The 143,526-nt window shown below is 42.1% G+C and overlaps 4 protein-coding genes and 1 long non-coding RNA gene across 15 annotated transcripts; 3 read left to right on the top strand and 2 right to left on the bottom strand.

The window, feature by feature from the left end:
* The first annotated feature begins 55,358 nt into the window (after positions 1–55,358).
* On the top strand, positions 55,359–57,324 carry LOC113028852 (uncharacterized). 2 transcript variants are annotated; one of them, XR_003273285.1, is made up of 3 exons: positions 55,359–55,385; positions 56,461–56,634; positions 56,866–57,324. It is a non-coding gene; the product is annotated as an uncharacterized LOC113028852 (long non-coding RNA). The 2 variants fall into 2 exon arrangements; XR_003273284.1 differs by lacking the exon at positions 55,359–55,385 and adding an exon at positions 55,546–55,749.
* A 21,410-nt stretch (positions 57,325–78,734) lies between these two features.
* On the top strand, positions 78,735–92,165 carry LOC113031883 (matrin-3-like). 2 transcript variants are annotated; one of them, XM_026184398.1, is made up of 22 exons: positions 78,735–78,919; positions 83,617–84,572; positions 84,729–84,790; positions 84,872–84,910; positions 86,004–86,062; positions 86,144–86,178; positions 86,274–86,396; positions 86,524–86,649; positions 86,974–87,090; positions 87,204–87,328; positions 87,425–88,059; positions 88,133–88,223; positions 88,328–88,464; positions 88,562–88,698; positions 88,791–88,863; positions 88,983–89,008; positions 89,091–89,222; positions 89,742–89,872; positions 89,957–90,815; positions 91,249–91,315; positions 91,443–91,564; positions 91,643–92,165. In XM_026184398.1, exons 2-22 carry the CDS (start codon positions 83,652–83,654, stop codon positions 91,673–91,675), a joined length of 4,050 nt encoding a protein of 1,349 aa, XP_026040183.1. In that variant the 5' UTR covers positions 78,735–78,919; positions 83,617–83,651; the 3' UTR covers positions 91,676–92,165. The 2 variants fall into 2 exon arrangements, with proteins under 2 accessions (XP_026040183.1, XP_026040174.1); XM_026184389.1 differs by having other exon boundaries at positions 86,144–86,187.
* A 6-nt stretch (positions 92,166–92,171) lies between these two features.
* Positions 92,172–105,648, bottom strand: matr3l1.2 (matrin 3-like 1.2). Of its 4 annotated transcripts, XM_026184423.1 has the most exons (23): positions 105,561–105,648; positions 105,029–105,085; positions 103,969–104,866; positions 102,906–102,967; positions 102,696–102,734; positions 102,105–102,199; positions 100,366–100,403; positions 100,063–100,179; positions 98,801–98,926; positions 98,528–98,716; positions 98,055–98,179; positions 97,395–97,806; positions 97,120–97,317; positions 96,957–97,047; positions 96,754–96,770; positions 96,236–96,358; positions 95,922–96,050; positions 94,749–94,877; positions 94,536–94,666; positions 93,576–93,849; positions 93,344–93,482; positions 93,128–93,243; positions 92,172–93,012 (listed from the first exon to the last, which is right to left on the bottom strand). In XM_026184423.1, the coding sequence occupies exons 3-23, from the start codon at positions 104,710–104,712 to the stop codon at positions 92,953–92,955; spliced, it is 3,354 nt and encodes a 1,117-aa protein (XP_026040208.1). In that variant the 5' UTR covers positions 104,713–104,866; positions 105,029–105,085; positions 105,561–105,648; the 3' UTR covers positions 92,172–92,952. The 4 variants fall into 4 exon arrangements, with proteins under 4 accessions (XP_026040208.1, XP_026040217.1, XP_026040195.1 ...); XM_026184432.1 differs by lacking the exon at positions 105,029–105,085 and having other exon boundaries at positions 103,969–104,869; XM_026184410.1 differs by lacking the exon at positions 105,029–105,085.
* Positions 105,649–106,510: 862 nt separating this feature from the next.
* Positions 106,511–117,983, bottom strand: LOC113031851 (matrin-3-like). Of its 5 annotated transcripts, none has more exons than XM_026184318.1 (22): positions 117,807–117,983; positions 116,261–117,161; positions 115,243–115,304; positions 114,790–114,828; positions 114,301–114,401; positions 113,881–113,924; positions 113,661–113,777; positions 113,094–113,219; positions 112,762–113,010; positions 111,738–111,862; positions 110,308–110,965; positions 110,051–110,233; positions 109,888–109,978; positions 109,684–109,700; positions 109,177–109,299; positions 108,833–108,961; positions 108,103–108,231; positions 107,890–108,020; positions 107,479–107,695; positions 107,156–107,267; positions 106,960–107,075; positions 106,511–106,856 (listed from the first exon to the last, which is right to left on the bottom strand). In XM_026184318.1, exons 1-22 carry the CDS (start codon positions 117,905–117,907, stop codon positions 106,803–106,805), a joined length of 3,825 nt encoding a protein of 1,274 aa, XP_026040103.1. In that variant the 5' UTR covers positions 117,908–117,983; the 3' UTR covers positions 106,511–106,802. The 5 variants fall into 5 exon arrangements, with proteins under 5 accessions (XP_026040103.1, XP_026040120.1, XP_026040112.1 ...); XM_026184335.1 differs by having other exon boundaries at positions 113,881–113,918; XM_026184327.1 differs by having other exon boundaries at positions 116,261–117,158.
* LOC113031874 (polyadenylate-binding protein-interacting protein 2) lies at positions 117,430–129,148 on the top strand. 2 transcript variants are annotated; one of them, XM_026184366.1, is made up of 5 exons: positions 117,430–117,486; positions 119,069–119,260; positions 119,518–119,660; positions 121,939–122,118; positions 128,739–129,148. In XM_026184366.1, exons 3-5 carry the CDS (start codon positions 119,520–119,522, stop codon positions 128,802–128,804), a joined length of 387 nt encoding a protein of 128 aa, XP_026040151.1. In that variant the 5' UTR covers positions 117,430–117,486; positions 119,069–119,260; positions 119,518–119,519; the 3' UTR covers positions 128,805–129,148. The 2 variants fall into 2 exon arrangements, with proteins under 2 accessions (XP_026040151.1, XP_026040160.1); XM_026184375.1 differs by lacking the exon at positions 117,430–117,486 and adding an exon at positions 118,072–118,151.
* Positions 129,149–143,526: the final 14,378 nt, after the last annotated feature.

Here is a 143,526-nt window from a genome sequence, read left to right as displayed (position 1 = left end):
GGCCGCCGTCCATGTTGGCCCACTCGGCCTCCTCCACAGCCGGGTTGAAACACACTGTGGAGCATTGTGTGGTGGCCCGGGGTGCGGTGCTGCGACGTAGGCGTCGAAGAGACTCTCAGTCCTCGATCTTGGAGTTGGAGCTCCACGGAGACTTAAACTTACTCACAGACCTGACAGTCAGAGGTCTTTAAGATCTGAGTCAACCAACTGATCTCCAATTCAACATTTATCTTTTCAGTTTATTTAATTTAACGCTTTAACTCTTGATTTGACACATTCTGCACGTACAAAGATGAAATTTTAACTGATTTCAGAGGAACGGTTTTAAGTGTTTGATGAATCCGTGCAAAATATTTGATGTTATTTCACAGCGCTGTCATTATTATGCGTAGTTGTAGTTGTAGCTATTTTGTTTAAGAATAAAATGCAGATTTGCTGTGCGACAGCTCTGGTGTGATCGCGCAGCAGTAAATGGAGGCTCGGCTCTGGGCAGAAAGAGCAGCAGTGTGTCTGCTCTCCTGCCTGTTAATCTGTTTGCACATTCGAGGCGCTAACAATGTGTTGACAACGAGCTGACATCACCCAGATGTCAGAGGCATCTGCCTTCTCCAGCCGACCAAATCAGATCTCATTGTTCCTCCTGCTGCATCTCCGACCTGCACACGGCTGACTCTGCTCATCCTGCTGCTCCAAGGGAAACATCTCCACGAGGAGAAGGGAAGTAGGAAGGAAACAATATTCTGATATTTGTAGATATATGAGAAGGAAAAATGCAGAAGAACAAATCATAGGCCTGGCCTCAGGTTTTCAGGGTCAAGAAGGTGGTTCAGGCAAACAGACCAAAAGGTGCTCTGGCCTTCTAGAAAACGTGTTTCCCTTCAGGCATGCAATGATTTTCCTTGTTTTGTGCCACATGTATGTGCTCGTGCAATCCGACAGAGTTGTAACTTTGTAAGCTAACCTCATGTACACCACACAGCTATCAGTCCACGTACAATCTAAAATGAAACTAAAAGGAGGTGAAAAGATTCTCTGAAAGTTGTACAAAAGAACAACGTGGATGATATTAAATAATTATCATTATAGTAACTTTTAAATGTCACCACTTTCTTCAGTAGTAGGTACAAAACGTCTCCCTTAACGCAGTCCCATTATGTTGTGTGCAGTAAAGTAAACCAGGATTCAACACATTCATTAAAAATAAGCTGCAGCAATACGAGTGAACTTTGTGTTTTTTCATTTTGGTTTTAACCTGAGGAGTGTGACTGCAAAGGAAGTACAGCACAGTCAGCCTTTCTTTGTGTTAGCTGGCTTGAAAAAACATAAAACCCAGCTGGAGATTACAGGCATCATGATGATTTTAAACTCTGTTAAGCTGGTTGTTTTAGGCTCTGTGTGCGATCACTTAAAAAAGGGCATGTTGCACATCATCTAACTCTGATTCTGCACAAAATGATCCCTATGAGTGCCACCTGCTCCAATTTATCATATGATGTAGGTGATTAGGAATCTATAAATAACATAAAAACAGTAGAATGTAGCACAATTTTATCGCACAGAACGATAACATAAACATTTTAATTCCAGTTTGTGTTTTTAATGCACATTAGACTCTGAAACTTTAAAGCAATTTCCACGTCTCCTTTCTTAGTCTGTGGGACATTAACCTTTAATGTTTAAGTAGTTCCTGTTCAGACTGATGCAAATCAAAGTGAAATTAATGTTACTGATTGAACAGGTAGCCTTGGTGTGTGTTCTAGCAACTGCAGTTCAATCAGAGTAAAACAGACCTAGACAACATTTATACAGTTTCAATAAATTAATACTTTGTTCATTCCTGTGACAATGAGAGGGGCGTTTAGCATTCCTGTAAGTTTACAGCTGGGCTTCATTTATGACCTTTGTAAGATATGGCTTAAGATGCTACGCTAAAATATACTAAAATATATGATACTACTTAACTTGCTCTTGACTGGTTTATGTTTGGCGTTACCACAATGATTCTCTCAGGTAAAAAGATGGGACAAGATGGCGCCTGTGTTTAGCTTTGCCGCTTGTGCCGCTAGTACAGCTCGCTGGTATAGTTTTATACTGGCCGCTATTGTCACTTGCAGTATTATTTTTACCGTCCTGTGTTTTGATTTTGTCTCTGCCACCAATACTTATGATCGGGGCATGATGTTGTATATCAAAGATTCAATGGAGAGCTACTGTGACAGCTGGGACAGTTACAGGAAATTTTTCCCTCCACCCTTTGTGTGTTCCTCACCTGACTGCATGTTACCGTACATATCGGTGGGATTTAACACAAAGAAAAGAAGAAGTAGGGGAACCAGGGCCGGTGTCCAGGTGCGACTGAGAAGGTACCGAAGATTAGCTTCTTGGATGTGGGAAGAATCCCGGTGCCTACGACCAATTCATCTACTGTCACCTGGTGCCGACGCTACACTTCAGTTCCCAGCTCGGAATCTATGGTCTGATGGCCCCATGTTCACTTGGCGTCCCTCCTTCGACCGCCGTTTTGATGGCAGAGGTGATGTACCACTATGGATATTAGCTTCTGCTAGCCCTGAAGTCCCCGCCCGGCGTAACAGGTGTAGAGGTGCGCACAGGTGTTTATTTCGAGTGCCACTGCAGTCAGCTGTTGACTGCACCAACCAAACGTCTTCAATCAGGTTTGCCCTGCTCAACACTCGCTCAATCACAAACAAATCGTTTATTTTAAACGATCTTTTTTATAAAGGAATCTCTCAACTTCTTGTGTTTAACTGAGACGTGGCAACAAAACATGGATTATATACATCTGAAGGAAATTTGTTCGACTGGCTGCTCCGTCATCGGAACTCCACGTCTTTCGGAACGTGGCGGAGGTCTCGCTGTTGTGCACCAGGACAGATTCACATGCAGACTGATGAACTCGGATTCTTTTACCTCATTTGAACTTCAGATGATCAAGGTTGGCTCTTTGCACACCTTTTATTGTATTTTAATCTACCGACCTCCTGGCCCTGTCGGAGTCTTTTTAACTGAATTTAACGACCTCCTATCATCCATTATTAAATTAGAGAAGGTGGTAATGTTGGGAGATTTTAACTTTCATATTGATGATGCATCCTGTAATATGGCTGTTGACTTCATGACTATCACAGAGTCTTTTAATTTTATGCAGCATGTTTCTGGCCCTACACATGTAAAGGGTCACACATTGGACCTTGTTTTCTCCTTGGGTTTAAATATAAATGACATTCGTGTGGAAAATGTCCATGTGAGTGACCATAGCTGCATATATTTTAACTTGTCGTTTTATTTGGATCCCCCGGCTCCCAAAATAACGATTGAAAGGCGAATCATAAACCTGAACGCCGGCAAAAGGTTCTCTGCCATGTTTGACGCTGAAATGACTTACAATGATTTGGACTCTCTTGTCTCATCCTTTAATAACCAGTGTACTTCTATTTTAGACATAGTGGCACCTCTGAAAAAAAGTACTGTCCTACGTTTGAAATCTCATCCTTGGTTAAATGAAAACATTCGTAATTTCAGGAGATACTGTCGCAAGCTGGAACGATTGTGGAAGGCTTCCAAGCTTGAGGTTTATAAGTTAGACCTTAAAGAATCTATCCTCTTGCTAAATGACATGTGGAAAAATGCTAGAACAGAGTATTTTTCACACCTCATAGATTCAAAAAAGAAAGATCCTAAATTCTTGTTTAAAAGAATTAAGAGTATTGTTTCTCCTGATGCTCCTTGTGCACCAGTTCACTCAACGTCCGACTGCAATGAGTTTATGAACTATTTCAGAAATAAGGTCATTGCCATCAGGTCTAATATCTCTCCATCATCTTCTCAATATCAAACTTTTAACTTGCTCTCCTCTGATACTTGGTCGTCTTTTACTCCTGTTACATTACAAGACATCAGAGGCCTGCTTTGTCATATAAAACAGACTTCAAGCCTCCTTGATGTCCTTCCATCTTCATTTTTCACTAGTGTGTTTGATTCAATTGGCCTCTGTATTGTGGAAATGATAAATACTTCTCTTCATACTGGCTCAGTCCCCAGCTTCTTTAAACAAGCTATTGTTGAGCCAATATTAAAGAAACCTCAGCTGGATCCATCTCTTCCTAACAGTTATAGGCCAATATCCAAATTGCCTTTTCTATCGAAAATTTTAGAAAAAGTAGTACTAGAACAACTTAACTATTTCCTGGATAAAAATGCTGTTATGGACACTTTCCAGTCTGGTTTTCGTAAATTGCATTCCACTGAAACGGCCTTACTTAGAGTATCTAGTGATATCTTGATGGCAGCAGACTCTGGAGAATACCCCGTGCTGGTTCTGCTGGATCTCAGCTCTGTTTTTGACACTGTAGATCACAGTATCATGATAAACAGACTCAAGAACTTGTTTGGGATTACTGGTGTTGTTTTAAAATGGTTTATATCATATTTGTCTGAGAGATCTTTTACTGTTTGCATGAATCATGTCACATCAGAATCAACAGTTTTGCCGTGTGGGGTACCTCAGGGATCTGTCCTGGGTCCAATTCTCTTTTTACTTTATGTATTTCCCCTAGGCCAAATTATTAAGCGCTATAAATATATCTCCTATCATCTCTATGCTGACGACATCCAACTATACTGTTCCTTCAAAATGTCTGAGTTTTATAAATTGTCTAATTTAAGTAATTGCCTGACAGAAATCAACAAATGGTTATATGACAATTTTCTCCAACTAAACTCTGATAAAACAGAAACTCTAATTATTGCTCCAGACCACATGGTCCCAGAAATTAGACAGCATATCAGCTTCTTAGACCCTTATGTAAAATCAAGCCTTAGAAATCTCGGTGTCTTATTTGACAGCTCGATGTCGCTCGAGCAGCATTCGAAGCAGCTGGTCCGAAACTGTTTTTTATCATTTACGGAATATTTCTAAACTCAGACTAATGGTGTCACGGTTCGGGGCAGCGGCCGTGTGAAGAGTGGAAGGAGGACTCAAATGCAGCACTTATTCAGACGTGAAGGGTGATTTATTGACAATACTGAACATAAAGTGGAGATGGCAAACAGAACTAAGGACGAACTAAACTGGGAGAAACTACACAAAGGAGTGGCAAACCTGAACATGAAGGGAGAACAGCAGGGAGAGCACGCAGGGAAATTCACCGGGTATGAACACAGACGACGCGACGAGGAACAGAGGCAAACACACACTATAAGTACACAGAGAGACACTGGGAAATCACACACAGGTGGGAGACACAGCTGGACCTGATTAACCTGACGAGACAGGGGAACACTAACACCAGGGACCAATAGAGGGAGCACAAACCCAAAACCCAGTATCTAAAATCCCAAAACACAAACCATCCCAAAACAGCCCAAGAATAATAAAGAGAATAATAACAATAAGGAACACAAACACAAAGTCACTGAGTCATGGCCGCAGGACCATGACAAATGGTATCAAAGCTTGAACTTGAGATGATTATTCATGCTTTTATTCCTTCTCGTTTAGACTATTGTAATGGCCTTTTTACTTGTTTTAACAAATCAGCCTTAAATCGTCTTCAGACTGTGCAGAATGCTGCAGCACGTCTCTTAACAGGCACCAAGAGAAGATCGCATATCACTCCAGTCTTGGCCTCCCTTCACTGGTTGCCTGTAAATTTTAGGTTTCATTTTAAATTTTTACTTCTAACCTTTAGGGCCCTGCATGGTCAGGCTCCTCAATATTTATCTGACCTGCTGAAACCACATACATCTTCTCGGGCTTTAAGGTCATTAGATCAGAGACTGCTGGTGGTACCGCGCACTCGTTTTAAAACTCGTGGTGATCGGGCCTTTCAGACTGTGGCACCACGGTTGTGGAATTCTCTCCCACTGTCTCTTCGCTGCACGGACTCCATTGATTCTTTTAAGAAACAGCTGAAGACATTTTTATTTAGAAAAGCATTTGATTAATTTCTTCTTATGCTGTTTTTATAGTTTTATTGTTTTACATTGTTTTATTTACTGTTATATTGTTTTTATATTCCCATTTTCTGTGTTGTAAAGCACTTTGTGATTTTTATCTGTGAAAAGCGCTATATAAATAAATTTTACTTACTTACTTACTTAAAAAGAGAGCTAACACAGACAACTCTTAGCTCTACTGGTGTTACTGGTTCAAGTGTAGTTGTTAAATTCAGTCTGTCTGTATCTAAATTCTCGCGGTGTCTATGCTGAACTTACAATCTGAGCAGCAAGGACTTGCTGCAAGGAGAGTGTGTGTCTCTGTGATCTGAATATCAAACTGACATCAGGTCGTCTGGATGGGAATTGTTCCGACTGACCCCAAACTGCGGGAATTATGCAGAGGCAGAGCTCACGGGTTCGTTAGCGGCGACGTTACACAGGGATTACCCCCGGCTTCGTTCCCACACCAGCCGCTCAACTCTGCTTTATCGTAGGGTAATTAATGAAGTAGAGATGGCATCCACCCGGCAGACAGTTTCATTAAACAGAGATCAATGTGAATCCAAACATTGTGTCAGGCTTTTACCCCTCTGAGAGGATGTCGCCATGCCGTTTGACTGATTTCACTTTTAGATGTCATCCAATTCATATGTGTGTGTGTATATATATATATATATATATATATATATATATATATATATATATATATTATATATGTGTGTGTGTGTGTGTGTGTGTGTGTGTGTGTGTGTGTGTGTGTGTGTAGAGAGAGAGGGAGAGATTATTCTTTCGACTTACATATAATACATTTATCCTACAGAGCACGTAATCACACGCACACGTGTTTTGCAGTCCTGAAATAAAAAATAAAAACATAATGATTTGTAAATCTCAGAAATCTATTTTATTCACAATAAAATATTAACATATTAAATGTACCATTTTTAGACAAACATTTGTTAAATCTAAGATTTTCATAGCATTTCAGTCTGTTTTTATTTACATACGAAGCCAGGATGACCATCTGATTTCTACATTGGGTTTAAAATAATTTGTTCATGTTAGCAACTAATCATCATAGGAATAGTTATAGCCCAACCAAGATTCCTTCATAAGGGAATGTTGTTGTTGTTGTTGCTGTTTTTTATAAGAATAACACCCAATATCAGTGTGAGCTGCAAAAAGCTTTTCTACAAAAACTTTGAGTAAAATCATCTTCTTTATGTTCCGTGGTTGCTTTTCTTCACCTCCTGTACCACACAGACGTTATCTTTATTTAAACGGACTAAACAGTGAAAACTAATAGACGTCTCCAGATGATATCACTGATATCAGCAGCTCTGATGTTAATGTTTAAATCAGGTGAGAAAATCACACCACGGACACACAGCAGGTTTCCGGGTGATGCTGGCGGTGTTTTAGCATGCGCATATGTGTGTGTTGGGGGAGGATTTACTTAATTCATGTATAACATTAACGGTGAGATGAGCTCCGACATGCTGATCATCAGTCAGCCGGAAGGCAGAGAGGAAAATATCCAACCAGACTGAAACTGAAACCTTTTGATTAGGAATCAGAGATAAAATAGAAGGAGATGCATGTCTTAACTCAAATCAGAATTCAAGTTTAGGTGTATTTACCTATAATATTAATAACATTTTGGTAGATAAGATAAGTTGTATTGATCCTTGAGGGGAAATTTCTCCGTGTTGGAGCAGCAGGAGGTAAGAAAAACTAATAGGGAGACATTTGAATAAGATACAGTGAAATAAAAAAGGCAGAAGAGATGGCTGATATTTAAAAAATAACCCTTCAGTTTATAAAACATAAATAAATACTTGCTTCTGTTTTAAAGCAAATTTCATCAAGGTTGTACAGAGAAAGTTTAGCATATGAAAGATCTCTACCCTTCCCATAATTTACTGTGGTGATGAAGTACCTTTGTAGCTCTGAAAAATGAAGGGCCAACTCTTAATTTTATCTTGATAACCCTCAAATCTTGCTTAATTGTTCAGGCCTTAGCCCTGTTTAAAGGTTTAAAATGATAAATTATCTAACCAAATAATTATATTTCGATTGTCATTTCAGGGGTTTTGTGTATCTTCATCGTTTGTTTTTTAGTTTCTGTACATCTCCTTTTTTTCTGGTTAGGAGTTATATAGTATTGCTAATTATGCAACTTTTCCTCCTTTTCCTTCTACGTCAAGTGGTTACGTTTTGCCCCGGTTTAATTTGAGGATTCCTGGTTTATTGTGATCGTTCGTTGTCTTCTGTGTCTTCCTTTGAGTTTTACCCCCCTGTCCGTTTGCCTTAATTGTCTTCAGCTGTTACTCGGTCCTCTCCCGTTTCCTTTTCCCATTATTAGCTCTGTGTGTCAGCTTTTATAAGCAGGCTCAGTCACCCTGTTTATGTTCCTGTTTGTCATCCTTGTGTTGCTCACTACCTCCAGTTTATTTAATTGCTTTAAGGCTGTTACTCACTGAACGTGTTGCATAAAAACGGCATGAAATTCCAAATTTTATGGATCTGAACTTACCATGTAACGTTCTTACACCGGGAACATGTTTTGTTTTCGTGGAAAAAAATATGTCCTCAAAAAACGGATTGTGGAAAGAAAATGAAGGTGACATGAAGCGATGATGTTCCTAAAAAGAAAAAGAAGAAAGTGAGATTCTGAGTTCATCCAGTTCTCACGAGAAGGTAGCAGCAGAGAGAATTTCGTGGTTTGATCCAGGAGTTGAAGCTGTATCAGGCTGCTTTCGTACATATTTCAGGATGTAAGAGTTGGGACCACATTCTTCAGTCCTTTGGAGAGACTAGTGAGCCGGAGCAGTGTTTAGCTGTGTTTCTGAGTCATCGTATATTCAGTACAGGTGTGATTTTGTATTTGGACTTTTTGTTTTTTCTTCAACTTGCAATTGCGCGACCGTGGTTCAGAGGGTTGGGAAGCTCATCTTATAATTGGAAGGTTGCAGGTTCGATCCCCAGCTCTGTCTGTCTTGGTCGTTGTGTCCTTGGGCAAGACACTTCACCTGCCAGAGGGGCCGATGGCGCGATATGGCAGCCTCGCTTCTGTCAGTCTGCCCCAGGGCAGCTGTGGCTGCAACTGTAGCTTGCCTCCACCAGTGTGTGAGAGTGAATGAATAGTGGAATTGTAAAGCACTTTGGGGTCTCAAAAAGCACTATATGAAATGCAGTCCATTATTATTATAATTGAAGCTTTGAGTCGTGTTTCTTGCTGCCTGCCTTTGGAATCTGCATTTAGATTTTCAATCTGCTAAAATAAAACAGTGTCCATGTTCATGTTTCAGTCAGAGCCTATTTCAAAGAACTTACACTTTATATGTAAATTAGTGTAGATTTAATACGGGAGTAAGAAAACTGAAAATGTTTACACGAAAATGTAAAAATTACATGGTACAAAAACTAATGATTCAAATGTACATATGTATACTCATACTGGATCAATATTGTTCATCTAGAGATGTAAGATGGGTCCAAAGCTGAATTAAGTGTCCTCATAAATTTCCAGGAGAGTGTCTACAAAACACAAGGTAAAACAGACATAACCTCTTGAAAGTCAAATGTTCACTGGAACAGAATGCAAGATGTCCTTGTGTTGATCCCTGCGGGACACCATTAAAAAGTTAGTTAACCGTATCACAAATATATTTAATGTAAAAGAAAGCAAACATTTAACCGATCACAGCGACAGGAAGCAGGGATGGATTTCAAAGTTCACCTTCTCGCTGCTAAAATGTTAACAGGATGAAGAAACAGCTCTGTGCCCTCTGATCATCCCCAGAGTTTACATCACTTCACTCCTATCAGAATCCCAATAATCTCATTATTGGATTTATCTTTATCTGGTAATTGGAACGACTTCCTTATTATTTCTGTTCTTGTTATTTCCCACCTACAGCTCATATGTCAGAGGAGGAAGAGGAGGAGGATGTCTTTGAAAGTCGTCTCCTGAGGTTTCTTCTTCATGTGATCTCTTTCTTGTCTCACACTGAAATTAATCCAGATATGAGCAGTAAATTAAGAACCCGTCTGACCTTTGAGTCACTAACACACACACACTCAGACATGCTCAGAGATTTCAGGGGAAGTTTTCTTTCTAAAAAATGTAATTTACAACGAATTAGTAACGTGAGTATTAAGCAAATATGTCAGCAACATGAGGCCAGCAGTGAAGAACTAAAAGCTGCAGTTTCTAGAGGCGGCCACAAGAGGCTACAAAAGTCTAACCGTGCCCACAGACTCCCATGTTAAAATGTCCAAATGTACCGTAAAAATAAAAATGTTTACAGCCTGATATAAAAACTAGTTAATAATTTAATAATTTCGTCTAAAATAATGATCTTAAATATAAAAAGAATGCAGGTTGTGGTGTGAGGTGGTAAAGATTTTCTGTGTCTGTCCTCGTTTCCTTGATCGCTTGATGGTTAAATATTCAGACGAGGAGATATTCAGATCACTTCCAGCTCTCTGATCCTCCTCTCAGTCCAAATTTACCCCAATGTGTTAAAGAGGTGCGTGCTGGTGTCACCCCTCCACACCACTGCTGCTTTCATAACACTCCGGTCGCTGCTAGGCGCAGCCGAGGGCTAATTAACCCTCTGATTGCTCCCATTAACCCCAACACATTAGAGCTCATCAGGGGGGAGTGACAAAGTTCCCTCTCGAGCCCGAAGACGGCATCAGAGTGTCAGTGGGTCTCTGCAGGCCGCAGGAAGTGATGTCAGGGCTGCCAGCAGTTGATTTTCACATCTGCAGGCAGCTGTAGCACTCCAACAGATCTCACGCAGGTGTTTGACCTCATTAACATCCAGGTGAGACCACAGCAAAAATGCAGCTGATGGCGATAACAAATCCTGAATCATGAGTCTTGCAGGGAAACTATGGAGCTGGAGATGAGCAGAATAGAATCCACGCCAGGGATCAAGCTCACAAAACTTGGCAAAAATCTTGAGCCAACTGTCATTTTTTCGTATTTTGCAGGAAGGTGCAGCATTTCCTCGACACATGTGGAAACACACGAGGAAATACAACATAGGCATAGGCACAAATAGAGACTGTATAAAGCTAATAATTTTCAAAATTTGGTTTGACCAACACAGCCTGAACCCTCTGAGGCAGCCTTCTCCAATTTTTTTAGGACGTCGCCAGTTCTCCAGGCATCTGGAAGGACATTTAAAGCTCTTCTTTGGATGTTTCATTCTGACAGAGAACAGTTTTACACTTTTATCTGTCAGAATGATTGTACTCTGACGTCCAACACCACTGGCTGAAACGCAGCCCCAAACCATGACAGAGACTTCACCATGTTTGAGAGATGGCAGTAAAACTCATTGTTGCTGTCATGGTTTTGGGTCATTTTGACCCAGCATTTTCAGTTTCTTGTATTTTGTCTGTGCTATGGTTTATTTTTTGAGTCTTTAGTTGTCTTGTTATGAACATTCTAATCGGTTCAGAGTTATTCTACAGGGTGGGCCATTTACATGGTTACACCGAAATGAAATGGGAATGGTTGGTGATATTAAAGTCCTGTTTGTGGCACATTAGTATATGTGAGGGGGCAAACTCCTCAAGATGGGTGGTGACCATGGTGGCCATTTAGAAGTCGGCCATCTTGGATACAACTTTTGTTTTTTCAATAGGAAGAGGGCAATGTGACACATCAAACTTATTGGTAATGTCAAGAAAAACAATGGTGTGCTTGGTTTCAACGTAACTTTATTCTTTCATGAGTTATTTACAAGTTTCTGATCACTTATAAAATGTGTTCAATGTGCTGCCCATTGTGTTGGATTGTCAATGCAACCCTCTTCTCCCACTCTTCACACACTGATAACAACACCGCAGGAGAAATGCCAGCACAGGCATCCAGTATCCGTAGTTTCAGGTGCTGCACAGCTCGTATCTTCACACTATAGACAATTGCCTTCAGATGACCCCAAAGATAAAAGTCTAAGGGGGTCAGATCGGGAGACCTTGGGGGCCATTCAACTGGCCCACGACGACCAATCCAGGAAACTGTTCATCTAGGAATGCTCGGCCCTGGCACCCATAATGTGGTGGTGCACCATCCTGCTGGAAAAACTCAGGGAACGTGCCAGCTTCAGTGCATAAAGAGGGAAACACATCATCATGTAGCAATTTCAAATATCCAGTGGCCTTGAGGTTTCCATTGATGAAGAATGGACCCACTATCGTTGTACCCCATATACCACACCAAACCATCACTTTTGTTGTTCCAACAGTCTTGGAGGGATCCATCCAATGTGGGTTAGTGTCAGACCAATAGCAGTGGTTTTGTTTGTTAACTTCACCATTCACATAAAAGTTTGCCTCATCTCTGAACAAAATCTTCTGCGTGAACTGAGGGTCCTGTTCCAATTTTTGTTTTGCCCATTCTGCAAATTCTGTGCGCCGATCTGGGTCATCCTCGTTGAGATGCTGCAGTAGCTGGAGTTTGTAAGGGTGCCATTTGTGAGTAGCTAATATCCGCCAAAGGGATGTTCGACTAATGCCACTCTCCAGTGACATGCGGCGAGTGCTACGCTGTGGGCTCTTTCTGAATGAAGCTAGGACAGCCACTGATGTTTCTTCATTAGTGACAGTTTTCTTGCGTCCACATTTTGGCAAATCCAACACTGAACCAGTTTCATGGAACTTAGCAAGCAGTTTGCTAACTGTAGCATGGGAGATGGGTGGTCTCGTAGGGTGTCTTGCATTGAAATCTGCTGCAATGACCCGGTTACTGCGTTCACCAGATATCAACACAATTTCGATCTGCTCCTCACATGTTAACCTCAAGGACATGTCACTGGCTGTGAACAAAGAGAAACTTGTAAATAACTCATGAAAGAATAAAGTTACGTTGAAACCAAGCACACCATTGTTTTTCTTGTGACATTACCAATAAGTTTGATGTGTCACATGGCCCTCTTCCTATTGAAAAGACAAAAGTTGTATCCAAGATGGCCGACTTCTAAATGGCCACCATGGTCACCACCCATCTGGAGGAGTTTGCCCCCTCACATATACTAATGTGCCACAAACAGGACTTTAATATCACCAACCATTCCCATTTCATTACGGTGTATCCATATAAATGGCCCACCCTGTAATTAAGTTTTGTTCTTAGGTTTAGTTCAGTGTCTGTGCCTGTCATGTTTTCTGTTTTACTTTGAAGGTCCGTGTCTCATGTTAGTGTGTCCAGTGTTACTCTCCCCTGTGTTGTCATTATGTTTCATTCGAGTCAGCTGTGTCCTCATGTGTTTCCACTTCTCCTGATCACCTCATGTGTGTGTTTAAGTCCTCCGTCTCCCCTTGTTGATTGTCATGTCGTCTGTGTTACCTGCCAGTGCGTCGTCACAGTCAGAATCATCACAGTCGTTTATAGTTGAGTCTTAGTTTCTCCAGTTTAGGTTCCAGTTTAATCTAGCCACTGTCCCTGCTGTTTTGTCGTGCCACCTTGTTTCAGCCATAATAAAGGTGTGCCTTTTGTTTATCACAGTTTGTTGTCCTCCGTGTCCTGCTTTTGGGTCTGCTTCAAAATTATGCCAGCGTACCCAGCCGTGACAGTTGTACCTCTGTCCTGACCCATCCTTACATACTAATGAGGATTTGAACAAAAAAACTTCACATTTCAGACCTGTTCCACTGATTTCCGTCCAGTTCTTGCGTAATTTCCATTCGTGAGCCTTTTCTCCCTTCTTTAAGAACAGCTTTATTAATTCCACCAAGACCATTTCTGATGAGGCTTCAGTTGACAGTATATGGACTGAAGGACCAGATTCCTCTCTCAGGTCTTTGCAGGATTTTTTTTGTATTTCTTAAGGACATGACTTTGACATACTGTTCATCTGCTGAAGATATTTTTTATTTTTTTTTAGGCCTCACATTTCTTCACATGCTGAGAGATACAAAGTTTTCAGCTAACACCTCTTTGAGAATCACCGTGTTGGTGTAATAATGCTGTTACGCCATTATCTTTGGTGTTTTTCATAAGCAATTAACAAACATCAGTCTGGCTCCTTGGGATCAAAATGTAAAGAAATGAGGGGTGGCTCAAGACTTTTCTTTCCATCTTTTGTTCGCATCCATTTTGAACTCTTCCTGAACTGGTTTATATCAGTTATATTATTAGTATTGGCGTTAGTAAGTCATTGCGTTTCAAAGAAACCTCGATTAGCGTGACCGTAGAGTGCTCCAAAAGTCTCTCCTGCTAAAACCTGCTGATTGAAAAGAAATGAAATATGTTCTGCTTTAAAAATTATCTCAACAGTAAAGAGGTACTCTGACCTGACAGATGGCCCAGCGTGAACTGAACCTTCAGACAGGGGTCACTTGCTCAGCCAGAGCTGTAGTGGCACCGCATGGTTAGTACTGACCAATCAGAGTTTACCAAGTATGAAATTAAAAAGTCACAGTGGCTGCTTTTCGTTGTGATTTCCAGTTTCAGGGAAATTATGTTGGATAAGAGCTTTGTAAGGATAAAAAGAGGAGAAAAGGAACAGGAAAATCCTTGTGGAGGAACACAACTTTGTTTTAATCACTTCAGTCCTGATGCATTTAGTCACTGAAAAAGTCCCAAGTGATGCAAATGGTTACCAAAACCAAACTCTCTGCCTGCTGTTTTCTCCCACAAGGAGTCCAAACTGCTTTAAAGGCAAGGAAGGGCAGGAAGTATTAGAAATTATATGTAATAAAAGATAAAACGGGCGATTGTGGCTCAAGAGTTGGGAGTTCGCCTTGTAATCGGAAGGTTGCCGGTTCGAGCCCCGGCTTGGACAGTCTCGGTCGTTGTGTCCTTGGGCAAAACACTTCACCCGTTGCCTACTGGTGGTGGTCAGAAGGCCCGGTGGCGCCAGTGTCCGGCAGCCTCGCCTCTGTGTGGCTACAATGTAGCTTGCCATCACCAGTGTGTGAATGGGTGGATAACTGGATGTGTAAAGTGCTTTGGGGCCCTTAGGGACTAGAAAAACACTATACAAATACAGGCCATTTACCATTTATAAAAGTGAACCTGACGGCAGATGTGCATGTGTAGCACTTTTACATGTGATAATCTTCATGAAAATCCTGATGAGGGAAACAGCTGACCTCGAACAGCTGATGACAGGAAGTGGAGCTCTGCAATCGTCTTCATGCTGTTGTGCAGTCAGAGCAGTGATTTGTCAGTTGTATTACACTCGGGTTCGTATTCAGTTGTTTTTAGCTGTCATTACCCAGACTGCACTGCAGCAGAAGCAACAGTGGTAACCAATGAGTGAAAGGAGGCTTGTTACAGTTTATATAAGATTTATGAGGCTGATGTTACAAAGCTGCACAAAGGTGGTTCATCTTAACGTCTGCATCACAAATGAAACTAAGAGAGATCTGCAAAGTGTTCAGAAAACTGCAAGTGACAGTCTCTGCCTTTTTCAGTTTGAGGTGTTCAGAAAACAGCAGCTGAGATTTTATTCATCCCAGCAGTGTGTGTGTGTGTGTGTGTGTGTGTGTGTGTGTGTGTGTGTGTGTGTGTGTGTTTTCACGTCTCCTGCCCCCTGGTGGTCACATGAGGCTTTTACAGCAGCACCATCCACATCAGGTAAGCAACATCACACACACACACACACACACATCTTTTATGGGGGGCGTCAGCTTTAATAATGTCTTTTTTCTGATTAATGCAACAGTTTTACATTTTTACCCCATCAGTGTAAAAATGTAAGTGTCTGAAGAAGGAACTCCTTTAACATCGAACATCTTTTTAGGGTGACGCGGACGTAAAGTTTGTGTATATATAGCTTTTCATAGACACAAAAGTCAAAAGTGCTGTACAACAATAAAAACAATTAATTTCAATGGAGAACAATTTTAAAACAGAATATAAATGAATAAAAACAGAACATCAGCAGAAGGCCTGACTAAACAGTTTTTTAAAAATTCTCCACAGAGTCAGCTAAATGGAGCAGTAGTGGTAAACAAGTCATTCATGGCTCCTGCACATGTTAACATTTTAAATAAATGTTTTTTCTCTTATTTTGAAAAATTGCAATCATTCCAAAAAGAGCTGCTGTTTTTATCAGCATATCCTTTTTCCTCTCAGGTTTAAACAGTTATCATGTCGTACTTCTTCACTTAATAAAGATCCTGAGTATGTCTAATTTTATCTTTTTTTTTAAGTTTCCTGCTTCATTTTATGTATTTATTTCTGTGATGTGTCTGATTTCGCCTAAAGGTTCAACGACATAAAGAAACCAAAATGAAAAAACAAACAAACAGCCACACTTCGGAGCAAGGTCAGGTTTACAGCAGACAGAGAGTTTTAATTTGAAAAGCCTTCAGGTCGTGTTCACAGACAAAGTGCAGAAAAGAAAAACAATGTTTTCATTATTTATCTGTCATACATGTGAGGATGACTTATTTATTTTCTGCTGATCATTTATTGATGAAACACGAGTTGATGGATCGGAGCGTGGGGAGGCGTAGGGGTTCGTGATACAATAATTATTCTCCTCCTCAGACAAAGAGCAGCAAACTGATGGCATTTTTTTTGCAGGTGACTTCCTGCTAATATCCTTAAAGTCATTGGATATATTACTGTAAATTCACCCTTCCTCGGACTGGAGAAGTGAATGAGGTGGTTGATAGGCTCACATTAGCATCAATCCCAGTTTCCCAGAAAGACAAACGGAAAAAACTTCCCAGAACATTTTCTGTCTCATCCAGTTGTGGCATTTCCAGATGTTTCCACATATAAATAATCAAACATCCACAGCTGTAAATGTGAATCTAAATGCTGTTTCTCTTGGGAAAAAACACCAATAAAACTTTATTTGTATTTCACCTTCAAGCCAAAGTACACTAAACCTACATCAGGAGAGTGACTCGATTTATGAGGGAAGAAAATATTTTCCCGGATGGATTATGTGTGAGAGAAACAAAACAATAATTCACTTTGTGAATTTTGGCGTAAACCAGAAAGAGTAATAACATGCTACATTAGCAGCTAATGCTAGGTAGTTGCAGATACCTGCTAATTAGTGCTCAGGACCGTCCAGTTAAAATCCTAGAGTTTCACTGTTGGATGATTTCTTTGTACAATAAACTGCACAGCAGCAGTGTTACTGGTCAGATAAATCACAAACAGAGGTCCCTTTAAGGAACTCCAATTAGTATTAACTGAGGTGAAGCCTAGCAAAAAGCTAGCCGCTAAATCTACATGTCACTCAGAGGCCACGCCCCTAAAAACACAAACTTTAAACCTTTATACAGGCTGGAGACATGGGCTGTCTCCCAATTCAGGGTCTGCAGCCTTAAAGTATGCAGCCTCAACGATCCTCAAGGGCCGCGCACTCAAAGACGGCTAAGGCCGGAAGTGCGAGGCTTGTGAAATGGGACGGTCTAGCCTCCGTTGCGCTGATACTGTTGTTTGTCAATAAAGTTTAAAAAAAAAGAAAGCCTCGGTTGCACTGCCCAGGTTGCCTAGCAACCATGATACTAACCACTGGAAACGTGTCATACAGCTTTGTTTGACAGAAATGAAGGAGAAAATCTTGTTCATTTGTTTGTTTCTTTCTACATGAGCTTTGATCATTCTCTGTAGGATTAAGGTCAGCTATTGAACGGCGTATATTTTAAAGTAAAGGCTTTAAAACCAAGTTAGTACAAACGTCACTAATGTCACATAACTTTGCCAACATGTGGCCAACAGTAATGTTTAATGTTCTTCGTTATTAAACATTTGCACATAAATAAGTGACATAATATTCAGTACTTACTTTTCACAGTTTACTTTTCGGCCGCTCCGCTTCTGCCGTCTGCGGCAGAATTCTCCACACCGACTGCCGCGCTATGAATTGTGGGATATATGGGACCACGAAGTCTACACTGCCACAGCCTTAAAATTCAGGGAAATGAAAGACGCATTTCATAATCGGCCTTGAAATGCGGCCTTTAAGGCTGCAGACCCTGAATTGGGAGACAGCCATGTACACTTAACATGAAGTCTGTGGGGACTGACTCACTGCTGGAGCCTCTTGTGGACATTAGAGGAACTGCAGGCTGTGTGTGGCATTACAGCGTTGGCTTTGTGTTCAGGTAGAGGACGTCTCTGTATTAGCAGCATATTGGGGGGAGGATGGGCGGGCGTAGCAGCTGCACCTCTCTTGGTGTGGTGAAGGAAAAGGTCACCTTATCCAACGTCTGTCTGCTGCAGGTGTTTTTTGTCCTCTTCAACTTCCCGTAGCTGTCGTCCGTGTCAACAGGAGGTGACCTCAGCGGGAGGCGGAGCTCTGACCTGAGCTTCTCCGACCTTTTTCACTCTGAACTTTTTAATCCAAGAGGTTCAGTGCGGGACAGGAGGGTCTGCGTTGGGCCAGAGTTGAGGCCTTTGTATCATGAAGTGAACCTTTTAATTAGACCAAAGTGACACGCAGCATGTGTGAAACCATGTTATAATAAAGGAGCTGAAGTTAGCTGACTGTAAGCGACGGCAGCTGCAGATGTTTCAGTGTGATTAAAGCAGTGACAGACAGATGTTAGCTCCAGCAGCAGCAGCAATATCAGGCTGAATAGATAATAAAGCGACTGTATTTTTAAAGACACATTAGTCTGAAAGTGTCTCTGATGTTTGTCTCAAGGTCACATTATAATGGATGAACATCAGCTTCCTGAGGGATTGTGACAGATCCGCTGTTCATCCTTCACCTCATATGACAGCTTGTTCGCACAAGTCAGACTCTCAAACTCTACAACTCATCAGAGACTCGCAACCACAAAGAGACCGAGAGACGACCTCAAAGGGAGAAAAAAGGTAAAAAATGGGACACAAAGGGACCACAAGGAGATATAACAAGGCACCAGTTACATAAGCAACTACAAAAAAAAAATACACAAACACACACAGGCATAAAATAATCACACGATGAGACAGAACAACAATGCAGCAATCTCAAAAGTAAACAAAAATTAACAATGGACACACAACTGGCCAAAAATTATCATCAAGTGGATAAATATACCACACAGTAAATGAAACAACCTGGTAATGAGTGGACACAATGAGCTACAAAAGACACAATAAATGACATTAATAACCAGAAAGGCAGCTTTAGCAATCACAGCTGGACAAGGAAAGGACACAAATGGACAAGGAAATGCTACTGAAGGGCCAAAGGCTCCCTGAAAACAGTAGAGGAAGGTAAAAAGCAACAAAAGGACTTGAAAGAGCACACACAGGGACAAAATGAAGCCAGTTTATAGTTTCTTTGTGTCCATAAAATGGACACAAAGAAACTATAGTGGGACATAAATTTACCATGAAAGGCTACAAAGTAACAACAAAGACACATAAAATTATGACAAAGGGACAAGAAAAGGCACAGACATGATAAAATTAACAAAGATAAAGGGACAAAAAAGATGATTGAGGGATGTAAAAAAGATCTAAATGGATAAAAAAAAAAAAAACCTACAATAGAGATAAAAAACAAAACAAAGACGTGACCTGAGCACAAAGGAGCTTCCATTGCTTTCATCTCCTATGTAAAGCACTTTGTGACGCTGTGTTGCAAAGCTAATAAAGTTAATGAAATGTATTAGGAGTAATTCAGTGTAGAAGCCGTTTTCTTTTACAGATTAAAGGTTTTCACACTGGATGAGTGGATTCAGCTTATTTCTGATCTGTTAATTAAAAGCTCCGAGTGTTTGCCACGCTGACGTGTTAGATGTGAATCCGCAGTGAAAATGATCCTCTGCACAGTCGCATGAATTTAAGTATGTAATGACTAGTTTAAAATAATAAATTCGCTGTAAATTGCATGAATCTTCATGTACAGAGTGCCTGTTTCACACCTTTTATGATGAAATCCAAACATATTTAATGATGACGTGTTCACCTGTGGTGTTAATTAAAGCCTAATTCTCGGCCACTTTAATGTGAAATAACTTTAAAACTGTAACTGCTGCTTCAGTCCCAACACTCATGAGTCACCTGCTTCCTGTGATTGGCTAATGGGGTTCACCTATGAGCAATGACCAATCAGCCCACTCGTAGTATAAAAGCAGGGAGAAACTGCAGCCTTGAGGTTGTTTCTGATTGGGAGTTAAGTTAATGGTCATTAAATCTCTTGGTTGATTACGGTCTCGGGGTTTAATTCCCATTGGCCCGCAGCTCAACAGCACAGCATTAAATTTACATTTACAGAATAACACATGTTAAAAGTAATCAGACAACACTCGATCTGAGAGACAAAGTCTAATGTACACAAACGTTAAAGAAACGTAAAGATCTTTGGACATAATCTTGGAAACGACACTAAAGAAAACACATCATGAAGTAATCCTCATAAAAATTGGCATTACAAAACTAGGAAAGGCAGTGAATTTGTTTTTAAGCAACATTTTCTTTTGCTAAATATTTTTTTATAAAGCATTTACAGAGAAATGAAAAGTACATTTTATCAAATACATGGCTTTCTTTTATAAAGTGCAAGATTTTTTTATACAAGTAAAGATACTGTCAGAAGAAAGCAAAGACATTTCTACATTTAACAAAAGCTAATACGGTTTTATAAAAAGTAAGAAACTTTTTTTTCCCACTTAAAAAAAAAGAGAAAAACACAATGAACCCACTTTACGTTCTACAAGCTGCTCTACAGTTTTCTAAGATGGTCATTGGTCCGATCTGAGCAAGACCCTGAAAACTTATTGGATAAAGATTGAACATGTGCGAGTGAAGCGCTTTGACCAAGGTGTTTCTTTCTGACTTTTTCCCCACTCATTGTTTTTGTCTATTGTTGAAACAAAAAGTCTTTAACAAATATGAAAAATGTTTAAAAAACAATGCCGCTAAGGTCTAAATGCAAAAAAAACCACCCTGGAAAACGTAAAAAATCTCAAACAGGCTGTCTGGGGAGCAACAATAGTCGGCTCAAGGCTTTTTATATTATGAGGTAAAGACGCTACAGTAATTTCGGTGTATGAATGAGGGGTTGTGACGCTCGGGTTAATCCTGCTGTCGCCCACACATTGGACTTCCTGTGAGGACGTTAACCTTCACCCCCATCATGTCCTGGCCTCTGTTATTTGGTCCACCTAAGACAGTCTGGGGACTAAGACGAAGAGCGAGAGTGCACCTTCAAAGCGTGGTGGAAGTGTCCTTTAATCAGTACGAAGAGAAACGACCTGTGAAATCGTCTGATTGCTGCTGCTGCTCTGATTCATTAGCGAAAGTCCCTGCTGACCCATGGCCAGTGAAGTACACACTCTTTAATGTGTACACCAGGCAGTAACACTGCAATGACAACCACAGAACGGGTGCACTCTGGGAAATGGAGGCTTCAGTATCTCCAACTGCTGATAATGTTTGGATCATTTGTTTTAATCTAGCATCAAGAAAATGCTGCAGTTCCTCCAACGTCCACTGGAGCTCCAGCAGTGACTCAGGCCCCATAGACTCTCATGTTAAAATGTATAATAGCAGAAATAAACATATTTACAGCCTGATACAGAAAATGTTTGGGTCTTTCTAATTTCCCCCCTTTATAACAACTGTACGAGGGAAATGTGGATTTTTTTTCCAAATTTGTTGATCAAGCTGGATGCAAAACTCCACAAACCAATATTTGACATCAGTTTCTTTGGGAAACGTTCTGTCGCAGAAGATTTGCAATCTTGACAAGGTTCTCAGACTCAAGAAGGAGGTCCTGGGCTCTCAAACGCTAAAATAACATGAAAACATGCTGGATCGATCACTAAGGAGGTTTGTGATTTCCTCAGATCCTACCATTGTTGAGGAGACTCCAGGTTTATGTGGGGGTGCCAGACTTGGAAAGAATTCCCTCGATCTTTTGAAATTATGCTGGATTAGTAACTGAGGAAGTTCATGAGGTTCTACAGGAAGTGAGATGCTGGAAGAGGGTCCTTGGACGACGTCCTGTAAATTCTGTTAATTACGTTTTTGCCAGCTTTCTCTTAAAATGTTTTAGGGTTTTGTGTATGTAAAATAGCAAATTGAATTGTTGTAGTTTACATATATTAAACATTCAGGCAAAAACAGGATTTTAATGTAATCGTAGGAATAATCTTTTCTTTGGCCTCTGAGATATAACCCTCTGCTCTGTAGAGGTAACGGTGTGTTCAAGGACAGCTCTGAAGGTCAGAGCCACATCATTAACAGACTTCATGTGATCACATTAATGTTCACACTGTGACAATGAACACACAAACTGCAGACAGAAACATCTCGTGATTCCATGTGGGTTTGGGGATCATGTGAAGTGCTTGAAATGAGAATCATCTTTAGCAGCTTCACTGACCTTTAATTGAGGTATGCGCACACATACAAAGAACTGGGCTCCAGTTTTTCCTTTGGTATAGAGTAAAAAGATGTTTTAGTAAATTATGGAATAAATAAGCAGTGGATAAATGGGTACTATATATACAGTATATACATAAGTTGTTTAAAGGCTTGAAAATCATTCGGACATCCTGGAAAATACTCCAGGAGGGTCAGGAGACCTTTCAGGGCTGCCTGTCAGAGTCAATTTCTTTCCATCAGCAACAGAAATACAGTCAAAGAATCTAATGGTTTATGATGACAAACCCATGTGCTTTAAAAATGTAAATGTAGTCCTGGAAAAATGTTTTGAGGTCCTTGGTTTTGATTTAGAAATCATGCAGAGTCCTGTGGTTTTATTAGAGATCCTTGAAATGATGATGTGTTTAGTGGGCTTTATTTCTAAGCTAATGTTAGCTGGGGTTGCTCGTTGATACATGACATTGAGAATAAACATCCCATCTAACAAAGGTCTTGTTGTTTGAGTTGTGTCAAACTATTTCATAGATTAATAAAATACAATCCTCAGAGGAGGATTAAGGGTCCTTTGGGAGGTCACTGAGGAGCTGAGGATACTTCCTGTGTGTTGTTCAGTGAACACACACAAACACACACAAGCACACACACACCTTTGTTCTTCCATCTGTGTGAGGATCATGGATTACCTGTGCATGTGTGAACCTTGAAACAGCTCTTTGAAGGCCTAAGGACCAGAGACAGAGCATATACACACACACACACACACACACACACACACACACACACACACACACACACACACACACACACACACACACACACACACACACACAGAGAGAGAGAGATCTCCCTAAAGCAGGCTGGTTGCTGTTGATCAGCTTCTGATGCAGATCACTCTCTCTGTGTTTCTGTGGTGGGTAGGTGGCGGTGCTGGGGGGCACTGGGGGGTGGTGGGGTGGGTGTTGGGGGTGTAAAGTGAAAGAGAAAACTGCCTCTTGTCTTTTCCAGTTTGGGGCGTCCAGATGGGAAGTCATTTTTTATTCGTCTTGAGGCGGCTCTTCACATCTGTCGGCCCAGATGCTTAATGAATACAGAAGCAGGCCGAGCTGTCGCCTCATTAATACTGCAGCGGCGCGGGGAGCCCGGCCGGCCCGGCTGCCTCGTACCGCCGCCGCCCACCGCGTCCCGCTGCGGCACCGGAGCAGAACGCATCACCGCAACAGTGTCCTCGGGGCCCGACGCCGCCAGCTGGCGCCTCGCAGGAACAAAGCTGCGGCGCTCAGTCGGTCCGACGCCCCTCTGTGTTGTCACTTAAAGTCTTTATTGGTATTAATTGATGCGATCGTGGCGACACCTCCCCTCGCCGCAGCCTCGAACAGGTGAAAGAGCTCCGCCTACTCCTCAAGGTGATGCCCCCTCAAACCTCCTGTTGATAGGCGCTGCCTCTGATTGACAGGTGCAGTCTGAAGTGGGGACTCTTCAGGTGAGAGCAAAGGTGTGAAATGTATAATGAACAAGATTAAACATCAAAGACCAGAACAAAGTGTTAAATAAAGGTCATGACAACAGCTACAGGAGACACGCAAACACACAAACAGGAAGGTAATCAAACTTGAAAACATCACACACTGTAATCAAAATAGTCCTGACAAATATATATATGTACCTGTCCTTTATGTCTCATTGGAGCTACTTTGCTCTCCAGAAAGAAGAAAACTGAAAGTAAGATTCACATTTTCTCCTTTTGCTTTTTCTGTGGTGAAATCAATATTAGTTCTTCTGCACTGAACAACTTTTGCAGATGGTCGAGGAATAAGTTCTATTTTGCTTTAAATATTATTTGCATTATTTAACAATCATTGATGTTCTAAATGTGCAGCTTTACAAACATAATCAAGGATAAGTGTGCTTAAAAAATATTGCACGTATTGTTGTTTTAAAGCTCGACGTACATAGCAAGACATGTCAGGAAGTGACAATAGACTATATGCAAGGAGTTTGATACATGTTTTATTCAGAACTTTTCCTTAATAAAGTAATTTTCTTATGTTAATTTATGACCAATCATAACTCTTGGAGTTTTAAACTTAATCACTTCGGTTTCCTTTTGATTTCCAAACACTAAATTTAAAAAACTCTGTGAAAATGACAAATATTATTAACAGAAAGTATTAAAAGTTTAAGACCCATCACTGATCCCTGGGGTACTCCAGAGGCAAAGTTTCTAAATAAAACAATTATTTTGTTGTCTTAAAATGCATCAAATTTGCACAGATAAATATATCCAGGAAACATTATTTTAAGGTTTAAACCTTCAAACTTAGCTGTTGTTTAAAATTTTGCAATTATTTTTACATCATCGTTATATGGAGAGATTTGTGGGGGCCACTTGAACTTTTCTTTGGACACTATTGTTATCCCTGTGGCTTTGGTGGCACCTAGGCCTTTTAGAGATGCTGGTTCCTTTTTGTTTTTTACTTTTGTTTGACCCCTGACACTTTTGAGGAGTCCTGGGTACTTTATGACCTCTTGGATTTTTGGAACTAGGACACCTGAGACACTGGAAACATGATTCTTTGGCAGGCCATAGCCCTGGGACTTTTGTGGCTCCTTGAAAGATTTTTTTTAAAGGTCCTGAGACGTTTTGGATGCTCATGATCCCAAAAAGTATGTGACCTGTGACTTTTGGGAACCCTGGCACTTTTTTTGGCTCCTGAAATGCATTTTGACTTTTAAAGGTTCTGGTCCTTTGGCTCTTTTGGGGCCCTGAAACTCTGGAGCTCCTTAGATTCTGGGGGCTCTTTATATCACCCCCATCACAAAAGAAAGACTTGTGATGATGGGACTTTTGAAGGTCCTGCTGCTCATAGAGCTGATCTGTTGAGTCGGTTTGGGCCCCTGCATGCTGAGGGCATGATGTGGTGATTTTAAATTCATAGAGAATAAAAAGAAATGAAGCTGGAATTTAATTTCTTCACATTTACTGACCTCCACTTCCTTTCCCAGCTCCTTTTCTTCTTCTGCAGCTTTCATAAATGCTTCAATTTAAGGCCTCATTTCCTCTCATCTGCTTCTACGGTGGTTTAATATTTTGTTTTAGTCTTGATGACCGGCTGTGAAGGTCAGTGGACAGAAACCTGGACCATCTTTTCCCCCTCCCCTCTTCCACGGTCAGTGTAAGGACCATTACCTGAATCCCATTAAAGCCATGGCTTTGTCCCAAACCCTTGTAAAGACACCCCCTCCCCCCCGACTCCTCAGCTGCTGAGTGAACAGACCTTCAGAGGTGAAAACATACTTGTCACATGAATGTAAATGAAATGAAACCTCACCACGCCCTGTTCCTGTTACTCTGCCTGTCAGGCTGAAAAAAGGGCACAGATTCCTCTCGATATAGACGTCTGATTGCTTTTTCATTCCCTCAAAAGAATGGTAAAAAGAGGTGAAATTTACACTTAAAATATTTAACTAATTTTCTTTTTTCCCCTCTGAGGACTTGTGTGAGAAATCTAATCTTATTGTCTGACACATTTAGGGCAAAATATAGACGATCTGAAATGGTCGAACTGATCAACCTCCTCTAAAGGTTTCAGGCTTTTGCCATGAAAGCTCGAGCTTCTCCCTCTTCTTCATGTAAGCTGCGTTAACTTAACGAGCAGTTTGCAGCAATCACACACATTCAACTCGGAGGATGAACGCCGGAGTCTTTAATGACCCCGACTGCAGTTTTTACCTGCAGAAATTATCGATTTCATCTCATGTTTGTTTGTTTGTTAATCTCTGTGTTTAATCAGCGGGCTTCTAATTAAATCCATAAAGCAACGGACCTGAAGGATTTTATTTGTTTCCGTGTTTTCTCAAGGCTGCGTGTTGGTTTGTTATTGAGTCAAACTTGCGTTGATGAAAGGAAAGAAACATCCTTCATCCGGTAAGCTGTCACAAAGACTTCTTTACATTTTAAATAAATGCTTTAAAGGATCATTCTGCTTCATTTCAGTCTGCAGCTTGTAGAGCTCAAACTGATTTTTGATACCTCAACTTTAGCATTTTTGGTTTTTGGAGCCAGGAGTGACCATATTTGGATGAGTGGGTGCCACCAGTGGTGGTTATCAGTTCACATTCTAATCTTGACACATAATCTGTAGCTGTCCACAAACTTTTGTCCAGAGGTTGACTGAGAGTCGAGTCTCTGAGCTGGTTTTAAATCAGCGGCCCTGATCTGAACAGAGCTGCTGTAAAACATGTCTGCAGACATTAAAGATGTCTGACATCAGAGTTCACATCTGGAATCACATGCTGCATGCCCAACACATCTGGACTTCCTTGTCGCCGTAATCAGAAACATTTGTCAGCTCGTCCCGACTCACAGAAACGGTTTAAAAAAATCTCTCCTTTCTTTTAACAATATTTTAAATATATAATATATATATAATATATCAGTCAAAGCATGGTGAACTGCATCATGGCGTCGCCTCCTCTGTTGCCCTGTTAGGTACAAGGTGTCCTGTAGCGTTGGTGTTCTGATGTTCCCACGGTAGATCATTTACAGATGCGTGATTTGATGTTTCCTTCAGTATGACCTGAAATGAGTCACTAAGCCCACAAACTCATCAGGAAAGTGTTTACAGAAGTTAAAGCCAAGGGGCGTTTTCCCATAGACTTCTATGGGACAGGAAGTCCATAGAAGCTATCGCCCCCTGGTGGCTTTGAGACAGAGTTTTAGATAGATTTTTCAAAGAACAGGATGCGATCAGAGTGGATGGAGCATATTGAATCTTTTCAGCATTTTAGAGGCTCAAGTGTAAATATATATCATCTCCTCTTGGTCAACAAACCAATGTTCTGTACTGACAGAAGATGGCGCTAAACATGTTTTTGAAACTTTAAGCACTTATTTTTTCAATCGGGTCATCTGACTGCTGTATTATTGCAGTGTCTTTAGCTTAGTAACATCAAGCACCTTGAGATGAATGGTGTTGAGATTTGGTGCTATAAAAAACAAAAACAAAACTACTGAATTGGACCTAAAATAAGAGGTCTTTTAATTTAAATTGACTTATCGTCTTAAAGCACCTTAAAGTACTTTAAGTACTTAAGCAAAGTAATTACACTTTTGAAGATGAGATCAATTGTTTTTTTGTTTCTATGTTTGTTTGTTTCTGTCTCACCCAATTATACAGTATCCAGTGTATTGGATGGATGGCTGGATGGGCAAGCCTGAGATGAACCTAGCAGAAATCCTGAGATCTGAAGCAGAAAACTGTCAAACTGGTGCATTAAGAAACCACCAGTACGTAGGAACTAAAGCATCCATGTGATCCAGCTCCAGGAGGCCTCTGGCCCTGCTGCTGGGACCTCCTGGTGACCCCTCGGACCGCACGTTGAGAACCAGCTGTGGCTCCAGTGATGCAGGAAGAAGCGCAGGAGCGATTTGTTTGAAAGATGGCCGACAGCCTCTTCAGAGAGACGGCCGGCGTTCTGGGCAAACGAGCGCTGTCACATATTTCACGCGGCCGCGCGCTCATTAAAGTCGAAGGCGCTCGCCGCGGTAATTGTTTTAATTTATTTGTTTATGGCGAAGACAGAGGGGACGGGCACATGGCACTTTGCTGCTTTATTGGGAACATATGGAAGACATTTATCACCATTTGCAGCGATCGGCCTAAATGATTTTATTAACTAATTTGTAACTTTACACTTTTTTAATCAAACACATGCTGCGTGCTGTAATGTTCTGATAATGCTCCGGGGCTTTGTAAAGAGAGTGCACGCAGCCACAGGGAAATAAAAAGAGAGGAGAGGAAGGAGAGATGAAATGAAAGTGTGGAGGTTTGGGAGGAGGCGGGAGAGGGGAGGGGAGGAGTGTTGGACTGATGATGGAGATGATTGTGAGCTGAGCTGCAGTGCGCGGCACTCTACTCTCAGCTACTTAGGACGTCTGTTTACCTGAAGTCAGTGAAGCGGTGTCTTTTTGCTGCGGCGAGCACGCTTTTCCTCAGTTATTTGTGGCCCTACAGGGTCTGAAATGCCGCCACAGTGGGCCTGAACAGTACCAGGACCGAAGTGAAGCGGTCCCCGAGGAGGCTCTAGGGGGTTTCCCTGAGTCAGGTGGTGCAGCCAGGCGAAGCTCCACCCACCCTTCCCCCTCCATAACTGCTGCTCACAGGTTTAACAGCATCACAGGGACAAAGTTCAGGCTGCTGCAGAGTTCACAGATCAGCTGATCACCTAGTCCAGACATCCTGAGAATGGACAGACACGGAAATTCAAAATAAACAAACTTTATTTCAAACTGTTAACGTGTAACATCGAGATAGAAAAGTATCCAAAAAGAAAGGAGACACTTTAAATCGTGCGGTTACATCCAGTGGCTCCTTTTTCCTAATCCAAATGAAAAATGACAAAAAGAGATCAAGAAAAGTTAGAGAAAAGAGCAGCTGACGTTTGTCTTTGTTTACGTAAGTAAGAAATGTTTCACTGGGTAGAATCTGTAGATCAGCGTGAATTAAATGTCTTTATTCTTTAAAACAACGTTTTTTACACCAAATAGAGTCAGACTTTCTTCTAGTCAGTGTTACTCATTTAACTAAACTGACACAATAAAACTGGAAAATAAAATGAAACAAAAACTCAAAATCAAATAAAGATTGATCAGAAAGGATGAAACTACAAACATGAGTTAAAATGACTCCTCTCTCATTACACATTTCATGAACCTGACTTTAGGTTTGTGTATACAGAACAAGGCCTGCAGTTTTCAAGAAGTGCTCCCGGTTGTCGGTTTGATTCCTGGAGCTGCCTGATGACCTCTGAACCTGAGGTAGAAATGGCGTGAATGAATGCCTGTGTCTGTTGTGATATGAGGCGGCATGACGACACGTTTAGACTTCTAAATGAGTCGACATCTCAGACAAATCTTCCACCATCTGCACCTCCCCCTCTCCTCCTCCTTCTACATGGGCACAACGTGACATCCACCTCCTCTCCTGCCACAACACGTCAGTGATGCCTTATTTGTCACCTGCCTCTTTAAATAAAGCAGCTGACACGCTGTCCGCAGCTTCTTCGTCACCTTTTCCTGTTAACTACTTTGCTGCGGCTCATCCCGCTCCCACGTCTCCTAAATAAAACAAAACGAGTGACAGCTCCTTGTCCCGCAGCAACCCCACCACGAACATCTGGACGCAAACAAGAGCATCACAAACACACAGCCGCTCCTACATAAAAGACGAAGCCAACTGCCGTCCTGGAGTGAGCGAGAGCCGCGTGACACGGCAGCAGCGTCTCTCCCATTAAGGCCCTAAAGAGTAGGACATCAAACCGGGTGGAGGTGGCGCCGCGGCGGGAGCCAGGATCATCACATTTTAATAGGACATGTGGCGTTTCTGCCCCCCTCTCCGGGCCAAATGGCAATCCTGAATTCTGCCCAGCTGTCGAGCTACAAATGGCCTGCAATTATCTCCATGCCTCGACCGGTGAGCTCAGGCGTTGTCGTTTCACAGACATGCTGAGAGGTCATACAAGGGGTCATCAACACTTAGAGGTCATCAACACTTAGAGGTCATCAACACTTAGGGGTCATCAACACTGAAGGGTCACCAACACTGAGAGGTCACCAACAGTGAGAGGTCACCAACACTGAGAGGTCACCAACACTTAGAGGTCACAAACACTGAGAGGTCGCCAACACTGAAGGGTCACCAACACTGAGAGGTCACCAACAGTGAGAGGTCACCAACACTGAGAGGTCACCAACACTGAGAGGTCACAAACACTGAGAGGTCACCAACACTGAAGGGTCACCAACACTTAGGGGTCACCAACACTGAATGGTCACCAACACTGAGAGGTCACCAACACTGAGAGGTCACAAACACTGAGAGGTCACCAACACTGAAAGGGCACCAACACTGAGAAGTCACCAACACTGAGAGGTCACCAACACTGAGAGGTCACCAACACTGAAGGGTCACCAACACTGAGAGGTCACCAACAGTGAGAGGTCACCAACACTGAGAGGTCACCAACACTGAAGGGTCACCAACACAGAGATGTCGCCAACACTTAGGGGTCACCAACACTGAATGGTCACCAACACTGAGAGGTCACCAACACTGAGAGGTCACCAACACTGAAAGGGCACCAACACTGAGAGGTCACCAACACTGAGAGGTCACCAACACAGAGAGGTCACCAACACTGAAAGGGCACCAACACTGAGAGGTCACCAACACTAATGGGTCACCAACACTGAAGGGTCACCAACACTTAGAGGTCACCAACACTGAAGGGTCACCAACACTGAAGGGTCACCAACACTGAGAAGTCACCAACACGGAGAGGTCACAACCACTGAAGGGTCACCAACACTGAGAGGTCACCAACACTGAAGGGTCACCAACACTGAGAGGTCACCAACACTGAGAGGTCACCAACACTTAGAGGTCACCAACACTGAGAGGTCACCAACACTTAGAGGTCACCAACACTGAAGGGTCACCAGCACTGAGAGGTCACCAACACTGAGAAGTCACCAACACTGAGAGGTCACAAACACTGAGAGGTCACCAACACTGAAGGGTCACCAACACTGAGAAGTCACCAACAGTGAGAGGTCACCAACAGTGAGAGGTCACCAACACTGAGAGGTCACCAACACTGAGAGGGCACCAACACTGAGAGGTCACCAACACTTAGAGGTCACCAACACAGAGAGGTCACCAACACTGAAAGGGCACCAACACTGAGAGGTCACCAACACTAATGGGTCACCAACACTGAAGGGTCACCAACACTTAGAGGTCACCAACACTGAAGGGTCACCAACACTGAGAAGTCACCAACACGGAGAGGTCACCAACACTGAGAGGTCACCAACACTGAGAGGTCACCAACACTGAGAGGTCACCAACACTGAGAGGTCACCAACACTGAAGGGTCACCAGCACTGAGAGGTCACCAACACTGAGAAGTCACCAACACTGAGAGGTCACAAACACTGAGAGGTCACCAACACTGAAGGGTCACCAACACTGAGAAGTCACCAACAGTGAGAGGTCACCAACAGTGAGAGGTCACCAACACTGAGAGGTCACCAACACTGAAGGGTCACCAACACTGAGAGGTCACCAACACTGAGAGGTCACCAACACTGAAGGGTCACCAGCACTGAGAGGTCACCAACACTGAGAAATCACCAACACTGAGAGGTCACCAACACTGAGAGGTCACCAACACTGAAGGGTCACCAGCACTGAGAGGTCACCAACACTGAAGGGTCACCAGCACTGAGAGGTCACCAACACTGAGAAGTCACCAACACTGAGAGGTCACAAACACTGAGAGGTCACCAACACTGAAGGGTCACCAACACTGAGAGGTCACCAACAGTGAGAGGTCACCAACACTGAAGGGTCACCAACACTGAAGAGTCACCAGCACTGAGAGGTCACCAACACTGAGAGGTCACCAACACTGAGAGGTCACCAATACTCAGAGGTCATTAGCCAAAATGCAAACCTTGGGGCTGGAACATGATGATGTTATTTTAGCTTCATTAGTCAGAAAAAGAGTTCAGAAGCTCCCCGGGAATCTGTCTGGTTTTAAGTTTCCTTCAGTTCCACAGTGATCCGTGGAGGTTCATCAGAATGTCAATTTGCTGATGACAAACAGAAGCTGCCCAGTTTGAATTCTTGATTTTTATGATGTAAACACTTTAAAGCTAAATAAAAATGGAGCTCCAAGGATCATAGTTACCGTTTTACCGATGTTTCAGGTTAGGTCAGTGTAAAAAAGCCAAGCATGTTAATAGACAACCTTTTTTTCCTTGCAGCTCTGTTTTGGTGCGGGATAATGGCTCAGAGTGACGCCTCTCTGAGAACAAGCTCCGAGCTGAGCGACGCTGTTTTTCCTGACATGAAGCCAAATGCTCCATTTTTCACGCAGAAGTGACTCTCTCCTCCTGCTGCCAGGGACAGCAGTGAGCACCGTAATGGATGTTTGCTGAAGATGTTTCTGCTTCGTATTGCTGCCGAAACACGGCTTCAGGCAGGCCTGGATCCATTCAGGATGGCTTGATTGTGCAATCACATCTAATTAGGTGAAATGGAGTTTGGTTCGGGGCCAAGGTCAACACCAACGGCAGGTTTTAGTGTTTAGTGTTAAAGCTATCATACATTTCTGCTGGCGCTGTAAATCTCCAACTGAATGGAGCGTGCTAATCCATAACACTGCAGCTGGAGGCCAGTAATTTACTGACTTCATCACAGGAAGCAGTGGGAGGCCTGCAGTTTAACCAGAGAAGGTGTGGGAAACGTGGAAAACCATCATTGTTTCCTCTCACAGAAACACAGAGCTGCGAAATTCCTGCCAGTTTATGGAGCTGAAACATTTCCTGCTTCGTCTTCCCCAGAAGGAATGAGAGTTTAAAACTTTAACTTTTCTCATGTTAAATCAAACGTTTCACTGAGAAATATGCTGAAAACTACATTACCCATCAGACTTAGAGCTCCCACCTGTCCTGTGCATGCACACATGTATATAATAACTGAACTGTCTGTGCTGCTCACAAGAATTCTTTATTAGTTTATTAATGATTTCCTGAAAACTGAAAACTCAATTATGTTTGTGCCAAATTGCAACAACAGTTGAGCAAGTAATTGGTGACAGTGAGAAGGAAAAACTCCCCTTTAACAGGAAGAAACCTCGGCAGAACCAAGCTGAGAGGAGGGCAGCCATCTGCCATGAATGTTTGGGGGTGTTCGTATGTAATAAAATAAGAAATACTTTATTTGTCACAAACGCTGGGAAATTACTGTGTTAGAGTAACCAAAAGAGAAAAGCGAGTTTGCTCAGTAGGATAAAATAGAACATGAGAGAACAAAATAAATTGCAAAAGTATAAAATCACAGTGAAGAAGGAGGTCATTTAAATAGAAAATACAAAAGAGTGAAATGCTCCATGTATCACACATATGATACCGTAATACTAACTGAACAGATTTTAATCACAACTTTTTTTCTTGTTCAAAGGCTTCTTATTGTCCTGTATGTTATACTGTAAATAACCATCTTCTTTCTCTTCTTCACCATCTTGTGCTCGTCTGTTGCTTTGGATGGTTGACCGCAAATATTTAAACTCGTCCACCTTCACTACTCCTCACATATTCACCTTTCCACCTGTCTCCCTCTGACTGCTTCTAGTGACTTTCATTCCTCTTCTCTCCAGAGCACACCTCATCCTGCTCCCTACTACACACAGATCACATTGTTCAACTCTACCCTCCCACCTTTCCTTCTCTCTCATTGCCTGCGACTATGCCATCCCCCTTTCCTCTTATTTGGCTTCGGCCAACAGTAGCACAGTTTCCACTGGCGCTCTGTTATATCAACGGAGGTGGTCGTTGTTAAACTGGAGCCTGACCGATCCGGTATGGAAATGTCATTTTTGGTGATTCCTCGTAGCTGGGTTACCAGGTGCCATGGAGTGTAAGCCAGGAATATCTGCCCAGTGTGTTAGCTTAAGCTTCAGAAGAACTTCAGAACTTCATTTATGCAGTGCGTTGCAGGCTTTCACTGTGGAAGGACAGTTTCTGTTTGGCTTAATTTAACACGAGCACGCACTGTCGGTAGGCTGATAGTCGCTCTACATGAAAACTGAGATGAGAATGCAGGAATATATCAAAAATCTGAGGTTCACCTCAGAAAAACATAATGGAGTGTTGATTAAAGTGTGCAGATGTGATTTCCTGATTCAAACAGCTGCTCTGTGACATCATTCCCGGTCTCTCCGTGAGCCTCATAATGAACTCCAGTGTTTCTACATAACGCCGCGAGCCGCTGTCCGCTGCTTTGACAGCTTTCCGTTGCTGAGGATGTTCTTCCTCTTCTTGTTGGACTAATTTAGACGTCCATCATCCTCGGCGGGAGCATGCTCACCTCACCGCGTAGATTACTTTAATATTATCTGCTTCACTCCGGGGACCAACACACTGTAATCGCTGCCTCCAAATAATTTGTTTTCCACCACAGCTCCCCTGTTTCCATCCTCCCGTCCAGCTACAGATTAATATTCATAACACAATCCAGCAGGTTAAAGCACCAAGCAAAGACAAGTTTCTATATGAAGCTTCTTTAATCTGATTAAAGAGCTTTCTGGGAGTTATCTGCTCTTCAATATGAAGGATTCATTTATGACTGTTGTTGGAGCTTCACATTTTATCCATCAGAAATCTGGACACCTGAAGATGGGACATGGTCTGATGATTGAATCAGCAGCATGAATCCACAGAGTAGCAGACATGACTTTTGGGATTAAGGTGCCCAAGAAATGGATTTATTTAATGTACGATAAATTGAGTTTATATTGAAGTTTTGACAGATCGCACTGATTAAACACAGCCTTCTGTGTTTGTTTGAGAATCTTCCATTTGAGCATCTGGGAAATCTTTTCTTGACTTGGTGATTATCCAGACTGACCATGTTGCCCATTAAAATCAGCAAAAGGTTGCAAACCTGTGTTACATGTACAGTATTCACTCAACATTATCATGGTTTAAATTGTTTGAAAGATTTCTGATAAACAGAAAAGTAAACAGTAAAATGTTTTTGTAGCACCAAAAACAAAAAAAATCAAACACGACCAAACGTGTTAGTTTATAAATTTTTATTTTTTAAATATTAGAAAAAGAGGGAATGCATCAGAGAAACACGCTTCTGTTGTTGTTGTTGAGGACATGCTGAAGTTTTCTGCTGGTAGAGCTGCTTTTCCTAATGCTGTTAGCTGCTAATGCTGACTTACAGATGCTAAGGCTTAGGGAATAAAGGTTGACTCTTATCAGCTATTTGGGGACAGTGGTTTTCATTTCTTTGGTGAAGGGAACGATAAAACACAGGTATGTTTCTTCATATTTTGAGTCTGATGGTGCAAATGTAACTGTTCCTCCATGACGCATGAATACCAACTTCTGTTCACCTCCACCTCTGGCGTACTACAACCTGATTAGTTGGCAGGGAGATGTCCCGCCCACTGTATTAAAAGATAGTGGAGAAACATGTCGGCTTCTGCAGAACAGCATCTGCTTGTGTTTTTAATACTTATTACTTATAAGTTCATAAGATTGCGTCGATTTGTTGGAAGACATAATAGTAACAATGACATAAAAATATTGTTTTGTTTTATTTTTTTTCTATTGAATAACCTCAAAAATATTGACGTACCTTTAATCTTAGTGTCCACACTGAAATCTGAGCTATTCTTTCCTGCAGCATTCAAACATTTGGAGCGATGCTTTATAAAAAGAGGCCCGGGATATTGATCCACATTTGGGGTGTTTGAAGAGGAGCAGAACCTCAGAGGAAGGTTATAAAGCCCAGTTGTCTGGCTTCGTCCCGTACTTGTTTCTGATTATTTTCCTCCTCCAGCTCTTTGACCTCTGAGCTCTTCTACTTCTTCTTCTTCTCCCACCGGTTTCCTCGCTGACCTCCATCCTGCTGTGTATTAACATCGCTGCCTGTGGCGGCACTCTTACACGTGAAGCCATGTTTGTTTAAAGAGTAAAGTGCTGTGTGTCATTAGGGGTGTGGATGTTGATGTTCAGTATAATTTCTCAAACAGCCTCCAACGCCGCTGCTCCCTTTTGCCTGATGTCGGAGGAGGAGGAGGTCCAGCTTGGTGTCAGAGGTCAGGACTCAGAGGTCAGGATAAGATATACTTTATTTATCACAAATAAATAAAGCAAAACTGCAAGTATATTAAAAACACCCCCACCGGCACCTGCTGTCTTTTATTTAAACAGCTTGAACCACTCACTGTTTTACATTAGTTTGTGCATAAAAGAGCCCCAGAAGCTGTTAAGTGTTAAAACAACCTCTTTGTTCTCCTAACAAAATCTACACCAACTGTTGGAATTTGTCCTTTTTATTAGATTGTGAATTCATTTTGGTTTACGTTTAAATAAGAAAGCGTTCCAATACTTTGGGAACTGCCACTCTTTGTGGGCTGCAGCTTTTTGCTGGTGTGGGAGCAGAAAATAACATGAAAAATTCAGTTCTGAGGAGGAGGAGGAGGAGGTGCTCCAGTGGGTCTCTATCTTCTGCATTAAAACCTCCAAGAAGTTTTTCTCCAATAAATAAACTGTATTGTTAACTAAAGATCTACAGTCACATTCTGGCTTGCTTTTTTTTTTTTTTTTTTTTAAATAAATTCATTTCATTGCTTCTTCGTACAGTTAGCAGCAGATGAGTTCTGACCATGAATTTAGTTTGCATTTTCCATTTTTACCTCTCTATAGAAGGAAGAACCATGCGGTTAAACCTTCATTTGGACCAATTATTGCATCAAAAGCAGTTTATCACACTATATATCCAACATGTTGATGAGTTGTGTGAAAACACAGGAGTGAAGTCGTAAAAGTGTAGCTCCGATTTACTGTGTTGTGAGGCAGCGGCCATTCGGGTGGATACAGTTAGCCTGTGTCATAATCCACCCGTCAGAAAAAGAAGCCATGTGCCTAACAATGCAAACTTTTAGCCTTAATACAATTGAAACAGGTGAGTTCTCCAGTCTATCCGGTCGTTAAGTCTAACGTCACTAGCCGTGTCTGGGTCTAAACTCCGCTGCAGGTCCATATATCAAACGATCACTATGGCATTACTAAGAGTTGAAAAACTGTCTAAAGTCTTTCATCTTTAATAAAATGATCAGCGTTCTGCTCTACCAGGTGTAACAATTGAGTTTAACATCCAGGCATCCATGAAAACGGAATTTATGACATTTAACGGAGTTAGAAGTTAGCAGGAAGTTAGCTCGCTAGCTTCTATCTAAATACAATATAGCATGTCCTGACTGCGGGGTTTTGGAAACAAATTAAAACGTACAGCTCTGTTATCACTTCCAGCATAAATGAAGACAGAAAACTAAACAGCAGTGACGTTTGTAGGGTTACTGAAGTTTGGCTAGCTGGTATATAATGATGTGCTACTGTAGTTACATCCTAAGGTTTTAAAAACTGAGCTTAAATAAATGATTAGCGGTAATAAAAGCCGAGGGAGGTCAACAGTGATCACTGACTGTTTTAGGAGCTTTTTGAGATTAAATAGAAGAAAATACATAACATTAAACATGTTAACAACACAAAAGCCATATTAAACGCAGACTACTTTAGACCCAGAAGTAGGATTCGTCATGTCATCACTTAACGACTGGAAAGAGACTGACTCCCGCTGGAGCCTCTGGTGGACAACAATGGAACTGCAGCTTTTAGTAGGGTGTATTTAACTGTTTTAAACACCTAAAAATCCAGGCTGGAAAAGCCTGGGTCAGTGTGAGTGAAGGCACCTGACACTGCAGGTAAATTCCCACAACACACCGATGATTTTTACTCCTCCTTCCTGTTATCTATCTAATTTTCACTCATCCACAGTTCATGTAGGAGGATGATGCAGCAGAAAGAATGAGACCAAACTTAACCTTTCTGTTTGAGCCATCAGTGAAGCCTTTCATTGATTAACAGGAAAAAGCACCTTCATAAATATTTCGCAAGACTAAAACACAGCATAAAAAATGATGACAACCAATCAGCATCGTCTGTAAAGATATGTTGCAAACACCAAGTTTAGCCCCTATCTTAGCCAGGTCATCTAAACTTTGTTCGTTTTGGCCACCTGATCTCCTGAGTGCAGGTAAACACAGATGTTTGGTGTCCATCGCAGGGTTTCTGCACACTTCCAGCTCCATGTCTTTAAAACACTGATGGTCATTTATCCGTTTTTCTAGAAGAAGTTACAGCAGAACTAAACTCCAAATTTTGACACATCCGAACACACATCCAATGCGTGTGTGTGTGTGTGCACGCCCTGAGGCTCTCTCTGTTACCGCAGTTTGTTCGGCCCACCGAGGCCCGCTCACCTCGCAGCAACAAACAAACAAACAAACAAACAGAACTTTCCTCCGCTCGCCGTCCTGAGCCACACCACCGCAGCTGAGCAGGGATCTAGCTCCGCCCTCTCTGCGCCTGCCCCGGCCCAGCCACGTTCAATATTTGAGATGATGCGACGGGGATTCGAGCTAATTACCTCGCCAACGATCCTGACCTGTGCCGGCGGGAGAGGCTGCATTAGCATACCGTGATGCAAATGAAATGTGTCCCTGTGACTGGCTCGCCTTATCAAAAAATGATGACCCCCGGCTAATTATTAGCGAGCAGGGCCCTCGCCGGGGGAAGAGCCATTGTTCTGCTGGAGGTTTTTACATTAAAGATGGATGTCGGAGGAGAGCGTGTAGGAGGAGGAGGAGGAAACAGGCCGGTTGACTCCGGCTCTGACCTCTTAAATCTTCACCTCAGGTGTTTTTTCGCCACATCCTTTTTATCCTGCGGCATCCAAACTCTCAAGTAATGCAAGACAAGCGTGAGGCCGCGGGGCACAACAGCACCTTGGCAGCAACGAGGGATGCGACCTCGCCCGCCGCCCGCACCAGCTCCGTAATCACATCATCAAACCAGAGCAGGTAGTTAACATGAAAGCCCTCAGCCGGGGCCGCAAGAAGCGGCAGGATCGGGCATGACGTGTGTGTGTGTGTGTGTGTGTGTGTGTGTGTGTGTGTGTGTGTGCCTGCAGATGTTGGACGGCATGAACATTTAGGGAAACAAAAGCGGCGGTGAACTCTGCACAGGACGAGCGGCGGCTGCAGGGAAATGTGCCGCTGCTCGTTTAGAGGACCGCCAAACAAAGAGGAGCGCCTCCATGGCAACCGGGCCCCATCTGTTCGCTGCTAATGACCTCTCCTACTCATACACTGTTTTAATTAAACCACACACACACGCGTGCACAGAGTACCTGAGACCTCCTCCGGTTCATTGGAAACATACTGACACATTAGACGATGAAAACACGCCTTCACACGGGCGGACGGTCAGCACTCGGTCATGTGACATCTATCCAGCAGCGACTGCAGAGGTGGCGCTTTCAGCAGACTCTACAATTGTCCACGTCAGTGGGTTTAAACGCTCCTTCAGCACCAAAAAGCCAACAAAACACAGCGAGGTTAAAAACTGCAGCGCCGATAACATTCTGCAAAGACGTCCACAGCACCAGGCTTCCTTCACAAATCTCATCATTTTAGACAAATTCAGGTCCTCTAATGTCTGCTTGACTTTACAGCAGACTAAATAAATTCACATAGATTTGTGTTTAAAGCCTTTTAGTGCCTAAAAACATATTGGTGGCCTCCTAGTGATCAACAATAGCATCAGTTTTACTACGTAGCCTCGTTCACACAGTTGGGTGTCCACGACACTTGGTGAGGTGACAACAAAACCCAGTCAGCCTTTTATGTCTGAGGGGTAAAAAGCAGAAAATCAGTGAATAAGCTGTAGGAGCACAGACAGCATCTCATCAGAGGTTCCTGGAGCAGCTGTCCCATCAGTCAGGCTGATCTACAGACGCCTCTAAAGGTGACAGAAGTGGAAGAGTTGGAATGAGAGGAGGATGAAGGTCATGAGGACTGTGAGGTCTCCGAGTGTTAATGTTGAAGCTGAGTGGATTCAGTCCGGAGTGACTCCAGACCCCCGAAGAGCCAAAAACACAATCGCAATAATTCAGCCGGAGACCTTGGGGTCGGATTTACCCCCCTCATTATTTACACGCTCGTTAGTAGTAAATGAAAACCTGCAGCGTGACGCATGAGGGCTTTATTTGTTGGGAGGACGGGGGGTGAATCTGCTCTCAGGCTGCTGCTTCCTTTACCCACATCTTAAGAGGCTTCGCTCGCCAAAATAAAACCCACATTTTCTTTTCGTTAGTCCAGATCGTGAGATACGAGCAAATAAGAAATAACACTTCAGCTCTACATGTTCAGATGGTTCGTAATAGCTGGGAATAGTTTTATAGCCCATTTAACTCATCTTACTGACTGTTAATGTGTGTATATATTTCTGTCGTAGTTAAAGACACCTCAGCATCTTCAACATTTTTTGTGCCGTGACATTCTGGTCTCTAAAATGAAAACTTAGCAGGTGGGCTGCTTCATATAAAAACAATTAAACCTGAAAAACGGACCCCTGAGAACGAGCTGAGGTTTCTTTTATGATAACTTTATTTAACAAAGCTCTGCAGAATTGTACCGTGAGTATGTTCAGAGTTGGAGGCCTGCGAAGAACAAAGTGGACCCAGATTTGTTGTTTTCTGAGCCTTCATAATGTGAGACTTTCAGGGCTGAAAACAGATTTAAGCTCTGCAGCAAAGACTGAACCTGATTTCTGTTCAGTAAAAAATTATTTTTGCATAAAATCGGCTTTGAGCATCAGTATGATGGCTCTGCCACAGCCCTAGTAAACTTCAGCAGTTTTACCCTACATGCTTGACCTGTTTCTGATGATTTACTGGAGAAAACTACAAAAAGTGCACTCTGGGTAAACTTTCAGGGCTATGAAATAAATGCTGCATATAATATGGAAAGATCACAATAGTCAAACCGCTTTAGATCTTGGAGAAGTTTTTAAAACTCCTTCTCAAGCTTTCATGTGACCAGTACCAAAAATATCATAAAATAATCACTTTTTAAAATCCTGATGTGTTTCTCGGCCCCCTCGTCATGATGATTGCAGGGGTTAACTTTACAGACCAGCGTCAATGCAAGTGATTATTTAATGGACATGTTTTAGTTTTATGTCTCAGGTCTTCGTTGTCTCCTTTTGCTCCTCGGGGCTCCATGAATGCCGTGGAAGGAGAAATTTTTACTTTTGGAGGACTAATTGAAAAATATCAGTTTCTGTTTCATCGGCACAATTTCGTCACATGGTAGAAGTGAGCGATCAGGTGAACTCATCCTGAAAAGAAACCAAGCTGCTGGAGTCACATTCAGGCTTTCAAACAGCTCTGAATTCACTGGCACGCCGCCATGTTAGCTGCGGATAAGTTGGCTGCTGATTGGCTGTGTGCTGGGCGAGCTGATTAGCAGGCTCTCCGGACAGTGAGGACACTGTGGTGTGTTCAGGGACTAAACAACAGAGTTAATGTTTCTGTATCGGCGCCGCGACACGACATCGTCTCCTTGACCCAGAGGCAGCGGTCTCCTCCTCCCCGCCCCCGCCACCTCACCCGTCCTCACCCAGCTCCCACCTCGGGGTGCGGTTGGGTCTTCTGGGCCTCTCAGACCTTGACTGACTGATTAATGGACTGGACGGCAGTCAGCTGGTGAGATTACAGAAATGCCGCCTCCTCGTCTGGGGACGCCGCTGCAAAGAGAAACATCCAGCAGCCTCAGTGCCAACCCCTAGCCCCCCCCCAACCTACCCAGGAATCTCAGACGTTGGGGAAATTAACGCTGGGATGGAGGAGGGGTGAAGGCAAACCGCTTGCCAAGCCATCTGAGATCTTCCTCCTCCTCTCTCTCCTTTTTCGATTTTGTTTGTGCCCGCCGCCGATTCCCCGGCCGGAGTTTTTCGGCTCAGCGTCAAATCCCCGCCGTCCTCACGGATTCTCTAGATCTCATTACAGTCAATGAGGCTGCAAAGACTTTCAGATCAAAGTGAAAGACTTCAGCCTCTGAAGGAAGCATGAGGGAAGAGGGGGTAGGTTGGAGGGAGGTGGGGGGGTTCGTGCTTGCCAAGCCATGTGAGAACCATCCAGGAACGCCAGGAGCTGAATCCGAATGATGCTCAGTTTTCAGGTATCCAAAACATGGCGTAAAGGAGGTCCAATCCAAACCACAGCGGGGGGATTCACACAGAAGTGTTGTACTTTTCCTGCTCTACATTTATCTGACAGCTTTAGTTAGTTTACAGACTTACAGTATTGAACAGAAGCTGCGCTTTGCCTCATGATAACGGCATGACGTGCAGAGTGTTCATGCACCAGGAGTTTAACCAAATATAAGGAAGCAACGAAAAATGATGATGCCCAGGTCATTCCCACCCGTCTCCTCAGAATCAGCTTCTTGTACAGCGATAATTATTAATGATACGACACTTTGAGGTTTTGGGAGAACTTTTCCAGGATATAAACTTTGAAACACTTCAAACTGTTACACAGAACATGTGAACGCTGATGTTATTTATATATTTCACAGCCAGAAGCTGCACTCAGTGTGTGGGAATGTGGAGGTTTTAATTTACCAGCAGGAATCACAGCTATTGCAGCTAGTAGATGAACGTGCAGGTGAAAATAAGATCTTATTCTAGCAGTCAACTATTCGACATGCTGAACTGAGCCCTGAAATTTTACCAAAGATGCACTTTTTTGAAAACATCCAGTTTTTATCCGAGCTTGAATTTATTTTTCAGCCTTGAAATTTTCGCGTGGATACCGATGATGTTACGAGAGCTCAGAAATGCTGAAAGAAACCAATTTGGAAAATCTTCATTATATGAACGTAAAATTCTGCACAGCTTGATTAAATTTACTAAAGTTTAGTATATTAGAAAAATCATTTGATTCTGAGGTGGTCAGGTGGGAATGTTTATGCAGATTTGGCTGATTTTATGTAAAAAGACACTAAATGTTGTGACCCTAGACTGTGCAACAGCTTGATTGGCTCATATTATTTCTGTCTATTGATTGGCTCTTTATTGTAACAGAGGTTACACGTGTCTTACTGTCTTTATTTCTTTGGTTTACCAAATCTGACAAAAACTGTCCTCCAGGCATTCCTGAGTTTAAATGATTAACCAATCGTTAATCAGTACACCTGCTGATGGAAAGTTATTGTCCATCATTTTAGTTTCCTACAGGAAAGTGCTACCAACAGCGATTGTCAGACCACTGAGCAGCAGCATCAACGAGAAGCTTGACATCTTTCAGCTGAGGCATCTACACTGAATTCTCAAGGTCCTAAATTCCTCATGTTTCAATTAAATCTATAAAGCACCAAATTACATCAACAGTTACCTCAGGGTGCTTTATTATGTAAGGTCCTAAAGACCCTACAAAAAAATTACCCCATGAGCAAGCAGATGGTGACTGTGTGAAGGAAAAACTCCCTTTTAACAGGAAGGAAAGTCAGATAATGATCACATGACCACCAAGGAGGTTCGTGGCTCAAGAGTTGGGAGTTCGCCTTGTAATCGGAAGGTTGCCGGTTCGAGCCCCGGCTTGGACAGTCTCGGTTCGTTGTGTCCTTGGGCAAGACACTTCACCCGTTGCCTACTGGTGGTGGTCAGAGAGCCCGGTGGCGCCAGTGTCCGGCAGCCTCGCCTCTGTCAGTGCGCCCCAGGGTGGCTGTGGCTACAATGTAGCTTGCCATCACCAGTGTGTGAATGTGTGTGTGAATGGGTGGATGACTGGATATGTAAAGCGCTTTGGGGTCCTTAGGGACTAGTAAAGCGCTATATAAATACAGGCCATTTACCATTTAAGAAGATGGGTCTTGTGCAAACTCCACCAGAAGAGTTCAACTGGGATCGGGGTCGTCATGTGCTCGGTCAGGGTTCAAGTCCAGCAGCTACGCAGCCACGCAGTAGTGTGATTAGTTTTAGGCAGTCACATGTTCTGATAAATAACAGAGCAACAGTTGTGAGGCGCTTCCCCTCCTGCAGGACTCTGACTGTTTGTTGGACTTCTTCTCCACGCCCGCTAATAAATAATTGACAAACCAGCGAGTTTGGTACCGTTTGCATAAACATCAGCCTCGCATGCATACATTCGCAGCTCCGTGTCAGACATAAATCCTCGGGGCTTCCTATTTTAACATATTCATTACCGTCAGCCCGGTGCTCATTTCCAAGTCGGAGGTGCTAAGCAGCCATAATGCTCGGCGCCGGATGTCCAGGGCAGGACTCCGCGGGCCTGAGCATGAATAAATTGACCGGGTCTCAGGAAAGTCGGCGCTGCGTGTTGTAATGAGGGTGAGACGATGTTGGGTGGAGATCCCTGAACCCTCGCCGTGATACACCTTATGCCACCACCTCTGATTTACGAGGACATACAGCCTTTGTTCGCCACAACGTTCAAGGGTTTATGGCCTTCTCTGCTCACCGCCATCACTGTTTAAATTAGAGTCACGTGACTCTGACAGTAGCTCACTGCTGTGTGCATTTACTGACTCTCAGTTTGGCTTCAGTGTGCGTTGGTATGCTGAGAGAGACAGCTGTTCACCAATAAACACTTTACGGGATAAATGAGGGAGCTGTTTGTGTCTCTGAATGTTTTAAACCCTCAACTCTCAGGACAAAGTCTCACTTTCACAGTAACGCTTATTTAATGAAGCCATACAAAGTTTTAGCTTCATCCTCTGAAAATCCTCTGAGGTGCTCCAAATACGTTGGGGTGGAATTAAATTTGATGCTTTTGAATTTGTGTTTTCAGCATTTTTTAGACCCTCGTAGCTTCATAAGTGCAGGAGAAATCCACATTAAAGTTTCAGAGGTAAGAAAACAAATTTAAGCTCTGTTAGTGTCACAGTTTGAAGACTGTTTCTGTTCAGTGCGTTTTTTTCTATGTAAAACCAACTTTCATGGCATATATCATAGTTTGAGCATTTTGAGTTTATTGCATTCTGGGTAAAGGCTCATATCAAATTGTGGGTTAGGTTGCTGCTCAGAACAAGTTATATTATATGAAAGGTCTCCAGGATCTTCTAGCCCCGATTCGCTCTGTTATAATCTGGTGACTTTTGAGTTTTAACCCTCTTCTATCTGCTTTAAGGGTCTGTAGGTCTGATTAGTCTTCATTAAACATACTAAAATAAGGTGATTCTGAGAGGATCTGAGGAGATTTTTTCCTTCAGATTTGATTGATTTAATATCCACTGACCCTCAGTCAGTTCACATTTAGACTGGATTTGTTATAGTTCAATACTTTAAATTAGTTTTTATATTTAGTTGATTTTAATGGAGTTTTTTTTTTGGTTTTATTTTCAGTTTTTAAAGTTTGACTGTTTCAATTTAGTTTTTGTTGTTTAAAAAAATCTATAATATATAAGTTAGATAACATCCGATTAAAAACCTGGAATTTCACTCACCAACACTGGAGCTCAGATTTCTTCTTGGACGTTAAGCTCACAGCAGTCATATTATTGGTCAGATTAAAAATGGTCCAGAGGTCCAGTTCACTAGCAGCCACAGCTACCTTTGTCACAATTCACCTGCCAGGCAAAGAGGTCACACCCCTAATAATGCAGTTGTTATGAAGTTGCTAGTTTTTGTATCAGGCTGTTAACGTTTATTTGTGCTGTAAGGTTTTTTCCCCATGTGAGTTTACGGGGACTGACTCCCTGCTGGAGTCTCTGGTGCATGTTAGAGGAACTCCGGGTTTTAGCGCTCTATTTTTCAGCGCTGAGGTCTTCGTGAAAAATCGGATCTTTTTATTTGAAGAAAGTAAAAATAATTAAAATTTTAATAACAATTGCCGGCAAGATGGACCAATCAGAGATGTATATGAGAGTTAACAGCAGTGACTCCGTCTCCTCAGGCTAAACTCTGATAAAAGTCAAAGTGGCCTCTAAAACTCAGAGCCGGTTTGACCAAAATGCGTCAGTGTGCAGATTAAAACACGACACGGAAACGGAGCTGGGGTTGAGGGTTTCACTGTGAGCACGCTCAGCTGGATGTGTGCCAGGCTGAGTGGCTGCTAGGTGAGTGGGGGTGGGGTGGTTAGGGGTGATGATGAGGATGATGAGGATGGTGGTGTTGGGGAACCTGCAAGCGCCATGTTTGACCTTGGGCTGTACAACTGGTTAACACTTGGTGTGTCAAACAGGGACCCTCACAGTGTGTGTGTGTGTGTGTGTGTGTGTGTGTGTGTGTGTGTGTGTGTGTGTGTGTGTGTGTGTGTATGTGTGTTCGCCTCTAGATGCTGAAGCGCCAACCCCCGCCTTCCTCCTCCGCCTCCTCACATTTCAGCTCTTTTGTTTTGCTTTTGTTTTGCACGATGGTGGGGCCTCCTCAGAGGCTCAAAAGAAGAAGAAGAAGAAGAAAAGGGGAGAGGTGGGTGCTGGTGGGGGTGATGGCGATGGCGGGGGTTCGGTTAGAAAACTTTTTCTCCAAATGCACGCCAACAACCCCCCCCCCCCCCCCTTCCTCTCCTCCATCCAACCCCTTCAGATCCCTGAGCGCTCCCTCTCCATCCCTGCATCCAAACCCCCACTGCACTCAGCATCTGCTCAGAGGATGAATAAATGAAGCGCTCCCTCTCCATCTCCACCCCCTGACTGACAGAGGCCCGTCTTAATTGTGGCTGAAAGCTGGCTTTTCTCCCTGCTAATTAGCAGATTGCGGCGTTAAATGATTCAAAAAGTCGGGGCTTATACGGCCGCTGCCGATCATCACTTATTCACGCGGCGAGCGGCGCTTTGTGCGAACATCGGCGCCCGAGGTAAATTAATTTACTCCAATTAGCAGCCGCTGTCAGCGCACATCACCGTCTCCCGACTTCAGGACACGTCTTTAAAAAGTAATGCTCTTATTTTGTCCTCTGGTTTTGTTACATCTGATGTTCGCTGGAGGGAAACGGGGCAAACATAAAGAGACCGCAGGAAGTCTCACTCACACACACACACACACACTAAGGGAAGAGGGCCAGCCGGGCTGCCAGCGGAGGTGGGTGGAAGAATCTGCTCCTCTGGCTGAGTCTCTGCAGGCATCTCCTGCAGGAGGAGGAGAAAGAGGGGGAGGCTGCGACACACAGCGATCAGCATCAGCATTTCACGAACATCAGACAACCGCTGCACGCTAACCTTTATTGATACTGTAAATAGAGACAGGAAACTCAGGAAGAGAGAACAACAGTCTGATGTGCAGCAGGGGTTGGTAAATGTTTGGCCCAGATGTGGCCCACATCTAAAATTTCCTTTGGTCCTGACTGAGAGCGACTCATGCAAGGTGTCAGGTGTGCTGTGACATCTGGATCAAAGGTAACCCAGCCAGCATATCCATTCACCAGCGTGAAACTCACGGTGCCATAACTGAGCCAAGAGTTATACGCACCTGTTGCTCTAACTTTGCTGCTGTCATGGTCATAGCAACAAATTCCAATTGCTCACAAGGCAGCGTCCATTAGCAGCTAGTTGACTGAAGCATGAAGCATTAAGTGTAAAAGAAATAAATTCAGTTCATTAATACATCAAAGCAAACCAAAGTACATAAGAGGTGAGTGGCATCTATCACAACAGATTGTGATTGTAGTGTCAAAGCAGTCAAACTAAATAAAACTTTATAAGCATCTTTAACACTTTTTAACATTTAACATTTGCATCAGTATTAGCCACGACATCAATGACTCGACATGAAAAGCAACCAGTTTTTTAACCCATATTTTTATTTCATTACAGTGTTATATACTTAAGTAGCATTAGCTAGCAGCATTGCTTACTACAGCAGATGAGTCAGCTACCCATTAAGCTACTGTAGCTAACGGTTTGTGGCTATTAAATGAGAGGGTAGCTCATGATCAAATTAAATATAGCCTAATGAGCCGTTGAAGGTGTTAAAATATAGCAGCGTTCTTTGGGGCAAGCAAGGTTGGCAGTGCTTCTTCATTAGTGTGACCATATTTTGATTTCCAAAAAAAGAGGACACTTTGCTCAGTCATGAAGAACTTGCTTAAAGAAACATAAAATCGGCTCGGGCATTTTGACTAGAGACCGGCCCACCAGGTATTATAGGAAAAACCATGAAGCCTTTGAATGAAAACAAACGCTGTTGTGACAGTGATGTACAGTCTTGTTAGTATATGTATGATTTCTATACATTTTACATCAGATGAAAACTTTGGTTGTAAGATTCCCTATTAATGCCCTGCCTGCCCCCCTGGCAGCACTTTGCTAGACCCGCCCTACTCTGCCTGGTTTACACTTAATGTCATTTACCCATACCTGAATATTGTATAGCTTTCTTGTTAATTTGTATTGTATTTATTAAAATTTTTACTTTTTAATTATTTTATTTGCATTTTTTAATCACTCTTATATTTAAATGTGTTAGGTGTGGCTGTGTGCAGGCAGGAATAGGACCCAAGGTGCAGACTCCAGAGACAGATGTAAACTCAAAAACCGTTTTAATGTTAAACTCAAATATAACATAACTGGAAACAATCAAAAAAATAAACTAATACCGGAGGACAGACAGAACACACAGCTTGGTAAACGGTAGATCGCGACACGGACACAGAGAAACACTGGGCTTAAATACACAGAGGGAGCAATCAGGGAATGGGTAACAGGAGGGAAACACAGCTGGGACAAATCAGAACTGACGAGAAACAAACCAAACAAGGAGCCAGAAACAACAAAACAAAAAAAAAAAAATGCAAACACTGGAGCCCGGAAAGCAACAGAACAAAATACAGAAACAAAGTCCAAAACAACAGCACCAAGGCCCAGGCAAAGTCCAAAAGCAAACAAACAAAAAAGCTCACGAAAGGCGCAGAGGCCCATGCAATAGTCTCAAAAAAGTTCAGGGGGGCTGGCCCGGAGGCTGACAGTCCAAGAGCCCAGAAAACAGTTCAGGAGGCCGGCCAGGCGGAAGGCACCGACGGCGACCGAGCAGATCAGGAGGCCGGCCGGGCGAGAGGCACCGACGGCGACCGAGCAGATCAGGAGGCCGGCCGGGCGAGAGGCAGCAGCGTAGTTCAGGGGGCCGTCCATGACGGCGGCGTAGTTCAGAGGGCTGTCCATGACGGCAACGACGTCCAGTCATCGGCCGGACAGAACGTGCAGGACGAGCAGGCCGGACAGGACGTGCAGGCCGGACAGGACGTGCAGGACGGGCAGGACGTGCAGGCCGGGCAGGAACAGACAGATTGGAGACCTCAGGGGCAGACAAAGCTGAACACTCGGAGACTGGACCAGGCGGAGCTGCAGAGGCTGGGGCCGGACCAGGCGGAGCTGCAGAGGCTGGGGCCGGACCAGGCGGAGCTGCAGAGGCTGGGGCCGGACCAGGCGGAGCTGCAGAGGCTGGGGCCGGACCAGGCGGAACTGCAGACTCGGAGGCCGAAGCCGGACCAGGCAAAGCAGAAGCCGAGGCAGAAGCTGGACCAGGCGTAGCCGAGGCAGAGGCTAATGGCGGCTGGACCGGCTCCTCGGGCCCTCCAGCTGACGTAGCAGAAGGCTGAACAGGCTCCTCGGGCCCTCCAGCTGACGTGGCGTGAGGCTGAACGGGCTCCTCGGGCCCTCCGGCAGGAAGAGACGGCTGAAGCGATTCCTCGGACCCTCCAGCGGAGACAGGTGGCTGAAGCGGTTCCTCGGACCCTCCAGCGGAGACAGGTGGCCGAACGGGCCCCTCGGAGCCTCCAGCGGAGACAGGTGGCCGAACGGGCCCCTCGGAGCCTCCAGCGGAAACAGGTGGCCGAACGGGCCCCTCGGAGCCTCCAGCGGAAACAGGTGGCCGAACGGGCCCCTCGGAGCCTCCAGCGGAAACAGGTGGCCGAACGGGCCCCCCCTCGGACCCTCCAGCGGAGACAGGAGGCTGAACGGGCCCCCCCCTCGGACCCTCCAGCGGAGACAGGAGGCTGAACGGGCCCCCCCTCGGACCCTCCAGCGGAGACAGGAGGCTGAACGGGCCCCTCGGACCCTCCAGCGGGAACAGACGGCTGAAGCAGTCCCTCGGACCCTCCAGCGGAGGCAGATTGCTGGACGGATGACAGAGGAGAGGAGTGACGATGGCGTCGCTTCCTTCTAGATGAGGGAACTGAAACTGGCGGAGATACGGAGACCTCCTCCTCATCCGACCACATGGCCGCCAGGAAAAAGGCAGGCGAATGGGCAGGCGAACAAGGTCCTGGCTGGTGTGAGGAAGGAGAGGCAGTCTGAGGTAGCGACGAGGCAGGTGGTGAGTGTGTGTTGTCCTGGGGCGGCGGTGAAGAAGTGGAAGTGAAGGTAGAGAGAGCAAGCTCGCCAGCCCTGACTTGCTCCCTCCAGGCAGCTATGGAGCTGCCCAGCACCGTGTCCATAGAAAACTGAGTAAGCTGAGGGTTGCTCCGAATGATGGCATCCACAGCACTTAGCCGAACTGCCATGGTCCTCAAATCATTGGCCTGAGCAATGCGGTCAAGGAGCCTAATCATCCGCTCCATCTCAGCATCGAATCCAAAAGCTGAAGAGTCTGCAGGGTCCATGTTCTGGTCGCGATCTTCTGTTAGGTGTGGCTGTGTGCAGGCAGGAATAGGACCCAAGGTGCAGACTCTAGAGACAGATGTAAACTCAAAAACCGTTTTAATGTTAAACTCAAATATAACATAACTGGAAACGATCAAAAAAATAAACTAATACCGGAGGACAGACAGAACACACAGCTTGGTAAACGGTAGATCACGACACAGACACAGAGAAACACTGGGCTTAAATACACAGAGGGAGCAATCAGGGAATGGGTAACAGGAGGGAAACACAGCTGGGACAAATCAGAACTGACGAGACCAAAGAAGCGTAATCTGAACACACTGAGATAAGACACAGACCTTCAAAGTAAAACAGGAAACGCATAACACAGACTGAACAAAGACACAGGCTCATAAGCAGGCACTACAAAGGGAACAGAGACGTGGGAACAGGGCAGACACAAAACACTGACTGAACACGGGGATATAGGAACTTAAGATACACATAGACGCGAACTAGACAAGGGGATACAGCTGACAGGGGAGACAGCAGCTAGAGAAGACAGAGACATAAACTATAAAACAGAACTCAAAGAAACCAAAGACTAGAAAGTATAAATAATATAATAAACTCAAAACCCCTGGGTCAACGACCCAGGCATCCTAACAAAATGTTCATTGCTATTTCATCTAGGGTTTGAGAGTAACGAAATTTCTATTCTCTGTATGTCCTGTACATGTGGCAGAATTGACAAATAAAGTTGACTTTGACTTTGACTGGTGTTGTTTATCTCTCAGAAACAGTTCATAACTTCCCTTCAACTCATTCATGTCACCTAAAAGGTAAACCTGTTTCTCCATCACCTGTTCAGCTCTGATGATTCAGTAAGGACATCTCCTGGTTTCATCTTCATGTTTCCCTCTCATCACATAACCAAACCAATATCATGACCAGCAGCTTTACAGCTGTGGCTCCAGCAAACATCAGCTGATACTAGAAAGTAATATTTGATAAATTCTAACAACAGCTGATCAAGCTTAAACGTGCAGCTGTTGTTTAGTGCTACATCCACTGGTTTCTTCTTTCTGGCGCAAAGTGGGCGATAAACAAACAAGAGAGCCGATCAGCTGATCATTGATCAGTTTCATGATTGAAGTAGAAACAGGAGAGGGAGGGGAGACAATGAGAGAAGAAGAGGCAGCTGTGCAGCGTAACGACAGAATAACTCCAGTTTTGTGTCTTTTCCATTCTAGCTGAAGTACGGGACAAACTTTGTTTCTTTTCAGCTCAATACGACACGCGTAATATTTTCTCTGAATACGGGACAATTCCGTTTTTTACGGGACGGTTGGCAACTCTACTAATTAACCTTATGAATAAAATGAAGTTCACTATCAGTAACATCAAAGCTTTGGGATCTTTTAAACATCATTAGGCGCGTTGGTGCTGTCTGTCCTGTCTGTGAGCGCAGAACAAGCTCACAAAGCAGCAGCTCGGGGATGAATGACGTCACACACATGAGTCCTCTGTCGGAATATAGGAAAACACGGACATTCTTATCAATCTCAAAAATACCCCCGGACGCCCCTCACAGAACGTAAAAAGAGGACATGTCCGGGGAAAAGAGGACGGTTGGTCACCCTATTCTTCATTATACTAAAAATCAGCAGCAAAACAAATCCCAGAGTTTGTCAAGATGAGAGGTCAACCTTTTTCTGGTTTATTGCGCATACACTTTGTAGTTAAACCTAAAAGGTGATGGGAGACTCGCATGCTAGGCAAGTGTACATTGGCTCTGCTTTCACTATTCTAAGATCAGTCATAAGCCAAGATTTCTTCGGAGCTACTTTTCGCCAACAGACAAGCTTCTATGATTTATTATTGTAACAGATATGTTTTCTCTTACTGACTACTTTGGCCAACATTTGTGATGTAGAGGAGTTAGAGTACAGAAGAACTTTTTTCTGCTAAAAAAAAAAGAAGTTATTCAGGTGTGACACCAGATATGAAAGAAAACCGGTTGGGATATTCAGGAACAAGCCAGGAACCACCAAGGCTCAAATCTGCCATGACCTGGAAGCTGCTGGAACACCAGCACTGTCCACATTGAAGCCAGTTTTACATCGCCATGGACTGTGAGGATGTCGACCAAGAACGAAGCTCCTGCTACAAAACTGACACATTCAAGCTTTACTGAAATGTGTGGCTGCCCACACGAACAAGCCAAATGTCTCCTGGAGAAAAGTTTGATTGTCAGACAAGACAAAGAATGTTTGGCCACAATGACAAGAGGTAAGGTTGCAGGAGTAAAGGTGATTCTTTCAAACCTTAGAACACTGTACTTGGTGTCAAGCATGGTGGTGGTAGCATCATGCTTTCGGGCTGTTTTACTGCCAGTGGTACTGGTACATTACACAAAGTGGATGGAACAATGAAGGAGGAGGACTACCTCCAAATTCTTCAACTGATTCTTCAAGCTGCTTTTTCTGGCTTTTAAACGTCCTCGGCACACTTTTCCTCCTTTAGCTCCACGGCATGTTTTTTTTTTTCTTAGCTCATGTTCCCTTGTTTTCGGTGAAGTGCAGCTCTTCACAGCTGAGAGCCGTCGCAGGCTAAATGTACTTCCTCTTCTGCTCGGCTGTATTCCATATGCTTCATCATTAAAAGTGCGGCTGCTGTAAGGAGTCATGTATAAATGTTGAATCGCAGCGGCGTGCGTTGGCACTCCAGAGACGACAGATGTTAGTGCAGAGACAATTAATTAACAAGCGAAGGAAACCCAGGGGGGACGGCGGGGACAGTTTGGACGTCATGGTCACGGAGATCTGGTTCTGATCCTGTTCTGATCGAGTGGATCCGCCTGCAGTATTTTTTCTAACTTCCAACGCCACCACAACACAGACCAGATAATTTTAGATTTCAGAATTTATCAGTTAACGGTGAAAAATAACAATATAACCTCAGACATGTGACATGGGTGTTTTGTTAGCAAATGAAAACTTAAACAAAAGAAACTTTGGTTGGATAATAAGACTTTCCACATTTTCAAATGCAATTAAATGATTAAACAGTTATAGATTTTATCTTAATAATAAATTATAATAAATAAAATAAGATATCCCTTAATGGGAACCTTAAAGTGAACTCATCATGCTCATTTCAAACTCTAATCTCTAAATAAAACTCAGCTGAACTGAGTGTCTTGATACCTGTGCTCTGTTAGAGTAGCTCTGCGTTGCCCTTTATATTTAATTATTTCTTTTACTTTCTTTTACTTCTCTGCAAAGTTTCATGACATTCAGACTGCAGACAGGTCAAGGACCCTGAAAACACTTCTGAGGAACAACTCCAATAAAGCTCACTTAAAGTTTCAACATTTGCTCCCTGAATGTTCAGTGACCTCCATCACCTCCCATCCACCTCCCGTCCTCCACCATCGGACAGATGCGAGCGCTCCTGCAGTGCCGAATGCACGCTGAGCTGAGCGGAGTGTCGCTGATGGCGAGGCACATAATCGGCGTCCTGCATTACATCATAAGTAACCACAGCTGCAGGAAGTTTCAGGTCCTGACAGGAGAGGAGCCATTTATCAGAGACCACCACAGACCATGTGGACTGGATGAAGAAGGTGGCCCCACTGCTGCTCAGCATCACCTATTATTTTAACATCATGTAGCTGCGCACACACACAGACACACAGTTTGTCAGGGCTCATGTTTCTGCAAAGGAAACCACATTTCCCATCAGCCCTTTTGTTCATTACCTGGTGCTTACTGTGAGTGTTTTTACCATGATTTTGATACTTTTTGTGTCATCAACATGAACAGTCACCATGTGTCACGACACATCAGCAACAGCAGACTGAGCACAGAACCATGTGCTGTATTATTAATGTTTATGTTTATTACACTCACTCAGGTGCCACACACAGACTGTATGTAATAGATGGACCTGATGAGGTCATAAGCGTGGGGTAGGCAGGATGTGGCCAAATGTGACATCTGGCCTCTGTCAGGTTTACCTGTGGCTGAGATGAAGCAGCCAGACTTACCACAAGTCAACACCTTAAGAAGGCCAAATTTAGCCCAAAATGCAGGTGTGCGTGACATCAGGGCTAAACCCTTTAACCAATAAGATGTATGCGTGCTTGTTTCTGTTCGTACCTGATAGTTAACTGATGATTAACTCATCATCCTATACATGGAATCCTGAGTGATGTTTAAGTCGTGTGATTACAGTTGAGTTTCTTGAGTAACACCTTATTTGGTGTGGATTTCTGTGCATAGGTTAGGTGGAGAGATTATAATTGTACCTGCTCTTCTCATTGTTTTTAATCTAGTCCAGCTGAAACTGCAGACAGAATGCACTTCCACAGACTTTCTTCTGATAGGCTGGCTCACACAACCAGGAGGTTTGTCCAGTAGGTGGGTGGGGCTTCTGTGCCTGAGAGGATTTATGAGCTGTGTCCACACTTGAAATTACATAGTGACCATAATAGCCACTGGAAGTGAGCGGAACTTTTCTCAACATCTAGGCGAGTGATTGGAACGACTACCAACAAGAGTGACAAATAACATTGACTGACTTTGTAGCAAATACATTAAAATAGGCAACCAAATCTTGGAATATCTGCAAGTGACTAGTCATCAGCTTCAAACTGAAGTGTGTACTGAAGGATATAAAAAAAACAACAGCAATAGAATAATATTAAACACAAAGTGAACCCGTCTTCCTTCATTAAATAGGTTCTTTTAGATGTTAAGGAGGAATTGACTTAACCAGGCTGGCGGAGAATGAAGACAACCGGACACCTGCAGCAGATGGGGGAATCAGTGAACTTTTATTGAGACAGAGACAACCTCTCAAACAGCTCACATCAGGAGATTCCCAATATTTGCTGTGAGGATGGGTATATATTCTCTAAAACTTACAGGAGGGGGTTGTGAGGACAGTGCTGCATTAGCAGAAAAACAACTCCATAAAAGGAAAGCGGCCTTGGGTGTTCTAGTCTCTTCGCTTGCAGATATCTTGCACCTGCAGAATGAGGCGATCGCTTCTTATCGCTCTCAAGGCCAAAGTCGTGAGCATATTTTTATTACACAGTTGCCCAGTAACTTTAAAGCTGAACAATATTTAAAGCTGAATAATGTTTGATCAGATTATATTTTCTTCAGTACCTGTAACTTTGTTAACTGAAAATGTGAATTATGTTGCAGTTTATTGTATTCAGTGTTTTTTTTTCTTATTTCCATTGCCTAACAGATATCTCACCAATATCACCAAACAACTGACTTTTACCTCAACACAGACTCCAACACAAACTCCAAAAGGACAAAAACGATAAGCAGTCTGTTTATAGGACTTTGGCTTAGCTGCTAGCAAGCAAGCTAAAGTTAGCCAGCTAGCGCTATGGTGATTATCAAGCAGTTTGTCTGCGTTAGCAGGTAAGCTAACGTAAGATAATATTAGCCAGAAAAAGAACAGTATTATCTCATGAAGCCTGAAGCTGTGAATGGATAACACTGACTAATTTATTCGAATTCCTGGGCTTTATCTTGTAATGTTGCTAGCTGTTCAAATTACTTGGTCAGCTAACATTAAAAGCTATCACCAGATTGATGCAGCTAGCTGGCTAAATAACGTTAGGGCTACAAAACTGTATCTTAGTCAAAATGCTTGTTAGCTGACTACTCAGATTATTTCCATGACACTAGCTTCATTAATATTGACTTTATCCATCAGTAAATCATGTGGCACAAAGCAAAGAAGTCTAACTAACATTTACTTTTGGCAATTTATGGTAAATGGCCTGCATTTGTATAGCGCTTTACTCAGTCCCTAAGGACCCCAAAGCGCTTTACACTACATTCAGTCATTCACCCATTCACACACACATTCACACACTGACAATGGCAAGCTACGTTGTAGCCACAGCTGCCCTGGGGCGCACTGATGATTCCCTTTTTATGTGCAACTTAAAATGTGCACGAAGAGGCTCTTTATTCATTGATCAGGTGGGGAAACTTTTGGGTCAGCTGCAGGAAGTGTCATCAGGATTTTTACTGTCCCAAAGAAGCTTTTACAAATCAAAAAATCCTAATAGTTGTGATGAACTAGTGCAGATGTGTACAAAGGTTGTGTCTTTTTCGCTGTAGTGAAGCTGAGGATCGTCTGCAGCCCACATGCTGCCACCTTCAATGTAACTTGTCACTCCGAATTATCCTTCACCTCTGTGACACGCCGCAGGTTAACAGTCCAACCGTAAAGTGGCGGTGCTAATGCTCAGCAGCTGGCTGCTTTTCTGTGGTTAAATCAGAGTTTACAAGCTGGTAAGTTGAGCTAAGACAAGTGATTAATAAAGACACTGAAACAGAGTCAGAAATCAGTGTGTTTGCAGGCCCCTTGGATCTTTTTCCCAACCCAGAAATAAACATATCACATTTAATCTGTTACAAAAGTACAAATCTGCATTGTGACGCACAAACGAGCTGCTTCATTTGAGATTAAATGCAGCAAAATGAAATAAAGACTACATTTAAGCAGTTGTGTTTCCTCCACAGCCAGCTGGTGTCCGTACGGAGGCTTCGACAGCACGGAGAGGATGTGAGAAACGTGGGAAGCAGAGGGAGATCTCCCGGGACTGACAAAACAACTCCCTAACAAAGGAGATATTAACCCGAGGAGGAATCCCAATCCAGGCCGTTTGAAGCTGACAGTTAATGAGAGTCTGCAAAAATCTGTTTACAGCTCAAACTGCAGCCTGGAATTAAATATTGGACTCTGTATGTGTTTGAGTTTAACTTGACATCTTTCTTTCTTTTTTAACTGAAATGATCTAAAGTTGAAGTAAAAAAAGAAAAAACAAAGATGCTGACAATGGGGTCTGATAGTGGTGATTTAAATTTGTTCCATAGTCAGTAGTTTTGGACAGATTATCGTGACCTTGGGGGCTGGACATAAATTAGTCATGGGAGAGAAAAAAAAAGAAGGGATAGCAGATGAGGAGAAGAAAGAAAGGAGAGGATGGGAAATAAGAAATAGGAAAATTCCAGGGGAAAGAAAATCAGGGAAGATGGAATGAAGGAAAAAGAAAGTTAGGAAAGAAACACAAAATTGGAAATGATTAAAGGTTGAAGAAAAGAAGAATACAAAGGCAGGAATTTTGTCCCGTTATAAATGATGGTAGGCATAGTTGTCTTATGGATGAATTTGAAGCAGTTTTATCTGAAACGGTTCAGATGTTTAATCTATTGCTTTCTGAGCATTGATTTGTTTGTTTTAGTGTCCCTGAACATGATTTTTTTCCTTTTAAAAGGCAAAAAACCCATAAAACTACACTTAGAAATACCCAGTTTTGAGTCTTACATGTCACAGTTTTTTACACTTAATTTGTAATAAAAAGATTTTAATTCTACAAATTAATTGTACAAATGTGTGTTCCTCACTCCTCCGTCAATCGCCACCTTACCGTGCCGATTGGTTTATGTGTCCCAATGATCGTGGAGGCTAAATTTCCCCCCAACAGAAGACTACATCACTCTTTGAAAAAACCGAAACCCAAACAGCCGTTAGTGATATTTCAGATGTGACAGCAGGAATTTTAAAGCCTCCTGAGGGACAAAAAAATTGAATTATAAAGCATTCAAATGATTGTCTTTCTTACAAACAGACTTCCCAAAAGTTGAATCAAGTCTATGTTAAACAACATCTTAAGCCTGGATTCTTTGTAATGACCAGCAGAGGGCGACACATTTGGTTGTAAAAAAAAAAGTCTGGGTGTGTAGTAATCTGTATGAAAATGGCTATCTACCTCTCTTTATTCATGAGCTCAGGATTCACTGTCTTGATGAATTTATGAGCTTAGTTCCAAATCTTCTTTAATACAGTGTGACGTTCACTTTGGCTCCATCAGTATTAAAAAGGACAATAAAACAGGCGATGATTTAAGGTGAGGCTAACCTTTGATCCAGATCTATCACTTGCTTATGACATCAGGTTTCAGAACACCAAGACAATAACTGTCAAAACATTAAGTTCAACTTAAAAAAGTCTCAAAATAAAGCGTGACTTTGCGCACCAATGTGGCGTTATCCATGTTTTTTTATTAAGTTGGTCACCAGGCTCATTCTACATATAAGCATGTTTGTTTTCAGTGTAAAAGAAATGTTCAAAGCAAAACCTGCAAGTTTTTTTGTTTGTTTTGTTTACAGATCCACAGGATGTAAAAAGACAGAAATTTTTGTTATTAACTCTTTTTATTATTTTTACTTGACTCAGGCTGCTTTCCCATCCCTTCCTCAACCCTGGATGTTTTTATTCTCGCTGTATGCATTCATGTCATAACTAATAAAACAGTCTATCAGACTCTGGAAGGTGACAGAGGCAAACAGGCGGTTTGTTTGGCAGCAGGCTCGACTCCCGGCTGAATATTCATCAGCACCACCTGCCCTCCTGCATGGTTTTTAACAGCAGCTTCAAAGCCAGGGCCACAGTGTATGTTGGCTTCTTGTTCAGAGGACTTTATCCCTGCTTCGTCGGCCCTCACAGCGACCTCCGGTGGCCTGAACAGCTTTGAAGGCCTTCTACACGATGGTGCAGTCGTCCTTCGCTGGCTGTCTGCAGCTCCTCTAAACGAGGTCCTCTTCCATCCAGAGAGCCATCTATCAGGATGAAACAAATGAGTCATTACGGCAGCTTTCAGAGCGTCCCGGCAAGGCTAATTCTGCTCTTCTCCTGAAACGTGTGGGAGTTTTTAATATTGTGGAGAGGAGAAGAAGGTGTCATCCTGGGACCAGTTTGGCTTTTCATCAATCTGCCATTTCCTTTTCTTTCCTTTTTTGGGGGGGGGGGGTTGTTATTTTTCTCCCTCTCGCCTACACTGAGTGAGAAACAGCGATACAAAGACCCAGAACAAAGCGGCTTTTTTATTGTACTCCACTTAAAAAATCAGCTCTTGTTGTGCTGAAATCTCAAAGGAAACTTGGACTTGAGAGAGGTGGATGTTTTTCCAATAAAAGCTCTGGGAATATTATGAAATCTCTTTGTTATGCACGTCAAAGTTTTGCTCGTTTTTCAAAGTTAGAGCATATTTTGTAAAAGAAAAGGTTCTCATCAGCTAGTAACTTAAAAGAAACCAGATCTTGCTCCTTTAATAACAAAGTGATATCCTCTCAGTAAAGCAGGCAGACATGAAACTAAACCATTAGCTGCAAATGTAAATCATCAGTTTGTGAGCTAAAATAGCAGAAAACATTCCTGTGCAATGCTACAAACAGACAAACTGAAAAATGTGTTGACATACACAACAAATGCAAAATACATGTAGGTCACATTAGCTAATAATGCTGGCTGTTTAACCTTTTAGCAAATGTAAGTGAAAGTTTATGAGCTGAAACAGTAATAAATAATCTTAAAAATAAAACTTAGAAAACCCTAAATAATAACTGGGTTTAGCTGGTTAAACAGTTTATCAAACACTGCTTTGGTTTATATTGGCTAAGTGGTTAGTTTTGGTCCATGTTAGCTAATAGTTTGGAGGCATGTAAAAGTAAAAGCTTAGTTACTTAGCTTTTAAGTAAAGGCTTAGTTTTGATTTTTGTCAGCTAACTTCTTCACTTTTGTTTAGGTTACCTGAAAGAACATAATGGGGGTGTCCAAATTCATGGGCTGCATCCTCTTGAGGCCGCATTTGTAGGCCGATTGCATCACAGCGATGCGACGAAGGCTGTCCAAATTATTAGACTCCTCTGAATGCAGCTGACAAATGCGTCCTCCTTTTCCCCGAATTAGAAGGAAGAGTCGGGTGTATCCTTCGTGGGCTTCCATATCCCAGAATTCATAGTGTGGCCTAGCCGATTACAGTTTCCAACAATGGCTAAGTTTTTAATATTACTCTTATGACTCTTTCTGGGTCACAAAATAAACTTTTAACACATTTTCAGGCGAGAAAGTAGCTGTGTAAACATCAAATATCTGTTCGGTTTATCAAGGTATCGCATATTTGCAAAAGTGCTCCGACATTTTCGGAGACGTCTGCTACCCACCAGCTGGATAGCTAGCCAGGGGCTCGAGGATCACTAGAGCTGCCGAGAACGGCAAACTCTCGGCACATCATTTTCAGATCACCGTGGCCTTTCGCTATTCAGGTTAAACGTAATATATAAGTCATTTAGACAACCTAAAAATGTTATTGTTTGGCTTTTTTCAGTGTTTTGTTTGTTCGTGAGTAAATCGGTTTGGCTGAGATTAAAGTTATTAGATTAGATTAGATAAAATAAAACTGTATTAATCCCCCAGGTGGGTTCCTCCTTGGTTTTCACACAGCTGAATAAACGTCTAACAGAAAACTAATTAAACAGAAGTGTGAGATGGTCGAGAATTTACACCAGTGTCCTGTTATATTTTAGATAGCAAGGAACAAACGGCCGAGTTTATTAAACTCCACCGAGACAGCGGTGACGCAAATCAGAAGGCTAGACCGTCCAATTCCACAGCTGTTTACTTCCAGCCTACCCGACCTTCTGAGGACCCGGCCCACGTAGACCGTGAAGGCCGGGTCCTCAGGAGGATGCAGCCCATGAATTTGGACACGACTAATCATTCCATTTCAGTTTACATTAGCTAACAGCAATGGTTTACAAGTTGTAGTTTACAGAAGTTGTAGTTTCCCACAGTTTTATTGTATAATATCAATAAGGGCTATTTAATCTATTCTACATTAGCTAATGTTTTAATTTTTCTTAATTCTCAGTTTTGGTATATTCTAGAAAACAAATAATTTGTAGTTTACTTTAGCTAACCCTTTCTTTCTTTAGTTTTGTTAGCTAACCATTATTTTCTATTTACGGTTAGCAAAAAGCTTAGATTTGTTATTTGTTGGTTAACTAATCAGTTTTAATTTATGTTAGCTAACTTCTTATAACTTTTATATAACCTAAAAGTTTGGTTTTTGTTTACATTAGCTAACTACTAAGTTGAGGTTTATGTAAACAAGTGTTCTACTTTCAGATTTAGTTTATGTTGTTTTTTGTTTGGTAAACGCTTAGTTAATGTTTTTGTTAGTTAACTAGTTATTTTTGATTTATATTAGCTAACTGGTTTAGTAGAGGAGATTTTACACTTGTAATTTTGAGTCAGATCACAAAGGTCTGACCTGAACTTGTTAAAGGTCTCATGTTAATCTCAGCTGAAACACAGTCCACATGTCAGCTCCTCCATCTTCATTACCATAATGCCTCAGTTATCACTGTGGACCAACTAATGTTTAACAGTTTCCTTTATATTTAAAAATGCATGAATTAAAACAAATGTTTGTAGCGTGATAGGGCGAATGTCCATGTTTAAGAAAACATGTCGACACAACTGGAGAACATCAGTAACACGAGGAGGAGGAGGAGACGCTTCACTTCACCTTCCTCTGTTTCCTCTCACCGAGAGAAGGATTATAGAGTCTTATAAAGAATGACTTCCATCTGGACGGAGATGTGTGCGTGTGTTTGTGTGTGTGTGTCTTTGTGTGTGTGCGTTTGGGGATTTCTTTCCCTCTAAAACATCTGGAGAAACAATCTGCTGTAAATAAGCAGCACCGATTCGCTGCCACCCGATAAATAAAAAGAGAAGAAGAAGAGGCAGCAGCCAGTTTGTGCTGAATCTACAAACACACACACACACACACACACACACACACACACACACACACACACACACACACACACACACACACACACAGGCATACATTGTTTTCCTCATGTGCTGACAGACATGATGGATACAGACCAACACACACACATGCAGTGCTGCTGTTAGTCATGTAGTGTGTGTGCAGGCAGCAGTTTATCCACACAGAAAACACATTTCTGCCTCAGTGTTTTCCAGACGATTCTCTGTATGAACACGACATCATGTTCGTGTCTGTGTGCGTGAAGCTGAATTAAACTCGCTGGTGTGGATCCATTTCACACTGAAGCGGTGTGTGAGAGGGATGCAGGGAAAAACACCAGCAGAAACATGGAGCTGTGTCTGCTTTCAGTCACGATTCAAACATGTAGTATTTTGTCCCAGCTGTATATGAGTGCTGATCATATTTGATTTTTTTTTTAAAGATAAAATATATGAAAATCTTTGAATTCACAATATAAAGCACCACCAAAAAATCTGATTGAGGAACGTTTGTTAATATTTTGATTTCAGAATATTCTGGTTAACATAGTGGTCTGTGTAAATTATAAGCTTCGTATAAAAGATGGAGGTATCCACTAGAGATGGACCGATCCGATATTACGTATCGGTATCGGTCCGATACTGACCTAAATTACTGGATCGGATATAGGAGAAAAATAAAAAATGTAATCCGATCCATTAAATATCACGAAAGCACCTCACAAAACTTGCAACACGCCGTAACTCGGAGCAGTATGCATCACGTGATAGAGCGGCTGTGGCATGCGGGACCTGTCGGTGGTCTGGATAGCATTTGGAGCTTCGCTAGCAACCTGGCATTTAATCTCCGACAAAGTTATCCCGAGAGAAGTAAAGCAAGTGTGTAAGTCCACCTCTGAATTTTGTAAAGCATTCCTGCGTTAAGCTTAACAAGCGACTGCCTCTCGCTCTCCTGCTGCTACTTCAATCGTGAAACTGCTTAACGATCAGCTGATCGGCTTTTCTGTCGTGAGTCCTGTCTCTAGTTTGCTTTTGGCCCACTTTGCACCAGAAAGAGGAAACCAGCGGCTGAACAACAGCAGCACGTTTAAGCTTGATCAGCTGTTGTTAGAATTTATTTAATATTACTTTCTACTCGAGGATCTTTTTCTATGTAGCTGACGCTGGTAACTGTGCAGGGGCGGATCTAGCAAAGTTTAGCCAGGGGGGCCGATAGGGCATGAACAGGGAAAAGGGGGCACAAAGACATACTTTTCTTTCTTATTCTCATTTAAAATGTCGAGCTTTTAATAAATAATTATCTGACACCCAAAGTTTTAATTTGATGTAAAATGAATAGAAGTCAATTACTGTATATAGTCACTATTAAGTCTAATATATATACCCTAGTAAGCTATAGTACTTTTTACTTTGGGAAGGTACCATCTGTGCAGTCTACAATTTTGTTGAAGAAAGATGCTGAATCTATTTAATATTTCTTGAAAAATAATTGATTTCTGTGCATTTTTTTCACACTTCATCAAATTAAGGTTGATTACGTCGATTAAGCATCATGAGGTGGAGCGTGAGGGGTGGTTCCCTATTTTTTATTTATTTATTTTTGTTGTTGCTGGGAGTTGGAACCCTATTAGTTAGGTTGCTTAATATTTACGCTAAGTACTCTTTAAAATACCAGAATAGTGAGGATGGTGTAGGTTTAAGTTTATTAGATTGATCAGTATTGCTGAACTATGAAATTTTTTTTTGCATAGGGGTATAACAGAATAGCTTTAGTGTAGTTGTTGTTTTAAACTTGAGTATGAACTTGCAGACTTGCAAAATGCAGCAAGATATTTTAAAAAACAGTTTTGTTGATTAAAAAACACTATATCGGATTCATATCGGTATCGGCAGATGTCCAAATTTATGATATCGGTATCGGTATCGGACATAAAAAAGTGGTATCGTGCCATCTCTAGTATCCACCATCATGTCCCCTGTAGATTTGTGAAGCCTAGTTTTGAACCCTCCCCCTTTGCTTTAAGGCTGCTGTAATCTTGGTTTTCAGGAGCAGGAAGACAGTTTGATTAGCAAGCTCCATCCATAAACTGTGTGCTGATACATGCTAATTAATGCAAAGTAACATCCAAAAACAGTGCTCAGACTTGGACTTTGTGTTAGTACGATTAAAAGGACATGTTATTGATCAGATAACTGCATTAAAAATGCTCCAACAGCACAAACACAATCCAGAGGTCCAGTTCAGGGACTCCAGTGATGTTAGGATAAGCCTAGCAAACAGCTAGCAGCTACAGCCGCCAGTCAGTCAAAGAGGCCACACCCCTAATAATGCAAACTTTAAGCCTTAATAAATTGAAACAGTTATAAACACGTTTTCCACCTGTACAGGTGTTATGAAGGAGGAAGTTATCTAGACCAAAATCAGGCTGCAAACGTGTAGTTCTACTGTGACATTTTAACATGGGAATCTCTGGGGGCTGACTCACTGCTGGCGCCTCTTCTGGACATTAGAGGAACTGCAGCTTTTGGACCTGGATGTAAACTTTTCCAACATTAGCACATTTGGAGCACAACTTTAAATTCTTTATTGCAAATAAAGAAGTAAAAGCTCATGTGCTGTCATGTTTTAAATTCTTGTGACTTATTTTTGTTGTACTTTTTTGGAACCTTTTTTATATTGTATTGTTCTCAGATCTTCCTTTATTAAAACAGATATGCATTTCATGCAGGTTTTGTGTAGTCGTTGTAATTTGAGGCTTTTTTGCTTTTTATAGCAGATCTTTTTCTATTTATGCATCTCTTTTGTCCAAATGTAGAAAACTAACCTTGTGGTTATTAAAGTTATACAGAAACTTTGAATATTACTTTATTTTTTTGTTTCACACGAACTCGCCTTCTTTCTAATAAGGTGATGGAGTTAGTATGTGGAAATGGTTCCAATGAGAACTGCTCAGTTCATGATGTGAGGCTGGACATCACACTTGCACATGTATGAAAGCACGCGTGTTCACGTCCACACTCAGTCTCTTAATTCACTCCAACAGCCAGCGTGCACATTTGTGTTTCTGATTCACTGATAATCTTCAGTGTTTTTTTAAAGAGGCTGAATTAACAACACACACACACATCCATCCTCCCCCCCTCGGGCCTTTCTTGGCGCGCTTTCCCATAATTCCTCTTGTCCACACCACAAAGCGCCATCCCTCAGCAGCCTGCAGTCCATCAGAGAGAAGAGCGCCGAGCCGCCGCCGCCACCATTATGGTGAATGGTGGTTTTCTCGCGGGACGCTGAGCCGGCGCTCTGAACCCAAAAACACGGAGCTGCTTGTGTTGTTGTTGTTGTGTTTGCTTTGCTGCGTTCAGATCGACGATGCGCTGCACACACAGCGTGTTGGCTGCTTAGTTTGGCAGAGACGCAGGTTGTTAATTATGTTTTCCATGCCAAGCATACAATCACACGTTAATTGGAGTTGGAGCAGAGGATTGTGGGAGTGAAGTGAATGATAATGACTGCGTGGTCATCTGCATCATCATCATCATCATCATCATTGGTATGATCAGCACCCGAAAGAGCTGCCGCTGAACACTGAGAGAGGAAAGAACAACCAGACTCAGACGCTTTATTCAAGACCCTGAACATACAACATACTCACACTACACTAAATACACAACACGCTGAATCTACAATACACAACATAAAACACACTGAGGGCCAGCTTAGGACCACATCTGTGTGATACCACCATTGTGAAAATGTGCCTATTAGAGCAGAAAGCTCTGCTAACCATGAGCTCATTTATAAACAAAGTATATACGAGTATCACTGAGGACCTGAAATACACGGCGTTCAACTCTAACATGCAAAGTGAGAACTCACTGAACAGCTACAGGACAAAGTTTTGGCATCACGCTCACAGCTTTGAGCTATCCACCCGTGCCAATTACGCAACCAAACTAATAACATCTCCCCCGTCGTTCCAAATAGATCGGCACCCCAGCCACATCGGGTACAAAGCAAGGCAAGCTTTCTGTCTATAATAAATTGAGCACAATTTGCAGTAAATTTAATGCTGCAAAACTCATAAATTCATGTCTCTGTGATTCTTTTAAAGAGGCTTCTCCAAAATATCACACGCTGAAAGGGAAACTTGTACAAATACATACATTGTAAATAAGAGCTAGCCAGATAAATACTCATGTCCACTCTTTTCAGCTGTAAAGTCGACAAAGTAAATCCCAACAGTAGCTTTTAACGCCTAAATAGGCTTTCTGGGTTAGTATACACTATTAGTAAATATGTCACAATACATCTGTAACTGTGTTTCTGCTCTTTAGCGTCTCTTAGCTTAGAAAACTATTTTTTACGATCTTCCCAGTGGGCCCTGAATGCAGCAGCAGGTCTTCCTCCCATCATCACCTCGGTGTGGCGGCTGCATCAAGAGTCACCGGGCTCTGTGGCGGCGGCTGCGGTGAGGTGTGTGGCGGCAGATGGCCGACGGCCCCACAGGGAACCAAACGGCCACTTCGAGTGCCAGCCCCCGTTGAGAGGTGAGGGGTTTCCGGCACTGAGCAACAGGGGCGAGAATGAGGGTGAGCCCGGCCTCGCCTCGACATCCGTCAGGGCTCGCCGTTAATGAGGAGATGAGGGCGAGTGAGGGAGTGAGGTGAGGCTCAAGGGGGCGTCGAGGGGGAGCAAGGTGAGAGATAATAGTGATGGTGATAAATAAGAAAACAACAGGAGGCAGAGAGAAGGGATGATGCAGCAAGACGAGCAAGAGAAGAAAGTAAGAAGACGAGAGAGACTGAACCATGCAGACCTCCACCAGGCTGCACAATCCTCCCAACATGTATTTAATAAAAACCAATAAAACCTTCAAATTTTTATGATCTGTATTTCTCACCAAACCCCCAGGAACATTTTTATTTTCTCCTCCTGGACATCTCTCCTGCTTTGTTTTGTTCAGTTTGTTTGCATGTGCACCCAAACTTCCTCATTAAACACCACCTGTACACGAACAATTATAAGAGAGTGCTAGTGCTTAATTATCATACTCTCACCTTCCTTTTCATTTATTGGTATTTCTCTTCTGTGGATTTTATTGCCCCCAAAGTTCTGCTAATCTGCCCATAAAAAGCCAAAACCTAACGAATTCTCATCCCATAATGCCGTTTTGTCAGACTCTGCCTGCATCTCTGCATTAAACACAAGGTGTCTTTGCTGTATCTGTGGGAGTATCATGCTCTTGTCCAACATAATCAATGCTAGTAGGCAGGTTAAAGGGGTGGTGGAAGTTACCGAATTATTGCGGCTTCCATGGCCTTTGGACCTTCATGTTTTTCCTTTGTTTGGCTTCATTACACCTAATTTAGCCATTTAGGTTTTTTTCTTTTTCGTTTTCACACTAACAAACCCACAAAATCAGGTTTAGGAATTAGAAATTACTTGGTTATTTTTACACAATGAAATCAAATATTGGTTATGTTTGGACTCCACATAGTACACAGTTGGGTTTTATCACGAAAAACTGCTCAGATTTAGGTACTAAAAACTAGCGTTCTTTTGGTTGAGGCTATCAATGCTACTCGATTAGCTGTAGGCACTGAAAGCCAATGTTAGGTTTAGGTGCTAAAAACAAATTGGTTAATTTTAGGCACTAACAAATATTTAATTAGGTTTTGGTGCTAAAAACTTCCAAGTTAGGTCTGTGTTCTAAAAAATGCTCAAAAGGTTTACACGGTAAAACTTGCTTGGTTAGCTTTACAGGCTAAAAACAGTTGTTAACTTGACGTACTGATATCTAGCCTACTTTGTTACTACACAGCTTTAGGTGCTTAAAACTTCTCCATTAAGTTTACATATTAAGGCATGGATGGTTTTAAACTTCCTTAACCTAACCTTTACTCTGGTGTTAGTCTGTCATCAGTTAGCCGCCTGCAGCCGGTCCAAAATACTGCAGCACGGTTACTAACTGGCACACGCAGGCAAGACCACATATCCCCCATACTGGCATCATTACACTGGCTGCCAGTTAGTTTTAGAATTAATTTTAAGATTTTATTATTTGTTTTTAAGGCATTGCACGGGTTAGCACCCTCATACCTTTCTGATCTTTTAAATTGGTAGACTCCTGCAAGATCACTGAGGTCTACAGATCAAATGCTCCTGGCTGTCCCGAGGTCCAGAGGAGATCGGGCCTTTGATGTAACTGCTCCTAAAGTGTGGAATGAACTTCCCCTTCACATCAGGACCTCCCCAACATTGGACACTTTTAAAACCTGTCTGAAAACCCACTTTTATTCCTTGGCTTTAAATCAGAATGAGTTTGAATTACTTTTATTTGTCTTATATCTCACTCAAATCTTCTAATTTTATGATTCTTATTGTTAACTCTTGTCATATCTCCCTATGTTTTCATTTCTTTCAATTATCTTAATTGTACAGCACCTTGGTCAACGGTTGTTGTTTTAAATGTGCTATATAAATAAATTTGGCTAAAAACTACTTGTGGAAATTTACATGCAACGATCTACGAGTTAGCTTTAGTTGATATAAACTACTTGGAAAGGTTTTGGTGTTTAAAATCTACTCGGTTAGCTTTGGGCGCTAAAAACGTATCAGTTAGGATTATGTTCAGATTAAGATTATGTACTTAAAGCTACACAGAATTAGATGCTATAAACTATTCTGAAAGTTTTAGGCAATAAATACTACTTGATTAGTTTAGGTCCTGAAAAGAGCACCTAAACCACTCATGTTTAGGTGCTAACAACTAGTCATTGTGGTTTTGGTGCTAAAGATTCATTAGTTGAACTAATACATTTGGAATTGCGAAAAACACAAAACAGGATTTGTTCCTGATTAAAATTCTGACTGGGAACTCAGAATTTCCAAGTATGAAGTGCCAACATTTAATTTCAGCGTGAACATGTTTCCAAACAAATCATTACCAACCTTTCCTCATCTGGTCACAGTTAGGTTTCCTCCCATTGGTGGTTCTGAGAGATGACAGCAGATGAAAAATGTTTTTTGTTTTTTTTTTGTTTTTTCAGAAAGCCCAAGCTGGAGAGGCAGAAAGAAAGAGTGAGACGGCGATTAAAACCAGAGACAGAGAAATGGAGAGAAAAGAATAAAAAGAAGCTCAGAGTTCCTCTGGGTTCAACATCGAGCTCCTCAAACTTCTGCAATTTTAAACTGAGAGAAGAAAAGACAGAAAAAACTGCCTGTGATCAGGAATTAGCCTCCTCCATCCCTCCAGGATCTCTGCTCCATCATCCTTTCTCCCATCATGCCTCACCTGACAGAACATTACAGATGCATTATGGGGTCTGAGGGAGGAGGGCGAGGGGACGCAGAGCTTCATGAATATTTGATAAAACATGAGACGACCAAACAGAGGTCGTCAGGAGAGGAGGAGGGTCATCAATATTACATCAGAGCGCCACATTGACTGCCTCGCTTCACTCTTTTATTTCTGCTCTTTGTTTCATGGAAATTTAGGAAAGTTTGAAGAGAAGAAAGAGTTTATCCTCAGTACACCTCTCCGCTGCTGGAAAAAGAAAAAAAAAGACAAAACTTTCCTCTGCAGGACTTCAGACTCCAGTACAGTTTTCCTGCATGGCTGTTTTTGCATGCAGGGTTTTGTGTTGTAGCTCCAAAAGTCATCAAATTAGAGTCAATTGTTTACTATAGTGTATAAAATTATCCTTTATTTGATCTATCATTTTTTTTAATTTTCCATGATGGTGGATTTTTTTTCTCTGTAAATGCAGATGGACTCAGCAGACAACACTGAAGTTATGAGCTGCAAAGATAATCAATAAGCAGAAGATGAGGGATGAAGCCTGTAGGGTTCAGATCTGTCACATAATTAAAGCTAACTAAGAATCAAAAGTGGGTTTCTATGGAAGCCCGTTTCCGCCACTAAAAAAAAAAAAAGGATCCATAACTCGAAATTTCGAGTTATTATCTCGAAATTTCGACATATTAACTCGAAATTTCGACATATTAACTCGAAATTTTGAGAAAAGCAACTCAAAATTTCGAGTTAGCGCTGCCAATCAGTAATCTACGTTAATGACATCATTTCCATGTTACCCGGAAGCTGAAGCCCTCAGCTACAAATGCTACAGCTAAGCTACCGGTATTACATCCAGTCGTGAATGCACAGATTGCTGAGTGTTTTCAGCCTGGCTTCACAAATGATGAAATCCCTGTGTTATTAGCTGAATCACATGGTGTTACTATCAGCAAACATACTTTAATTTGTTGGGATCCGTTTTTGAGTGCGCGGTCCTGCGCCATATGCTTCCGGGTAACAAGAAAGCGACCTCATTCACGTATATTTTTGATTGGCAGAGCTAACTCGAAATTTTGAGAAAAGTAACTCGAAATTTCAAGTTATATTTCTCGAAATTTCGAGATAATAACTCGAAATTTCGAGAAAATAACTCGAAATTTCGAGTTATGGATACTAGCTTTTTTTTTTTTTTAGTGGCGGAAACGGGCTTCCATAGGTTTCACTCATACAACCATGAATGTTTAGAAGACCTGCTATGAAGACTGAGATGGAGGTGGAAGAGTTGAAGATCATCCGTCAGAGAGAGCTCAGAGTCAAAGAAAGTGGAGATGGTTTGGATATGTGCAGAGGAGGAAGAGTGGATATACCGGAGCTGCCAGGCAGGAGGAGAGGAGGAAGACCTTAGAGGAGGTTCATGGATGTAGTGAAGGAGGTGTGACAAAGGAGGATGCCGGGATAAGAGGAGATGGCAGAAGATGACCCTGAAGGGAGCAGCTGAAAGAAGAAGAAAGATTTCCTGTTTGACGTGTAGAAGCTCAGCTCCTTAACTTTTAATACTCCATGTAAAAGTTCTGTTCTGTATGAAGATATATTTATTTTTTAAATCTGTGTGTTTTTATGTGCACTCGTTTCCCCTGATAAAATCCAACTGAAGATAAAGAAACCACTGCACTTCACAGTTGCTACAGTTCATTTTGTACCTGTTTGCAGTGTCGCTACCTTATTAAAAAGGTAAAAACCCACGACAGACTGACTATAAAAGTTGGACAGAGTACTGTGCTGTCAGCTATGTGTTTTTAAACAGGATGTGATGAACAGTTTCTCTGACTGAGAAACTGAGCATGGCAGTGACCTTTTATTGACACTGTAGCTCGTCCCCGGCTTTATCGTCTTTTTTTACTCTAGTGATGTCAAAATTTACAAAATGAAAACTATTTTTTATTTAATAAGAGTTAAAAACAGCAACTGAGACCATAAAGTCATCACTAAAACATTCACTGAAAACATTAATCAAGTGAGCAGTAGGGTCATTTTCTCATAGACTTCTATAGAATCAGACTTCTTTGTGTCGCCCCCTGCTGGTCATTAAAAAAGTGCAGGTTCAGGACATTTTATTAATTTTGTGCTCGTTTTGTTGGTTACGTCTCGCTTTGACATGTTCTCCAGGCCTTTAAAATCAGCTGTAGTCTGAAGTATGTTTATACCTGTATTTTCCTTTGTAAATATTATGAGTTAAATGACACTGATATAAGAGCAGGTGGCATTTTTTGATGCCTCTCATTATAAAATTATTAATAACCTTCCTGTCAGGTCAGCGCTGGCTCACCCTTGAGACTCACTGTGATTACAGTCGTCTTTGTGTTCGGAGCGTCTGTGGTCCTGCGGGACGAGCGGTGACGCTGGCGGATCTGCCGCCGTCCCGCAGAGTGTCACACTGCAAAGGGGATGATGCTGAGCTTGTTTCACGCCGGCTCAAAGTGATGAAGACGTGACTTTGATCGCGGCCCTGTTGATGAAGATCAGACTAAATAATCAGGTTGTCGAACATGGAGGAAACATGAAGCCGTGAAGGAGATCGGAGAACGCAACTTTGAACCGTGAAAGCATAGAACTCACATCATTCATGAGGTGCAGCGACCTTCGACCTCCACCCAAGTGCAGCGTCTTTAACTTTTTGAGTATGAGATGTACATTTTTTGAGAGTTTAAAAAATTTGTTATTGGGTTTGTTATAAGAAGCTCATGACAAACACTTTAAATCCAGAAAGTCCACCTTAATCCGTGTTAAGGTGGACTGATTGTTAAAAGTTGAAGCTTTTTTATGATGCAAGTTTTCATAGGGCTCATTCATTCTGTTATCTGGTATTAAAATAAAACTAACTACACTTATCAAACAGAGGGATAAGGAAACAGCTCCATCAGTCCTTTGTGACCTCCTGGAGGGCTGCAGACCTCAGTTTGGACCCCTTTGCTGGGCTCTCTGAGGCCTGATGGGTCCCAGAGGATGGATTCAGTGTAATAGTCCTCCTGAATGTAGCAGGGTTATTTAAATTGCTAATTATGATGGAACAAATAAATAAAACATGACCTTAGCGTGTTTTTATGTCGCACTGTAAAAACTTTGGGCGACAGTAAATCTGTTTGCTGATGACTCGCCTGTTGTCGGGTAGAAGCTGCTGCTGCTGGGTAAATGTCACAGTGTTTAAACAGCAGAGAATCCACTTACATTTGTATTTAATTCTGCTTTTATGTTTTGATGCAATATCATTTTTGTCATGTTACACTTTACATATCAGCACTGTTGTTCAGTATAGCGCCTCAGTGCTTAATAGCTGACATTTCAACTATGATTTTCAGTTCTTTCTTTGCCTTACATCAGGTTTTGGTTCATTATCTATATGAAAAATGCTGTTTTAGCTCCTCCCTCCTCTCAGTCAACTTCCTTCTGATTGGTTGCCCTTCTGAAACAGATTGTTTAAACATCAGGTGGGTGGGGCTTCTGTGCCTGACATCACTGATGGCATCATACAGATCCAACAGTTGAAAGCTCAGCCTTCAGACTTCACTGTTTCACTGTTTGTTTATTTTGGCTCTGTGTGACGTCATAGAGGGATTGTTTACTAAATATTGAGCTAGAAACGAGCCCTGTTCTGACTCCATTAACTGCTTGTGAACAGCTTCTTTAGTGGTTTTGCTGAACACAGTGGGATTGGAGATTCTTCTGTAGCAGCTAATAAGAGACCTCTCTAAGAGGGCCTCCTTCGATGGTGGTTTAAAGCTAGCAGATTAAAGTGAGGTATGACATTTAACAAAGTGTAGAGAGGCAGTTACAATCGTTAAAATCTTCTTAGATTAACAGTTAGAAGTGCTTTTAAAAAAGGATGGAAAGGTGGGGTCAAGGGAGGTGTGGGAGGAGCATGACTTTGCCTTGATAGTCATATTTTTGTTGCAAAATCATCGCACCTGCCAAGTTGAAATAAAATCACCTGGTCCTGCATTTACAAACTTTCAGAGAGCTTGTAGCTTACCCTAAAAATATCAACAAGCACTCCCAGCTCAAAGCTCTGCCCACATGGGAAGCATTCAGCAGACATGTCAGTGACTCTCTGTGGTCTCTGGTCATCACCTCGCTGCTGGTTGCTTCTTGTGTGGACGCCCCTTCACAGTGGTTTAAAAAGACTAGAATCCAGTGTGGCTGAACCTGTCATTGAGTATGATATGACATTAAAATCAGCGGAGACCTGCATGCACAATCCCACTCCTTTCTACAGTAATGGAATCAATGAAAACAGAAAACAATCAAAGTTAGGCTGCAAATGTAGTTACTGCAGTCAAGAAACAGTCGCCATCTCTCCATTGTTTCTTAACCCACCTTGAATATCTCCGCCTTGTTCAGTCAGTTTGTTTTTATTGGTTCTCTTGGATGTCATGATTGGATCCCCTGGAGCTTAAAGGTGAAGATTAACAGGATGTTATGTCATGTAATTTCAGGTCTCTGCTCCTTACGAAGCTCATAAACGACCTTTAAGCGATAAGAACTCCTCAGATGACTTCTGATTAACATTTATTTTTACCGTGATTTAACTTTCAGGGTGAGTTCTTAGAGCACAAGGGTTGTTTGTAAGTTTGTCTAAAGTCTATTATGGTTAATTAAATTTCTTAAATCAGCTTTCTGAGGAAACCCGGTTGAACTAGCAGCGTAATCTCGTGCGGTATAACAGCGCAAACTACACTGGACAGATGCTGATGTTTTAACATGTAGTAGAGGTCCAAACATTAACGAGATTATTGCAAAAACGAGATGAATGCATGTGTCTTTGTTTTAACACGGGTCACAGTGCAGCATGATTTTTAAATTAGTTTCAGGCCATTTATTTTTATTTATTGTGAATTCTGACTCATGTGTTGCATGGTGAACCTAAATATGGGCCTGAAAGTTGTAGGTTGAGGGGGGGGGGTTCTTCCAATTAGTTAGAAGCTCGTATAAAACAATTCTTAAACTCTTAACAAGGATGTCCAGGCAAAGTTATTGAAGTAGCACTTTCATTTTGTTTGCTGGCTTGCTTTTGTAATAGCTAAACTAAACTAATTTATTTTTATAAAATATGGATCATTGAACAGTGTTTTATGGTTTTCGGAGCAGTTTAAAAACTCGCCTCGATGCTCAGGAGCCACTTTAGCTCGAGCTGTTGTTACACAAATGCAGATTAACTTCACTGATGAATATTTTACTTTAATTTCACTTAGCAGGATTGTGTTTGAGAGAAGTGATGTGAGCTGCTCCTCCATTTTAATGACAAAACACTTGATTTAAACATTAATGCCGCTGCAGATGTATATCCAGAGGAGGGAAATGGGGCAGAAACCTGAAGGAGAGGATCTCATCAGGTTTGGACAGTAAGTGCTCCGACGAACAAAACAGCCATGCATAATGTAGAAACATCCATTTGTCATCTCTGAGTGTGACAGGGAGCAGAAACAAAGATCACCTCATTACTGTCATTATCACAGAATAAAAATCTAAAGGGAGGTTTGGAGAGGGCACAACATGGTCCCACAGTCAGCTTTAATTTTGGAGGGATTGTTCCTTTAAAAGCACCTGCTGTCAGATATGACTCCCACTAACAGAGAAGCAGGATCTTAATTATCCCCTCAGGACCAAATGTTGGACCCCATCAGCTGATTAAAGACACAAACTTCTTGTAATCAGTCAATGGACGAGTGTCTACTGGATATTTTTATCTCTTTCCATGTATGAGGCTGACTGTGGAGATTTTTCAGCTTCTTTTCTTTTACATTATAAATAAATTAAACTTCAAGTAAGCGTAAGCCTTCACTGTGGGCTCCAACATTTTCCCCTTGAATAACAGCTGAATACATCATTACACACCAAAAATAACATAAAACACTTAGAAAAGCTAAACGCTGTAATAATCACTTTATTTCAGTCGGAAAAAACAGCTTCAAGCTTTAAAACACATTAGGCTGGCAAACACCAAGCAGATGTAGCTTTAGCTCGGTAAGCTGCCTACACTGGCTAACAGCTCATTTAAGCACAACTGTTTACCTCCAGTTAGCGTTCAGTTGAAGAGAAGGACAAATATATACTTAGCTGCTGTATAATTAGAAAAAAAAAAGTTTTATCCCTGTTTACTTTATTTAAAGAATGCAAGAATATTACATAAAAAACTACTAACTATTATATTATATTATATTATATTATATTATATTATATTATATTATATTATATTATATTATATTATATTATATTATATTATATTCTTTAAAAAAATACTTTCATTTGCTGAAACCGATAATGACTTAAGAAGACGAGGCTCCTGTAGAAAGGTACCTCAGAGTACTTTGCTATCAAAATTGGAATTAAAGTTCATTACAGTGTGTACTTAATTAAAGCTCTTTGTATAAATTTCCAGCAGCTGAAGGATGGCTGTTTGTCATGCTTCCACCTGGTGACAATAAACAGTTACAACATGTAACTGATGGGCTGACGGCTCTGCATGGAACCAACACACAACTAAACTACACCCGCAGCACTGCTGCACAGTGATATATATATACACAGGAAAGGATTTGTATCAAAGGAAGAATTTTTATAATAATAATAATAATAATCGTTGAAATTGTATGTGCTATCATTAAAATTATTACAGCTATTATGACTAGTATCAATACTGTTTATATCATCTCCATTTCCATGAATGAAGAATTTCTTGATGTATCATTTATGTATAAATGCATATGTAGACTGGTATTAATTTAGCAGTAATGCATCCTGAAAACCTGAATATATTAAAGACAGATTTTTCCCTTTGTTTGAATGTTTGAATGCAAAGTTTTGTGACTGAAATGTTTTAAATACTGCATGTTTTATGTTACATTTACAAATTGTTACAAATTGTTACAAATTACAAATTGTTCCGATTTTGTCGATTTTATCAGCAGCGCTGATAAATGAACTGATTGTGAAATTTATTGAGGTTGTGTATGAATTTATTGCGTAGTTCAGACACAAAAAGAAGAGTATTTTACTGAGTTATTTGAAACAGTACAAATACTTATGGTACTTGCAGTACACATTCTGCTGTACTCACAGCTCTGATAGCGGCCTCAGTGATGTACAACATGTGGTCTGTGGCTCCACCTGCTGTATGACTCCTACTAATAATAACAAGTTTACTTTTATTTCAGCAATTTTTCAGTGAGATGTTTTTGTTTTTATTGTGTTTCACATATGTTGCTGAATAAAGTGTCCTTATTCTTATGATATTTGTGTCTTTAACAGTAAATTTTCTATTTTTGATTTTAAGGCAACAAAAATGAGACAGGCTCAGTTTCTTCTTTCTTTCTCTCCTTTTTACGATTCTTCCTTTTTTTTGTAAGTGTTATAATTTTCATGTATTTCTTCTCCTGGTTTGAAATCTTGAAGTGAAAGTGAAGTGAAATCTAGATTTGTCTTGGATCATTACAATACACACACATATATATATTATTATATATTATATAGTTTATTAATTCAATGTATTTAAACCAGTTATGTTATTCTGCTGTTACTATATTTATTGTATTACGTTTTTGTTTATATTTTATTTTCATTTTGATTTTTTATCATGTTAACCTTTTATTAAAATATTTTACTGTTTTATCAAAAATGTATAGATCCTTGTTTTGTTCCTTTTTAACTTGTAAAACATGTAACGTGTTTTAATATTTAAATATTTATTTATATTAATTTACCCAGTGATCATTTTATTTTTAATTGCAGTATTTTGCAATTATTTATATTTTGTAACTGTCATATATTTACTGCATTAAAACAAATTTCCTTTATTATTATTATTATTCTTTTATTATTTATTTATGGTTTATTTCTTGATTTCTTTTTTAATTTAGCTTTTAAAAATGATTTAAAATTTTTGGTGTGTTTCGTTAGAGACCGCCTGGTTATCAGTATATTAGTATACATTTATTAACATCACTTTGTTTTCTTTTATCCTTTTTGTGAATAAATGTTTTTGTTATTAGTTAAATTTGTTATATTTAGTGCGAGCGTCATATGTAAAGTATATCGTGTTTTTATTTTTTTTTACTGTCTGCTCTGAATCTGAATGTTGTCTTCTTCATCTGCCTCAGCTTTCCAATCCACACAGGGAGGAGGAGGAGAGGTAAACGTTTAACAAGCACACCGAAGTCTTAGATCGCCACCTTGTGGTTACACACAACAACACAACAAAAAAATTACTGCAAATGAACTTCTCTAACATAATTCCACAAATTTATCCCAAAACATTTCATTTATCTATCAGATGAGCACCAGTAGGAGAAAAAACAAGTTAAGATTTTAAGTTTGGAGGACAGAAATTGAAACTAAACAAATTAATTAAATAAACTAAAAAACAAAACAAAAACAAAGTACATTAAAAGTACTTAAAAGCAAAATGCTGAATCACTTTGGGTAGATTTGATAATATACATCATATATGATCATATACACTTTTACTGTATATAAACAGTAAACACAAGCCATAAGAATATAAAAGAATAAGTCCCTCTAACAAATAAAGTATCTCAACACATAAAATTACAACAAATTAAGCGTTCACTTTAGTAAAATATAGCAGGTCAGTAAAACACTGAGTGAAAAGGTCAGTAAAATACAATAAATATATTTCTATAGACCAGTGCTTCTCAAACAGAGGCCAAGTGGGGCAATCAAAACATGATTTGCGTCCACTAAAATTAGTTTTCTGATACTATTCAGCTTCCTTGTTTTTCATTATTTTTTAAAATAGTTAATTCAGACATTATGTGTGACATGTGTGAAAATGTTGATAAGCTATAAAGTAACTTTAGTTATTTTGATTAATTAGCATTTATTTACATCCATATTCTCTAATATTTTTATTATATACATTTTATTTAATTTCCATTAATTTTATCTCAAATGATTGTTTTGTTATTTTTATTATTACTTTATTATTTTAGTACATACATTTTTGAATGGACTGTATTTTATTACTTACATTTTTTACATCATGTCATTTTACATTTAATCTATAAATATGTCTTAATTTTATTCATTATTTATAAATTTTAGTGTTTGTTACTTTTATCTCTGAAAATATTGTATTGTATTAATTTAGATTGTACTTTAAATTAATATAATATTCAATATATATATAATATATTACTAACCTAATATATTTTTTATGAATTTTAAATTTATGTATATATTATGCATTATTTTCATGTTTATTAATGTTTTCTTTAATAAATAATTTCAAGTGTAATATATTAATATATTAGCTTATTTTATATTTTAATAATAAATGTGTTTTCCTCCAAATTTTTTTTATTTTGGTTTAATTTAATTTGACAAAATTTTTAATTGATCTATTTTGTTTCAACTTGTTTTTCCCCACCAGCAGAGGGCGAGAATGCGTCGATGTACAGACCCCTGTAAACCGAAGAAGAAGAAGAAGAAGAAGACGAAACAGCTAGGTTGCTTGCGGCTTTCAATCGTCGACTTTCTGCATCTGTTTTCGTGGAAAACGAAGCCAGCGGCAGGTCCAAGGTCCACGAGTGGTTTTTTTTGCCTGGAGCTGCGTGGATCACCTGAGAGGGTGCAGCGGTGATTTGAGGTGAGCCGCTGATTTTATTTCCTCCTCTACGTTTAGCCGCTAGCTAACTGTTAGCGGAGTTGTTTTCTACACAGGTTAGAAATTAGACGGGTTTTTTGGTTCGGTTTTGTTCGACGATGTTTCTGATTGAAACTCGGCATTTTCTTAGATCACACTTTCAGTTCGACCACAATGAAACCACTGCGCGCTGAATTTCCTAGAAGCCTCTTTCTCTGAACGTTCAACACATCTCTGATCAGAGAGGATTAATTCGGGTTACACCAATCCTGCACAAACCCTGCTCTACATTAATGAAAATTACATGCATTTTTCCCGCTCTATGGCCAACATTTTCTATGTTTCTGTGTCGCGTTATAGTTCCACCTGTAAAACACAGTCTACCTGCGTCAGTGTCTCTATATTTAAACAGCTGGTTAAACTGATACCCCCCCCCCCCCAAAAAAAATAAATAAATAAATAAATAAATAACAAAACAAAAACAAAACACTGATAATAAAAAATGGTCAAAAGAATATGGTAGGCAGAGGAGAAACTGATGCTGCATGAGGAAGTCAGGAGTGGTTGAGAAGTGAAGGTATAAGGGCAGGATATAAATGAGGACAGCGAGATGGTTTCAAGGTGGGATTGCATCAGGGATCTGCTCTGAGCTCCTTCGTGTTTGGACAGGCTGACAGATGAGTTCAGGGAGGAGTCTCTGTTTACTTTAATGTTTACTGACGACACTGTGATCTCTAGCAAAAGTGTGGAGAGGTGAATATATGCTCTGGTGAGGAGAGCAATGAAAGTCAGTAGAAGCAAGACAGAATATATGTGTGAATGAGAGGTGGGGAGGTGGACATGTGAAGAGCAGAGAGAGTAAACGTTTAGATAGGTTTGAATATCTGGTATCATGGACATTTGCAGAGGACGGAGAGTGGATGTATCGGAGCTGCGAGGCAGGAAGAAAAGAGGAAGACGTCAGAAGATGTTCATGGATTTAATGAAGGAGGACATGGTCTGGTGTGACAGAGGAGGGTGCTGGGATAGGAGAAGATGATGGCAGATAATCTGTTGTACAGACCTCTAAAGCTAGCAGTTTAAAGAAGAACTGTGTTTATTTTTTATTAATTTCTTCTTTATTTTATTGAAGCTTAAACTAACAGCATTTAGGGATCAGCAGGATATTCTTATCACTTTTCTGGTTTTCTATAATGTTACGTAGGGCTGTGCGATATGACCAAAATCTCATAACCTGATATAAGACATCTATCATCCCGATAACGATACAAATCACAAAATTTAAAATTTTCTGTAAATTCTGTGAATCTCGGGCAGCTCGACCTGCGTGAAGCGTTTCTAGTACCTGGAGTCGAGTGTTTTAACTGATGCATGAAACGATGCATTTTTAGACATAAGTTGTAACAGCCGCCGTTTGCTCTGTGAGTATTTATTACACCACGTTCTGCGGGGAAAAGCCTGTTCTAACGTTTGAGTCCAAGGTTTATTTTTTAGCACCAGGGGCCCGTTCTTCGTACGTCGCTTACTACATCCAAGATCAAATGACACATCCAAGATCAAATCATCGCGCTAACCGTGAGCTCGCTAATCCGGTTCCCCGAACACACCTGCTGTTGACGATTACTACAGCTGGACGCAGGAATGTGACATCACTGGGTGTCGTAAAAGGGGCTACGCATCGATAGTAGAAACATTGATCGGCAACCCGCTGATTGGTCGGCGAAAATGTCCAAGGGGCGTGCTCGGTATTTTCCGGCAGCAGAGCAAGAACTCATGAGTGAGGGATTTCAGGAGTTTCAGAGTTTAATTAAAACGCAAGAGAACACTGCAAAGGCTGCAAAAGCAAGGAGAGAGGGCTGGCAGAAAGTTGCTGACAAATCAAACTCGTAGGTAATTTAATAATAATAATAATAATAATAATAATAATAATGGATTGGATTTATATAGCGCTTTCCAAGGCACCCAAAGCGCTTTACGATACCACTATTCATTCACTCCCACATTCACACACTGGTGGAGGCAGCTACGGTTGTAGCCAGGCTGCCATATCGCGCCATCGGCCCCTCTGGCCAACACCAGTAGGCGGTAGGGTAGATCTATCATATGACACTATATTGTCCAATATCATATGGCATTATATTATATTATAATATGTTATATTATATCCCCTTTCACATTAGAGCCACAACAGGACCCACAAGAAAATGGGAACAAGTAAAAGTGGAATACAGGAGTATTCTACAGAATGGTAATATTTATCTCTTAGATTGCTTTGCGTCTCTTGGCAAGGTAATACTGGCCTGTAATACTCTGTTAGTTTGTTCATAACAGCAACCAAGAAAAGGGCAGAGCAAAAAAAGACAGGTGGTGGTCCTGCACCCCCTCGTCAACAAGTTGGTTAAGTAAATAATACCCTCACAGGAATATCGATATCTCTCTATGAGCACACTGTTGCGCTGAGGTAAAGGATCCTGTCTGTCTCGCAATATACGCTGAATTCTGAGGACTCTCCTTATCAATCTTGCACCTTCCGCAATGGGTTGGTCGCGTATACGGACAGGACATGGCTGCGACAGGCTTCCCAAATCCACCTTTACTTTTATAGCCGTGGTCTCCCATCTTGATTACACGAAGTAATTTACAATTACTACTCTGAAATATGAATTACATCTGTAATAATCACATACATGTAATAGAATGTTAATAGTTCATTTCCCTTTTTTAGGAAATGACCTGTATGTATCTGTGTGAAATCAATAAAAGGATCAAGTGCTGCATTGTCTTTAGTTACATTGATAATATTTATTTATGGTGAAACAGTGGAAAAATATCGCTGTTGCTTTCGTATAAATGAAGCGGACATACCTGCGTGGCCGCGATCTAATCCTGTTTACATAAAGTAAACCTGCTCCCGAGCAGGTTTACGCTTACGGCTCTGTTGCTATGACAGCAAGTCCCGGATGAGCTTCGGGGAACCGACTGATCCAGGATCACGCGAAATCGTCAACAATCTAATCCGGCTAACCTACTTAGCGAGGTACGAAGAACAGGCCCCTGGCGGCTCTTTTTGGCTTCTCATCCGTAAATACTCTGCATACTCTTTCACGTGATTCGGTTTATTTTGAAAAGTCTCAACAGGATCTTGAGCTTTATTGTGAAAGGTTTATGTGCAAAGTAAACCAGCGGACACGCGATGGTTTTACCGTCGTTAACAACGCATAAAGCAGGCGCTTGTCCGTCTGTAGTGTGGTTATATTAAATATAAGAGAAAGAGAGAACTTTAAGAAATTAATATAGCCACTACCGTGACCATCAAAACGATGAAAAAAATATTGCCGAAACAAACAATAGCATAAAATGAAAGAGACGTTTTTATATCGTCATCCGATATATATCGTTATATGAACAGCCGTAATTTTACGTTAACTGTGTACAACTATGGTTAAAAAGAAAAGTACACCTGCTTCAAATTCAAAGGTTTTCAGTATCAGGATGTAATGAAAATCATCTGATTCTTAGCAGGCCTTAAAATCATTTAAATACAACCTCAGATGAACAGCAACAGATGACATATTACATGTGTCATTATTTATTTCACAAAAACCTAGACAGAAGCAGAGTGTGAAAAACAAAGTTCATCCTTACGGCTTACATGGGAATGAAGAGGGTAAGTAGCAGCCGGGTGCTGGTAATCAAACGCACTGATTAGTTGATCTTCATCGAAGCGGAATTATGGTGGTCTGGATTACTCAGGTGTGTTAACAGAACAATCTTCCCAGGAGGGGACATCCCAGCAAATTCACCTGAGCTCAGCCCGTGCAATGATCAACTACAAGAAAACCCAAGAGCTCCGTGTCAGACTACAGGCCTCAGTTAGCATGTTAAAGTTCATGACAGCACAATTAGAATAACAGGTGTGGCTTGTTTGGAAGGTTTTCCAGGAGAAAGCCTCTTCTCTCTGAGAAGAACATGGCAGCACAACATAGGTTTGCAAAGCACAATCGCCTCAAACGAGCTGTCGGCACGGTGGTGGAAGGTTCATGTTTTGGGTACCTTGCAGTCCCTGAGTGAACAGTGAACTCTTTTCTCTACTAAAGTATTCTTGAGTCAAACGTGAGACCACCTGTCCCACAGCTAAAGCTCAGCTGATGTTCAGTTGTCCAGCAGGACGGTGATCCAAAGCACAGAAGCAAATCTCCACCAGTGGCTGAAAAAGAAAATAATCCCAATGCTGCAATGGTCCACACCTCAGCCTGACTGAGATGCTGTGGGTGGGACATTCACAGAGCTGTGCATGAGTGATTGCTGCAAACCTCAATGAACTGAAGCAAGAAGAGTTTGACCAGAACTCCTCCACTGCGATAACTCAGTTATTGCTGCTGGGTTTGTCGTTTTTCACACGCTGCTTCTGCATGTCCTCATACTTAAAACCTTACATCTGACAGAGGGTGTACTTCATCTTTCACCAAAACTGTATCAGGATGAACACTTTTTATGTTTTTGTTTACATTATCAGCAATTTCCTATCATAAAGTAGCCGAGGCAGACGTGACACAATCTAGAAAATAATGTTTTTTTTCCTTCTTCACTTCCTGAGCACGTGGTGTTCACTCTTAAGTGTTTTCTCTCAGGGCAACTCGTCCTCCACCTTCACATCACCTTTTACGTCTTCTGTCTTCCCTGACACCTTCTGTCTGCAGGAAACGCCCAGAGCGTTTCTCCACAGCTCGCCATCATGTCTCAGAATTACCCGTACAGAAAGCCGCCGCCTGACACCGACCTCAGAACTGATCCCGGGCCTTACAGATCTGTGGACTACCGCCACTCCTCAGCGGACCGTGACTTTTACAGGCAGCCACAAGACTCCTTCTCTGTCTCCTCCTCCTGCCCGTCCTCGTCCAGGGGCTCTGGAGTGCTGCAGTCATCGCAGGACAATGTTCTGAGCATCCTGAGCAGCTGCGGTCTGGAGCCCAGTGATCTGGCGCTGCTAGCTGAGCTGCCCGAAGACGTCCTCACTATTGAGTCTCTGCCACACATCCTCAGACAGATCAAATGCAAGAAAGGGACCGTCAAACCTTTCCCTCCCCGGGCTCCGTCTCCCTCCTCCTCTTCCTCCTACCCTCCCAGCTGCTCCTCCTCTAGAGACTGGGACCAGCTCCATCGCACGTCGGTCCAGTACCCGCTGGACCACCTGCCACCACCACCTCCTCCCTCGGAGCAGCTCATGGATCGCTGGAATAATCCGATTACCGTGAGCTCCGGCCGAGCAGAGCTGCCACCATCGTCATCCTTATCATCGTCGTCGTTGGGGTACACGGTGGACTTCCACCGCAGGCAGGGCCCCTCTGATTATGGTAAGGCTGGTCCAGTTCCTTCTTACAGCCCAGCGAGGCGAGGAGATAGAGCGCCGTCATCTCGATTCTCTGAGGCTGGACCAGCTGATTACAGGTCATCAGCGCTGGTGACGGCTTCTCCTCTTCCTAGCGAGCACCAGTCCAAACCTCTGGCAAGCCGCCGTGACACGTCCTCCACGAGGAGCAGTCAGTCCTCGCCCTCAATGCCTACACGGAAAGAAGCTCTGGATTTCCACGGGAAGGTCCCGCCGTCGTTCCCGTACTCGTGCTCGCTGTGTGATATCACTGTACTGTCGCAGAAGGTAAGTGCACCTGTCCTCGAATCTCTCTCTGCAGTCTGTGTGGGTGGTGTGAGGGTCTACATTCAGCAACAAAGGATGATGGGAGCTGCACGTGTCCTATGAGACCGGAGTGCCACAAAGAGAGATGGTAACGGGTTTACTTCCTGTTGTTTTTAGGTTTGGATTCAGCACGTGACTGGCAGGCACCATGCAGATGGACAGCTCAGCCTCCTGCAGCAGTGAGTTTACTTCACATCAACGCCAAGTTTCTCCATCTACTGCTTGCAGGGTTTAATAACACTCTCCCATCTCCTCCACAGGTTTCCTAACTGGGACTGCCGCATGCAGACGGTCCGAAGGTCAGTGACCGAAACCACATCATCGTTCTCACGCCTCTGAACAGAGATCTGAATTTTATCAAAGTGGAAAACTTTGGCATGTCTCAAAGATGAAATGTTGTTTTTTTGATGTGAATAAATAATCAGCGAGCCAAAAAAACATGGATCAACTGAACAACGTGGATGTTAATGAACCCTGAAAAACGTTGAGCAATTTACAAGGATATGACATTTAACCAAAGCGCCACATTTCAACAAACGACTGTAAAAATATTTTTTAGTAAGTTTCCCATTTTAAATTGCTCGATCTTTTAAAACTACTTCAGCCTGAAATATAAATGTCAAGTATCAATGATATAGTTCTTTAAAGAATAGGGACCCCAGCTGAGGTGGAGCAGAGGCTGCAAATGGACAGACTGGTTATTGCGTGTAAGCTTCCCACGTGGCACTGCTGGCTCTTCTTCTGTTCGTGCAAAACTCACACCGCCCTTACGCATGCTGAGGAGAGGGGCTTGCAGCAGCAGCAGCAGCCAGCAGATTTGAATTGATTAACTTTTTGACTTGTGACCACTGAAAATGACCACCGAATTACTGTGTCCATGCTTTGAATAGTAAAAAGTAGTGCCATCTGGCGGACAAATAAAATAAAAATTTCAAATTGAAGGCGAGTGATCCAACATTAAAGAAATGCTTTGGTTGATGTCAAGATAAATGTGGGATCAGTGATTTTCAATTGAGCATTTTTTGGCTCCAGGATGAAATGTGGCCATTTTTGTGTAGCTTAGCTATTTTAAACTAATTTAAGGAACTGAGAGAACAATTCTAAAATTAAAAAAAAGAAAGAATGGCAAATATGAGCGATGTTCATTCAGCACAGCCAACTAAGTCTGGGAAAAAAATTAATAAAAAGCTGTGACCCTGCCAAAAATCAATCAATTTTTTATTTTTCTAATAATTGAAGGACGGGTTTTTGGTCCAGATGTTAGCGGTCCTGATATTGATCCAAAGCTGCTGTGATCAGCTTTTTTTTTTTTTTTTATTGATAAGATGTTTGTTTTTCATTCAGTGGCTCTGTTTTTAATTTGTTTGATCGTCCTCTTTTTGTCATTTTTAGGGACGATAAATCTGAGAAGAAGAAAGATGGAGGAAAAGGCGCCCCGGCAGCTAGTCAAAGTAAGTCTGCCTCACTCGGCTGTGCCTTTGTGTTTACACGTTTAGGTTTTTCTGCTTAAACTTGTTCTTTCTGTTCGGCAGCATCGCAGTCGAATAGCAAGTGGAAGCAGAAGAAGGTAAAGAAGGTAGAGACACGTGTCTAAGATCTCGATGAGGTTCGCTTTAGCCCCTCCTGAATCAGCTGAAAGTCTTTGTGTTTGTTTCCTGTCAGAATTTGGAGAAAGGGAAGGTAGTGTGCATCAAGTTTCCGTCTCAGTCTGTCGATGAGAAATACCTCAGGAAGCTTGCAGAACCGTTCGGGAAGATCATCAAGGTCATCATGTTTCCGTCTCTGGTGAGTCTGCGAGGTTCTTCATCATCACACCGATGATATTTGCATGTTCGTTCATTTAAAGACGAGCAGCAGCTTTCTTTCTCTTTTTTGCACATGAGGATTATTAAAGTGGGTTTAAACCCTGCAGGGCTTCGTGGAGATGGGCTCGGTTGATCAGGCCAAAGACTTGGTGAAGTTTCACAGCAATTATCCTCCAACTGTGAACGGAGAGCAGCTCGTGTTCAGCGTCTCCAGCGCCTTCAACTTTCTCCAGGTAGAAGAGAAACACTTCCAGTGTCCAGTTTTTCCTGCATACGAAAAGTACAGAAAGTCCCAGTGTCAAACGTTTGGTTATTACTGAGAAAAATATCTCAGTCTGGAAAAGCTCCCGTCTCACAAACACAGCGAGAGGTGTCAACATTTATTTTATTTTTTTTTACATGCAGGGAAATCCCTGCTTGCAGGCAGGTGGGGCTTCTGTGTTACAGCCGGGCCATATGAGAGTATTCCCTCTTTGTGACGTTGTACAGTTCAGTATTTAGAAAAACGTCTGTTTTCATTGTTGATAAAGTCTCTTCACACTTTGATGTCTCCTCAGAGCTCCCGGGTGGTGAGTTTCACGCCCGCTCCATCGGGAGAAGACGGAAAATCCGACCTGATCAATATCATCAAACGCTTCGGCCCGCCGCTCTACACCCTGTTCCTGCCATCAATGGTAAGGCTCAGCCCATTTAAAAAACTATACCGGAGAGGAAGACAGTTTCTTTGTTTTTCTTAAATAATCACTTTAAAAGACTTTAGAAAACACATACAAGGTGTTGTTTTCAGGTGTTCGTTGAGATGAAGAACGCCCCTGATGCTCAGAAGCTGGTGGATTATTATCTGTCCAACACTCTGAGGATCAACAGTGACTTGATTTGTGTCTCCTTCTCTGGAGAGTACAAGACTCTCATGTGAGTACGACCGACCCGATAGGAAGGTAACTGGCGGATTATCATCCAGGGGTGATCAGTGATAATGGTCCTGCTTTTGTCTGGTCTGTCCTGTAGGCGGGTTTCAAAAGCCAAGAGGTACGAAGAAGAAAACGAAAGTACAAAGAAGAGTACCACCAAGAGGACAAGGAGCTCAAGCCGAGACAGAACGACAGAAAATAAGAAAAGAAGGTCCAGATCCAGAGACAAGGCCAGCAAAGAGGAACGGACCAGAACAAGGTCCAGGTCCAGGGATAAATCTAAAGAAAAATCCAGCAGAGATGCCAAAACTAGATCTAGGTCCCAAGACAAGTTGGATAGAAAAAGGAAGAGCAGAACCCGGTCCAGGTCCAGAGATAAGTCCACTAGTGAGAAGCGGACCAGGACCAGGTCTAAGTCAGGGTCCAGAGAAAAAACAAAAGAAAAATCCAACAAGGAAAGCAAGAAAGGGTCCCAAGCGAAGAAGCCAGACGAATCGAGAGAAAAATCCAACAGAGACCAGAAGACCAGGTCCGCATCCAGAGACAAGTCCAGCAGAGAGACAAAAGCCAAGTCTACAACCCAAGAAAAGTCAAGCAAAGAAAGAAAAAGCAGGAGCAAATCTAGATCCGTGGAAAAATCCAGCAGAGATAAGAAATCCAGGTCTAGAGAGAGATCCAGCAACAAGTCCTCCAGACGGGACGGAGAAAAGACGGCAGAACCAGAGAAACCAGGTAAGAAAACGCAACACGATGCCAGGACCAGTCGCTCCAGACAGGCTGGTGTGAAATCTTCTTTTCTACACAGATGCAGAGTCCACATCCAAAGGACAACCGTCTCCTCTCGAAGACTCCAAACCTGAAGTTTCAAACACAGAAGAAGTGGAGGGGGAGGCAGCGTGAGTTCCTCATGTTGCTGTTTTTTGTTTTAGGTTTTTTTTTGTTTGCAGAAAAGCCTCTGCAAGTGAAACTAGAACAGTCTTAACTAAAGATGCCACTTCAGGTTGCCTGGAGAGGAGAGCGACATCGAGGGGATGGAGGTGATTGCTGAGGATGGAGAGAATCTGGCAGATGACGATGAGGAGGCTCTGCAAGAGGAAGAGAAAAAAGAGAGTCCTAAAGAGAGAGCACCTGAAAAAGGTAGAAAATGAGAGCTGAGCTTTCACAGCAAAGCTGGCTTTAAAGGAAAACAAAAGAAATGCTTGACTTTGTTAAAAAAAAAAAAACTCCCTTACAGATGAAGTAAAGGAGGTGATAGGTGGAGAGCCTGGCAATGAGGAGAAACCTGCGTCGGAGAAGGAGATAAAGAAGGAAGAGAAGGAGGAAGTAGAGGAGTCAAAGGAAGCAACAGAGACTCCTCTACAGGAGGATTTGGTAAAGACTTTTAGATGAACATGTTAGTGTGGACATATTTTAAGCTTTAAAGTGGAAAAAAGGGATTCAGTTGCAGCGATGTGCTTTTTCAGGAGGACTTCCCTGTAGACCTGGAAAACTGCATCACTCTGGATGAACTGGAAGAAGATGACTCTGACGACCAAGGTATACCTGGAAGTCTTGTGATGCTGAACACAAAACATATTGTTGTACCAGCACGTTTGGTTGACTTTTAAAGCTCACTGTTCAGTTTCTGATATTCTTCCTGTTTGATTTTGTTGCAGGTGGAGAATCAGCAGATGAGCCCAAGGTAAGTGTTACCTTTAATATAACGGCTGAGTTTTTGTCTGATATGTTGCTGATTTAACAGTTTGTTCTTTCTTTGCTTGTAGTCAACATCGAAATCCAGCAGGGTTTTTTACTTCGGCCACCTGCCACCTAATTACGCCCTCTTTGACTTCTTCCAACTGCTGCGAAATTTTGGGAAGGTGGTGCGCTATTACCTGATTGGCAATCGACGAGAGGTCAGTAAGAAAATGAGATGAGATTAAATTTTTTTTATTTTTTTTAGCTTTTTAAAATTTAAATACCGATTATAAATACATGATACAAAGGGAATATCTTTGTAAATGAAAATCAAATTTGATACAGTTATTAGCCTGAATACAAACTGCATAAAGGATACATTGATCATATACATCATTCATCACAGTCATTTTCATGACCTCTGTCAGCTGATAGAGGAATCCAAACTGTGTTGATTCAGCCCAGCAATAGGAATGATGATTATAATCCCTGTGCATCATCAGGCGGCTCCATCCTATTGGATAAAAAAAATAATAATATGGAAATTGATTGGCCAGCCAAGTTGGCTTGAGGCTATCTTACATTGCTGTGTTTGTGTATGTTGGCTTTGGTATTTGCTACTAGCAGTAAGAGTTATAGTAATTGCGTTGATCCTGTTTATGTTGTGACCCTTAGAGTTCAGAGTTGAGTGGATTCTTTACCTTTGGGACCATTTTCAGACTCTTTTTGTGTTTCAGGGTTTCATTGAGATGTCGAGTTCTTCAGCGGCCCTGAAAGCTGTTGAAGAGCTCGTCAGCAAACCAGCCATCCACAACTGCCCCAAACTCAAAGCCCGCATCTCCACCAAATACTACAGACTTGACAACGGGTCCGAAACCGCCTCTTCACTCTTCCTAATTTCTTTTCTGTGAACTTTTAATCATGAAATTCATACTTTACCCCTTTCTTGCAGATGGGTTGTTCACTCGGACGGCAGCAATGACAAGGACAGTCGAGGCAGGAAGCGCGAGAAACGAAGCAAATCCAAGACCTCAGACCAGGACGAGACCGACAGGAGGTCTAAAGGGAGGAAGGAGTCCCCGAAGAAGACATCAGAGAAATCAGGCAAAAAGACTCCAGAAAAAGATTCTGGGTCAAAAAAGCCTCCAGAGAAAGACTCATCAGGGAAAAAGACCCCAAAGAAAGAGTCCACATCCAAAACGTCTCCAGAAAAGGATGCCAAAAACATCTTGGAAACGAAATCCACTGGGAAAAAGACTCCAGCGAAAGATTTGCCATCTAAAAAAACTTCAGGTAAGGATTCTACAACAAAAAAGACTCCAGCGAAAAAGTCCGCATCCAGAAAGACTCTGGAAACCAAGTCTACATTCAGAGAAACTTCAGCAGAAGAGTCCAAAAAGTCTCCAAAGAGGGAATCGTTGGACAAAGAGCCTCCAGAAAAGGTCCTTAAAAACGGCCCGGAGAAGGAATCCGCAGGGAGAAAGACTCCTGAGAAAGGGTCATCGTGTGCAGAGATTCCAGACAGCGAGACGCTGGAACCAAAAGGAGCTCCTGACAATAATTCAGTGCCTCAGACAACTGTGAAGAAAGAACTAAAGAAAGAAAATACTCAACAAAATGAGGAACCAGCAGCTGATAAAGCGCCATCTGAAAAAGATTATATCAAAAAGGAAACACCACGCACATTCAAGCAGGAGGAGGAGGAAACACCAATAGACGTTTGTATGGAAGCAGGACCAAATGTGAAAGATGCAGAGAGTCCAGATCCACCAGTCTCCTCTACAGAGCCCTCAAAACCACCACCTGAACAGGTATAACTGAAGGCGAAGGTGCTGTGATCCCAGCTCAACAGAAATATTAGTTTCCCCAGGATAACATCAAAGTCTTAAATGCCATTTCACATAGTTTCAAAACGCCAAAACAAAACGGCCTTTTTAGAAACAAAATTTCTAAAAAGGCATTCCCATTGTGTTTGACAGATCTCAAATGTTGAATCAGCTGTTAAAATAGCTCCATTCATTTTATCTGCAGTTCAGTCTTAAATATGTAGTTTTGTTCAAATTGCCTCAGCCATGAAATATTTCTTATTAAAATTACCTGTGCGATGAATAGACTTTAAATGTAAATATATTGCACAGCAGTTAAAAACACAGTTAATGATGGAAAAAGATTTTTGGCCATAAATAAATGAAAATCTGCCCTGAAGTGCAGGATTAAAGCTCATGACTGATTTGTTACTTTCAGGACGCGAAGCCCCAGTTTGAACCTGCAGAGGGCGCTGCTGAACCTCAGAAACCCACCAAACCTGTTGGTAAGAAAGCCTCTGAGCTTATTTGAAATCCCATTTAGTTACAGTTTAGTTTGTTGCTTCCTGTTGCATAATAAGGAAGTTTAAACACGTGCAGCGGTGCATTCACTGTCGCTTGTTTGTTTTGTAGGGACGGAGTTCGTGCGACCGGTCGTCGGTTATTTCTGTAACCTGTGTCAGCAGATCTTCGCTGAAGAGGATGAAGCCAAACAGCAGCACTGCAGCAGCCTGTCGCATTACAGCAAATACCAGGTGGAGGGAAAAAAGGTTTTAATGTTAAGTTTTTATTTTTCAGCTGAATTTAAATTAAGTCTTTGTTTGGTTTTTCAGGAGAAGACTGGGAGGGATCCGTGGACGAGCTGAACATCTGCAGAGAAATTGGTTACCTTCAGATTTTATTAATTGACTTTATCAGAGCTGAAACGGGACTGAGATCCTAAACATGATTTGATTTCTGTCTGTTCTCCACTGGACTTTGAGTTTCTGTACAAAGATTTTGTTTTTTAAAAAGCTTCTGCTGAAAAATCCAAAAATGTATAAATATTTAAGTTTTATGTCATGCAGAACAGCAACTGTATGTTTGAGAAAGGGTGAGATGTGACTGTAAAAAGCCACTTGCCTACATTTCTGTTAAGCTCCAGGCTCTCTCCTACTCGAGTGCTCTAGTCCTAAAAGGTGTTGATTGGTCAACCCAGAAAATTTAGAAACAAATACCAGGTTCTAGTGCTGTCAGAATATTAACTGCTCCCTGGGCTCTAATCAGTTTTTGTCCAATTGTACTCATGCCGCACCTTCACAGAAGCTATGTAATTTAAGAATCTGTGGTGTTGTCAAATAAATAATCTCACATGAACAACAGTGGTTTTATTATTTTATTTTTCTAAAACATCAACAGAAAACTCCAAAAAAAGTGAGACTTACAGTTCAACATGTCAACCCAGGAAGTCGTGACGCCGTCATAGATCAAAGACTAGTTCACGATCACAGCCATTGATCTGTCGCTTCATTGTTTACAAACGTAACACTGATGTAGCGGTGAGACTGCGGTAAAGAGATGAAAATCGAGCCGTGACTAAATGGCACGAGACCAATGGTGACAGCACAAAACACTGGGTCTTTTATTTTGAAAATAACCAGATTTTAAGATCACGGAGGTAATCTGGAGTAAAATCACATTTTTATGTGACCTGCGTGAACTCAGGTGACGTGTAAGGAGAGTCCATCTTCAGGACGCTGTAGCTTAATCATGGGAAAGATCTGAGCAGAGGGGGAGTTGGGGTCGCCTGATGATTCTGTTGATCCGATGTTTTTAGATGAATAAAGAAAGTGATTGACAGCTGTGTAAACACCTGTACGGTATCAATTTTTTGTTTAGTTTTAAAATTGGGATCTTAAACACAGTATTCCTTTTCCTGACCGTTTAGACAGAAGAACCACCAATAAAAGAGCTAATCAATACCTGCAGAAATGAAGCAAAAAAAAAAAAAAAAGGAGGCGTGGCTACAAACAGCGAGTCCTTCAGGGTTCAATGCCACAGAGCGGCAGCAGAAAGTCGCTCCGATGTGTGCTTCAAACGTTGCTATAGAAACAAAGATTTTTAAAAAAGTCCATCCACACTTCTTCCTCAGTTTCAGATGTTCTCACGGCGTTGTCGTCTTCACCTTCTTCTCCGCTTTGCTTTGCTCCTTCTCCAGGTATTTCTGAAAAACAAAACAAACTATAGTTTGTTTGGTGGAGCCGTGTGTCAGATGTGTGGAGCTGATTCAGGCTCAAAGGTCATGTGTGGGTGGAGCTATGAGTGGGGCGGGTTCTCACCTGGAGCTTGTCGTAGTGCGCCTGGCTGCTGCAGTGCGTCTTCTTCGCTGTGTCTTCGTTGGAGTAAAACAGGAAACAGATGCGGCAGTAAAAACCTGCTTTCACATGTTCGACACCTGCAGGAAAACAACAATCGTATTGATGATGACGCCTTTTTTTTTTTTTTTTTTTAAACATAAACCAGCCAACTGCCTGGTGATCAGAAAGTGTCCTCACCAATGGGCGTGTTGGGGTCGTACGGTGGAAGCGGCATAGACGCCACGCTGGGTTTGTTCTCAGCAGGAGGAGGAGCCTCGGTCTCCCCGCTCTGATTGGTCGATGTCTCCATCTGCTCCACCAGCTCCTCCTGTTTCTCCTGAGAGGAGAGAATTTGTTTAATCCAACTGTATTTTAAGTAATCAATAATCACGCCGTTATCGGTCATTAAAGATCTTCAGAAACGACTCACGTCCTCGCTGCTCCTCTCAGCAGAAACTTCAGGAACTTTCTCCGCGGCCGACTTTTCTTCCACCGCTGTCTCTTCGCTCACATCAGGGGTCTCCATTTCCTCCTCCTGCTGCTGCTTCTCCTCCTTCTGATTCTCCACATCCTCCTTTTTCTCCTCCTCCACCTCTGGTTGGGCCTCCTCTTTAGGTTTCTTGGCCGGTGGTTCCTCGGCATCTTTCGAGAACTTTTGTGGCGAGTCGTCACTCGCTCTCTTCACGGTGTTCGGCGTTCGATGGCTGAGTGAACACAGTGAGATGAGACAGAGCGTTTAATGTGACACAAACACAAACTCCCAGCATGCACCTCAGTATGCTCTTCACCACAGCCTCAAAAACAGGACTGCAGATAAAACTGAACAGAACCTTTGGACTAACAAGGTGTGACCCTTGGTCAAAGCTTTAAAATGTGATGTTTCATCAACACTACAGAATAGTCGTCTGACCCGACAGTCAGCTGGTCCCAAGGCTTTCATAGAACCTCAACAAAGCTTATAAAACATCAGAAAGAGTTGTTTGACTTTTCACCATCGAATGTTTTTCTCAAAATTAGCAAACCAAAGAGTGAAAATCCCTGGCCGACATTAGAGGGCAGGCTCTCGGGACACTTCAACATAAAAACAGTATTTAAAGTTTAAACAAGTCGAAGTTTTCATGACTGAATTGTTTTTTAAGTTTTGTGATAATTTTTTTTGTTTCCTGCACAGTGATGACATCATGCACTCAGATGTCAGCCTGGAGATCATTCTGGAAATACAGGATTTTCCAGCAGTTAATGGCAGAAACATGTTCCAGCGACAGTTCCTGCTGCTTGTGGTAAAAGAGTGTTTCTAGATTGGTTGTAGTTTTTATTTGGTCGCCAGTCGAACAGCCGTTAGTGGTGACTCATGCACCCAGGGGCCACAGAAGACGACGATGACGCTCACCCGTGTTTCAGTTGCTTGTACTTCCTGCTCACGTAGATGGTCAGGCGCTTCCCGTTTAACTTTGGCGACTTCGCTTTATAATCGGCAGCCATCTTCTCGGCATCCTCGGCATTGTACATCTCGAGGAAACACTGAGGAAAAATGTTGGACAGTTTTAAAGCAGCAGTAATTAAACGGATTCAGTTCAGGCGTGCGGTTGCCCTGGTTCTGTACCTCTCTCCGGATCCTGTTCAGGAAGTACTTTTTGACCTTGCCAAATGGCTCGGCGAACTTCAGGATTTCCTCGTCTGTGTATTTGCTGTTGGGGAGCTGACCGATGTACACCACCTTGCTGGAACCGGACTGAACAGCAAGCAGAAAAGAAAACGTGATCAAATCAAAGAAAGGAGTGGGGGAAATTCAAAAGGTCTCAAAATTAATTCATTATAATCCTAAAGGCTGCCGTAAAACAGACGTTACTGATGCAAACTGAGCTTTATAGAACCTTAAATACACTCTGAATCAGTTAATCTAGCGCATAATCTGGATTAAGAGTATTTATATAAATCTCTTAATCCAGAGTGACCGTAGATTTATTGAGGAAGCATTGAAGCTATTTTTTTGATATGTGGAGAATTTAACTTCAGACACTTCCTAAGCAAAACTGACTATTCATCCACTGCCCTGTTGTCCATCGTTACCAACATGAAGCATACTGGGAGTAATCCTTGAAGCCCTTTTCTAAACTGGGGTAGTTGCTGTCATGTTTCAAATGTTATGAGGGAAAGAGTGTGAAATATACAGACTCTCGTGCAGAAGGTCAAACATCTCGCTTCGATGTTCACAATGTTTCAGACCTCGTCTGTATTTACAGGGATCAGAAATGACCTTAAAACTCAAGATGAGGAGTTCAGTTCCCTTAAATACTTTCTCACTCCATACTAAAAGTCTAACATGTTACAGTCAGATCATCAGCCTGCTTTTGTAGTTTAAAACTGGTTAAAAGAGACTCTGAGCAAATGAGTCTTCCGCTGCTTCTTTAAACAATCAACAAAATCAAGACAGTGCAAAGATGGAGGTAAGGCATTCCACAATCTGGGGTTAAAAGGAGATTGTGGGACCATTAACAGCCTTTGTCTTCTGTGGGGATATGAGATTTTGGCCATATCGCACAGCCCTACGAGAAGCTCAGAAATATACGCTGGAGATTAAAACTGGGGGCTGCCTTTATCTTCACCAGTTTTTTGGATTTTAGATGGCCGATGTTTCACGTGGTGCATTTCATTTGTTCGTGGCTCAGTTCTGTGACAGAGCAGACTCAGACACATGAATAGAGGTTTCAAACATGTCTGACAAAGTCAAACAAAGTCGCGTGGTGTAATGAAATAAAACCAGCCGAATGCTCACCTGGATGGTGGGGTAGCTCATGGAGTGACTGATCCTCACCGGCCGCCCGCACACCGACGCCGTGATGTTCCCGTTGTAGAAGTTGGCCATCGCCCGTGCTTCTTCTTCTGTGGCAAACTGAAGGAACGCCTTACAAGGGAGAGGAGACAAACAAAGAGGTGTTTAAACGGCACAGAACAAATGTCTGTAACGCGTACGCCTTAACCTTAAAAGATGCTTCACAAGTGACTGAAAGGAGCTCTCAGTTTTACTGATTTTCAAAATTAATCTCTAATTTTAAATATTTTAAATACTGTGAGTGAGTTCTGGAGTACCTCGGGTCTCAGGTCCAGCACCAGGTGTTTGACCACCTTCCCGAAAGGCTGGGCGAGTTTCAGCAGCTCGTTGAGGTACTGGTACCCTCGCCTGAAGCCGACGATGTTCACCACCCTCATACCCTGATGGGAGGAGCAAGAATTGAGGAATTCCAGTGAAACAGAGTGAATGAAAACAGGTTTCTGAACAAAAGTTATGTTGGAAATCTCAAAATGTCTGAAGCTAGCGCAATTACATACAAAAGCAAGGATATTATGGATCAAAAACCATTATTAATGCAAAATTTTCCTCTGTGTGGAGGTTTGAGCAAACACCATTATAAACATATTGATTATTATAAACTCAGAGTATTTATCAAAGTAAACGCGTCTGACGAAGCACTAAATAGAGTTAGAGTGACAGTGTGACCTCAGAGGATCAGATTTAGAGGGAGTGTCATGCAGCTGAGATGCAGTGATCCACAGAAACATGAAGTCAAATATTAAAGGTATCAGAGCGACGGCGCTCGGGTACGTACCCCTCGCCTCGTGTTGTCTGCAGAGAAGAGGAGACACAAACAGAGAGGAAGATGTGCGTTAATTTCAAACACCTTTTTGTTGATTGAAGACATCGTCCTCACATCCATGAAGGAAAATGACTTTTTAAGGAAAAGCTGGTGCTGCAGCACATTACAGGTACAAGTGTTAACTTTGATCTCTAAATATTGATCTGATCAGGTACCGATATTGTCCGACTCTCCATGGGCTTCGTCGTTGTCTTCCTCCAGCTCGTCCAGCGTCACAAAGTCCTCCATGTTCTCTGGGAAGTCCTGCTGGAAGAGACATCATTAACACACCTGTGCCACTCCTGGATTACAGACTGAAGGACAGAGCAGGTGCATCACCTCTTCTTCGGGTAGATCTCCCTCCGCTGCCTCTGGAGCCTCTGAGCTCTCTGCCGCCTCCATGTTCGCCTCCTCTTTGCTCTCGTGCTCCTCGGCCGAAGTTTCTGTTTCTGCCGCTTCCGTTTGTGGCTCTGACTCCGCCTCCTGCTTGACCTCACTCGTGTCTCCAGGTGTGTCATCAGTGACATCATCAGTAACCTGTGTGCAGTTCGGTTTAATTCCAGGAATCACTTTTGGCTTTAATATATTTTTCTTCATCTTTTTTGTTTTCTCACCTTCTCCTCCTCTTTCTTCTCCTCCTCCTCCTCCTGTCGAGCATCCTCAGACTCCTCTACCGTCAAATTCACAGACTCTGCTCCCTCTGACTCCTCCCCCTCTCCATCAGTTGCTGCCTGCTCCTCCCCCTCCCCATCCTCCCCTCCTTCCATCACACCTGAGACTTCCTTCTCCTCCTCCTCTTCCTCCTCCTCCTCTGGCTCTGCCTTCACTTTCTTCTCCTCTTTCTCTTCCTCCTCCTTCTTCTCCTCCTCCTTCTCCTCCCTCTTCTTGTCTTCTTTGGACCTGGAGGTGGATGATTTGGATAAGGTGGTTTTGGAGGAGGTCCTGGTTCCAGTGCCGGAGGAGGTGGAGTTGGCTTTGCCACTCTTCCTGTTCGAAGCGTCTCCTCCGCCCTTCCTTGCGTTCACACTGCGTGAAGCACAGAAGCATTAATGCATTACTGACTTAACTTTTCTTACTCAAGTTAGCTTTATTACTTATTTACTTTCTATAATTACTTTTTTTTGGTCAAATTTACTTTATTTTCTTTACTTGCTTTTTGTTAACTTAATCCAAGTTACAAAATTCTGTTAGTGTTTCCTACTGCACAGAAGAGGAAAGAGTCCTGCACCAGGTCACAGACAATGTCACGGCCATCACGCGTCTGAGGTACTCACTTGAGGGTTTTGTACTTGGTGCAGACATTGAGGCGGATCCGTCTTCCTCGGATGGTGAGGGGGTTCACAGTGTAATACTTCACCAGCATCTCTGCATCCTCTGCAGTTCCCAGCTGGATAAATGCCTGCACACATGGAAAGTCAGACTCATTTTAGCTCATGGAGGGCGTACAGGCCAATTTTGTGACCAATAAAAAAACAAAAAAAAACAAAAAAAACAAAAAACACACTTTCCACACTATCCACAATCACGAAAAGCAGCATTAAAAAAACATTAATGAATAACTGAATGTTAGTTAGAACTACCAGACCACATGGCTGACATGCCAGGTTTAAGCAACACTGGTGTCTGAAAAATTTTGGGGTGGTGGTCGAGGGATGAGAAGTTTGGATCCAGACAGATCCCTGCTCGACTTTTAAGGCTTCAAACTTTCCTTTTTGCTAAAGCTTAAAGTCAGCGATGGCACCAGTACCTGGTCTGTTAAGAAGAGGTGTTTCTCCACAACACCAAAGCGCTCAGCAATGGTCAGCAGCTCCTTCTTCTTCTCATCCTCGCGGGGCAGGTTGGAGAAAAAAACTACCTTGCTGGCTTGACCTTTGACCTCCCTCACAGGTCTGTCCATCAGTCGATCCATCGGTCGGTCCATCGATCGCTCGTCTTTCTGAGGGTCAAAAACGGAAACCTGTGAGGGTCTGAGTGTGTCAGAAAGCAGTGAGTTTTATTTAACCGGCGAGGGCAACATTACCTCGATGAACATGAGGGTCTGGGACAGGTAGAAGGAGATGGATTTGCCGTACAGAGATGCCGGGTGCTGTTTGTAGTAGTTCACCACATCCAGAGCTTCTTCATGAGTGCTCATCTCCAGAAAAGCCTGATGGACACAGATATTAGACTTCAGGTCTTACTGTGAAACAGGAAACAGGTCAGATCCTGTGGTTTGTGATCTTTAGGACGACGATACTGAAGCTTGGCTCGTTTCTGTAAAGTGTGAGGGCTTGGACTGAGCGATGGTCAAAGTTTTTCCTCTATACAGACTTTCTGGGGAAGTTTTTCCTTAAGTTCAAGTCACCCTTCTCTTTTTTGGTTTATTTGGTGCGCTTGTTTAAAAATCCTTCTGAAAAATCAACCCTTATTTGACCCGTTTAACTTTATGAGTTATGTGACATATTCAGCTTAATTTAAATAAAATTTGTAGTTAACATTTTGTTCTTTTTTAAACTTTGATTATATTTGATCCAGACATCATTTTTTGCCATTTATGTAGATTTTAACTTGCTGCAGTCAGTACGTTATTAACTTATACTGAATTTTAGTTTGATTTTTATTAAGCTCACTTTGTTTTATTGAAGCATATATTATTATTATTATTATTATTATTATTATTATTATTATTATTATTATTATATTACAGCATTTTATTTAAGATGCGCTAACGTGATATTTCTTTTTCTCTCCTTTTTAAAAAACATTTTGAAAATTGTTCTTCTGAGTCAGAGCAAAACACAAATACTTCAAACAACACATCAAAAAAATTATTTGTATTTTCTTAAAAAGAAGAAGAAAAAAGAAAAAGTCCAGACATCTGACACATCTTCGACTGACTGACCTTCCTATGACTCATTAGTCTTCCCTTTCTGATTTATATTAAATTACATGAGTCGTCACATTTAAAATCAATCGCTACCTCCGACCCAATCCCGACAGAATCAGCTAACCTCGCAAAGCCCAGCAAAATCTTACCTTCACACAATGAATATTTCCAGTTACAGCCCTCAGAGTTCATAGGGGTGCTCAGAATTTTGCACTTTTAATTTGTGTTATTATTTTTACTTTAATTTCATGAGTACAGCTGGTTTCCACATCAAATTCATGTGAGTGTCCCAATCTAAAGCCAAAATCTGTTTGTTTTTTTGTTCCCTATGATTTTTAAAAATTATTAAAAGGTATTTTTTCCCTTCCTCAGATTTGAAATGAATGAAGTGGAAACAGCGAGGTGAGCTGTCCTACCTTGTTCTTGAGGATGAGGTGCTCCCTCAGGCAGCCGAAGCGCTCAGCGAAGGCGAACAGGGTCTTGTTGCTGAGAGGCTTCCTGTCGTATTTCACCACCACCACCCTGCTCCTCAGCTGAGGACACGACATTTAACACTGCTGCACCGTCACTGAAGCACCACAAAGCTTTTCAAAGATATTCTGGATGACGTGAACTTTTAAACAATGTGTTTGGCACAGAGGGAGGAAATATGTTTACTGAAACCCTCTGAAATCCACAGGGTCAGAGACACAGCAGGTGACACAAGCGTTCAGACTGACCTTATTCAGACCCAGCTGTCCAGGACCTCCACCTCCACCTGACACAGAAAAACACAATGTTTAGGCCACCAATTTAGGATCTTTTAAGTGACCAAAATGACCATGCAGGGTTTTTATTTTATACAGAAATAAACTTTTTAAAGGCTCTGATTACATTAAATTAGGGTTGTGCGATATGACCAAAATATCGCAAAAACATTTCCCATCCTGATAACACTTTATATCACAAAATAGCGCATTTTCTGTAAATGCTGTGAATCTCGGGCAACTCGATTTGCGTGAAGTATACCTGGAGCACACGACGCCTGAATCTATACATTTTTAGATAGAAGCTGTAATGCCTGCCATTTTCATTGTGAGTATTTATTACATGGCGTGCTGCTGGGAAAAGCCTGTTCTAATGTTTGAGTCTAAAGATTATTTTGAGCACCTGACTTCTCTTTTTTATCTGTGATGGTTTTTGTGCCCGAACATTTTCAGAGCAATTATTTAATAAGTAATGTGAGTCAGCAAGTAAATAAAGTAAGATAAGTAAGTACAGTAACAAAAGTATAGTAAGTACACTAACCAAATTAATAAGGTAAGTATAACAAGTAAAGTAAGAAAGCTGAGTAAAGTAAGCCAAGTAGAGCAACTATAGTTTATTTATTTTACTCACTAAAGTGATCACAGTAAGTAAAGTACACTAAATACAGTGAGTACAATAAACAGTAAATGAAGTGAGAAGAGTAAAGAAAATATGGTAAAGTAAGTACAGCTAATAAAGTGAGTAAAGTCTGACAAGGAAGAAAACAAATTACAGGAAGAAAAGCAAAAGTAAAACATGTTTAGTTTTGCTACTTATCTTACTTAAATAGAGTAAGTATGTACAGTCAGTAAATAAACAGAAATAGTAAAAGTAAAGTTAAATAATGAAGTCATTAAGTAAGACAAGTAAACTAAATAAACAAAGGAGTACACTGAGTACATTGAAAAAAGTAAGCAAAGAAAGTAAAGTTAACAAAGTACAGAGAGTTAAATAAGTCAGTAAGTAAAGGACGGTAAGAGTAAAACTACATTAAAGAAAATACTGGCAGCAGCCTCTGCCACCTCTCAGCCTCCTAGTAGATGCACCTATGGTATGAATTTCAAAATCCTGCATCACCTTGTTCTCAAATTGTTCAAACCTAAGTCAAGTCCATGAGAAAAATAAGAAAGCTCTGGCTGATTCATTCAGATAAGTAAAGTAGGTAACAAAACTAGGTGTAGTAAGAAAAGAATGTGCGTAAGTAAAGAAGGTAAAGTAAGATATGTAAAACAAGTACCGCTAGTAAATGAGGGAAAATAAGAACTAGGTAAGTAAGTAAAGTAAGTACAGTATGTACAGTAAGATAAGTAAAGTAAATAAGACAGACAACTAAGTATTGAAACAAAATTAAAGATAATTTACTTAATTCCTTTAATTACATAAGTATAGTAATTAAATGAGTATATTATAATAAGCTAAAGTAACTAAATTAAATTGAGTAAAAAGACTAAGCTAAGGATGCAAGTGAAGTCAGTACATTAAATGAACAAATAAATGTTCATTATATTAAAAAAAAATGATGGATTTAAAATATCACGATCGGCCCTTTAGAATTTTAAAAAATACATAAGGACAAGTTAAGACGATTTATGTCCTGGAGTGGACTAAAACCTCCAGCAATAATGATAACAGTAATAATTAGAAGAAGAAAAGGCATCTGCATGTATCTTACCCCAGCTCGAGGACATCCCTCCCATTGGTCCTGAAGACATGGGGGCGGGACCCAGCAGCCCTGCAGACAGGTTGGGGGTCTCTGACAGACCTCCACTGGAAATAAATGAACTAGGGTGTGAGTCAGTTATCAAACATCTGGATTATTAGAACAAAATATAATATGATGTAATACAATATAAAAATTACTCAATTAGCACAAACAAGCTATAGAAGCTGCAAAGAGTCTGTGAACCCCAGAATTTGATTTTTTATGATATGATGTCTGATTCTCAACTGCAGTCTATCACAGATTTTACTTTAATTTGAAGTATTAAAGTATTTTTACTTCCAGTGTGTGAACAGACTGAAGTGTAATGTCCCCCTCAGTTGCCTGTAGCAGCATGTGGGCCGACTCTGCTAGTCCATGTCATGATTTCACTTCTGAGTGCTTCAATGACAGCACAAGCTAACTTAGAAATGCTAGTGCTATCATTGCTATCACTTAGCTTAGAAATGGAGTCCACAATTCAGTCATGATTACAGAGAGCAGCAGATGAATTATTTTCTACACTATAATTACTGTTTTGCTAACAGTATCAGTGTCTCTTACCCTCTGCCTGAGCCCATACCGGGATCCCACTCAGGATACCTAAAAGAAAAAACAAACAAACAAAAAAACATTCACACAATATTAAACATCTATTAAAGAGGGAAAGACCTCCGAGTTCAATCCAGCATAAACCAAGTAGGTGACACATCTTGACTGACTGCAGATGGTTTCAATGTTTTGGCTCACTGTTGTGTATTAAGAGCGACTCACATGTCAAGAAGCTGCCGTCTGTTTTCAGCATGGCGGAGTCCATTAATGTGTTGATTCCACTCCTACAAACACATCTAGAGAATGAGTGACGCTCAAACACTTTCATTTCCTAACATGGAACCTCTATATTAAAGGTCCAGTTCAAACAGTTATTAACCTTAAGTGGTTCATTCAGAAAAGCACCCAGGGAATTGTTTTTGTTTTGTTTTTTAAACTAAGTAAAAAATATATATATATTATCACCTGTTACTTAAAGGGTATGATAAAATGGTTCCTGTACCGTTTTAAAAATTAAAGGAGTGCTTTTTAAGATCTTTTAGAAATGACTTAAAAAAAGAAATGAAAAACAGCATTTGATGCCTTTTTTCCAAGAAAAGAAAAGGGTAATGTGGATCTTTTTGGATTCTAAACTGGCTAGACAAAACAGTAACAGTCACTGATTTTAAGAAGGTTATAAAATACCATGTGTATATTTCTCAAATCTTTAGCAAAGGCTTGGGAAATAGAACATTTTAAGACCATTTTAATTCCTTTTTTAAAAGTTCATACTTAATGCCCCAGAAGAAACCCTGACACCACAAACTAAAGAAAAACAAACACAAGACCCCAGCTGCCAAAAGTCTCACAGGTTTAAAAGCTGCCAATTCGATAAGTCCATGAATGTGTGAGGAGCTTTAAATGTTTCATGTTGGAGACACAAGGAGCAAATCAAGATCCTCCCAGGACTTTGTTAAAGCTAATGAAGTGAAAAGATCAAGTATATCAGACTGAATGTGTAACATGAACAGCTTTACCAGCTCATGTGAACAGATACTAATTATAAAAAGAGATTTTTGGTTTAATTGGATGACCGCTGGAAAGATCCAAATCTAACTGGTCAATGCTGGAGAGCTTCAGCTGAGAAAATGGAGACAGGGAACATGCTGTGAGGAGATACAACAAGGAAATTATATGAAGTAAACCGGACCTGAATCAGCGCCTGTCACTGACTGAAGGAAGACTGGAGCTCAAACAATTACAGTTAGTCCGAGAAGAAAAGAGGAAGCAGGTTGGACGTACTCACCATGGTGGAATGAACGTCAAAGTCACAAAGAGAGCACACGTGGGGGAACATGGGGGGCATGACTCCCAAGAAGTCTTGGACTTTTCCGTTTGACGGGGAGCCCATCCTCCTCTGCATAAAGACTGGCTCAGACGGGCCCATGCCGAGCCCACTGCGGTGGGAAAGCTCAGAGTATGGCCTCTCTCTGCTCCCACCTCCACCTCCACCGCTGTAATTTAAGCCATAGCCCCGGCCGGAGGAGACGTCCTGCAGGGAGCTGTACCCAAAGTCTGTGGAGGACTTGGCTGAACCTTGTCCCAGAGAAGAACCGCCCATCCTCCCCACGTGTCCCTCTTCCCAGCTTCCTCCTCGATACGCAGCATCAGAGGACATGGCCGCCCGCCGCTCTCCTGCTTCCCCCTTGCGACTCTTCAGCTGTCTGAGGATGTGTGGCAGCGTCTCCACACTGATCTCCTCCTCAGGGATTTCAGCCAGAGCGTCCAGGTCAGAGGGCGACAGCCCCAAACTGGCAAACAGCTTCATGGTGCTGCCAAGATTGCTGGTGCTGCCGCCACCGCCGCTGCCACGTCGGGACATCTGCCCGCTGCCGTCCTGGCCCTCCATGCCCATGCCCACACCCACACCCATTGGTCTGTTGGGACGCTGCTCGTTCATGTTGAAGTTCAAGGTTTCTGCAGCGGCCAGGAGCCCCCGACCCACAGCGAAGTGTTTCTGAGCGCCGTCAGCCTGCGTCTTCTGAGACATGATATCAAAAAGTCTGTCCCGCTCTCTGGATTCAGCACAGAGAGCCAAGATAAAGAAGGAAACAGGCGCTGGAAAGGTCTTCAAAGATGACAGGAACTTAATGTGGTCAAAGAGAGCAGGAGCTCCTTTTCTTCTGTGGTGGCAAGTCTTATTTCTGCTGAGACACAATGAGGTAGAAAAAGCTTCAAACAAAGCCTCTCCTAAGAAAACAGGAGCCAGTGGAGGCCCTGAGCAACAGACGGAGGAGCACGACTCTGATCTTTACTGCAAAGGGAACATAGGAGGCGGTTAAAGGAGGAGAGAGAGAAAGATTCACCTCAGCCCAGCAGGAGGAACATGACCTGATGCAAACAGAGTGATGGAGACCGCCTCACTGAGGAAGAGAAACTCTGAGTCCACGAAAACATCGACAAGAGGCGAGATTACAACGAGCCTCTGAGTGAATCACAGCCTGACACAGACCAGGAGTAACATCTGTGCAGGTACAGTGAGAGGAGAAGGAAAGGTGTACCAAACACGCCTACGGGGGAGGGGCTAACAGCTAAACTAAGCTAAATGCGCTAATATCATCCATAAACACTACTCTGTTTAGCCTGACATGTTTTAACTAAAAGCATAGATAATTAAAACTAGGCGTCCAAAAGTGAGTAAAAGCAGACCGACAATGACTCAGACAAGCTGTGTAGCTAAGGTAGCTAACATTGCTAACACACGTCGCCTGCTACATGCTAACACTAGAATAGGTAAAACCCTTCAATTATCTGATATTTAACGTGCAAACTGTACATGAAGCTGTTGATATATAACGTGTATAATGAGGATTAATCTGTAGACACAGACGCTCTTACCCTTTCTCCAAAACCTTTTAGATCAGTTATTTATGAGCCTGCGTGAGAGACAACCGCACACTACGAAGTATCGCGATATTTCGTCTCAACTCACAGCGGGTTTTACTGAGGTTTCTCCGCTCTTCGCGGTTCTTTTTCTTCTTTCTAGTGCAAATAGAGGGCTCGGCAAGTTCTTCTGTCTTTATTACTAGTTAATTAAACTACTCTTATCATCAGCAAGACCGAAGAGCTGGAAGGACAGTTAGGGCTTGTGAATAAAGTTTAAACAATGGACTCTCCCCCCGTGCTCCGTTTAATGGTACGTCTCAGTACGATCACGTGTCTGAATGTAACGATCAAACAAAAGGTGTCTGTTCAGTTTGTATGAAAGCTCAAAAATCTGCAGCCAGTTTTAAATACATCATTTAAATACATCATCTTGAATGTCATCTTTTTGTAATTTTAGGATAATAAAAAATAAGAGGAGAAAGGAAATAAATCTCCTTCGTTCACATTTATTTTAGCTTCACAGGTTTACTTATTTCTGCTTAAACATCTTGTTTTTCTGAACAGCAGCATCAGTCAAACTAGAGGAAGGTAGTGAGGAAAACTGTTGAGAGAATGAGGTTGATTACCTGGCAGAAAATAATCCAGGTAGATGGATCACCTGATCAACCGGGTAAATTACAGTGGAAGCCCAGCCAACCACATGCTGCCTCATGCAGAAGTAAAATTTTTTGCCCTTTATGTGGTACTGAAACTGAAAATTATCAAAGAAAAACTGATGTCTTTGAAAAAAAAAAAAAAATCTTTTTATTATTTTTGGAACAAAAAACTACAAAAAAGCTAACCCTAAATAAATAAAAATACAAGATAAAAATGTCTATTTTAACAAAATTCTAACACATTTTATTGAGAAACCAAGAACAAAATCAAGTCCGTTTCAGACGTTAAACAAATATTCACATCTATGAGTCTTAAAAAAATAATTTATTGTTCAGATGTTAGTTTGAAAAACCAGATGTTTCAAAAATCAAAGGAAAAACCTGCACAGGCAAAATGTTTTTATACTGTTTGGTCAACATTTTGTTTTGTCTAATCAATAACATAACTAATCAATAACAGAGTCTTTGAGGCTTTAAGCCCACAGAGCAGCAGCAGGAAGTCACTCAGATGTGTGTTTCACACATGGCTAAAGAAACAAAATTAAAACCTTAAAAAAAAAATCTGACATTCACGTCTCTTCCTCAGCTTCAGGTGTTCTCAGGTCGGCAGCGCCTTCTTCTCTGCTTTGCTCTGCTCCTTCTCCAGGTGTTTCTGAAAACAAACATATGCTGTAATGTGGGCGGGGCAGTGTCGCATATGTACTTCAGGTATGTTATAATGTGGCTAGGTCTAAGGTGTATCATTATGTGGGCACCTGCAGCTTGTTGTAGTGAGCTTGGCTGCTGCAGTGCATCTTCTTCGCCGTGTCTTCGTTGGAGTAAAACAGGAAACAGATGCGGCAGTAAAACCCCGCCTTCACGTGTTCAATACCTGAAATAGTAACAATGACGATGATGACGGCGAGTTTTTTTTTACGTGAACCTGACGATGACCTGGCGAAGCTTTCTCACCGATGGGTGTGGAGGGATCGTACAGCGGCAGGGGCAGAGACGCTGTGCTGGATTTGTTCGCAGCGACAGGAACAGCCTCTGTCTGCTCATTCTGATTAGTCGATGTCTCCATCTGCGAAAATAAAAGAGAAAAACAAAAGATTCGTCTTGTTTACCTGTTTTATTTCAAATCAAAATTTAAAAACAAAGTTTCCCCATTGTTAGCATGTTAGCAATTAGCTCAAATCTCTGGTCAGTTGATGGAAAGATGTTTAAATGAATTCGATGTCACCGAAGTCGTCTTTGATTGAACGTTTCAATAACGAGCTGTACAAACGACTCACGTCCTCGCTGTCCTTCAGCTTCTCAGCACCCAAATTTTCATCCATCACCGTCTCTTCACCACTGACTTCACAGCTCTGCACTTCCTCCTCCTTTTTCTCCTCTTCCTCTTGTTTGACCTCCTCTTTGGGCTTCTTCCCTGGAGGCTCCTCGCTGTCATGGGAGGATTTTAGTGGCGGGCTCTCGCTCGCTCTCTTCTTGGTGTTCGGCACTCTATGGCTTAATGGACAGACGTGATTGAGGGGTTCAGAGGCTTCAGCTTAAAGCAAAGTACATCCACAAGCTGTAAAAGACAGGTGTCATCTCCAGGTTTACATTTAGATAAAAGGCCTGAAGACGACTGCTGCTGTGAAGAGAAACTAATAAATCAGACTCGTGCAGCGAGCACACAAGAAGTAAAAGAAGAAACTCACCCGTGTTTGAGCTGCTTGTACTTCCTGCTCACGTAGAGGGTCAGGCGCTTCCCGCTGAATCTCAGTGGCTTCGCTTTATAATCGGCAGCCATCTTCTCTGCGTCCTCGGCATTACACATCTCGAGGAAACACTGAGGACAAGCATCAGACGGCTTTAAAGCAGCAGGAGTTATGTGGATTCAGGTCGGACGTGCATTTGTCCCAGTTCCGTACCTCTCTCCGGATCCTGTTCAGGAAGTACTTCTTGACCATCCCATATGGTTCGGCGAGCTTCAGGACCTCCTCGTCCGTGTATTTGCTGTTGGGGATCTGCCCGATGTACACCACCTTGCTGGAACCGGACTGAACAGCAAACACAGAGAAAATGAGCCCACAAAGAAGAAAACAAACACCGACTGTCCTCATACGGTCGTGTTTCTTTTATCTGACAAATGTCACAAATATCACATTTTTACTGGCCCACAATAATCTGGAACACTAATAACATCCACATCTTCTCTGATCCTGCTTCCTGTCACCGATTTCCAGTGTAAGTCACAATTCATTTTAGTTTTACTATAAACATAAAGCCCAACACAGCCAGGCATCTGCTTATGTAGCAGACCTGCTGAAACCTTAAAACAGCAGTTTGATCATCTGATCAGAATCTTTTAATTGATCCATGATCTTATTGTAAATCCAGAGCCGATCACACTTCGAGGTTGTAGCTCGTAAACATTGGAACAGCTGAATCTGGGGTTTGTTTTAAATGACTGCTCAAAGATAATTTTACTTATTTATTTTTTATATTTTAGCGTTAACCAATGACCACTGCAGTCTGGCTAAGGTGTATGTATTTAGAACATTTTAGACACAAACCTTATTCTCAGGTTTCAAATTTTGTAGAAATTAATAAATCAGATGAAAACATAACATGGAGGTTAAAAAAATTTAAATAAATCACCTGGATGGTGGGGTAGCTCATGGAGTGACTGATCTTCACCGTCCGCCCGCACACTGACGCCGTGATGTTCCCGTTGTAGAAGTTGGCCATCGCCCGTGCTTCTTCTTCTGTGGCAAACTGAAGGAACGCCTGACGAGGGAGAGGAGACAATGCGATATTCAAAAATACTTTTCAGGAAATATCCAACTACTTCAATTGGATGCAGGTTCGTTTACCACTTCTATATTTACCACTTCTCCAAATTTGCATTTGGAACATTTTTCAACTGATGTTTGAAAAAGTTGCTTTACTGGTGTGATACAAATGTCCAGGATTAAACTTTCACTTAACACTGAACAGAGTACCTCGGGTCTCAGGTCCAGCACCAGGTGTTTGACCACCTTCCCGAAAGGCTGGGCGAGTTTCAGCAGCTCGTTGAGGTACTGGTACCCTCGCCTGAAGCCGACGATGTTCACCACCCTCATACCCTGATGGGAGGAGCAAGAATTGAGGAATTCCAGTGAAACAGAGTGAATGAAAACAGGTTTCTGAACACAGAAATCTCATAAAATGTCGAAAGTAGTGCAATTTCATATAAAACTAAAGTTATTGTGAATCAAAAGTTCAATTGCAGTTGAACTTTGTCAATCTCCCCTCACTCACAAACTATTTGAACTATTCAACTTGAGGGAGTCATTAATTCACCAATGAGCTCTCCACCCTTCAGTTGTAAAACAATAGACCACAGAAAAGGTCAAAATATTTCAAATGTATTAATAAAGTGAAAAACTGAGATTCTTGAGATGCAGTGATCCACAGAAACATGAAGTCAAATATTAAAGGTATCAGAGCGACGGCGCTCGGGTACGTACCCCTCGCCTCGTGTTGTCTGCAGAGAAGAGGAGACACAAACAGAGAGGAAGATGTGCATTAATTTCAAACACCTTTTTGTTGATTGAAGACATCGTCCTCACATCCATGAAGGAAAATGACTTTTTTAAGGAAAAGCTGGTGCTGCAGCACATTACAGGTACAAGTGTTAACTTTGATCTCTAAATATTGATCTGATCAGGTACCGATATTGTCCGACTCTCCATGGGCTTCGTCGTTGTCTTCCTCCAGCTCGTCCAGCGTCACAAAGTCCTCCATGTTCTCTGGGAAGTCCTGCTGGAAGAGACATCATTAACACACCTGTGCCACTCCTGGATTACAGACTGAAGGACAGAGCAGGTGCATCACCTCTTCTTCGGGTAGATCTCCCTCCGCTGCCTCTGGAGCCTCCGAGCTCTCTGCCGCCTCCATGTTCATCTCCCCTTTGCCCTTGTGCTCCTCGGCCAAGGTTTCTGCTTGTGGCTCTGACTCGGCCTCCTGCTTTACCTCACCCGTGTCTCCAGGTGTGTCATTAGTGACATCATCGGTAACCTGTGTGCAGTTCGGTTTAATTCCAGGAATCACTTTTGGCTTTAATATTTGTTTCAACTTTTTTGTTTTCTCACCTTCTCCTCCTCCTGTCGAGCATCCTCAGACTCCTCTACCGTCTCCTTCACAGACTCTTCTCCCTTAGGCTCGTCCTCCTTCTCCTTGCCATCAGGTACCTGCTCCTCCTTCTCCTTGCCATCAGGTACCTGCTCCTCCTTCTCCTTGCCATCAGGTACCTGCTCCTCCTTCTCCTTGCCATCAGGTACCTGCTCCTCCTTCTCCTCGCCATCAGGTACCTGCTCCTGCTCCTCCTCGCCATCAGGTGCCTGCTCCTGCTCCTCCTCGCCATCAGGTGCCTGCTCCTGCTCCTCCTCGCCATCAGGTGCCTGCTCCTGCTCCTCCTCGCCATCAGGTGCCTGCTCCTGCTCCTCCTCGCCATCAGGTGCCTGCTCCTCCTCGCCATCAGGTACCTGCTCCTCCTCCTCCTCGCCATCAGGTGCCTGCTCCTCCTCCTCCTCGCCATCAGGTGCCTGCTGCTCTTCTCCGTCCTCCCTTCCTTCCATCACTCCTGACACTTCCTCGTCCTCCTCCTCTGTTACCATCTTCACTTTGTCCTTCTCTTCCTTATTTTCCTGTCTGCTCCTGGAGCTGGATGAGGAGGTTTTGGAGTTGGAGGACTCGGCTCTGCCATTCTTCTGGCTCGAACTGTCTCCTCCGCCCTGTTTGTGCTTCACACTGTATGAACGAGTGTGTATGAGTTTAAGCTTCCATGTGTATCCTGACATATATACACTGTGTTAGCAGTTAGCCAGCTAACACCACCTCTCATAACGAGGTCAGAGATGATGTTCAGTTTCTAACTTTTAATAAAGAGTTGGGTTTGCTCACTGGCTAATCTGGAGCTACTTCTGCTGACACCCTGCTGTTTTCAACATGACGTCTGCTATGATCTACGAAAGCTGAAATATCATGGATCAGCTGTGCTGCACCAGTTTAAAGTCTGTGACACAGAGGAACAGGAACAACCATTGGTACCCTGCATGTTTTCTTATAATTGACTTGACAGAACTTGAAAAAATGCATTCTGGGTAAATTTTCACAGCTCGTATCACCACAATTTAGAGCAGGGGTGTCAAACATATGGCCTGGGGGCCAGAATCAGCCTGGCAAACACTCCAATCTGGCCCACTGGATGGCTTTGGAACATCTGGAGGAAGATCTTTAAGTGTCTTTTCATAAGTTTTGCAGCTTTAACTACTGATACAGATGCTCCCCATACCCGTCCATTTTTCTTATATTAAAATATCTCATGGATTAGATACATAGTTATGGTTCTGCACATCGGCAGAAAGGAGAGTTCTGGTCAGGTAACTGTCTTTTATGTCATTTATTTCCCACAACCTCCAGTCAAAGGGTGTATCTGTCCCTTTCACTGCATTTCATTCATGTATGTGTTTACAGTTCCTACACCATGTCATGGTAGCAGTGTCTGAAGCCGGGCACTCACTTGAGGGTTTTGTATTTGGTGCAGATGTTGAGACGAACTATTCTCCCATTGAAGACGAGGGGGTTCTCGGTGTAATGATTCACCAGCATCTCTGCGTCCTCCACAGTTGCCAGCTGAATAAACGCCTGGACACACAGACGAACACAAAAGCAGCCATCATTCAAACTTATTCACCTTATCACAGACTATACTCAGCCAAATCTGATCTCCACACTTTCTGTAGTAATGCTGGCATCACATGAGCACTCAAAGAGTAGCAGTGTTTCTTGCTCTGTCTTGATGATGGTCAATCATCCAGGTAAGTAAATCTCCAAAAGTTGATTCTGTTCATCTGGACGTAGCGTTTTGTGGGAGAAACGTTTCGTCACTCATCCAAGTGACTTCTTCAGTCTCAGCTGACTGCAGGTTTCCCCAGTCTTATAAACAGTACATTTGCATAATGACTGAAACCAGGCCACTTAAGGAACAATGGGCTGGGAGGTCAGTTCCTTAATCTTAATTATGCAAATTCTCATGACCATTGATCTACAACCACTGACCAAAGCTCACTGATCAAAGACCACTGATCAATGGCCATGAGTACCATTCACAGAGAGTTGGGGAATGGCTGCAATCACAGCATTGTAAGATGGTGAAAGATGTACCCTTAGGCCCCCTCCTCGATTCAGAGATGGTCTTTCCCTTTTCACGTAAATGGCCTCCTTGACTCCGCACTCAAACCAGCGTTCCTCCCTGTCCAGGATTTGCACATCCTCATCATTGAAAGAGTGTCCAATGGCCTGTAGGTGTAAATAGACTGCAGAGTCCTGACCTGACGAGGTAGCTCTTCTGTGATGTGCCATCCACTTCGCCAGAGGTTGTTTGGTTCCCCTGATGTATAAGGCTGTTTATAAGGCTGGGGAAACCTGCAGTCAGCTGAGACTGAAGAAGTCACTTGGATGAGTGACGAAATGTTTCTCCCTCAAAACGCTACGTCCAGATGAACAAAATCAACTTTTGGAGTTTCCTGCTCTGGTTTATTTACCCGGTCGGTTAAGAAGAGGTGTTTCTCAACCACACCGAAGCGTTCGGCGAGGGTCAGCAGCTCCTGTTTCTTCTCGTCCTCTCGGGGCAGATGGTAGAAGAAGACCACCTTGCTGCCTTGACTTTTGACCTCTTTCTCAGGTTTGTCTATCGGCCGCTCCACCCGCCGGGTCATCGGTTGGTCCCCTGGTCGGTCTACCGGCCGCTTTGTCAGTCGGTCCATCAGTCGATCCATTGGTCGCTCGTCCTTCTGCAGGTTAGAAACAGAAACTTCTGAGGATCTGAGTCTGTGGGGAAGCGGTGAGTTTTATTTAGCAAGCGAGGGGATGTTACCTCAATGAACATGAGGGTCTGGGACAGGTACAGGGTGACGGGTTTGCCGTACGACAACGGTGGATGCTGCTGGTAGTAGTTTACCACGTCCAGAGCTTCTTCATGTGTGCTCATCTCCAGAAAAGCCTGATGGTCACAAAGATTAGACTTCAATGCTGAAATTCAGTTTTCCTCAGAGAGGTTTGCTTTAAGTTTCACAACCACGTATTTAATGTTGTTATTACTGGATTATATTTAGACTTCTTTAATCCCCAGCTATCTATAGTCTCTTATCACAAGCTCAGTCTGACTCCATTTCTACCATCTTGGACTGCAGCTGGTGCCAGCAGTCCTCCTCCTGGTGTGGAGATCCTCTGTGAGTGGGTTCAGCTCAGCGAGGCTGCGAAGGAGAATGAGTACTACCAGCTGCAGTTTCAGATTGAGGAGATGAAGTTCATGTGCAGGATGAAAGAGTGTGAGGCAGCTGATTGTATTGTTCAGTTACATTTATGAAGAAGAAAGTTTAACTAATGTCTACATCTAAGTTAGAAGTAACTGAGGTGGAAACAGCGAGGTGAGTTTTCCTACCTTGTTCTTGAGGATGAGGTGCTCCCTCAGGCAGCCGAAGCGCTCAACGAGGGCGAACAGGGTCTTGTCGCTGAGAGGCTTCTTTTCATATTTCACCACCACCACCCTGCTCCTCAGCTGAGGACACGACACATAGTCTTTACTGAAACGAGCTGAGCTCTGCAGAAATGAGCTGATCCACAGGAAGACACAGCAGAGAGACAGAGGAGGTCAGACTCACCTTATTCTGTCCCAATGAACCGGAACCACGTCCTCCACCTACTCCTGACACACAAACACACCGATGTTCGCACATGACCAAAGACAGATTTCAAAAGGTGTCTGCAGCTTTCTGAGGGCACTAAACAGCTGGGTCTCTTAACCCTCACCCACTCTTTCTAATGGCTCTCTGTATTTACTGTACCTGAGCTTTTTAACCATTTTTATCCCAAAGTCAGCAAGCGTGGCACATAAATGTAACACTGAGCTCACAGGAGAACCAGACTTGATCAGTTGGAAGTTAAAGACTTGACGTCAGCTGTCTGAAACCATCTTTATGAATAAAATAGTGACTCCCCGCACAGAGAGAAAGTGACAAATGACTTAAAATAATACTAATAGTATTAATAGTGATAAAATAAGACATCTGTGGGTCCCTCACCTCCACCCCAGCTCGAGGACATCCCTGCCATTGGTCCTGAAGACATGGGGGCTGGTCCCAGCAGTCCTGCAGACAGGTTGGGGGTCTCCCAAGGATGACCACTGGAATTAAAAGCATGAGATCGTCAGTTATCAGACACCTGGATTATTAACACACAACACAAAGCTTTGTTAACACCAGGCCACAGAGACAGTGTGTGGACCCTCTGGAGGCAGGAGAGTTTCTGAATCTTTATCTAATCTAATGAAGCCCATCTGACCAAACAGGAAGTTGCCTGTCAGATGTACAGTATGCTTGCTGCTCTCTCTGCTGCTGTGGCCCATACATGACATACAATGCAAACAACAGAAAGACAAATCAGTGCAGGACAATCTGTTTGGGCACAGCTGTCAGTAATAACACTTTTCCGAGGTTAGGTCGAGGTCCTTTAGGACTCTAAATCTAACATCTCAAACACTAAATGAGGAGCTTAATGTTAGCATCTCTTACCCTCTGCCTGGGCCCATACCAGGGTCCCACTCTGGATACCTGAAAAACAACATTCAGTGTTACACATCTGATAAAGAGGAACAGACCTCAAAGGAACATTTAGTCAACAACGATGAGCTGAATGATTACAACCTCCTGCTGAGGTCAAAGAGAGATCGGTACTACGGAACAGGATTTCATCTCATTCGTGTAACTTCAGGGTTAACCTTAAATTTTCTATACTACAAAGGTCGGTTTACTTCTTACCAGGTACGTCATAAACTAATCTGACTAACGCCAGAGTCATCCCCGTCCAGCGCTGGGATTTTGGAGGGCTGCACAGGAGCAAGTTTGCGTTGGTTTGGGTACTGAAACTCTAAAAACCAACCTAATTTCTTCTGATGTGAACATGCTGTTAACAGATTTATAACTTAATCTGTTTTGGCTCACTGTTGTGTATTAAGAGCAACTCACATGTCCAGAAGGTGCCGTCTGTTTTCAGCATGGCGGAGTCCATTAACGTGTTGGTTCCACTCCTACAAACACAAACAGAGCATTACTGACACTCAACAGGCCGTTTCTCCTAAAATACAACCTGTATATTAAAGGAACAGTTCACACAGTTATTAACCTTCATAGCGTCACCCAGACAATCACTTAGGACCAGATTTACTAAGAATTTAAATGCACTTCATCAGGTTTCCATTTTAAAACCAAAAATTCATGATTAACATCTTTTTAAGACCTACAAAAACGAATAATTCATTATATTTTGTGTGCAATAATCACTATAACAGACAGTATTTGATGCTTTCTTAAGCCATCAGTGACAGTCATACAGGCAAGAAGAGCTCACCCGCATATCTTCAAACCTGCTCACTGTGTGACTTTGGTCAGTAGATTACGAACTTCCTGTTGATTTTTGGTAAATTATGTTTTTGTCAGCATTGAAAAGAACCATGTTAAAAATTTTTGCTTTAAAGCCAAAAAGTGTACATTTCTTCTCAGAGAGAATTTAAATTTCCAAATTCGAGTGATAATCGATTAAATCCTTCTTTCTCACTCCTGACACCACAAACTAAAGAAAAACAAACACAAGACCCCTGCTGCCAAAAGTCTCACAGGTTTAAAAGCCGCCAATTCGATAAGTCCATGAATGTGTGAGTGTGAAAAGTGAAAAGATCAAGTATATCAGACTGAATGTGTAACATGAACAGCTTTACCAGCTCATGTGAACAGATACTAATTATAAAAAGAGATTTTTGGTTTAATTGGATGACCGCTGGAAAGATCCAAATCTAACTGGTCAATGCTGGAGAGCTTCAGCTGAGAAAATGGAGACAGGGAACATGCTGTGAGGAGATACAACAAGGAAATTATATGAAGTAAACCGGACCTGAATCAGCGCCTGTCACTGACTGAAGGAAGACTGGAGCTCAAACAATTACAGTTAGTCCGAGAAGAAAAGAGGAAGCAGGTTGGACGTACTCACCATGGTGGAATGAACGTCAAAGTCACAAAGAGAACACACGTGGGGGAACATGGGGGGCATGACTCCCAAGAAGTCTTGGACTTTTCCGTTTGACGGGGAGCCCATCCTCCTCTGCATAAAGACGGGCTCAGACGGGCCCATGCCGAGCCCACTGCGGTGGGAAAGCTCAGAGTATGGCCTCTCTCTGCTCCCACCTCCACCTCCACCGCTGTAATTTAAGCCGTAGCCCCGGCCGGAGGAGACGTCCTGCAGGGAGCTGTACCCAAAGTCTGTGGAGGACTTGGCTGAACCTTGTCCCAGAGAAGAACCGCCCATCCTCCCCACGTGTCCCTCTTCCCAGCTTCCTCCTCGATACGCAGCATCAGAGGACATGGCCGCCCGCCGCTCTCCTGCTTCCCCCTTGCGACTCTTCAGCTGTCTGAGGATGTGTGGCAGCGTCTCCACACTGATCTCCTCCTCAGGGATTTCAGCCAGAGCGTCCAGGTCAGAGGGCGACAGCCCCAAACTGGCAAACAGCTTCATGGTGCTGCCAAGATTGCTGGTGCTGCCGCCACCGCCGCTGCCACGTCGGGACATCTGCCCGCTGCCGTCCTGGCCCTCCATGCCCATGCCCACACCCACACCCATTGGTCTGTTGGGACGCTGCTCGTTCATGTTGAAGTTCAAGGTTTCTGCAGCGGCCAGGAGCCCCCGACCCACAGCGAAGTGTTTCTGAGCACCGTCAGCCTGCGTCTTCTGAGACATGATATCAAAAATTCTGTCCCGCTCTCTGGATTCAGCACAGAGAGCCAAGATAAAGAAGGAAACAGGCGCTGGAAAGGTCTTCAAAGATGACAGGAACTTAATGTGGTCAAAGAGAGCAGGAGCTCCTTTTCTTCTGTGGTGGCAAGTCTTATTTCTGCTGAGACACAATGAGGTAGAAAAAGCTTCAAACAAAGCCTCTCCTAAGAAAACAGGAGCCAGTGGAGGCCCTGAGCAACAGACGGAGGAGCACGACTCTGATCTTTACTGCAAAGGGAACATAGGAGGCGGTTAAAGGAGGAGAGAGAGAAAGATTCACCTCAGCCCAGCAGGAGGAACATGACCTGATGCAAACAGAGTGATGGAGACCGCCTCACTGAGGAAGAGAAACTCTGAGTCCACGAAAACATCGACAAGAGGCGAGATTACAACGAGCCTCTGAGTGAATCACAGCCTGACACAGACCAGGACTAACATCTTTGCAGGTACAGTGAGAGGAGAAGGAAAGGTGTACCAAACACGCTTTACGGGTCGAGCTAACAGCGCTATGATGTCTACGTTGTTTAACCTGACATGTTAACTAAAAGATTAAGTACGCTGTCATTAATGAGAAAAATGAAACCAAAAACGACTCAGATAAGCTGCGCAGCTAACTTTGCTAACATACATGTCCTCCTACCTGCCAACACTGGCATAGCTAACAGCCTTAAGTTATCTGATATTTAACGTGCAAACTGTGGATGAAGCTGTTAACTGTGCATTTACGTGTATAATATGATTTATCTGTAATTACGGACACTCTTACCCTTTCTCCAACACCCGATCGCAGCTGATTAGTAAATAGCACGAGACGGGTGACCAAACTAGAGCATGTGAAGTATCGCGATGTTTCCTCTCCTCCTGCATCAGGCGGTGTTTTTGTTTCTGTTCGCTGCTTAAACGTTTTCTATGAAAATAGCTATTAACACAACACACACTTAGCTCCTCTATATTAATAATTTCTCTCAGGTTCTCTTATCACTATAGAGGATATGTATTTGGTTTAAAAAATGGGTTTAGGCTTGTTAAATCAGTGGATTTTATAAACTTTCGGAGGAAGGCGGGCTTTCAGAGTTTGGACTACAGTTTGGACTACAGTGCTGCATTCAAGGTCAGAAAAGGTGCCAGCACCTAACGTGATGAAAGCCCTTCTCAAATTGAAAGAATTAGATCAATTTACAAAACAAACAAATATGCTGGGTGTGAGTGGATTTCCAGATAAAAAAACAACTACACAAGGACTGCTCAAACATCGACTTTCTTATCCTAGGCAGATTATAGTTGTGTAAAAGATCTACAAACATTTTACTCTACTTGTAAACCCACACAAAATAGTTATCTCACTGTTTGCTTTTTAATCCAGACAACACTGAAACCGTTCTACATAAAAGAATCACAACACCTACACCTACTGAACCTTTATACTTTGGCTGCTCCCCTTATGGGTCACCGCAACACTCGTCTCCAACCACTCCACTTCACCCAGTGTGCATGCTCTTCTTCCCCTTGTGCAATGTTTATTGCTTTAGATTGTTGACTCCAATTAATTAAACTCATCAACCTTCAACCTGAGCTCTTTTCATGTACACCTTTTCACCTGTTTCCTTCTCATTTACATGCATGTATTCTGTCTTGCTTCTACTGACTTTTACTTCTCTTCTCTCCAGAGACTACCTCTCCTCCACCTGCTCTCTGCTCTCACTGCAGTTCACAATGTCATCTGTAAACATAATAATCAACAGAGACCCATGACTGTTCTCTCGAATGGAAACTGTAGCTACATCAATTTAGAGAAATACCTAAGCTGATATTTATTCATGATGTCCAGTGATCTACTTACATTGATGACTAAATATAAAAAAAAATAACAAGCTAAAGTGTAGCGTCAATTATAATGTGTATCCAGACATAAGGTTCTGTACCCAACTGTGATATTTAGTGAATGAATAAAAAAATGAAACAGAGACCCAGAGGAGATTCTTAACCTCTGGTATAAATAACGTTTACCTTATGTGGTCCTCTTGTCAGATTCCTATTTTCCGATGTTAAACCACGAGGCCCGTGAAGGCAACACGTCAACGACCAATGAGGAGCGAGCGCACGGTGACGGTTACGGTGGAGATGTAAACAAACAGAAGCAGCGCGGCCATTACAGCAACAACCGAGTTCCAGCGAGTTGACTGTTTGTCTTCTCTGTCGTCGAATAAATCACCCCCGAAGGTATTGTGCTTCATAAGAACACAGATGCCCGTCCCCCCGTGCTCCTCTAACGCGGCTGGGTGCTCGCGGTGGTGTTTTCGCGGTGATATTTTTCTGTTTCTGTTGTGTTCTCGCCAAAAATTATTCGCTAGCTGCTTGCTATTGTTGTCCGTCAGACAGCGGCCATGACAGCGAGCATTATAACGGCCGAAGCTACGTGTTTGTTCCCGCTGACCCCTGTCCCTCTCCCTCACTGTGTCCTCTGGTTCTCCTTGTAGACATGAAAGACCCGAGCATCAGCAGCGGGGGCCCGAACATGACCACCGGCACCGAGTTGATCCTCACCAGCCAGTTCAACGCCGAGGACGACCCGTTCGCCGAGTATATGTGGATGGAGAACGAGGAGGAGTTCAACAGGCAGGTGAGGAGCTGGGACGAGGATGACCTGGACTGCAAGTGAAAAAATCTGCGTTTAGGGCGGAAAAATGGTTAAAGAGTCTGAAATTAAGTTTATTATGGAGGAGGAAAAGTCATCCAAAACAAAGCAGGTTGATCTTTTCAGGTAGAACACATTTAAAGAGAAGTTATACCTCAAATCAGTAGCTACAGAAAGACTCAGTTGACTATTAAGGTGGAAATCTAATGTTTGAATAATATGTTGAAAGAGTAATTATTGCCTGAGATTACAGACTAATTATCTTTTTATTAACTATTGTTTTATAGATACATTATGTCCAATGTAAGGTGGACTCAGATAACTTTTAAGGTGGAAATCTGTTTTTCACCTTACACCCAGAAATTGTTCTCTAAAACTTGTGTATGCAGACAAATATAGCTTTCTCCTTAAAGATTGAAATCTGTCATTTTCCAGACAGATTACACCTCAAGTCTGTATTCGTCTACTTAAAATGAAAGATCAGCATCTGCACATCTCCTCTGACTGCTTTAAGGTTTGACTTGAGGGTGATTTATTTTGGGAGTCAGACAAGGCATCTGAAAAACACTCCAAGATTAATTTTTAAGGTGGGAATAAACACATGAAGTTGCAGATTTGTTCATTTTTATATGAGCTCAGTGAGCTCTGTTTCTAAGGTGGAAATCTGCAGATTAAGATAAGTTGTACCTAAACGGTTGTTTTTAGTTGTAAGCAAAGATCAGTATTTTCAAACAGACTCAGTCAACTTCTAAGGAGGAAATCTGTTCTTTTTTTTATAGATTACACTCACGTTGCTCTAATGTGAAGCTCCCATATGCGGATAAAGCAGTATGTTATGGTGTAGATTTCTGCAGACAGACTTTCCTGGTTGGAATTGGAGGTTTAAGGGAAACTACATGTCAGAATTTTGTTGTTTTAGTCATAGTGTTGCAGTATAATTCCAATCTGCTTTGCTTGGAAGATCAGTTTCCATAGATAGACTTTTAAAGTGCAAATCTGGGGTTTATGTTACAAGAAAAAATAGCCTTAACTTGGACTTGTTTATTTGAGAAGTATCTAGAAACATATTTTTAAGGTGGTAATGTGAATTTTAAATTGTAGTTTATTGAGATTAAGAGAGATAAAGTGAAATTAGGTTGATTTGATTTGAAGGCAGGGAAAGTATCCAAAAGCATGATGGGTGACTTTTTAAAGTGGATATCTGTAATTATCTTTACAGGCTAAATCCAGAAATTGTGCTGTTGTACATCTTGTATATACAGATGTCCAGATTTTTACCTTAAGATTTGTCTTCTAAGTTGAAGATAAAAAGAAACTTTGTATGTTTACGTACAAACTCAGCTGATTTTGGTTTTTAAGGTGGAAATCTGTTTGTCAAAAATTGTGATTTTTACAGCAAAAAATGTGCACTTTAAGGTGAAAGTATGATTAAATAGAATATTTCCAACACCTGTGTTGTTCAACTGAAAACAAAGGTCATTGCCTACAGATTCACGTTTTTAAGGTGGAAATCTAGGGGTTTGTTTACAGGTTAAAGGAAGGTTAACATTTGGAAATTGTGCATTCTTAAAAGTAGCTGTGATTTTAAGGTGGAAATTTACAGTTTGAAGGAAAATTACACTGAGCAGCTGAAGCCTGTGTGCACCACAAAGCAGTGGCTCCTTGAGCTGGAATTCAGGTCAGGCAGTGGCCTGATTATGCAATCAGCTGACAGCGTGTGGAGTCGGTTAACAGAGGAGTAGGTGGGAGGCGTCCGGTTGGAAATTTCCATAAGGATGTTTTGTTTGGAAAAAGGAAACAGTCTGTGGAGCTGTGTTTTAGAGAGCGTTACGTTTCACAAAGGAAGGAGGACTGCAGCTGCTGTGTTACTTTAACTCTGTTCTGTGTTAAACTCTTTTCAATGTTTCCGATTTATATTTGTAAAATCAGCCGCTCTGTTTCGAGTAGTCATCTCGTTGTGATTGGTCAGGTGCTGCAAACCCCGCCTCTGACATGTGAACACGCTCATTGCTAGATTAGGAAAGCCTGGGCTTACTTATTGAGCTGCTAACCAGCATCATCTTAGGCAGAGAAGGAAACAAGGATAACTGGATTAGTAGAAGGGGGTGCAGAGCAGATTCACCCGAAGAACATTGTAGCATCTCTCCTTAAAGTGTTATCTGTGTGATGTTCGCTCTCAGGTTGGACGACATGTTAAAAGTTTTGGTTCTTCGTTGGTCCAACAAAAGTGTGACTGCTGCTTCTCTGCCTGTGTTTTCGGCAGGTGGAGGAGGAGCTGTGGGAGGAGGAGTTCATCGAGCGCTGTTTCCAGGAGATGCTGGATGAGGAGGAGGAGTGGGAGTGGTTCATCCCGTCCAGAGATCTCCCTTCTCAAAGCGTCAGCCAGCTGCAAGAGCAGATCAGCCTCCTGGTCCTCGATGGCGACAAAGACCTGGATGTGGTGGTGAGTTTATCACCTTTACCATTGGTTACAGAGAAAACTCGTGTTTTGGCCATAAGAATAAAAGGACACCAGAAGTATGGAACGCCAGGACTGCCATAATGAATTAATTAAATACACCATTAAATAATTAATTAAATGTGGCAATAATTAATTAAAATTGGAATTAATTAATTAAATAAATAGTTATGACACATGTAATTAATTAATTATTGACACATTTAATTAATTATTTATGTATTTCACATTTTAATTAATTATTGACACATTTAATTAATTAATTATTGACACATTTAATTAATTATTTATGTATTTCACATTTTAATTAATTATTGACACATTTAATTAATTTTTGACACATTTAATTAATTATTTATGTATTTCACATTTTAATTAATTATTGACACATTTAATTAATTATTTAATGATATATTTATTTATTTCATTTTGGCAGTCCTGACGCCTGGCTCTCATCATGAAATAATTTTATCTGTCAGCCTCACCCATCAAACTCAGGGGGCGGGGTTAACGCTGATCGAGTCAAAACCATTGCTTTGGCCTGGTGGCCATTGTTTCTAGCACACAACAACCGGCATGTGGAAGCTAACAGAACTGAACTTTGAAAAACCCTGTTTGTGTGTCACCAAATACCGTTTTAATATTTTTTTAGCCGAGAATGTAGTGGTTTAATCTTCATGTGTCTGGTCGTTTTGTCAAGATACAGCCTCTTTGCAAAAGTGTTTCGATGATTTCGGAGACGTCTGCCCAGTCTCACGGCAAAGCGTGGGATAGACCCGCTCGCCTCGCAAGCAATCCCACCGACAAAGCGCAGACCCCGGTACACAGCTGTAGTAACCCCCGCTGAGTTCTTTTACTGAGGTTATATTTATCGGTGTTTTATTTCCTGATGTTCTTATGTGTCCTACGTGTTTCAGTCGCCAATTCTGAATTCTAACTAACATTAAAAACATGTTTAAGGAGGAGAGAGAGAGCAAATAAATCTGTTTAACATCTGATCTTTGGGTTTTTGTTCAGTATCAGCGTGACCTGTGTATAAACACATAAAAGAGATAACGTTGGTGTTTCTGTCATGTAGTAACTGCTGGCTTTAACTGTACAAAGGTTGTTCGACACTATGAAACACATACAGACTTCATGATGTTCGGCTAATATTTTTATTGTGAATATTAATCATGAGGGTAAACGGCCCTGTACACCACGGAGCGAGGTCAGCATAGCCACGATATCCACGATATTCTCAGCTCCATGAGTTAACACAAAGTTTCCCAGCTGACTATCTAACTTCCAACTATTCCAGAGACGTGAAAATATATCAAATCAAATCACTTTTATTGTCACATCACATGTGCAGGCACACTGGCACAGCACATGCGAGTGAAATTCTTGTGTGCGAGCCCCACAAGCAACAGAGATGTGCAAACACAACAACACAAACGAGCAAAATACAAGAATGGCCAACCTGAAACTAATAAATATATGTACAATATATAATAGTGTATGCATTTCTGGATGTGTATACTAAATATTTTCCTACGTGTGTGTGTGTGTGTGTGTGTGTGTGTGTGTATACACATTTTTACAAATTAAATAGTAAAAAAAAAATAATAATAATAATAATAATAATAAAATATATAAAATATACAGAGTTGAATATGTGCAAAACAAGTGGCATTTATATACAGTATGGAGTGCATAATGTTGAAGTTCCAGTAGTGAAGCTGAGGTGTCTATGACGTGTTCAGCAGTCTGATGGCCTGGTGGAAGAAGCTGTCTCTCAGTCTGCTGGTACGGGACCGGATGCTGCAGAACCTCCTTCCTGATGGAAGTAGTCTGAACAGTTTATGGCTGGGGTGACTGGAGTCCTTGATGATCCTCCCCGCTTTCCTCAGGCAGCGCTTCCTGTAGATGTCTTGGAGGGAGGGAAGCTCACCTCCAATTATCCGTTCAGAGCACCGCACTACTCGCTGGAGAGCTTTGCAGTTGTAGGCGGTGCTGTTGCCATACCAGGTGGTGATGCATCCAGTGAGGATGCTCTCAATGGCACAGTGATAGAAGGTCCTGAGGATGCGGGGGCTCATGCCGAATCTTTTCAGTCTCCTGAGAAAGAAGAGGCGCTGCTGCGCCTTCTTCACTGTTTTGTTTGTGTGTACCGACCACGTAAGATCCTCAGCCAGATGTACTCCAAGGAACCGGAAGCTGCTCACTCTCTCCACAGCAGCGCCGCTGATGGTGATGGGGGTGTGTACTTCTCTGCACCTCCGGAAGTCCACTATCAACTCCTTTGTCTTTGCGACGTTGAGGGTGAGATGGTTGTCTTGATACCAGTGGGTCAGGGCGCTGACCTCCTCCCTGTAAGCCGTCTCATCACCGTTGGTGATAAGACCCACCACTGTAGTGTCGTCCGCAAACTTCACAATGATGTTGGAGTTGTTAGTGGCTGTGCAGTCGTAGGTGTAGAGTGAGTACAGGAGAGGGCTCAGTACACACCCCTGTGGAGCACCAGTGTTCAGTGTGATGGGGGATGAGGTGATGCTGCCCAGTCTGACCACTTGGCGTCTGTCAGACAGGAAGCTAAGGATCCAGCTGCAGAGGGAGCTGCTCAGTCCTAGATCCTGCAGTTTCCTGTCCAGCTTCGAGGGAACGATGGTATTGAATGCTGAGCTGTAATCTACAAACAGCATCCTCACATACGTGTCTCTCTTCTCCAGGTGTGACAGGGCAGTGTGTAGTGTCAGGGCTATGGCATCATCAGTGGACCTGTTGTGGCGGTATGCGAACTGTAGAGGGTCCAGTGAGTCAGGTAGTGCAGAGCAGATGAAGTCCCTGACCAGCTTCTCGAAGCATTTGCTTACGATGGGGGTCAGGACTACAGGTCGCCAGTCGTTCAATGAGGAGATGGTGGAGGATTTGGGTACAGGGACGATGGTGGCCATTTTGAAGCAGGCTGGGACTACAGACAGAGAGAGGGAAAGGTTGAAGATGTGTGTGAACACTCCAGCCAGCTGAGCCGCGCATGACCTGAGGACGCGGCCGGGAATCCCGTCCGGACCAGTAGCTTTGCGCGCGTTCACCTTCCTGAAGCACTTCCGCACATCCTCCTCAGACACAGTGTGCGCACTGACGTCATCCGCGGTGCGCACACTGTCCGGTCTCATGGTGTTCGCTGCGTCGAATCTAGCGTAGAATACGTTTAGATCCTCACACAGAGAGGCCGTGGTCTGCGGTGTGCTGGTTTTCCCTCTAAAGTCTGTGATCGTGTTTAGTCCCTGCCACATACTCCGAGGGTTGTCAAACTGTTGTTCCACCCTGTCCCTGTACTCACGTTTGGCTGCTTTGATCGTCTTCCGGAGTTGGTAATGTGCGTGTTTGTAGTCCGATGTGTTCGCGGAGGCAAAGGCGGTGTTCCGTGCCGCGCGAACATCTCCGTTAATCCAGGGTTTTTGATTTGGGAAGGATTTAACTGTTCTGGATGGGACGACATCTTCCACGCATTTCCTGATAAATCCACAGACTGAGTCTGTGTACTCATCAATGTCTCTGGCGGCCACGTGAAACATTTCCCAGTCCGCGTGATCAAAACAGTCCCGCAGCGCAGACTCCGATTGGTCCGTCCAACAGTGCACCGCCCTCCAGGTTGGAGCTTCCTGTTTCAGCTTCTGCCTGTAGGCGGGCAGGAGCAGGATGGAGCAGTGATCTGATTGGCCGAATGGGGTGCGGGGGAGGGCTTTGTACGCATCCCGGAAAGAGGTGTAACAGTGGTCGAGTAGCCGGTTTCCACGTGTGTTAAAAAGGATGTGTTGATGGAGTTTTGGTGAGACTTTCTTCAGGTTTCCCTTATTAAAGTCTCCGGCTGTGATAAACGCTGCCTCTGGGTGTGCGGTTTCCTCACTGCTGATCGCGCTGTACAGTTCCCTGAGTGCACGGTCAGTGTCGGCTTGTGGGGGTATGTAAACAGCCGTAATAATCACTGCAACAGCCGTAATAATCACTGCATAAAGAAAAGTGTAAGAGACTCAGCAGCAGATTAGAATAACAGTTATACATTTAATAAATCACCAAATGAATCCAAGAAACGAGCAAACCTGTTCCGACAATTTGAGTTTGTATTCCCTCAGCTGCAGACTCGCTGCTGTTTAAATGTTTGAAAAGGAAGATTAGATATAAACAAACGTCAAACATAGACTCAGTCTGCCTTCACATTTGATACGAGGCCAGCACGTATAGTGGCCTCAGCAGGCTATTACTGAAATACACGTGCTATATCATAAACTATGATATAAATAGGGAGGTCCTATTAACATGTTTAGTTTTAAAGGACACCTTCCTGCCTTTAGTCTCATTCATGAGCAGTATTAGTTTTCTTCTAACATCCAGAAGTCTGCACGATGTGTTTCATAGTTTGTAACAAGCCTTTGACAGGTAAACATAACATGACCGAAAAAGCAAAAAAAAAGAAAAAAAAAAAAAAAGAGAGAGAGAGAGAGTGTTGACATAAGAAGAGAAAATGCTCTCAATTATGGAGACAGGCAAATGGTTCATTTATGTTTGATGTGTGTTTATTCCTCCCTAAATATCGTCGGTGAAGTTTGCCATGCACGTCAGATTTTCCTGCGCATTTTTATACCTCTGCCAACAGAGAGAGAAAAAAATCACATTCTAACAGACAGCTGGTGCTTAGAATACAGTTGAATAACTATTAAAAAACAGATAATATTTAGATGATAGTTCAGTCTAACACATGTGCCAGTGAACCATTAAACGTCTGTGAAACTATGCAGTTATGAAACGTAACTTTAACCTCAGCCAAACCGATTTGCTCAGTTGTAAATAAAACAGCGAAGTAAACGTGACCCGACGGACAGAACCTGAGTGAATGAAGTCCAGCGTTTAACCACTGAGAGCTAAAACTCAGCTGAGGTTTCAAAGCTGTGTGCCGGTGATTGGACATCAGCCGCTGATGAAGCTGTTCGCCTATAAAGTGCTCTGTAAGGAAACAAGCTCCAGCAGCTCTGCGCTCGGGGAAAACACTATATTTACTTATCTTGTGCAGAAAAATGCGCTGACATTGCTTTATATCGAGCACCGGCTGCCCAGTTAAACTGTGACTATCACCAGGTAACGTAGGCGTGTTTCTTGAATTAGCAGCAGGTGTTAAACAGCTGACAGATGAGGAGGAGGATGCATGCAGGTAAACTGAGGGTCTGTTGAGCTGATCGCTGGTTTCGTGAGAAAAATGTCAGCTCGTTCTTTATGTTACAGAAGCACAGAGACACAAGACCAGGCGGAAAGAGACGATCGTTCGGTGAAAATGAGAATCTGCGAATGCAACATGTGGAACACGGAGAGTGGAATATGTAAACAAACCGGTTAACGTACCCCCTCGGTGCACTCTGCATGCTAATTGTTAGCAGAGCTAGTGAAATCTCTGAAAACATCTGAGCACTTTTGCAAACATGTTCTGTGTTGACAACCTGACCAGACATACGGCGCGACATTCGCGGCTAAAACACTGTTAAAAGTGTAGCTGGTGACAGAAAAACGGGGTATTTTAAAACTACACCACCACCATTGCTGCCTGTGATTTGATCTGCATTCTGGGATACCTGGCTGCCCCAAGTCTACACAAGCAATCGATTATCTAGGATCGACCTGTTTTGACTTACTTTGCACGGCAACCAATCAAATGTTAGAGAAGCTGCATGGGCAGCGTTAACCCCACCCCCTGAGTTTGATGGGTGAGGCTGACAGATAAAATTATTTCATGATGAGAGCCAGGCGCCAGGACTGCCAAAATGAAATAAATAAATATATCATTAAATAATTAATTAAATGTGTCAATAGTTAATTAAATGTGAAATACATAAATAATTAATTAAATGTGTCAATAATTAATTAATTAAATGTGTCAATAATTAATTAAAATGTGAAATACATAAATAATTAATTAAATGTGTCAATAATTAATTAATTACATGTGTCATAACTATTTATTTAATTAATTAATTCCAATTTTAATTAATTATTGCCACATTTAATTAATTATTTAATGGTGTATTTAATTAATTCATTATGGCAGTCCTGGCGTTCCATACAGAAGATGGCGTCCTGTCAGCTGACATTATTCCAACACATTATAAAAAAAATGTAGGATTACAGCAAATATACTCCAAAGCCAAAACATTAAAAACAACCACTAATAAAATAAAATAAAGTTTGAAAAATAGAATAAAAACTACACAAATAATTAGTATAGCCAAATGGAAAAAGACAAAGGACCTTTAATTCAGTAAAAACCTGAAACACTGAAACACGTTTAATCTGAATGTAAAGCTGAATATGATACAACAATGTGTAAAATAGTGCAATAAAAAAGGATGAAATCAATAATACAGAAAGAGCTGCTGAGTGAGACACAGCACAGTGCCTGAACGTGTCTGATAACATCTCCACACTGATTGGTTTCTCAGGTTTTTTTTCTTCCCAATTAGTTGATTATTAAATTAGTCTCTGACTGTTGACCCTCATCTGTCCAGCAGAGGTGGCTGTTTCTTTATTTTCTTCACAGAAATAACAATGACGGATTTTCTTCTTCTCTCCTTCAGGTGACCAGCAGCTTGAACCCCAATGCCAAGGAGTTCACCCCAGGCATCCAGAAACATGCCATGTGACCCGGCTAGGCTCCTCCCTCCCCCCAACCCTAGTCCGCACTGTGACATCATCACCAAGATGTCTGCTGTATTTTCCAGCTGCCACTCGACCTTCAGCCTGACGTGTTGCCAAAGTTCTGCGCTCGCATGTCTTCACAGTTACAGGTGTGTGTGTGTGTGTGTGTGTGTGTGTGTGTGTGTGTGTGTGTGTGTGTGTGTGTGTGTGTGTGTGTGTGTGTGTGTGTGAACTCTCTGAATGTACATCAGCTGAGAGGAGTGTTTGTATGACTCTAAATCAGAACAAACTGCTTCCTGTCTCCACTTTAATTATTATTTGGGGCACTTTTATAAAACCTGAAATCAAACTGTGTGCTTGTTTTTTTTTTTTTTGTTTTTTTTGTTTTTGTTTTTGGTTTTTTTTTTTTTTTTTTTTTTAAATTCGACTTCCTGTTCAGAGGGTCGCCTTCGCCGCCTCGTGGCGTCTAAAAGCACTTTTCCGGTCGTGGTTTGTTTAGCTGGCTGTTCTGCTGTTTCTTGCTCTTTTTCCCAGCATCCTTGGCGTTTCTGTCAGCTCTGACTTGTCTTCGCTCTGCTGCCTACATCAAATAACTCGTGTTGACTTTTTTTCTAAATGCACAGAAAGTACTGTATAAAAAGTCATATAAACAAAAACAATGTAAAAAAAATCTATTTTTTCTTATACTACTTGAAATAAATGTTTATGAAAGGAAAAAAAAGTGTTTGTCTGTTAATAAAAAGCATCCACACAGCTAGGAGAGCAAAAAGGACTGGGTAAAAGTCTTGAACCACCCCAAAAGTGCAGCGATCAAGCGAAACATAAACATACATGGAGATGCAGTATATGATTTATGTAAGTATGGTCATTTATAAAGTAAGAAATATATAATTTTTTACGTTTTTTAGAATGTTCTTTAAAATTGTTAAATACTAATTTTTAAAAATAAATATACATATTTTATTTATATGCTAGACACTTGACCTCAAATAGTTCACTGAAAGTTAAAAACTTGTGTTTTAAGGGAGTTTTGCAGCTCTACCTGCAGGGGGCGACACAGTCTGCCCAGCCTGTAGGCCCTCAGCAGGGTTTCTAACCTCCTGAGCTGCTTTCTGAGCAGGAATTTAGAGCGAGGACTAATTTATCTGACAGGAAGTTCCTCCTGCTTGCTCTGCTCTCTCTTCTTCTGTGACAGAGGCACAAAGCAGCGGCGGCCATAGATCAGCCGCAGCCCCCCATTGTTGCCCGACAGGTCAGATACAGACCAGGACTGCAGCCATGCATGCTGATGAGGGTGTGTGTATCAAAGGAGGCGTGGCCTCAGGGGTGGCAGGTCACACATTCTCGCCGAGTGCTGATTGGTCAGAGGGAGATGTTGGGGAATGTGCAACAGGCACAGATGTCTGCAAAGTGCTGCGAGGTCATGACCCCTGTGTTGGTGTCAGGACGCCCAATCCCCACCCATCCATCTGCATGTGATCACCTTCAGCATCATCTCCATCGGAGCGTCCGACTGGGAGTCCTCAACAGAGGCTCATTGTTCCTCTGGTAGAAGAGGAGGAGGAGTCTGAACATCATGCTGCTTGTTCTTCACCTCCGAGACGAAGGTTCAGGTTCAGGAACCGTGGCGGTTGGGTTTGGTCAAAGAAACACCCGATGAGACCTTTTCTTACATTCGTTGGACGTGATCCTTTTCGCCGCATGGAAGGAGTGGTTCTCATTCCAGATCTGGGCCACAAAAAAGCCAAAACACGAAACAGATCAAACTTTAGTGGACCAGACTGAAACATGGTTTAAGTTACTTTTTTCATGTTACATGCTTTCCAATTACTCTTATAGCCTTCACACACCGGACGCCTAAAATTCCTGAGAATATTTAATGCGTTAAAAATATTTTTCACCTTTTTCGGACCAATCAGGTCACTGCATTTGACAACAAGTGCACTTGAAGTTTAAAATGAGCACGAGTACTGAATACACAGAGGTGACTTTTGAGAAGTTTCTTGAAAGACTCTAGTGACGGCACATTGCGATGCTCAGTGCTCATGTTAACTCCATTTATTATCGGTCATCCTCATTCACCTAAATCATCCAATGAGCAAAAGGAAGGAAAAACAAATCTCTTTTAGGGTAAATGGGCCTAAGAAAATCTGACAACTCCAGTATGGGAAGCTACCTGCTGTGGTTTTAAAAGACGTTATTTGAAAAAAAATTGCACCTAAACCCAAAACGAAATCAAAGCTATGCCGGAAATAAAACTTTTGCAGAGAACAGCTGTGATTGGCTCATGCAGGCACACCATCAAGCATTGATTTGGGGAGCGGTTGATTTGCTTTTCTTTGCGTGTTAATTGGTAAAACACACACTTTAAACATTGCACAGTCATGCTAATTTAACTGTGTCAAGTGAAAATCATAATCAAGATTTAAATTTAATTAATTGTGCAGCAGAAATAATACGAAAAAGTTGTTCTATCCAGTGAAACCATCTGACCGTACATCGGGGTTCAACATCAGCAGGACACTGAAGTCGTGGAGGAATTATTCTGTTTTCAGGATCAAAGAAAGAATATTTCTTCTTGCTAAACTAAGCTAATGCTAGCCTGCCTGCTAACATGGTCAAACTGTAAGATTTTATTAGGTTTTATTATTAAAATGTTATCTTGAGTGTATGAGGGTTGGCGTAAACATTCAGAACTCCGGAACTGTTTTAGTCACTTAGCTGTCCATTGTAAGATTACTTTATCAGCTATAGTTACAACTGGATTCATCCATTTTAACTTCACATGATAAATTCAAATTCAAATTTTATTTGTCACGTACACAGTCATACACAGTACGATATGTAGTGAAATGCTTGGACAACTGCTCGTGACCTAAAGAAAACAAAAAAGGAAAAGGCTATGAATAAGATAGGAAATAAATATGAAAAATGAAAAAGGGTAAAGATAAGATTAGATAAGATAAGATAAAAAGAACTTTATTTATCCCGAGGCAAATTCTTTTGTCATACACATGCTCAATGCAGCAAGAGAGACAGAGGAGCAGAGGAATAAGATATACAATATGTACAATAGAATACAAGTATACAGTAATATACAGTAGGATAGTGCAAAATATAATATCAAATAACTGTAACAAGTAACAATATAACTATCCTGAGAAATAAATAGCTTAGCTTAGCTATCAGTGCAGATGATTCTAAAAGTGACATAGTATTGTGCAAATGGATAAAAAAAATCAAAACTGTGGATTTTTTTGCCATCCATAATTAGAAATTTCAGGTTATTATCTCAAAATTTCAACATACTGACTCAAACTTTGGAGAAAACAATTTGACATTGAGAATTTATTAACACGTTTGTAAAACACTGCAATTCCTCAAATGTCCACTAGAGGCTCCAGGAGTGAGTCAGTCCACCTAGACTCCCATGCTAAAATAATATATCACAGGTAATTGTGGGGCTAACTTAGCAGTCTGCACTCTTTTCTACTTATGGTCCCTTCTGGCTTCAGAAAAAAACCAACATGGGTGCAGCTTAAATATTCCCACTGAAGCTTCGCAAACCAAAGGGTGACGTCTGAGTGTTGGCGTGCATCTTTGAATAATGTGTGTGGTGCAGACTGGGTTTTATAAATAACCGTCAGAGCTTCGGTTTGACCCATTAGACATCTCTTTCACGTGTTTCTGTTTGATTGATGCTGGGATGCTAAATGAAGGCTTCTCTTTATGGAAACCTGCAGTCTTCACACTCTGTATTGGAGGCTCCATGATGAGTTGGTGTCCAACCCGGTGACTCTTTTCAGGTGCTGTGTTTTCTGGTCGTGACGTTGTCATGACGCCGGGCAGCCGCAGATAAATCCAAACTGCTTCCCTTTGTGGCTGTTAACGCAGAGGTAAATTATAACCCTGAGCAAACAGCCTGCAGACAAGTGAAAGGGAAGCAGCTCCCAGAATGCATCAGCAGATTGATGGAGGTGGAGGCCGCGCGGCGCTGGCGGCAGCAGCATTCATGCGCCTGATTCACGGCGGCGTTCCATTACATTAAAACCTTCCTGAACAACAAGACGGCTGTGAGGAGAGGGGAAGATATTCATAAGAGCAGACAGATGGGACAAAGGACTGTATTTGATCATGTTTGTGCGCAGAGACGTGATGGAGGAGCAGAGGAGGAAGAGGAAAAGGAGGAGTGTAAAGAGTGTTTACTGAAGCATCACTCTTCGACCTGGAGCTTCTATAAGCATAGACACAAAGGTTCTGATGCATGTTTTTAAAGAGCTTTTACAAACCGAACCCAAAGCTCACCATACATTCAGTTAATTCAGTTATTTTGAGTTTTAGCCAAAAATCTTCAAATATTACACTTTAATAATTAAAACTAGATAAACTGATTGTATCGCTAGATACTCCATAACCAGGTCATTTTCCAGTTTGTTCTTTAATAGAGAGTCTTTAATAAAGAGTCAGGTAGTGAAAAACATAAAGACAAAGCATATGCAGAAGTCGAAAATCACATCTCGCAGCCGTCCCTTCTTTATCACACATCAATCTGTTGCATGCATGTGCGAAATGGGTTTCTTCCTTCCACAATAAAAGCCCAACCTTCATACCATATATGCTTGTTTATGTTCATCGACTTAATTTGTTCCATCTTTCCTGACAGTCAGCATGACTGTGAAACTAAAATATTTAAGAGGACTGCGGAAAGACTGAAATGTATGTTAACCTGTGGAGTTAAACCAAACCTAATGAGAAGTTTTTTATTGCCTAAATCTAGCTAACTGACTGGTTTCTCATGATATTGAATTAATAATGTGGTTTAATAATAATTGTGATTTCAAACCATTGTTTTTGATGGTGCCATCTATATTGTTAATGCCTCTGCATTGTTATACCTCATCCCTTCAAATTGAGAAGTAGATAAAAATATTCCAAAGAATCGGAATTGTACTTGTCTGAGCTCATCAATTCTTTTACTAATGCCTGCAGGTGCTGGCAATGCACAATGATTCCAAACCAGCAGTGTCATATATGCACGTCTTGCAAGAGTGCCATACATTTTATGCTCAGTCTTTGTGCACCACAAGTGTTGCTACTACTGTTCCGTAACCGGGAAGCTCATCTGTGTAGATGCCTCGAACAATTTTATCTGAGTAAGAAAGCCTGAATGAAAATGAATGCCATGCAAATATTCTCTCACATTCTCTCATCATTAAGTCTCCTCCGAGTGGTCACAGCATTATGGATCATATCCAAAATCCTTAATGGGCAATATGAATGGGATTTTCACTTCCTGAGCCTCACTGTTAAGTTCTGATAATGGGGAATCAACGGCAGTGAGGGGAAGGTGACAGGAACAAATGCTGTTTCTGGCACCCAAAGCTCCACCCTCTTTTGGGGGTGTGGCGATCAGTTTGAGCATTGTATTTGTATGAGATGCAAAGTGTTAACTCATCAGGCTCTAGGGTTGGGTATTGATAAGATTTTCACGATTCCGATTCCATTTTTGATTCTGTTTAACGATTCGATTCTCTTATCGATTCTTTTTAAAAAAGGAGAACACTAAGGTCGATTAGCTTAGAACTTTGTTTTATATCTTCTCTTTGAACAAGATAGAAATTTAGGAGTAACATGGCCTTACAAACCCAACAGTGAGATCTTAAGAGATCCAGCCTACGGCTCTTCAATGGGGTGTCACAGGGTCCCCAGCAAAAAAAAATTGTAAAATAATAAAATAAATATTCTTCTGTAGCAATAACAAAGTATAACATAAATTATTCTGTAGCAATTACACAAGAATATCCAGTAATGTCCCTGCCTACAATTAAACACATTCACTTACCGAAAATTGGGGGCATCTGCTGTGGCAAATGGGTGCAAGCCTTTGACCACAAACTTAGTCACTGCTCGGTGACATTCGTCTATCCTGGCCTGAAAGGAGACGCTAACGGTAGACTGCAGCGAGAACTGCCAGCATCTGAGCCAGCCAGACTCTGTCTGTCTCTCTCATCATGGCCACCCAAATGCAGCGCACAGTAATGGCAGATTTTGTAATAACGCCGATCGCGCTAACATAATATGCACTGTTATTTGATTATTTACCTGCCGCATTAACGGGAGAGGACGTGCAAACGTTACCGCTGCTGCTGGGTTGTGATTCACGAGTCCGGAGCGGAATTAAAAACATGACATTCATTTAAGGTCATCGTGTGTTTTGTGAGCAAATGCTTTTGCATATTCGTAGTGTTTCCTCCCATAAATGAAATATCTACTTTGCAAGTATTGCAAGTTGCCCTGTTGTCATCCGTTCTCGTAAAGTATAATCACACTTTTGAGCGTGTGAGCTGCTTAGGCGCCGTGCCAGATAAATGATGCTCTGCAACGTGGTGACGTCATTCGGGGTGACTGGAATCGCTAAGGGAATCGTTTGCAAAAATGGCAAACGATTCCAAGGAATTGAAACAGTGGGAACCGGTTCTCAACAAGAACCGGTTTTCGACACCCATCCCTATCAGGCTCCATTTCCAAAAATAAGCTTAATTTTTTATGTGGATAGGAATGGTTTAAGCACTGAAAGAAGCAGAAACATGGAGGAGGAGGAAACACCTTTCAGTTTTTTAACAGACATTTATCAAAAGTAATTCTGCTGCTGATAATCATATGTTCCTCACACATTTTCTTACTTTTCCCCTCTGGTTATTTTTTTTTTTATCTCTACAAACATTTTTGTTCAGGTAGTGCAGAAAGAATATTTTAATAATTATTTTTAAGAAATAAGTGCAGAAATCCTGGAACAATACGAGCTTGTACATGTCACTGCTTATAAATATTTAAGTTAATTGTCGCAGATAACAGTTTGAAATATTAATCATTTCAGGAAATAAAAGTTAAAGTGAAGATACAAACTCAATATTAAGGATTTTAACCGAGAAGTTAAACGTAAACAAGCGAGGTTTGAGAGGGGGAGAAGGAGCAGGCCATATGGTTTGGAGTGCAATAACTTGAATTTGCTCCAACAAAGGAGTAATTGAGAAGGGGAGAAGGAGCTGTGAGTCTTGACTCGACAAAGCTGCGAAAACTCTCTTCTTTCAGGCTAATGAAGCTGTTGTCTGGGGGTGTGCTGCAGAGTGCAGGGGGTGGAGGAGTATGGAGGAGGTAGAGCGGCCCTGGACGTGATTTGTCATACAATCTGAATCTTTAGGAGGGCCACAGCGGAGGGAGACCTCCTCTCCATATGTCTGCTTCGTTTGCATCTGAAAGCTGCAGGGCTGAAGGCTGGGGGACGAGGAGGAGGAGGAGGGTCACACTGCTCTGTGCATCATCAGGTTTGAGGGTATGTGTGGCTCCTGTTGTTGTGTTTTTTTGTTTTGTTTCACTCAGCTGTCGAGATTCTTCTTTTTCTTTAGGAGAAAAGAAACTGCAACAGTATCAGGAAAAATCTTAAAAATGAGAGGCTCAAAATTAATCTCCCCTCACTTCGACTGCTACAACTCAAAGTCCTGAGGTTGGAAATGTGTCGTAAGAAAATTGCAATGAAAAAGTCAATAAAGCTAAAGAAAGAAGAGCCAGGAGGAAATAAAGAAATACAAGCAAGAGATCAAGGAAGAATCTAAGAAGATGAGTAAAAATTATAATTGACACCAGAAGGAAAGCAGACAGAAAATATGGAGCAGATCAACTGAAGGATGAAATAAGTGAAAACTACAGTAAAATAAACTGTTCTCTGATTCCAGCTTTTTTCTTGTGATTTTACAAAGCAAACTACATGTTTAAGAGTTCGTCCCCGTTAGCTGAACACGAGGAGACATTTATTAAAAGCACGTTTGTGGCGAATACAAAGTCAATAATGAAATTAATGACTTGTTGCAACTCTACTGCTGGTGGTTAAAGCTCTCTTGTTCTGCAGGTGGATGCATCTTTGAACTAGAAGGAAGTAGCAGTTCATGAAATAGACCTCTAATCCTACGATTTGTGTTCCTGGGAGCAAAATTTCCCGCCCTCACCCTTACACAGGCCTAGCGACTGGTCCATGACCATCTGGCAACTACTGTCGTGAGGGAAACAGAGTAAAACTTCTTGAGATCATTGATCTATTGATTGCTAGCAAATTGCTAACTGTCTGTAGTTTATACGTCCACTCTATGGTGTGAAAAGCATGACGCAAACCGGAAATATAGACCATCTACTTTCAAAGTAAAAGTTGCACCCTTTGAATCATGCTGGCACAAGTTTATACTACTTTTATGCAGCGCTTTATTAAGCTGTACTACCGCTCAACGAGTAGTTAGCAAGTATTTGCAGACAAAAATGTAAAACTACAGGTAACCGTGGCAATCTGCTGTCAACTGTGGCAATCATGGTGAGGTGTTTGGTGGAGGACTGTCTTTAAAACCAATTTAACCCAGCGAGAGCCAGCAACCTCCAGGTACAACCACGAACTCCCAACCAGTAACAATGGGAATAGCCTATATGTTTCCTAGCAACCATATTGGCGAATATCTCTCAAACAAGGTGCATATGACGTCACGGGAGAAACCTTTGTTGAGTATTGCAGCATCGACAGCGATCAACTCGAAGGGAAATGATGACGGAGGCAAAAATGTCCTTAATATTTTATGAACTTTATTCCTCTTCAACACACGGCAAAAACTTTTTTTTCATAGGTGCCGTATCTATTTCTCTTCTTCTTCCGTTTTTGGAACGTACAATGAAACAGTGCCTCCTTGTGGTGAGCACTAAAACACTGTCTCTGTTAAACCACAGTAACCATAATGCAGTTAAACACTGTACAACATGAGTACACACAATGAATATCTTAACACCCCCTCTTGTACTCAGGTTGCTGGAATCAAAGAAAAGTTGTACAATGAACGATAAACAGTTGTACAATCTCTACCACACTTCCCTTTTTTTTTTTTCTCTCTCTCTTTTTTCTTTTAAGCACCAAACATAACGTTAGCAAACTTAGCAAGTTTTAGCTTAGAAACAGGTTTGGTCATAACATCTGCAACCATTTCTTCAGTGGTGCAATATAACAGACACATTTTTCCTTCATTTACAATGGACCTTACAAAATGATATTTAATGTCCACGTGTTTGCACCTCTGTCGGCTCACAGGGTTTTTAGCCAGGGCAATTGTTCCCTGGTTGTCCTCGTACACTATTGTTTGAGTGTAGCTGTAGTCATCTATACCTTTCAAAAGCTGTTCTAAATATATACACTCTTGCATTGTGGAAGCCAGAGCCATATACTCTGCTTCACAGGTAGAGAGCGCCACAGTGGGCTGTTTCTTGGTCTTCCATGAAACTAAAGAACTGTTGTTACATAGACATACACAGTAACCAGTAGTGCTGCGTCTGTCGGCAGTGTCACCTGCCCAGTCAGCATCACTGTAGGCCACTAGACCCAAATTTTCATCTGTGTTTCTTCTAAAACACAACTTCTTATCTTTGGACCCTTTGAGATATCTCAACACATGTTTCACAGTTCCCCACTGTTCTTCTGTAGGCTCATGGAAATGTTGCGATAACTTGCTTACCACAAAACTCAGGTCAGGACGGGTACCTGATGCAAGGTATATAAGACTGCCTACAGCCTCTCTATACATCCTCACATCTCTTATCTTAGTAGCACCTTCTGTGTAACACAACTTCTGATCACAGGGAGTTCCTCTGGGTTTACAGTTCTGCATGTTAAACCTCATCAGTATCTTGTTGACATAGGTTTCTTGTGACATTGTTACACATCCATCAGACTGAGTGAAATCAATACCCAGAAAATGCTTAAGTCTGCCCAAGTCTTTCATCTTAAATTTGACTGAAAGCATTTCTTTCGCATCCTTCATTACCTTTTCATTGCCAGCAGCAATTATCAGGTCGTCCACCCAGATGATCATAATCACCATGCCATGTTTAGTCTCTTTGGTATAAACACAGTGGTCTGCTGGGTTTTGCCTGAAACTGTTCGCTGTTAGGTATTCATGCAAAATCCTATTCCAGTTACGACCAGATTGTTTTAACCCATACAAGGATTTTTGTAATCTACAGACTAGCCCTTCTCCCTCTTCATAACCTTCTGGCTGATCAATGTAGATTTCATAATCAATGGGAGCGTGTAAATATGCTGTCTTCACATCCATTTGATGGAGTAACAGGCTCTCCTGCGCTGCTTTCTGTAGCAAAACTCTTATGCTAGTTAAGTTGGCTGTTGGTGAGAATGTCTCTCCATAATCTATCCCCGACTGTTGGCTGTAACCCTTGGCTACGAACCTTGCCTTGTATCTGTCGTTTCCCTCAATGTCACTCTTAATGGAATAAACCCACTTTCCCCCCACTGTTTTCTTCCCTTTTGGCAAAGTGGTTAGGGTAAAAGTGTCATTTTCCCGTAACGAGTGAATTTCTTCATCCATGGCTTTGATCCAGTTCTTTGAGTTAGCTGATTCTATGGCTTCCTTAAATGTGTTTGGGACACCACACACTGCCCTGTAGCAGTAGTCTATGGTAGTGTGGATCTCATCGCTGCCACTGTTGGCAGCTACAAAGTCATTTAAATGTCCCGGTTTTCTTCTCTCCCTAAGAGGATACCTTTTGTTGACAAATCCATCACTTGTCACACTTGTCTCTTTTCGTTCACGCTCATCAGGTATACCACTTTGTGGACTTGTGTCTGTCACAATAGGTTCTGGAACCTCATTGTCCTTGTCACCTTTCTCTGAAGGTCTGTTAGCCATAGGCTGTCTTACTCTGCTACCGTCATCATTTAGTTCTCCCTCATCTGTCTGTGTTTGTCTTTCTACATTTACTTTGCTCACAAACTTAACAAGTCTATGTTTCTGAACTTTCTTAGTTTCAGGGTGGTAAACTAAGTAGGCGGGACTGTTCTTATCATAACCTACAAAGAAACCTTGGTCACATTTTGAATCAAGTTTCCCCTTGTCCTGTTTGTATGCATAGCACACAGACCCAAATTTCTGCATTTTTGACAAGTCTGGCTTTTTACCTGTCAGCATTTGGTAGGGTGTTTTCCCTGTTCGCTTACTAAAGCATCTGTTCCGTGTTACAGCAGCAGTTTGAATGGCATAGTTCCATAGGCATTTCGGTAGCTGACTCTCAATCAGCATGCACTTGCCCATCTCGAAAAGAGTACGCCACCCCCTCTCGGCTGTACCGTTTTGATGGGGTGAGTACGGGGCTGATGTCTCATGCTTAATGCCATTTTTCCTTAACAGGGTTTGGAAATCTCTGCATGTGAACTCTGTCCCATTGTCTGATCTAATGCATTTTACGTTGCCATATGGTGCAACATCCGCTAGAAATTTCTCTGTTGCCTGCACTGTATCAGTTTTCGTCTTCAGGAAATATACAAACACTGAGTTTGAATAATCATCAGTGAATGACTGCACATATTTGTACCCATCAATAGATCCAGTGGCTATCGGACCTGCTAAATCTGTGTGTACCATTTGTAAAGGAGCCTTTGCTCTTGTATCCGGATCTCTGTTTCGGGTTTGTGCAAACTTTCCCTGGATACACACTTCACATTCCTTTTCAGGTCTATCGGTTCTCCCCTTAATCTGCATACCGTTAACCACACCTTGCAATCTTACTACATCTTCATAGTTGCAATGGCCTAATATCTCGTGCCATGCCTGTATGTCATGACAGGTGTTACACTTATCATTACCCTCAACTTCAGTCTGCAAATAGTACAACTTGCCATACACATGAATGTTAAAGTTAGTACCGTCTTTGTGGGTCAACGTGTCCTGCCCTTGTTTAAAGGTGACTGTTGCTCCTAATGCAGTGGCTGACTTTACAGAGAATATGTTCTGGGGGTATGATGGAATAAACAGCGCATCTTTCAGCGTTGCTTTGCGTCGCTGGCCTGTATTGTCAATCAGGAACACCTCTGCGTCCCCCCTCTGTTGGGCGACGCCTCTGCACTGGGTACCGTCTGCCAGTTCTACGCTGTGTGACTCCGGTCTGAACGCGTCGTCGAAGCTCTTGAACTTGGCGATGCTGTTAATGATGTGTGAGGTAGCCCCAGTGTCCACCAACAGGCCTTTCTCCTCAATGCTGTACGCTGACTGCTGGACTTTGATGTCTACGCCCTTAATCCTGAAGGCATAATCTGGCGTTTCTGCTTTGGATCCGTTGCCGCTCTCATCTGCGACCTTCCGCGCGCCATCTTGTTTGTCTTTATGTCTACATGTGGTATCACTGTGTGTGCTGCTTTTGCAATGACTGCACCACGTCCTCCGTCTGCACACTTTTGCTCGGTGGCCTTTTAGTCCACACTTGAAACACACAATGTCCACATCGCTCTTGTATCTGCATTGTGCGCTGGATCTCGTGTGCTCACGCCCGGTTCTTCCTCCTGTTTTCATTACGTTGTCGCTACACTCGGATGCGCTTGACTTTTCAGTGTCTTCGAAACTCCGTAGCTTTGTTTTGAACTCAGCAAATGTCATATCGTCTTTATCGTGAGTAACGTGTATTGCAAATGGCTTAAAACTTTCAGGTAGACCTTTTAAAACCATAGCAATCAATAATCCATCACCTAAAGTCTCACCCGCATTGCGCAGTGCTGTAATGGCGGCCTCTGCTCTGATGACATAGTCTGTGACAGTCTCTTCCCTCTTTTTCTGAAGCGATGATAGCGTGGTGTACAGGTTGATGATTCGGGGCTTCCCCTTTCCAGCGTAGTAGTCCCTTAGTATTTCTAATGCTCTTCTCCCATTATCAGGGGCATCTCTCATAATCAGTGAGAGGCTTTTATCGTCCAAGAATTGGATTAACTCGGCGTAAGCGTCGGCGTTCTTCTTACCGTCTGCTGCTACTTCAGCCGCGCCGTTCGGTTCCTTCAGAACGGTGTCTTTTAATCCCAACAAGTGCAAATATCCTAGCACCTTAGTTTCCCAAAGTTCATACCTGGTCTCATCTCCGTCAAACATGAGTCGAGGCAGCCTGCTTGCTCCTCGTTGATCCATGTTGCTATTTAGCCGTTAGCCCGCTATCCGTTGTGGCTCCGGATCTTCATGAGAAAAAACTCTTCTTCGAGTCGGCCCTGGGCCCATAACCTGTTGAGTATTGCAGCATCGACAGCGATCAACTCGAAGGGAAATGATGACGGAGGCAAAAATGTCCTTAATATTTTATGAACTTTATTCCTCTTCAACACACGGCAAAAACTTTTTTTTCATAGGTGCCGTATCTATTTCTCTTCTTCTTCCGTTTTTGGAACGTACAATGAAACAGTGCCTCCTTGTGGTGAGCACTAAAACACTGTCTCTGTTAAACCACAGTAACCATAATGCAGTTAAACACTGTACAACATGAGTACACACAATGAATATCTTAACAACCTTGCTGTTGGAGCCTCTAGTGGCAAATCCAGGAACTACAGTTTTGATGCTCGGTCACGTGAAAACTTTTGGCACTCCGTGTGATTTTATTTTTAATCCTTTCAGCTCTCGGTCTGAAAAATAGAAAGCAGCAGCAACAAATAAAAAACACTGATGTCGACCTTTCTCTTCGCTTTCACTCACACAGAGGTTTTGTGTTCATCTCCACAGTCGTGTGAGCAGGATTTTCTCAGCCAGAATATGTTTGTGAAGTGATAGATTTTGTTCTGCTTGTGTTACAGGATTACTCGATCAGAGTCTGAGAAGATTAGACTTTTTCTCTCCTTCAGCTCAATCACTTGTTTTTGATTCCTCTTTTGCCTCGAGAGTCCTCCAGCTTCTCCTCTGTTTTTTTGGAGGGTGTTTGGGAGTCGGGGGGGTCCTTTAGTTCATTTCTTTCTGTGTCATTTTCTCACGTGTTTCTCTTCATTGAAATTCAATCACATCTCGTGTCGCTGAGACTTAATCCTGTCAGAGCTTCACCCCGGACGGACCTCTCACTCTGCTCCCTTTCTTTCATTCACTCCTGTTTTTACTTGTATTTTCTTCTGTCTTTTTTGTTCTCCTGTCCTCATCTGTGTTCATACAGAACCTTCCCATACAAAATACAACACAAAATACAACGTACGTGTTGTTTTCTTTCTGAATCAACACAAATTCATAATAAAAAACACACTTTACATAAAACACATCATACGATAAAAATGAAAAATAAATTTAAAAAAAACCATTACTGTGATTATCGAGAGAATTTAATTTCTTAAAGACGTCAAGGATTACCATTTAGCGACATGCAGATATACAGACAGTTACAGCCAGGTTACAGCAGCCGTGTTAGTTGTTATTTTACAAAGCAAGCCTTTGTAAAACATGTTTTTTTTTAAAGAAAGAAAAGAGAAAAGTATTTTAATAATTACTGAAGTGTGCTGAAATAAAATAATCATAGTGGTCACTTTCACAGCTGTTTCCTCCCGTTAGAAGTAGATATACTTCTTTATACTGCGTACTGTGATGATCCCCTCACTGGGCATGGTAAGTGTTTTCATTGTACCTCTTTTTAGGTGTGTTTTGTGTGCTGCATTAATGCATTAGCAACAGCCAGCTGGGAAGTGGTCCAGGGTGAGCTGTAGAAGCTCCAGGTGTATAGCTTTAGAGGTCACTGGTCAACCCAGGTCCTCTCCACCTCTCTGCATTTCATGACTGCTGTTTAACAGGTTGTTTAAAGCTAAAAAAAACCCTCCATATTCACACCGATGACCTTCATCCTTCAGCCTCACTCAGAAACAACATCATGCAAATCTAAACTGTGCCACCCACGTGTCCA

Source organism: Astatotilapia calliptera, chromosome 2 (assembly GCF_900246225.1).
Source record: "Astatotilapia calliptera chromosome 2, fAstCal1.2, whole genome shotgun sequence".
NCBI lineage: Eukaryota > Metazoa > Chordata > Actinopteri > Cichliformes > Cichlidae > Astatotilapia > Astatotilapia calliptera.
Note: the sequence above shows the minus strand (reverse complement) of the source record. Positions and strands in the feature narration are given on the sequence as shown.

Excerpts from the sequence above, each read along its gene's own strand:
- LOC113031883 (XM_026184389.1), top strand. The coding sequence starts at position 83,652 with ATGTCTCAGAATTACCCGTACAGAAAGCCGCCGCCTGACACCGACCTC. Across the intron at positions 86,063-86,143 it reads CGCCCCGGCAGCTAGTCAAA|CATCGCAGTCGAATAGCAAG; the intron begins GTAAGTCTGCCT and ends TCTGTTCGGCAG. Across the intron at positions 88,699-88,790 it reads CTCCTCTACAGGAGGATTTG|GAGGACTTCCCTGTAGACCT; the intron begins GTAAAGACTTTT and ends GTGCTTTTTCAG.
- LOC113031874 (XM_026184366.1), top strand. The coding sequence starts at position 119,520 with ATGAAAGACCCGAGCATCAGCAGCGGGGGCCCGAACATGACCACCGGC. Across the intron at positions 119,661-121,938 it reads AGGAGGAGTTCAACAGGCAG|GTGGAGGAGGAGCTGTGGGA; the intron begins GTGAGGAGCTGG and ends TGTTTTCGGCAG. Across the intron at positions 122,119-128,738 it reads ACAAAGACCTGGATGTGGTG|GTGACCAGCAGCTTGAACCC; the intron begins GTGAGTTTATCA and ends TCTCTCCTTCAG.
- LOC113031851 (XM_026184318.1), bottom strand. The coding sequence starts at position 117,907 with ATGCAGGAGGAGAGGAAACATCGCGATACTTCACATGCTCTAGTTTGG. Across the intron at positions 113,925-114,300 it reads GTCCTCGAGCTGGGGTGGAG|GAGTAGGTGGAGGACGTGGT; the intron begins GTGAGGGACCCA and ends TTTGTGTGTCAG. Across the intron at positions 109,979-110,050 it reads GAGATCTACCCGAAGAAGAG|CAGGACTTCCCAGAGAACAT; the intron begins GTGATGCACCTG and ends TGTCTCTTCCAG.
- matr3l1.2 (XM_026184423.1), bottom strand. The coding sequence starts at position 104,712 with ATGTCTCAGAAGACGCAGGCTGACGGCGCTCAGAAACACTTCGCTGTG. Across the intron at positions 102,735-102,905 it reads AGACGGCAGCTTCTTGACAT|GTATCCTGAGTGGGATCCCG; the intron begins GTGAGTCGCTCT and ends TTTTTCTTTTAG. Across the intron at positions 93,244-93,343 it reads CGACCCCAACACGCCCATTG|GTGTCGAACATGTGAAAGCA; the intron begins GTGAGGACACTT and ends GTTTTCCTGCAG.